This window comes from Dipteris shenzhenensis, chromosome 22, assembly GCF_047967505.1.
Source record: "Dipteris shenzhenensis isolate YYH24624 ecotype China chromosome 22, Dip_SZ_1.0, whole genome shotgun sequence".
Taxonomy (NCBI): domain Eukaryota; kingdom Viridiplantae; phylum Streptophyta; class Polypodiopsida; order Gleicheniales; family Dipteridaceae; genus Dipteris; species Dipteris shenzhenensis.
Window position 1 is genome coordinate 21437617 of NC_141617.1, and position 144179 is coordinate 21581795.

The following is a 144179-nucleotide window of genomic DNA, read 5'->3' on the forward strand; positions in this document are numbered from 1 at the left end:
GGTCTACTTGATTTGCAAGTTTGGGCTTAAAGCCTCGTGATGATCTTATGCACTACTCTCACAAGTGTAAAAGCTCGAGGCACGTAACATTGGCTAAGTGGAGAGTGAGACTGTTGCGAGCGAGAGTGGATTTGGCTTCAATTTTGAGTTAGTAGTTACTTGCTCCACGATGGAAAGACTGCGTGCCTGCCGCAGATCTAGTTTTCAATTGTCAAACGCGTATAGGAGCTAAGTCCTAGCCGTGGAGGGGGAGGCGAGAAACAATAGGCTACCTAGAGGGCAGGTTTAAAACCAGGGGAAGATGCAAAGTTCAAGGTTTGGCACATGGGAATCTAGATATAATTTTGAAAAACAATTGGCTTTTAAAAGAGTGAATGAAGGAGTGCGCTAAGCAACATCTATACTTTGTTGTCTCTTTTTCTCTTGAGCTTTCCTTTCTTATGTTCTGTGTGTTTTTGTGCTTCCATCCAAAGCTCAGCATACTCGAGCTCCTTACCTTTTCTGTCATGGCCTCCATCGCCTCCAGCTTATCCTTCGCTGCTCATCAACCTTCTCTCTCTCGAGCCATCCCCTCTTCCTTCCAGAATTGGCTCCGAAAATACCTCCCTCCTTTGCATCACAAGGTAGCCTTTTTTACCTTTGCTTGTGTAGGAATCTCGCCTCCTCGATCCATGCACCCTGTCAATTCGTGTCTTGCATTTTGTGTCATTGCACACATTTCTCTCTTGGTTGCGTTCTTCTTAATTTGCTTGTTCGCTCTGCACGAGGTGGACGTTACCTTTGTGCTTTCTATTGTGTGACATATTCTAAAATTGATAAAGATACTACAATCCTGCAGTAGAATTCGATCAGTCCTATCTGGACAGGACAGCATCATAGCAAGAGGAATGTTCGATAAGAGGAAGCAAATCCTCGTGTGCGTTTGGAACAGTTGCAAGAGACATTTTTGGTGTCATTGCCAACCAAAACTAACGTATCCCCCTTTTCATTTTCCTTTTGGCAGGCCAGAGTCTCAGGCGTCGCTTGCAAGCGATTGCAAGCCACTGTGGCTGTTTCGCTTCTTGCATCAGTCTTTGTGAAATCTGGCTGGCCTTGTAATGGCTTCATTGGCAAGCCACGTTCTTCTCCCATTTTAGCATCACTTGGACAAATTGGTCCCTTGGCACGTTTCGCAACTGAGGTAGAGAAGGGGCAAGAAGGGAAGGGGTCCGACCCCGTCGTTTCGGTGGATTGGCTTCGTCAACATCTCGGCGATTCCAATATCAAGGTAAGGTTTCCGCTTGGAGCTACAGTGGGACGGTTGGAGTGTGGCATTAGTCAGATAATTTTTTAAAAGCTTGGTCTTAGTACTGAAGTCTTGCTTGTCATCAGGGTGGATATGCACGAACATGCTAATGCTGGTCTATAGGAGCTTCTTATTTACGACTTCAATTACAAGAATGAACTGCCTTCTTGTGCAATCATAATAAGATGATCTCTCAGATTTAAAATTTATCAAGCAATAAGACACCGGCCTTCCAATAGAGATGCTACGTTTGGAGGCAGGGAAGGGAGGTGGGGAGGGGGAACAAGAGACGTTCTTGCATGCATAGCAAGCAGGGGTTTCCAAGGAAATGGCAAACTGATAAATAGTTATATGTCAAAGTGGTGACAAGAAAGACGCAACGATGAGAATTACAATAACCAGATCAAGCTTGGCTCTATATAACCTAGAGCAAACAAGGTGGCAAAACCACTAGTCATTGAACGTCACGAGTTGGATTTGCTTAGATTACCTGAGAGGGGGAAGTGAGGTGAAAAGGGAGCAAGAGAGTGAGAGTGAGAGAGACACAATAGTGCGGGTGTGAAGTGATGAGTGAGCCACACCACAAACTCACTTAAGTTTTATTAGGATTAGGTTTACCCTATGACTGTCTTAAGACAGTCATAGGTGTCCTAACTTTAATTCTTTAATATAAGGGTAGGCAATGTGCCTTTACCCCAACAACCTCCCACCTAAAGGCCAATGTGCCTAAAGGGGAGAAAAGAATAAAAATACAGCAATATACAGTTACTGTATACAAGACCATAAAGTAAGAATGGTCTCATCCTAATCCCATGATGTGGCGGCAATGTGCAAACCGCTCTGTAGGCAAGCTCTTAGTGAGCAAATCTGCAGGATTATCATCAGTATGTACTTTCACAAGCTCAAGACGCTTGTCTTCCAGTACCTCCCTGATGAAATGATATTTCACTTCTATGTGCTTGGTCTTCTGATGAAAGACCGGATTCTTTGCCAACATGATAGCACTCTGACTATCACAATGCAAAACTGGCATATCTCCTGTAATGCCCAAATCTTCCACCAGCCGAGTAAGCCATATTGCTTCCTTGCAAGCCTCAGTGGCTGCAACATATTCAGCTTCTGTGGTTGATAGTGCAACGCATTTCTGCAACCGTGACATCCATGATATAGCACCTCCTGCAAATGTAAAAATATAACCGGTAGTAGACTTCCGGTTATCTGCATTGCCTGCATAGTCTGAATCTGTAAAACCATGCACCAAAGCATCCTGCCTACCATAGCATATGCACAAGTCTTTGGTACCTTTGAGATACCTCAAGACACCTTTCACTGCTTCCCAATGCCGCTTACCTGGATTTGCCATATACCTGCTGATGACTCCCACCGCAAAAGCAATATCCGGACGAGTGGCAACCATGGCATACATCAAAGATCCAACTGCAGATGCATACGGAACCTTGGCCATTTCAGCCTTATCATCATCTGATCTGGGGCTGTCCTTACTGCTGAGTTTTAAATGTGGAGGCAACGGGGTACTAATGGACTTCCCCCCCTCCATTTTAAACCTCTGCAGTACTTTGTCAATGTACTCTTTCTGTGACAGAAACAAAAGTCCCTTGGACCTGTCACGAGTAATACGCATGCCAAGAATATGATTTGCATCACCCAAGTCTTTCATGTCAAAAGACTTATGCAGTTGTTTCTTCAAATCACTAATCTCATGCTGAGATTTACTGGCAATAAGCATGTCATCCACATATAGAATGAGTAGCATCAAACTGCCATCCTTTGCCCGTTTGGTGTACAAGCAATGATCGGTCTCACACCTATGATACCCTTGGGACTGCATGAATGCATCAAACTTCTTGTACCATTCTCTTGGTGCCTGCTTGAGTCCATACAAGCTCCTTTTGAGCTTACACACAAGCTGCTCTTTCCCTTTAACAGCATATCCCTCTGGCTGACTCATATAGATCTCATCATGGAGATCTCCGTGAAGAAAAGCTGTCTTCACATCCATCTGACATAAATCCATGTCAGCATGAGCAACAAGAGCCAACACTGCTCTCAAAGTAGTCATCTTGACTACAGGGGAAAAAATCTCATCAAAATCAATGCCCTTCTCCTGCTTAAATCCCTTGGCAACCAATCGGGCCTTATACCGAGGTAAAGCATTTGAATCCACTTTGACTTTGTAAACCCACTTGCATGGCAAAACTTTTCTGCCTGCAGGTAACTGCACCAAGTCCCATGTATCATTCTGAAGTAGAGAGTCCATTTCTGACTGCATGGCTTTCTCCCACTTCTTTTTCTCTGTTCTTCCCATAGCTTCCTTGAAGCTGGAAGGCTCACCACAATCTGTCAGCATGATAAAATCAGCCACATTATTGGCTCCTGGAACAAACCTGACAGGAGGCCGTTGTGCACGGGTGCTCCTCCTAACAAACTGTTCCGGATTAGGCTGCTGTCCAACCTGTTCTTCATGCATAACAGGTGGCTGTACCACCGTAGCTGGCTGTTCTACAGCCCCATCAGTTGGCACATCCAGTGGTGCATTATTGGCAAAATTTTCTGGCTGATTTTCAGCCTGTATACCCTCTTGAACAGGGTGATCTGCAGCAGGCTGCTGCTGCATATAAATAGGCATTCTTTGCTGTCCAACATCATCATAAATAACCCGCCTGTATTCCACAGGTTGAACGGGTTCCTTGTGTACACAATCTTCTTTAAAGATGACATCATTGCTGCGTATAATCTTCCGTTTAACGGGATCCCATAATCTGTACCCCATTTCACCTTCATCACCATATCCCATAAAGATGCATCTGATAGACTTTGGATCCAGTTTGGTGCGGAGATCTTTGCGTACATGAGCAAAGCACTCGCAGCCAAAGACCCGTAAGTGCTTATATGAGGGTGGCTTGCCAGACCACACCTCCTCTGGCACTTTCAATTCCAAAGCCTTATTTGGTGACCTGTTAATAATGTGAACTGCTGTTTGCACGGCTTCTGCCCAAAAGCCATGGGGTAATGCAGCATAAGACAACATACATCGAACCTTCTCCTGAATAGTTCGATTCATCCGCTCACTTGCACCATTTTGAGATGCATTATGAGGGGCTGTGAGTTCCTGTTTGATGCCCTTAGCTTGGCAAAACTGCACAAAAGCATGTGACACATACTCACCCCCATTATCGGATCTTAGGCATTTCAGCCTACGACCTGTCCGATTTTCAACCTGAGCGACAAATCTCTTGAAAGCATTTAGGGCATCTCCCTTATGCTTCAAGAAATAGACCCACACCTTACGTGTGGCATCATCAATGAAAGTAATAAAATATTTGGCACCCCCTAGTGATAACTGTGGCATCTCACACAAATCAGTGTGCACTAGATCAAGTGGTGCTCTATTTTGGGGAGTCCTCCTCTTATGAGGAGTCACAGAATGCTTGCCAAAAATACAATGATCACAAGTAGGCAAATCTGAAAATGAAAGAGACGGCAGATAACCCAAACGTGACAGTTCTTGCATTCCTTTAACAGACATGTGTCCCAACCGGCTATGCCACAATGAAACCTTTGGCAGCTCGGTTATGGCAACAACATGATTACCCATACTGGAAACATAAAGAGGGTACAAGGTATCACTCTTAAAACCCTCAGCCACTACTGTTTGGCCATCAGTAATCACCCATTTGGAATCCCCAAATGTGGTGTGGTAACCACTGTCATCTAATAAGCCAGTGCTAATCAGATTTTTCTTGATTTGCGGCACATGGCGAACACCATCAAGCATAAATGACTGTCCATCAGGAAATACTATCTGTATACTGCCAATCCCTGCAATCTGACATGCATAGTTGTTCCCAAGATGAACGACTCCATGAGTACGTGTGTAGGAAGTAAACCACTCCCTGTGAGGTGTAACATGAAAAGAGGCACCTGAATCCAAGAGCCAGGTGTGCATGTCATGGCCATCAATAACCAAAGCATGTGCTATTACAGCAGAAGAGCATAAAACATCATGTATGTCACTGTCACTGTCCTCTGCTGCAACATTGACTGCATCCAATTCAACTAGCGTGGCCTTGCCTTTGCCTTTGCTTGCATTTCCTGCATCCTGTGATTCAGCCTTCTTGGCTTTCTGATCCCGTATGAACTTGAAGCACTTCGACTTCACATGTCCCTTCTTGCCACAATAAAAGCATTCAATGTCCTTTTTGCCACGGGACTGACTGCGGGATCTGGACTTACTAGCAGATTTCCCCTTCTGCTGAGTCCTGCCTCTATCCTGTACCTGCAAAGCATTTGAAGACTTGCTGCCCGCATTATTCTTCCTGCTCATCTCTTCCATAAGGAGAGAGCTCTCTACATCAGCATACATAAGAGTAGCATTTGAATTAGACAGGGTGGTCTTGAAAGTGTCCCAACTCTCAGGGAGGGTACACAACAAGAAAGTGGCCTTGAACTCCTCATCAAGATTCAACCCCTGTGCAATCAGCTGTGTAAAGATAGCATTAAACTCACTCAAGTGTGAGGTCATAGCTGTACCTTCCTTCATGCGAAGATCGACCAGCTTCTTCAGCCAATAAACCTTACTGGCTGAGCTCTTTTGGGCATACAATTCCTCTAGTCTCTGCCATAGACCATAAGAGGTCTTTTCAGCCTGTACATTGAACACAAGAGTGTCTGAAATAGTGAGCATAATAGCTGCCCTCGCAGACAAATCAAGCTCTTCCCAATCATCAGCTGCCATATCAGATGGCTTGACACCCTTTACCCTTATGGGCTTAGCAATCTTCTTTAACAGAAGAACATTCAAGCACTGTTCTGCCCATAATGCATAGTTATGTGCTCCTTCCAGTTTCTTTATGTTCAGAATTGAAGAATCACCTCCTCCTGATGCCATATCAGATGAGGAAAGTACCTGACTCCCTGGAAGTAAAAAGACTGAATAATAAAGGTTCTGATTTCTCAGAAAAGCCTGCTCTATTCAAGAGCCAGTAGCACTCTCAAAAGTGCTGTTTTTACTGTCAGTAAAATCTGCAGCAAAACAGTAAATGTCCCTGCAAGTACTGTACCTTCTGACAAACTGTTCTGTGCTCAAAGAGGCATAAAAAACAGTAATTACAGACTGCTGCTGCTGCTCAACAAGAGCTTAACAGTGCATAATTATCTGACAAAACCACTCAGACTGCTGTAAACACTGCTGTACTGACTGTACTGATCACTTCTCCCACCTCAGATGAGGTATGTCACTGTCTCAAATTGCAGAAAATACTTGACTGACACCCCAAAAACAGTAAATGACTCTTCAGCCTGTCACACAAAACCTGCAACAGGAAATGGGATAAATCCCAAGCAATCACCCTTATACCAAGGGGAGAAAATGCATCTGAAGATCTCTGTTGGTAACCCAAGTGCAATCAAACAAAGTCTGGGCAAAAGCCCCTTGATCTGACACCTGAATCAAGTGGAGGACACCTCAACAATGAGGTAGCATGCAATATGAAAATCTCTCTGACTCTTGTACCTGACAATGTGCAAAGCATAGACTGCCTCTGTGTACTCAGTAACAACACAAACCACAAAGTACAAACACCCAGAAGAAAATCTTTTGAGCACTGTCAACGATGGGCAGTTAGGGACCGAGTAAACTCGATGCGCCCTGACCAAGCGTGGCTCAACTGAGATTTTCAGAATGTGTACAAAGAATGTGACCTGCAACAAATGTCACCAAATGCACTGCGGAAATAAAGCAAATGTGTGCTCCCTGGCTACACACTGCCTCAAGGCATAGACTGCAAACACATCTAGGCAAAAGCCCTTTGATAATTTCACCCAAAACTGAGATTTTTCCTCAGTAAATGCATAGAAACTCCTGCTGTCCTGCTGTACTTGTGTCCTTACAGCAGCACGCTTCCCCAAAAAAAAATCTTTGGACACAGATCCCAAGAAAATGTACCTCCCTGCTACACACAGATCGAAAGAAGAAAAATCTGTGTAGCTTCCTGTGGATGTGGCGACGTCGTCCGTACAGCTGTACGGAAATCCGTACAACTGTACGGCAGTCCTTGGAGGAGTGCGCCGCTGCGCAGCGTCACGGAGCAGCTGTACAGCTGTACAGCTGCCTGATGCAGCTTCGCACAGCTGCTAAAGAGGAGCTGATACCAAGAAAATGCGCCGCCGCCCTGCTCCCGTACCGTGGCCCTGGTCTGCTCCCGCGCCGTCGACTGGTCTGCTCCCGCGCCGTCGACTGGTGCGCCGCCCGCCTGCTGTAGTCGCAGTTCGTCCGTACGACTGTACGGACGACGTACGGTCGTACGGCGCTGCCCGTACGTCCGTACGGAAAGGGTAGTAGGCTAGGGAGAGAAAGCTCGGGAGGGGAGGAAGCTAGGGAGAGAAAAGCTCTGATACCAGTTGAGAGGGGGAAGTGAGGTGAAAAGGGAGCAAGAGAGTGAGAGTGAGAGAGACACAATAGTGCGGGTGTGAAGTGATGAGTGAGCCACACCACAAACTCACTTAAGTTTTATTAGGATTAGGTTTACCCTATGACTGTCTTAAGACAGTCATAGGTGTCCTAACTTTAATTCTTTAATATAAGGGTAGGCAATGTGCCTTTACCCCAACATTACCAACTCCTTCATGGGACCAATGATGCTCTTTGAAGAAAGCAGCAATAGATGCTGTCAGCTTTTCCCGGTTCACAATTGCTCGGGTTCCATGCTCTCATATGTCGTGTTGGGCAAAATCTGAATCAAAATTTTGGGTCATCTACATACAGCGTTTTCAAGAACCAGAAAACAAAGGGAGATGGCTTCGTTGGCATCATACTTTTATAAAAAAGTGGGCTCTAGTTCATGTTTGTTTGATAGCTGAATCTGATCTCCCAAATTGTAGACTAGAGCACCTAGAAATTGGCTTCACTGTGACCCATTATCCATCTTGGAGCAACTGTAAACCCTCAATGTTGTCATCTTACGAAAGCAGGGTTAGATTACTAGGATCAGAGTGATCAGGTTACGGGTGGGGGGGATGGCAGTTATATGAAATGAAACTATGGGCTCATCCCCAAATGCTTCCTTAAACGCTGAAAGAGAAACATCCGGGTTGCAGGAAATATTCACCAGCAAATTTTGGCTCAGCTTCACTAGCTGTTGGCTGCAGTCATCCCTTTTCTCCCCGCACAAATAGCTTCAAATCAACATTCTACGATTGCAGAATTTCCATTTGAGCATTACCTACTTCTAGATGATTACCTCCACAAGGTGGACATTTTCGACCATTTTGCTGGATCTCTAGCAGAAGTAGGTAAAATGTTGCGGGAAAAGTAATCTCCCCCTTTCAAAGAGTCAGCCTTGTCAATGCCTACACGACTCCCATAGCCCTCACACATGATTGGATTGTTGCCATAAGCTTGATTTTTCTTCAAGGGCAGCCCGAAGAAGTGCCTGACCACCAACATTCTCTAGAGAAGAGAAATTGGAATGCCATGGTAGATGATCTGAAAGAAACCCCACTCCTTACAAGCATGGGCTGAACTGACTTTCATTTGTTATGCTCTTTGTACCCAGCCAAGTCGTTGCATGGTATCTCAAGCATATGATCATCATGGAAGCCACAAAAGAGGGTTCCTCGGACTTGGGCTCCATGTATGTAACGGCTTGCTTTTAGCAAGGGCTTTAACACTCTAGATATGCTTGGGCCAGTCAAGGGACGGGGCTTCCATTCTTAACGCTGTTCACTTACGTTAACCCAAATGTATCAAAACACTTGTCGAGAGCAGTCGTGAGTCGGAATGTAGACTAGTAGATAACGACGTCAGAGCGTGGAAAGAGACAAGCGACGGAATATCGACAGATGGAATAATAGAAAGCTTCAGCAAAGAACATTGCTCATTTCAATATGGACTACACTACTCAATGTTTGATGCAACTGAGTTGAAAAAGATGATTCAAATTTCGTAATCTGGTCATTTGACATGCTCTGCAAATACAAGCTCTTGCCAATGGTCATCCACAACATGTGATGATGTTGGGCGTTCAAACCTACTAACACTAACACCTTGAGCTACGGCTATATTGACAATTCTTAGTTTCAACGATACTGTCATTTAAGACATGTCAGAGGTGTTCGCCAGCTAGAAGTCATACATAGCTGAGTCAGAGTCGGACAGGTGGAGTCGTACTTGCTACACTTTGGCACTCCTATGGGCGGATGAAAATCCGCCGAATCCACAATGACTTGAACCATGCTGATTTGAGGTCGGTACTGACTTGAATGATGCTGCCTTCACACTGAAGGTCATGGACGGATGGTGTCTTCTAGGCATAGGCAACAACCAGTTGGTAAGGCGGTTGATAAGTTGGACGCCTGAGTGTATCTAAGCGCCAACTTGAGTGTTGGCTGGCTGGAAAAATGGTTGGCTCTAATACATTGGAGGATCCTTCTTAAAATGTTATGCATAAATGTTCCACATATGCTTCCATCTTCCCTATTAGCATGGCACTGCTGCCAATCTACTTAACACTGACATAGACATAGAATTAGAGTGGCAAACTAATTCAGATTATGGAGAATGGCTTGATATTGGAACCTGTGCCATTCAACACAAACTAACATGGAGTAGGATGTCACCACTGCCATCCTATTCCATGTGAGATTGTGTAGAATTGCACTGGTTTGTATAAAAAATATCATGCATAAATCTTTCAGTTTAGCATGGCACCGTTGCCTACAATATAACTAGTGTGAGTCACATGAAATGGCACCAGATCCATGACAACTGGTGTAATAGGAGCATCGTAGAGCTGATTAACTCAATAGGTTTCCTATTGTGGATACACTGGAGTGTATGATTGCGAATACTCATCGTGTTAGAAATATTGTTTCCCAAGGCACTTCTTTCCGTTATAAGGTTTTTTCCCCGTAACCTTAGTTAGAGATTGAGTTTTGTGGGTGAGTTAGTCACCATACATGTTTTGATCCTAGTTAGGGTTTGGTCTCTATGACTACCTAATGTACTCTTCCATTCTTGTTCCTGCAATCTCATTTCAGCTTCCTTCAGCTTCGTTTTCTCTTGCACACTTGCTTCCATTTCCAACATTTGTATCAAAGCAGGCTGCCCTTGCTTCCTCGCACCTCCCCAGCACCCTAGAGCATTTCTAGAGCAGGCTGCCCTTGCTTCCCCAATCTTTTGGTTGCCAAAGACTTTGGGACTATGCCATAAGTGATGAAGCTCGTCCCATTCTGCAAAAAGGGGGGTCATGGCGGTGGCGCTGGCCGTGGGCAAAAAGCACAAGTGTAAGCACTTGGTGGTGTTGCTCCCAAGTAGAAGAGATGGGATACTCATGATGCAGAAGCCTTATCTTTGATCCCACTTTTAGTGAAGAGGTCTACTATACGTCATATTTGGTCCTTTCAGATGTCGAAGCATGCGTGGGATGTTTTGGAAGGTATGTATCAAGCTTGTAATGAGGTTAGTCTCTCATTCTTGCAGATAGAGTGTACATGGATGAAGGAGATTCTATGGCAGACCATGTCATAAAAATTCAGGATTTGCGTGAGCAACTCTTGAATATAGATGAAGTCATTTGAGGTTTGCAGCTTGTTTCCACTACTTTGAATTCCCTTCCGGAGTCTTATCTTTCCTTCCATACGTTGCTATGAGGGGAAATATAAATCCTTTCACTTTTCAAGAGTTGGTAGGACTCTTGTTGTTGCAAGAGGAGCATGCTGGAAAAAAAATGTCAGCAAATAGACGTAGTGGGGAGCAAGCTTTTCAGGAGTTGGTAGGACTCTTGTTATTGCAGGAGGAGCATGCTAGAAGGAATATGCCAGCAAAGAGACATAGTGGGGAGTAGTCCTTTTTTGAAAAAGATAAGGGCAAACAGAAATATCAGCCCAAATACGATGCAAGACATAGTTCTGGGCATGCTTGTGGTATGGATAAGAAGGATGGCAATAAGCCTAAAAAGAAAAAGGCCATTATTGCAAGAACCAGGTCATCACATCAGTGAGTGCCCAAAGAGGACTGCAAAGAAAAAGAGAAAAGGATTTGGTATGGTTGTTTCAGGCTCAGCCAATAATTAGGGAAAGATGATGCATCTGCTAATCTTATAGAGGATGATTGGGATTTTTTCACTTGCATTTACAATGCCTCTTGGGAGACATGCGCACATTCAATGTGAATGAAATGGCGGACTGATGGTATTTGAATAGTGGGGCATCTAGACACATAACAGCTAGAAGAGACTTGTTTGATATGCTCTCATGTGCATCCGTTGGCAAGAAACAATTCTACTTATTCTGTTAGCGATCGGAGAGATTTTGCACATAGCTGTTGGTGGCTCGGATTGCTTGCATCCAAGATGCCTTGTATGTCCTTGGGATTAAGAAGAATCTACTTTCGGTGTCCTCTTTCACTAGAAGAGGATTTCAGGTCATTTTTTAAGATGACCGATGTACGGTCCGTGACAGAGAGCGTGATTATGTTGTGGTGTTGAGAGGCAAACTTTGTCACAATGCTTGATGCCTATGATAAGAGAGCATGATCAGCACATGCAGCTTCTACATCTCAAGTATGTATAAATGGATGTTCAAGTATGTGTGGGTGTGTGGATTTGTATGTGTGAGAGCATACTTTCATACTATGGTCTACACCCATTGTTGGGCGCTGATGACGTCAGTGGGGATGTCATAGTAGCTAGTCCTTGCTATGCGTGATGGAGTTTATGGTTTTCAATCTTATGAGTGACTCTCGTGAGATTGAAACTGCACTATGTTGTGTTTTTAGAGGATGAGTTTGGGAATGTTCTTGGATTCATCTAGGTATAAGCTTCTACATCTACTTGTGCCATGCAAGATGCAGAGTTACTTGTGAGAAGTGCAGCAGAACTGAACACCCAAGGAGAGAGAGGGAGAGAGCAAACTACTCACAAAACTTCACAGGAAAACTGAGAGAACAAAAGAGAGAGAGAGACTTGCACAAGGATCTTAGTAGGAAACCCCTCTACTGTTGGCGGAAAACCTCAAATCCAAGTGGACTGCTGGCTGTGTGCATTGAGATGGACAAAATGGGGGAGAGGAGTCCTATATATAGGGCACCCCCTACCCTAGGTAACCGACTAGAGGTGTAGGGGGTGGCCGAATGGTCAGCCTACCTAGGGAGGTTTAGCTGGCTGGTCAATGAGCATGCAAGGGCCTAGGGGAATAAAAGGCCTCCCAACCAAGGCGCCTCTAGGCGCCATAAAGAGTAGCCTAGTCGCAGCTCTAGGTAAGCCCCAACAGCCCCGAATGTGCTCCGTACACGCCTCCTCATAGTCGCGGATTGGATAGCATCTGTTGCTCTCTCCCTCTGCCTCTCTTGGGTGGGCAAACCCACAAACAAGGCTCTCACTCTCCCTGACATGGGCAGGCAGACCCACAACCAAGGCCCTCACATAGTGATACAAGAGATGTCACCTCTAACACTCCCTCTCAGCTCTTGGATCATGAATCATCCTGAGTGAGCTGGAATGGTCTCCATGTAAGAAAACAATACAATGTCTGTGCTCAACAGATAACAGGATCTCGTACGCAAGAGAGAAAAGCAGATAGTATGGAGAATCAAAAATTTGATTACTGTAAAACTGATACAATAGATGGCGCTGCCTCCTAGTCGTGCGCTCCTGTGAGAGAAGCTTTGATGGTGTGCTGGAAACAGTAGAGGACGGAGGTTGGATGCTAAGGAATCAGGGTTGCTGTAGCCAGTGATGATAATGGGCCCAAGAAAATACGCTTCCGGCTCTTCGGTTCCCATTTGGTCCTGTTAGCATCAGGGACATGCACAAAACAGTCACATCCAAAAACTCTGAAATGTGCAGTTGAAGGTTTCTTACCAGAAAAGGCCTGCAGTGGAGTCATCTTGTTCATAGCCTTCGTGTAGCTACGATTCAAAATGTAAACTGCCGTGTTACATGCTTCAGCCCAGAAAGTCGTTGGGGGAGTTCGGTTTGCCGTTGGTGGTTATATTGGATGGATATCCTGGTCTTGGTTGTCTGGGAAGGATGCATCCTCCTCCAATTGATGCGGCTGTTCTGAGAAGACTACATCTCGACTTACTATTACCTTCTTGGTAACATGGTTATAGAGACGGTAACCCTTCGTCTCTTCACTGTAGCCCAAGAAAATACACTTCCGGCTCTTTGGTTCCCATTTGGTCTTGTTAGCATTAGGGACATGCACAAAATAGTCACATCCAAAAACTCTGAAATATGCAGCTGAAGGTTTCTTACCAGAAAAGGCCTGCAGTGGAGTCATCCCGTTAAGGATTTGATCATGGGAACAAATCCTTATGATAAGAAAGAAAGAAAGATTATTAACGTCTGCAGGAGGCCTTGCGGGCCTATGAGACAAAGTGCAAAACCAAAAGGTAACTCATACAAGCTACTAAGGGCTGAAGCAAAGGGCTCACTAAGGCCCTTGCTGAAAGCTAAAGTGCTAAGCTAGTGAACAAAATAGTGGAGTAGCAAAATGTCCGAATAGTATCAGGTGCTCAGAGCTAATGCTCCTAGTACATGCCCAGGTTCCATATAGCCAGGTAAAATGGTGGCTCTATGATGAGATGTGAGGAGCTCTCGTATTTGTGTTTGTCGAGCTATCTCTCGATGCGGTTGAGGGCGTGATCTCCTCGATCTCTGTATCCAATGGGCTACATCAAGGGTGATGCCTCGTCTCTGGCGGTCACCTTTGAGGAGGGCTGAAATAGACCGGCCCTCGATCGTGCGTGCTCTGGTCCCTCTTCGTGTCGCATGTCGCATGTGGAGTGCATGTCTCTCGTCTGGCAACATCTTGGTGGAGACTGCCGTTGCTAATCCATGATGCTCTCATCTCATCAAGCTCCTCTCCCTCAACCGCACTAGCAGCTGACTCAGATGCATAGAAGTCTGTAACAAGTGTCTGTGCTCTGTTGATGTCGGTGACGTGTGGCATCAATCCCTGCTGCTCTTTGGTGTGTCGCATTAGTATCTCTCTCTGTCATCGCATCTCGATCAGATAGAGCCCAATACAAACCTAATCAGGAAAATGGATCAGCTGTGTAAGTGGACCAAAGCCATGCCCCTCCTAAAAGAGGCAATGCCATTGCCCTTGGGTCTCATAGTAGACTAGGTAGATACATAGAAAGTGCTCCTCTGTCTTGATCTCCACCATCCGGCATAGTATGCAGATCCTCTGTTCTTTGGGTATGCCTGTAGCTCTCCCTGCCTCAATCCTCAGCTGATGTGACAAGACTTGCAACTGACCGATGGCGATCCTCAGTGCATTTGAGACTCTCCTACCCTCGAGGTGCTGAGATATGATGACGAGACCCCCCCAAGCCCTAGATGTATGGAGCAGGAGGTCCAACCGTATGATACGGTTGATCTCATCTCGTGGGATCATCTCAGGTGGTGCATCCATGATGTACTGAAAGGGGGGAAGTCTGTCCATCTGAATGCCGTGACTACCAAACCATGTGGATACCCATGCGTAACATGTTCTATCAACGCCGCTCTCTGCTAGTCGCCTGGAAGACTCCAATGCTAGCCTCAGTGATCTCCACTGCGGAAGTCTGTCCATCTGAATGCCATGACTACCAAACCATGTGGATACCCGTGCGTAACACGTATCAACACCGCTCTCTGCTAGTCGTCTGGAAGACTCCAATGCTAGCCTCGGTGATCTCCACTGCGGTAGGGCCCAAACTCTATGGAGGAAAGTCACTGTTTGAAAGATGGCATCAACGTGGAGAGGGGTCATGGCGAACTCTGCCCACATAATCTGATGGGGGATTGAGGGCTTGCTCCGAATCATCCTGGATCCCATAATCACCTGTAGCCTCTCAAATCTCTTCCACTCTGTCGCTGCAATATCACTCCCCTAGAAAGGTGTTGCATACATGGCAGTCGGTCTCACTAGCGTGTCAAAAAGCCAACCCTTCGTCGAAGGGTCTTGGAAGTGTGCCTGGAAGCACCACCTCTCTCATCGGGCCACCCATCCTTGTGTGAGACTTGCCATACCTGCATGGATCATCATGAAACCTGGTCCGGTGAACACTACCCCCAAATATGTGTAAGACTGCAATATCTCCATAGGCTCATCTCGGTATGTGAAGTTATGGCGACAGGACACTGTGCGCGAGGTGTTGAAGATCATAACCTTGGTTTTCCTAAGGTTAACTGTCAAGTCTCTCTCTCTGTAGAACATCTCTGGAGCCTCTAGATGTTTCTGCAATCCCTCTGCTGAGGATGATATGAAGACTATGTCATTTGCGTACACCATCAAGTCAGCCACAAGTGAACCCTCTCCACCTAGGCGATCTACAAAGGAAGTGATCTCATCGATATAGAGTCCGAAGAGAGTCGTTGAGAGGGGGCAGCATTGTTGCACTCCGATAATGCTCTCAACTCAGTCTGATAGACCTCTTGGGGCACGTACCCTCCTTTTGACAAACTCATATAGGCTCATGACCCCCCAGATAATGATCTCTCGGAGCTGCAACTCCTGTAACCTCCTGATTAGGCGAGAACGTGGGATAGTTGCAAATGCCCTACGAAAGTCTACGAAGCAAGTGTAGACTTTCTGATGCCTCGACTACACCTCCTCAATGATAGCCCTCAAGGTGAAAATGTGGTCCAAGGTGGAGTGCCGTCTTTGAAAACTTGCCTGCCCAAGAGCCCGTTGCCCGTGATCCTCTGTGTGGCTACTGATCTCCCTCTCTAGTACCGACCCATTATCTTAGCCAGAGTGTGGCCAATGTTAAGAGTGTGGAAGTTCCCAGTATCCATGGATCACTTGCCTTGTGTAGCGGTACTATGGTTTTGGGGCTCTAGGTGGGCAGGAAACCATGACATACGGCATAGTTGAATAGCTGTGCGAGGACCAGGGTCAAGACCTTTTGTCCATGTGCAAAGTGCTCAGTGCGTAGTCCCTCATGATCGGGTGATCTCTGGTTATGAAGCTGGAGAAGGGCAGCCTGTACATTCTGTGCTGTAAACAAGTGACACATAGTGGGTCTGGGCATAGAGGACATAAGGTGGTGCCTGACCCGGGGCATCATAGAGAGAGCATGCATATGTATGCCAGATTGTTGGATCTGTGATGGGAATGGATGAGTTTCCCTCTGACAAGAGTCCCCATCCCGTAGTAGGATCTCCTCCGCGAAAGCCGATCACCTCATCCATCCTGTGTATGAGGAAAGCCTGTTTCTTACGCCGTGTCACTCAGCGTGAGATCCACTGTGCCTTTGGTGAAGTCAAGTGTCCCAGTGCTCGCTGGGCTCTCATCTCTCTGCACTCATCGTCAAACCAAGGGTTTTGGGGCATCTTCCCATTTGGTACACATGCAGATCGAGTCGTGGGAAAGGATCTGGTGGCGACATTCTATATCACTGAGACAAGGGTATCTGATGGATGTGCGAGGTCCATATCCTCTCCAAGTAATATTGGAAGCTAAGAAGCCAGGTGGTGTTAGAATTATTGCTATAATTTAGCAGTGACCAATGTAATGTAATAAGTAGGTTAGGGGCACTTTTCCCTCACTTAGAGGTTTTTCCCCCTAACCACAGTTAGTTCACTAACTATGGTTAGTGAAGTGATAAGGTTTTGTCACTTAGACAAAACCCATCGCTCCATTCAGTTGTAACTTACTCTCATCTAATTGCAACTACGTTTTCAGCTCTCTCTCTCCTGCTTCTTGTTCTCACCTTTGCTCTCTCTCCCATTCTCACATTTGGTATCAGAGCAGGTTGACCCTGCTACCTGCTTCTCGTCCTCCAGCTCCAGCCCGCAATCTTCCTACTCCATCAGTTCGTCATCCGTACAATCTGTACGGACTGATTCCGTACAGTCCCGTACTGTACCTGCGCTGCCCCTCTACACAGTCCCATCGCCATCGTTGCTGTACCAGTTCGTCACCCGTACAACTGTCGTACCAGCTCGTCGCCCGTACAATTGTACGGTTCGTCGTACATTCCGTACAGCTCTTGCGAAAGGTTCGTCCGTACTGCACATGTGGCGCCGTACATCTGCAGTTCGTCTGTACATCCCGTCCGTAAAGCGCCATACAACCCGTACCTTTTGGTTGCTATTCTGTACGACCGTACAGTCCAGTCGCAGGTTGTTCCGTACTGTTCCAAGTCACAGGTTGTTCCGTACTGTTCCGTACTAGCTCACTGACAGTCCGTACGTAGACTGTTTGTACCCCATCTACGCCAGCTTCAACAAAGAGTACAAGCTCTTCTTGTCTGCGGTACATCACACATGGGTGTTTTTGAGTTGAGTGGGAATTGCAAAGGACATTGGTTTTGTTGCAGGTATTTCTGTTTACAGAGAAATTGGGGCTTCTGCATCATTTGCAGACACATTACAGTTTTGGGGCTTTTGTAAAAACTTTGGCACACATTGCAAGCAAATTGCAAAGATTGCAATTTGCCAAAGTTTTGTAAAAACTTTGGCAAATTGCAAGCAAATCGCATGGGGTCAGGGGGGGGTACGCGACATGCGCGCAAGGGGGGGGGGGCATGGGGTGTTGGGCGGGGGGGGCATGGGGGGTGGGGGTGGGGGGGGGTACGCGACATGCGCGCAAGGGGGGGGGGAGGGGGGGCGCATGGGGTTAGGGGGGGTACGCGACATGCGCGCAAGGGGGGGGGGCATGGGGTGTTGTGGGGGGGGGGTACACGACATGCGCGCAAGGGGAGGGGGGGACATGGGGTGTTGGGGGGGGGGGGAGGGGGGGCATGGGGGGTGGGGGTGGGGGGGGTACGCGACATGCGCGCAAGGGGGGGGGAGGGGGGGCGCATGGGGTTGGGGGGGGTACGCGACATGCGCGCAAGGGGGGGGGGCATGGGGTGTTGGGGGGGGGGGGCATGGGGGGTGGGGGTGGGGGGGGTACGCGACATGCGCGCAAGGGGGGGGGGCATGGGGGGTGGGGGGGGTACGCGACATGCGCGCAGGAGATTAGCTATTTGGGTGAAATTTGGCTCAATTTCAACTCCAAATTTGGGGCTTTTTTCAGAAATTGCAGATTTGGGACTTTTAGTAAATTTGCCCCTTTTTGGTTGCAATTTCAAGCCACAAATTGGGGCTTTTGTGTTGGGAGAGCAATTTGACAGATTTCAGTTCACACTGCCTTTCTGTGAGTGTTTTGAAGCACTCTTGGCAGGTTTTGGGAGAGATTGAATGCTCTGGCAGATTTCTGACAGAGACATTACAGAGATTTGAGTTGCATTTTTAGCCAGTGTTTGGTTGTGTTTTTTTGGGATTTGTGCACTCCATTCCCAGCAAGGGAATTCAGATTTGCATTTGCTGTATTTTCTTTCTCAGACATGGCCCAGCAAATTCAGAATGATTTCGGTTTCAGTGGTCTCTCACAAGAGGACAAGCTGGATGGTACCAACTACTCCCTCTGGAGTTTTATTTTTTTTTGCGCAAAAAGTAGTGCTAGTTATATTACTTGAAAGCGAGAGTACAAGAGGGCCTAAAGGCCAGCGGGCTGCAATCACAAAATGGATACAGCCCGAGGAGCCAAAATGCTAATTACAAGCCTCTCAGGGCATAATCATCGGAGAGTGGACAAACAGCCACGGTGGGGGGTGGTAATGCCACTGAAGACTCTGAGCAGAGTGCTGGAAGAACAACTCCCGGTGGTCCCAGTCGCGAAGGAAGCGCCGTCTCTTTTCCTTCCCTGCCTAGGACTCCCCCTGAATCTGATCCCACTGACCCTTGAGCGTGTGAATGATCGTGCTCCAAATGTCTGCTAGGGTCTGGGTAGCAGAAGAAGCCTGATCTCCTACAGTCTGCACGCATTTGGAAGTCCAGATATGCCGGCCTGTAATGCTCCCTATGATCTCCCAAACTGGGTGCCGAGTCATCGCTCCTGCATCTGTCTCTGTCAGATGCCAAGGGAAGCTGTCCATGTATGCCCAGGTGGCCTGCGTGATGAAGAAGACTGGATCCTGCCTAGAGAACTCATAAGCCAAGTGATGTCCCATCTCGGTGTTGCACCAGCAAACGGCTCCCCAAGTGATCAGTCCTAGCTCGGGTGCAGCCCTCGCTAAGATCCCCATGACTCCCTTCCAAACTGTCTGCGCATGCGAGCAGCTCCAAAGGCAGTGCTTCAGGGACTCCTCCTGAAAACACATCTGGCAGTGCCCCTCTTGCCCCATCTGCCTCAGCCAGCTGCCAACTGGTAGCCCCTTGTGTGCCACCATCCAAAGAAAGTAAGAGATCTTCCTCGGCCGCCAGCTTGCCCAAAGAGTCTTCTAGAATGTGCGAAGAAAGACCAGAGATATCCCTTAGGCATACCAACTATGTGCCTGTGTGGGTAGCCCGCGCTGGAGAGCCCCAAGAGCACGCCTACCAGTACGCGCACTGTAAGAGAAGAAGGGGGTAGGGTTCTCTGAGGTCTCCAAGGGTGGCCAGCGCCACTCCCCTGGGTCCCACTCCACCTCTGTCAAGGAACGACCCTCCCATATCCAGAGTCTCTAGTCCTGGTCCTGCATAATCAGGGGGTCTATATGCCACGTTTTCCCTTGCAGCCCTATGATGCGAAGGCGCTGCCAGGGAAGCTGGGGGTCGATCACGGCCTCTCTGCTCTGTAGGCGGCTATCATCGGCGACAGAGAAGAAGAAGTGGATCGAGGAGTCCGAGAAAAGGCCTGCAACCACCAAAGGAATGCCCCGGGGTGTGAACTGTCCTAGCCACCTCTCATCTCCCGGGAAGAGCTGCTTGGTGACCATGGGAATCCTCCAACCTGCAGGAATGGCAGCATCGATATCTGCTCGCCGAGCCTGGATCCGACGTGCCGTACCTACTGCCATGGTTGTGAGAGCTTGAGCCAGAAGATACCACGTCCCATGAGTGCAACCTCCTCAATGTGGCTGTCCTCAAGGTAGAGGGTGGAGTGCAACCCATAAACAGATGTCTGGGAGAAGTCCGTGGCGGCCTGCTTCACCTAGGAGACCTGGTGCTCTGTCAGTGTTATGCGGTAGGCTGATGGAGGGGGGGGGGTCCGTCTGGGCCATCGGTTCCGGGCTCGTGGCCGCCATATCGCACGGACAAATTGCGAACGCTCCAAAGTCGGGGGAAAGAGAAGGAAACGGCAGAGACGAAGGATGGGGGGAGTGGTATGGAGGCGGGGGAGGGAAGAGGGAGGGATGGAGAGGTACGGGGAAGCGGGGGGGGAGAGGTGGTGACGAGGGAGCGGGTGGCGGAGGGAAGGAGGAAGAGAGAGTGGGGGGGCAGCGCAGCGCAGGGAGGGGGAGAGGAAGGGGGAAAGGGAGGAGGTGTGGCAGCGCCGCACGAGAGGGGGTGGGGAGGAGAGGCGAGGAAGGAGGGGGAGGGGGGGGTAGCGCTGCGCCGCAGCGGGGGGGCAGGAGGGGGCGGGGGGGGGTGGTAGCGTAACGCGAGGGGGGGGAGGCGGGGGGGGGACTGAGAGTGGAGAGGGGCGGAGCAGAGCGGGGGGGGGCGGGGAAGCGGGAAGGGAGCGGAGAGTGGAGAGGGGAGGAAGAAGAAGAAGAAGAATATATTATCGTCCTCTGAAGACCAAAACCGGCCTATGGGACCTGGGCAATACAATATCACAAGTACATGAAAGCTCCTCCCGAAGATGGGAGGGTGGAAAGAGAAACCACCTTCTAGGATTCAGGTGGATTCCTATGCTTGAAGAGCTTACACACAAATGTTCCTAAAGCTGAAGGTGACCCTTTATGCAGCAAATCAGCCAGTTTGTTATGTCCCTCAAGGAGGTGATTGAACTCTTCCCTAATGTGTGCATAGTGAGGGCATATCATTACCATGTGTTCTTCTGTTTCAACCATACCTTGATCACATAGTTGGCATATTCTACTCTCCCTTGGCATCTTTTTCCATCCCCCTGTTTCTATTTGCAGCTGGTGTGATCGGGTGCGAAGTGAGGCTAAAGCCCTCCGTTTATGCACTGCTATAGGTGTACATATGTACTTCTGCGTTGTTGTCTCCCTTCCTGTATAAATTGACCAATATTCGGGGTTGATATATGTGCGATAGTACTCAAATTTATCTTTGTTTTCTGCTGTTTGCCATTTCCTGTGTAGTGCATTCAGCAGGTCATAATGAAAAGCCTCTTCATCAATCTCCTCTGAAGAGTACTTTAAATACTCTTCTACTTCCCACTTCTTGAACCATTTTTTTTAGGTCCTGTGCCCATCCGGATGTCAAAATCTTGCCCTTGTTTGTCTTTTGAAGCTTCTGACTTTCATTCCATGCTCTCTTTGGTAGCCTTTCATTATCCATGCACTTGACCTTTGTGATGTATCTGAGTACTCTCTTCAGAGCATGTAGCTCTATGGGTATACATCCTGTCTCTAGGAGTAACAAAGAGTATGGTGTAGTAGCTTTGATGCCCAGGTGCCTCCTAATGAAAGACTTTTGCATTTTCTCTATCTCATTCCACGTTGATGGAGATATACTCCCACCCCATACCTCTACTCCGTAGAGTACTGTCTGTATCACATATGCCCCAAAGATCATATTTCGTACTTGCCACCTTCTCGTATTGCTATTGTTGCACTCATTTTCAAATTGGAAGTATTTTGCCCATCCTGCATCAAGTCTCCGTTGCACACAGCTGTTCCATCTATTATTGGCGGGGATTTCAATACCCAAGTATTTGAATGAGTGCACTGTCTCAATGGGTTGTCCTTTATATAAGATTTGGAGGGGGCTGCTTGGCTGTATAGTCTTGACTATCATGAGTTTAGTTTTGTTGACATTAATAGCCATCCCACTCTGTGCACAAAATATGCTGAAGATATCCATCATTTTTTGCATCTTACTTTCACTATCAGTGAAAACAACCACATCATCTGCGTAAAGAAGCAACCAAATCACGAGACCTGCTAGATGAGGGCTGTATAACTCATCTTTACATGCTTCTTCATTCACCAACTCCTCAAGTCTATCAATGCATAGGCCGAACAAAGTGGGTGAGAGCGGACATCCTTGTTTTACCCCCATATTACTATAGAACTCTTGTGACATCCCATCCTTACATTTTAGTTGACATTTTACTTTCTCATAAAGTCTAAAGACAGCAAACCTTATTTCCTCGGGCACCCCTATGCATTCCATTCTCTCCCATAGCACATCCCTAGGCACTGTATCAAATGCCTTCTTAAAGTCAATGAAACAACAGAAGAGTGGCTTCCCCTTGAGGCGGCTTTCCTCCATCAAAACTCGAAGAGTGACTAGGTGATCCACTGTACAGTGTTTTGGTCTGAAACCAGCTTGTCCCATTGCTCTTTTATTTTCTTTCTCTGCCCAAGCACTCAATTTTGCCTCTACTATTGTGCTATATAGTTTGGCTAGAGTGGAACATACCATAATTGTTCTGTAATTTGTTAATTGATTGCGGTCACCCCCTTTGTAGATTGGTTTGATCCAATTCTCTTGCCATTCTGTTGGGAAACCATGCATCAAAGCCTGATTTAGTGCCATTGCTATGTGCCTTTGCGTGTGCTCATTGGTCCACTTAATGAGTTCAGCCACTAGGTGTAGAGTGTCTGCTGCCTTTCCATTTACCATTTTCTTGAGGCCATCTTGTACATCTTTCAATGAGAAAAGACCCTGAGTATTACTGCTGAGAGGTATGCTCACCATGGGCCGAGCCTTGGGATGTGTGTAGAGCTGTTGAGCATATTCCAGCATCTGTGTTTCTGTAAAATCTCCCATAATGTCATTTGACCTTTGTTTAATTCCTTTCCATGCTCTTCTAGGATGCTTGATAAAATCAATTGCATCAGTCCATTCCTTGTTCACAATATGTGCACGTCTTTTTTTACGTGTAAGTGCATGGAGCTGTTTCTCAGCTGCTCTTTTCTCATCCCCCATTGGGATCCCCTTTAGTGCATTCCTAGCTGCCTTGCACTCAGCATCAAACCAAACATTGTATGGTAGCCCTTTCTTGCATTCTTTATTGCTCTTTTTGTACCCCAAAACTGACTTGGCTGTAGTGAGAATAGCATTTTTCAATTCTGTCCACCCAATTTTCTGTTTTCCCAGCAGACACGTCTCTAGAGTTTCAGCGTACTCCACCTTCTTTGCCTCATTTATATGATAGTTGCCTTCAACTGTTTTGCGCTCTTCTAAAGTTGCCTTGGCAAGTAATATATTAAGCTCCACATATAGTGGTGTGTGATCTGAATCAGGGGACTTTGAGCCAAGTGAGAAATTGTGAATGAGATGGCAAGCTTCCAAACCAATCAATGCATAGTCGATCACACTAGCCCCTCCACTGGCAGGGAAACAAGTAGGGGTATTTGATTTTGGGAAAAGGGCTGTGCCATTCACCACCAACATGTGCATTCCATTCATCAATTGCTCCAATGCCCTACCATGTGCATTCACTTCCTTATCCTTCGAGCATCTACACCAAATGGGGTCAATGTCTATCTCATGTTCCTTGATGTATTCTTGCTGAGTGGGATAGTGAAACTGTAGATCTCCTATCCGTGCATTGAAATCACCAATGAGCAAAACATTTCCTTTTTTGTTGAACATAGCTATATCCAAGCACAGGTCTCCAAGTGGCTGGGTTGGGTCAACCTCATGTCTTTGGTAGAAGGGAGATTCTCTATGAGGAATGTAGCACCCTGCAATGTAAAGTGGTGAGTGCATTCCTTTTACCATGATCCATATGAAGCGTTTGTGGATGTCATCTTTGGCTATGGAAATCATGTCTTGTATATGCTCCTTGTATATGCATGCTACCCCTCCTTGCCCTCGTAGGCCAACTTGCTTTTGCCAGATGGAGTGCACCACGTATCCATTAATTTTAGGAATTCTGCATATGTCCCTTTCCCAAGTCTCTGCGAGAAAAATAATGTCTGCATCATGCATAACTTCATTCAATCCAGCCCCTTTATGCCAAGGGAAACCTCTACAGTTCCAAAACATGATCTTCAACTTCTTTTGGGTTCCATAGGCCGCGTGTTCCTAGAGGGCCTGTTCAGCTCCTTGCTCTTTTTTTTTGATTCGGGGGGGGGGAACGACAGGCAGAGGGGGAGGAGAGGGGGCGGAGGGCCGCGGCGGGAGGCGACGGTGAGGGAGGAGGGGGAGGGGAGGGCTGCGCAGCGCGAGGGGGGGGTAGACGGGAGCGAGGGAAGGGGGGGCGTTCGCAGGAGCAGTACTCCTTGAGAATCCTCTCTGGAGTTTTATGGTACGCAATATTCTGATTTCTCGTAATTTGTGGGACTATGCAAGTGGGGATGAGTTCCGGCCAGCAAATGTGGCACCTAATACCTCTCCCCAACAAGGAGGAGGCAGAGGTCGTGCACAGGGTACAGCACAAGTTATTGGTGCAGTTATACCTACCACTCCAGATCAAAAGAGATGGGATTCACGTGATGCTTTAGCTTTGTCGTGTATTTCTCTTTCAGTAAAAAGATTTATCATTCCACATATCCGGTCGTGTAAGACCTCAAAGGCAGCATGGGATATTCTGGAGAGCATGTATGCAGCTCAGAATGATGCCAAGGTGTCTTTTTTGAAAAGAGAATTGTCTCATACACATATGGAAGAGGGCGACTCCATGTCAGTGCACCTCACAAAGCTACAGGACTTACGAGAGCAGTTGCTGAATATTGATGAGATCATTCTTGATTCAGAGATGATTACCACTACTCTGAATTCTCTTCCTGAGTCTTATCTCAGCTTTCATACCTCGCTGAATTTGTCTTTGAGGGGGGGTGCAAATCCTCTCACTTTTCACGAGTTGATAGGACTTTTGCTGCAGGAAGAGCAGACCAGGAAAAACATGGCTTCACGAGCAGGTGAACATGCCATGCTCTCAAAATTCAAGCCTAAAGTAAAGGCACAGGCAAAGACTTCAGCAAATCAGCCTTCCGGACAGCCTTCTCAAAAGGCTAAGAGTGATGCAGGTAAGCCAAAGAAAAAGGGAATATGTCATTACTGCAAAAAGCCAGGTCACTACATTGGAGAATGCAAGAAAAGGCTTGCAAAAGAAAAGAAAAACAGCTCCGGTATGGCTGTCTCAGATTCAGCTCCTCATGCATCTGACAATGAGCAAGCTACAACCAACTTTGTGGAGCACGACTATGCCTTCTTGTCTTGCATTTCAGACTCTCAGTTGGCTGCTCGAGATAGTACAGCCACTTGTAATGATGACACTTATGCTTTTCTGACATGCAGTTATGATTCTTCCAAGGATGCATCAGCTTTCAGTGTCAATGAGACACATAATACATGGTATTTTGACAGCGGTGCCTCAAAGCATATCACTTCCAGGAAGTGTCTCTTCACATCTCTGCATCCACCACCTGTTGGTAAAAAGGTCACATGTGCCAACAACTCCTCCTATTCAGTCCGTGGTACAGGAGAAGTTGAACTAACAGCCATTGATGGCTCAATTTCTGATGTCTTGTATGTGCCTAATATCACAGAAAATCTACTTTCAGTGTCCACTCTTAACAGAGCTGGATTTCAGGTCATTTTTGAAGATGACAAGTGTGCAGTCCATGATAGAGAGCATGACTATGCCTTGAGACTGTCTGGCACTTTGTTACGTGGTTTTTTTCAGCTTGACATGTATGAGAAAATACCAGCACATGCTCTTGCAGTTTCCACTCCTACTGCTGCTATGTAGAATGCGGAGTTATGGCACACGAGATATGGACACATGCATTATGGGAGCTTGATGACGCTTCAAAAACATGCCATGGTTGATGCATTCCCTCCTCTTGAAACACCTCCTCCACATGCCTGTGAACGGTGCATTCTTGGTAAAATGCACAGATCGCCTTTTAAGAAGGATGGATCAGTTAAAGCTGTTTGAAAATTACAGCTTATACATAGTGATGTCTGTGGTCCCATGAGGACTCCATCATTGGGTGGTCATCTTTACTTTGTCACTTTTATAGATGACTACTCCAACTACACTTGGGTTTATGGGCTGAAACGCAAATCAGAAGTGTTTATGGTCTTTAAACACTTTGCAGCCATGGTTGAGAATGAATCCGGACTCAAGATACAGACATTACGCACAGATAGAGGAGGGGAGTACTTGTCTGCAGATTTTGATGCTTTTTTGAAAGACAAGGGCATTGTACATCAGCTTACAGTGAGGCTAACTCCTCAGCAAAATGGGAAAGCTGAGAGAAAAAATCGTACTCTTATGGAGATGGATAGATGTATGCAGAAAAGCAAAAAATTACCTCACAAATTTTCGCTTGAAGGTCTCATGTGTGCCAATTATGTTTTCAATCGGGCACCCACAAAAGCTCTGAAGACCAAGACTCCCTATGAAGTTTGGCAAGGGAGAAGCCTTCTGTGGATCATTTCCGTGTCTTTGGATGCCTTGTATATGCTCATGTGCCTGTTGAGTTCCGGCATAAATTGTCTGATAAGGCAATCAAATGCATTTTTGTTGGGTACAGTGCAGAAAGCAAGGGGTACCGTCTCTACAATCCTGTCACACGCAAGATCATTGTCAGTAGAGATGTAATATTTTCAGAAAATTCAGCTCACACTCAAGCTGAATTTGATATGCCTTCTTCTTTCGGTGATGTCTTTGAGGGGTTACTACCCATTGCCTTGGGTTCCCTTGCTGATATATCTGATGAAAATCAGAATTTTCAGATACCTCCACATGCTCCGATTCAGACACAGGATGTCATACCACCTCCACAAGCCGTGGAAGAGGTTGTTCAGCAAGAATTTGCAGATATACATGCAGCAAAAACAGTCGCAAATTGGCTGTTACAGACTCTGAGGGAGAGTAAAATTGATGCTCCATTACCTGGCAGAACTCGGAGTGCAGTAAGGCATGGGGGAGGTGCTCTTTCAGTTGAATCAGCTTATGCAGGTACTCTTCTTGGTGAAGAGGAACCTGAGACATTTGAAGAGGCACATGATAATGTGCATTGGATGAATGCCATGCACGATGAGTGGAAGTTGTCGATTTGCCACCAGGTAAACATGCCATAGGTACACGGTGGGTTTTCAAAGTTAAAAGAAAGCCCGATGGCACCATTGACAGGTACAAGGCAAGGCTGGTTGCAAAAGGATATGCTCAGAAAAAGGGCATAGACTATGAGGAGACTTTTGCTCCTACATCCAGAATGACAACCATCCGGTCAGTTATTGCAATGGCTGCAAATTTTCAGTGGAATGTTCATCAGTTGGACATAAAAACAGCCTTCCTTAATGGAGACTTGTTGGAAGAGGTTTATGTCAAACAACCTCCAGGCTTTGGAATTTCAGGAAATGCACGAAAGGTATGCAAGCTAAATAAAGCTTTGTATGGGTTGAAAAAGGCCCCACGTGCATGGTATGCAAAGATTCATGCCTTTCTGACCAGCAAGGGGCTGCACAACAGTCCAACTGAAAGCACCCTCTACATCAAGAAGGATGGGGGGGATATTTAAGTCATCATTCTTTATGTAGATGACTTACTGCTCACAGGGTCAAATGAAGATAATATTGCAGATTTTAAAGCTGAATTGCAAACCACTTTTGACAAGTCAGATTTGGGGCTGCTACACTTTTATTTGGGGATCCAGTTCACTCAAGAGCAAAGTGGCATCGGTATGTCTCAATCCAGGTATGTGCAAAAACCCTTGGACAGATTCAACATGCAGGATTGTAAGCCCATAGCTACTCCCATGGAGCCGGGGCTGAAGCTTACAATGCATGAAGCAGGTGAATCATTTGATGTGACACTCTACAGTAAGGCTGTTGGAAGCCTCATTCATCTCTGCAATACACGACCTGATATTCAGTTTGCAGTTTCTCAGGCGAGCAGATATATGCACAGCTCAAAGACTATGCATTGGCAGGCTGTAAAACGCATCTTCCGTTATTTGCGAGGTACCAAGTCTTTTGGCTTGTTGTTTCCCAGGGGGGGGTGACTTGCAGATGCATGCCTACAGTGACTCAGATTGGGCTGGAGATTATGACACTAGGCAGCCCACAAGTGGCAATTGTTTCTTTTTGGGCAAAGCTTGTATTTCTTGGTTGAGCAAGAAACAATCTACAGTTACTAACTCTTCATGTGAAGCTGACTACAGGGCAGCTTTCACAGTGACAATTGAATGTGTTTGGCTGCGTCGTTTATTTGTTCTTCATCTTTCATTGGAGGGTCCTTCTCCAATTCTCACTGATAGTCAGAGTGTTATTGCAGTGGCAAAGAATCCTGTGTTTCATGCTTGCACGAAGCACATTGAGGTTCACTATCACTACGTCAGAGAGAAGTTGCATGCAGGAGAGATCAGCATGATCTATGTGTCAACACATGACAATGTTGCAGACATTTTCACCAAACCACTTCCACGTGAAAAGTTGAGGCATTTCGCAGTGCCCTGAACTTATCTCCATTTGGTGATTGATCATTTCCTTGTACATGACATTGGCAATGCAGGGGGGTGTTAGAATTATTGCTATAATTTCATATCATTGGAGTTGGTCTGTAGTCTTCAAACTACAATAGTCTATAGCCAATGCCACTCCAACAAGTTCTTGAGTAAGGAAATCGTTCAGTTCTTCCCACTCCTTTGTGCAGATCACAATGGCAATAGCAGCCTTGCCTTCCTTTAGCTTCACCTTCAGCTCTCACGGGAATCTACCAAGCTCTCCTTCGGGCTCTGGGCTTCCTCCACGCTCTGATGCCAGTTGTGGGAGAGGAGAGCACACACAAAGGGTTAAGGAGACACCAAAAGTGGTGGAGCAAAAGCTACTCCAGCTTATTCCTCTATCATATATATATGAGTATACATGGGCACTATACAGTGGGTGGGCACATTGCCCTTTACCCCAACAGAACTTTGCCATGACTCCATGATGAAGCTTAACGTCAATCTTCTCCATGCAAAAGTGATGCACATTGGAGAAAATATATTAAACATTAAATTTATAAAAATCACACTTCAAAGATATCAATGCAAAATCTTTTTTCTCATCATGAGAACCATCATGCAAAATCAAAGATATCAACACAAATTTTTTTCCCTGATCTTGATAACCATAAATGAAGGAGATTGCGACTTACATGAATATCACAACCCTTGGCAAGTTCTCGTTCCCTATTACTGACACCCTACTACTCACAATCTCTCCCCAATGATAGTCCTCTGTAATTACATCTTGTAGCCATTTACTTTTGTATTTTCTTGGAAATAGACATAAATCTTTTGGATACCTAACCCCTCTATTGCTTCTTCTAAAAGTGCTTATGCCTTCCTCTCTTCTTTTTTGCGTCTTTGTATATTTCAATCACTTTCTCCATTCCCACACAATTATAAAATTATGTAAACAAGACATCTCACACTAGTAGGATAGTATAATTTTGAAATTGGGCCTAAATCCATGGGCTTATGAACATCCCATGCACTCTAAATGTTGTATGCTAAGTTGATGCAATAGTGTCTAGGCATGTTGACATTCTTTGAATGCATGAACATATGGAAATACACACAAAGAGAAAGTGATATAAAAAAGTGGCATTGCCTCTCTAATCTTGTATTTAAGGTGCCTTCACTACTATAGATTGCAATCAAATTGATGGAGACCTTACAACCTTTTTTTTAAAATATTCTGAAGGCATCATAACATGGATTGTAAAAACACCCTACGAGCATAGCTATAGGCATCCACAATAGTTAAGTAGGTTAGCGGCACTTTTCCCTCACTTAGAGGTTTTCCCCCCTAACCACAGTTAGTTCACTAACTATGGTTAGTGAAGTGATAAGGTTTTGTCACTTAGACAAAACCCATCACTCCATTCAGTTGTAACTTACTCTCATCTAATTGCAACTACGTTTTCAGCTCTCTCTCTCTCCTGCTTCTTGTTCTCATCTTTGCTCTCTCTCCCATTCTCACAGGTGGCTCATGTACACTGGGTCAAGAGCACGATCGAAATGGATCTGAATGCGAGTGGGTGGCGGGGGGCCCCTCTTCATGGCTGGCATGGTGGCTGATATACAAAAGGCAAGGTATGAGTATTTGGCCCCTAGTGGAGGAGGCGGCACAATAAAATCACGTATCCGTGGGGCAAAGGCTAGTGGACGCTACAGGTAGTCCACTGTACTTCTCCCCGCGCCATGTGGGAAACAAGTGAGCCCACCAGAGGATGGCCATCTTTGGAGGCCACTATGTATGATCAAGTCATGGATAGCCCCAAACTCGAGTAGATGTCTCCCATATGTTGTCACTGGTGCATTTGCATATGCCCACTGCCTCATAGTCCCTAGCTCTGCTGCATCCATCTCCGGTACTATGAGGTAATGCTCATCGAAATCTAGCAGGCCAACCTGTCTGTTCCCAGTGCGTGCATTGAAGTCACGAGGAGAGTGTCCCCTTGTCTAGAAAGCTCATATGGGTTGTGCCCGTCTGTGGTGACTTCTCGTGCATCAGATGATGTGTTTGGATGAAAGTAACACACAGCAATGAAAATTGGGTGTGTATCTGATAGCTGAACTTGCACCCACATATGTCGTGCGTGCTCCTCTCTCCCGATCACAAATATGAGTTGGAAGAGATGTGCTCTAAAAAGGAAGCCACACCTCCCGACCCCCGTATTGCACTGTCTCCTCTCATCTCCTTTCTGTGGGCTGATTCCTAGATATATCCTTTCACTATCGGCAGCCCTCTTTCTGGGCTTTCATTGGTCTCGGTGTAGAAGATCATGTCTCTGCTGGTGTATGTTTCCAAGAAACCAGGAGGGTCGGACCAAAGGGTACCATTGCAGGTCCACACTGCTATTCTCAGCCTCCCTCGTGCCCTCATTTGCTGGGTCTGACACCGTCATGTGCTGTCCATCTCCCCCTCTTCTCTTTCTTCCCTTTCCTCCCGTTCTGCTCTCTCTTTGATAATCACTTTCCAATCTCTGTAGACAGCCCATTTACTTGCATCTCTTGCTGCCATAACACACACCATTCACTCTCTTGGATGCTCCTGCTGTAGCAATGTGAGGTCATCGTCCAAGTATATTCTTGTCCCTTTCAGGGTCGCCCTCATGCACATGAGGCTAGACCTGTCCATTGCTGTCCGGAATTTCATTATGAGGGGTCTTGTTGGGGCCTTGGCTTTGCCAACCCTCCATGCTGTCTCGCATGTGAGGTTGACTCCAATCTTGGTGAACAAGGTTTGGCATCTGACATAGGGGTATCTCCAAGTGTTAAGCCTTAACCAAGACATTCAAAACCTTACTCCTCCTTCTCTTTTCTTCCTCTAGAGCCTCAGAGCCTCAGAGATGATCTCTTTCTTGGGGACTGCCACACCCTTCTTAACCACATTCTTCCATTCTAACATTTCTGCTTCCCCTTTGTTGATTTTATGTGTAAACTCAGCATGCTTTCCTTGTATGGTTGTCTGCAAGGCTGCCATCTTCTTGAGCTTCTCATTCTCAAATTTCAGTTCTTCCATTGTCTTGTGTGCCCCTTCCGGTGTTCCTTGCATGTCTCTTAGTTCCTGTAATTCTGCCCCTATGGCTTGCATTTTATCATTAAGGCTGGTCTTTTCAGTTTCCCATGCTGCCTTCTCCTTCTCCCACTCATCCTTCTTGTTTCTCTCCTTTTTCCATTCATCTTGCATATGCCCTCCTTGCTTCTTGATTTCATTGAGTGTCTTATCAATATGTGCTTTCTCCGTCATCATTGTCACGTTGGTGGTCTCGAGGCTATCCACTTTCTCAATCAAGGCCATACAGATTTTGCTAAGGTGAGTCAGGACCTCAGAGGTATTTTTGGGTGGTGACCCTGCCATGTAGGCTGTCATTGCACTTTCAAGAGCTTTTATATAGCTTCGTGTCGTCTTTATCCAGTGTATGAAGCTGCTCACTGTTTATTGCATATTCCAGAAATGAAACGCAAGGAAGCTGCTTCCTTGGGGACCTCCAAGTGTGTTGGTAATCCTCCTCAGCCCTTTCTTTGACTTTGTACTGTCACGTCCGCTGGTGGAGCATTCCTAGCTTCGTTTTCTTGGTGTTGATGCTGACGTTCTTGATTTTCTTGCTGTCCTTGCAGGTTTGGAGTTTGGTGGGAGCTGCAAATTCTCTGTTGGCCCAAGAGCTGGCCCAAGAGCTAGGCAGAGATGTGACGGGGTCTCCCGGGGCCTGTGAAGGTAGGCTTTGCAGGCCTTGAGGATGTGCGGGAGCTAGAGACAGCCCGCTGTGAGCTGTAGGGGTAGCTCTATGCGCCAGTGAGGGAGGCAAGGGCTAGAGGAGACCGCGTGAGAGAGAGAGAGAGAGAGAGAGAGAGAGAGAGAGAGAGAGAGAGCATCAAAAGTTCTTTCATGGACTGAAATTGTCCGTACCAAATGTTGTAGAAAGTTTTGACCATGGTCAATTTTTTATGCTAAACATAAGAGTTTCGAAACTCCTTTGCTCTCTTGCATTACGTACCACTGCAATAGTTTTTCTGCCACTACAAGGATTGAAGATTCACTATTAGCAAATATGTCAAACACAATTTCATGCTCCTCCTTGTATGCCTCTACTATGTTGGTGATTACTCGTCTTTTCTTCTTTATTAACGTCCTTGCAACCCTTGATTCTTCATCTTGACCTTTATTATCCTTATCATCCTCAACTTTCTCAGCATCAGAATTATTTGGCTTGTTGACGTGATTCACATAACGCTCAAGGGCACTGAAACTCTTATCCTTGCTAGCAATTGTCAACGCAACATATGAATCATATGCACTACTAGCAAAAGTGTCAGAGCTTGGTATATAGTCGACACTTAACTCTCAACATCTTGTACTTTTCACTGATGTCCTTAAGAGCATCTTCTAGTGCAACCATTTGCGTGTGTGTCACAAACGACAAGTAAATGAATTACTTTGGATCACTAGTCATCTCAAGTAGTGACTTCAACACCGTCTTAAACTTGGAAGCATTAAATGTCATCCTACCCACACCATGTGTTGCATCTAACACAGCTACACCAATGGTCACATCTTCTTTATACACATTGTGAATCAAGTTGAATGCTTCCGTTTTTGCCCCAATCACATACACTTGCCATTTCAAAGCCAAGAAATCATCTTGAGGGTAGTTTTTTCTATCCACCACAAAATTCACAATGTCTCTGGCATCATTAGGCAACACATTGGCATCACCGTGAAAGAGCTTCTTCTTATCTAGTCACTATAAATGGCCACAAACTTTGAATAAACCTTGTTGTCATAGTTCTTTACTAGTTGACCCCAAGGCTTTAGTGTAGTTTTAGTATGTGGTATCATGCTATTGAAGAGGACAACAAGCTCATCTTGCAGTACCCTGTCTTGTTTCATCAACCTGACCTTTGTATCCATGTCAAGCTTATCCTCGGTGTCTCACTTGTTTCTTAGAAGTAAGATAGTTCTTTGTTTGATCTCATCTTGCAATGATCTTATCTCATCTTCTGTAAGGCCCATTAGACAATGAAATATTGATGGTGAGGGTTGTCTCTCCTTCTTTCCTAAGTTCTCATCTTGCGATAAGAGCTTAAGTTTGGCATACCTTTTCATAATATCAATTTAGCCATCAAATATATCCTTCGAGCTAACCACCATGTGGCTATCCCTTTGTGCGAATTTCTCTCTCACATATTACATAAATATTAGTAAAAAGAAAACTTAGTGTTAAGACAAGCAACATACAAGAAGATTTGATCAGACGATAAATTCTCTGATTCAAATTGGAATTCAAATAAGATGGAAGAAGATGGGTAATATGTTAAAGAACCATTACCTCCCACAGTTACCGCAATACACCATTCTTTGTAAGCCCTTGTTGTGGTTTCGATGGAGATCCAAATGCTATCCATTGATCTCTCAGTTGTTGGATTTGCTGAAGGTAAGGTGCATTTTTTATTATATTGTGAGACTTCATATTTGTCGTCCGTGATAGCTCAATCCACTTTTCTATAGGGTAATCCATAAGTATTCTTGAATTTCTAAATGTACAGTTTTTTGTTTCAAGAAAAGGTGCAGATGTCCTCTTGATATACAGCTTTGGAGCTGTGATAGAATGCAATCCCGATATCATCTAATAGTTGTATGTTTTCAGCTTACAGGATCGCACTTCTTCCTTCTTGAAGGGCCGGGTTACATCGCCATGCTTTACAAATGGCATGAAATGTATTGCAGTTATTGGGGTTATTGGGATTCTTTGAAAAACCATACCCAACTTCTTTACGTATTCCCAACAAAGCGGCCGGTATGCATATAGTGGTGGTGCTTTTGAACATCTATCAACTGGGATAGTGGTGATGCTTTTGAACATCTATCAACTGGGATAGGAAACTCTGTGCTAGATCCAAATGGAAAAATATTATTCAATGGTTTAATCCCGTCCTTGAGGAATTAACTCGTAAAGGGATGTGACAAAGTTTTAATCTTGAGGCCAAAACTGAGGACAATTTTGACCTTGAGGCCAAAAATTGAGGACAATACACTCATAAGGATTTTGGCATAGCTTTAGTCATATGGTAAACCCTTCATTAGATTCTTGCTTTTATGGATATACAACTCGCAAAGTTTTGGTCACAAAGTCACAACTTTGTGAGCATTTCTAAATTCATCCTTGAGGAATTACCTTATAAATTGGATGGGTCAAAGTTTTGACCTTATGGCTAAAAATACTGACTCAAAACTATCGGATGTCACAAAGAATCACTCATATGGTCAAAACTTTGGCCATATTCTTGTTAGAAATGGGCCTTGGTGTGTGCTCCTAACCCCTCTCATGGTGGCACCTTGGTAAAAAATGTAAATATTAGAGGGGCTAAGAGGCCCTTGGCACCCGTAGGTGACACGTGGAAAGTGGGGATAGAAATCCCATATATAATGGTGACCCGTGTGGGTCCTTGGATATAAAGATGGCTTCAGACCCTCCCCACTATCCCAGTTGGCTCTTTTTGGGAAGTGGGGAGATATGCGTGGCCCCGTACTTGGCGCTTCCTTTGGACACATGGCAGCCATGTAGAGGCTGCCCTACAGTGGTATCAGAGCAGGTGGTTGCCTTGCGGACTGTGGCGGTGACATGTGGCAGTGAAGGCGATTGTTTGTGAAAGTCGACATGCGTGATTCTCTGGCGGCTGCACACGTAGGAGGTGATGACCTGTGTGTGCTATCCGTGATGTAATGACTGGCGCAGGAATTGGTGCCCTGCGTCAGTGGATTTAGCAGTGTTGATTGGCGGCCTGGGCTCTTAGTAGGTGACTGCATATGATTGGCCACTCCGGCCTTGAGTGGGTGTGCATCACGTGTTGAATGCCAGTTTTACATTCGTGGGGTTAGAGCCATGGAGGGGTGTTAGAAATGGGAGTTGGTGTGTGCTCCTAACCCCTCGAGGCAAAGTAAAACGTGGGAACGAGTTTTGGATGAAAAATTATTGCAATGTTTTAGCTGAGGCCTTGTTGTCTTATGTCGTGCTCGTAGTTGATGTTTCAGTTTTATAGTCTCTTTAGCAAAACATATTTCCTCTCTGATTCAGTGGTAGGTGTGAGACTCCAAGGTTGCCTTCGAGTTCTATTACATGCAGCTGCACTAACCTTTTTGACTTTCTTTACGTGTTGTTGCATTAACACATTTTGCTACAAAAGATCCTTGCTACACTACATCTGTATTTTGTTTGCGCGTTCCAGGTTGGGAGATTTGAGCTTACTGATATTTTTTTTGCGCTGCATATTTTCCTTCTAGATTTGTGATTGTTTCATGGTGGCACCTTGGTAAAAAATGTAAATATTAGAGGGGCTAAGAGGCCCTTGGCACGTGTAGGTGACACGTGGAAAGTGGGGATAGAAATCCCATATATAATGGTGACCCTTGTGGGTCCTTGGATATAAAGATGGCTTCAGACCCTCCCCACTATCCCAGCCGACTCTTTTTGGAAAGTGGGGAGATATGCGTGGCTAGGAGGCGAGGGAATGGGACCCCCCCGTACTCGGCGCTTCCTTTGGACACATGGCAGCCATGTAGAGGCTGCCCTACAATTCTCAAACCTTCTTTTGTTCTTGTTTTTGTGGATACACAACCCACAGAGTTTTTGCCACAAGGCTAAAACTTTGTAAACTTGTCCTTGGGGAATTACCTCATGAACAAGATGCGACAAAGTTTTGACCTTGTGGCTAGAACTACTAACTCATAAGGACTTTGTTACAAAAACTAGCCATATGATCAAACGCTTTGCCATATGCTCAAATTGTCTTCAGGTACTTGTTTTTGTGGTACACAACCCACAAAGTTGGTTCCTTCCAAGAGAAATGATATAACATGTAGATAGTTAGGAGATGAAAATGCTAGGGGAGGTGATGGGGAAAGAGCTATTGTATCCATTAATGCGTGTGCCATCCAAGGCCTCAGTACATCTGGCTCTCCAAATGTGCCAAGAGGAAATGCTAGCCAAAATCTCCCAAGAGGTGTCCACTGAAACATGAGAAGCTTTGAAGGGAGTAAGTGGCACATCCTGTAGAGAGCAGGGCTCTATCACCTGCCGGCAGACCGAGAGTGCCCAAGAAGAAGGCTCACCCTCATAAAATACCTGGGGCCCGGTAAGAGATAACCATGCAACCGAGCCCCAAGTCATGAAGAAAGGGGAAGTGTGAAAGATGCTGAGTATCCGAGCAACCCCTTTCCAAACAGTCCTCGCCTGACTGCAGTCCCAAAGGCAATGTCGCACTGACTCCTCTGCAGAATGACAAAGAGGTCAAGTGGAATCAGCCCCAAACCTTGATCTCCACAGGTTCACTGCAATCCCTCCATAAATAGAAAGCCAAAAGAAAAGAGTGATCTTTCTATTTCTGAGGGATTTCCAGAGCCTCCTCCAGAAATTTCTACGCAAATCTGCGGTGATGAAGAAGCTTTCCCAATGGGGGGCTTTGGAGGGAATCCAACCCCTACTGTTCAGCTGAAACCTCCTGGCATTACCAACCGTGAAATGAAAGAAGGGAATCCCCCTCTCTCGGTGCCCATGATCTATCCACTCCCACTCTCATGGGTCCCACTGCAAGCACCTAATAGGTGCACCTCTGGATTATATCGAGGTTGCATTCCATTTTTGATGCAAAGCTTTATATCAAAGAAACTTCACCACCTTTTATAGAGGTACCTATATGCTACTAGGAATTCAAGAATACTTGTTGATTGCTCTGTAGAGATGTGTATTGAGCTCTCGCGCCTGATAAACTTGGAGTCACACCATGTACCTTAAAGGAATCTAATAATTGAGAGATCAATGGATAGTATTGGGGTCTCCAGCAAAACCACACCAAGGGCTTCCAAAGAATAGTCCATTGCGGTAGCCGTGGGAGGTAATGTTTCTTACACTAATCTTTACATCTTCTCTCGATAGGATACCTCCTTTTCAATAAAGTTTAGATGCCCCTCCAGTACTCCTACCCACCATCCCGATTGGGCCACACACCAACCAGGTCATTCGTGAGGATCTCCTGTAGCTACACACCTTTAGGATCTGGTTGGAGCCGAGGGAGCTTCCAGTGAAGCTGAGTTTCTACAGAGATTACTGTCTTCGTATTTCGGAGGAGGGATTCATCACACCACCGGGGTACACTGAGCTTCATATGCCTCACTCACTACGGATCTCCATCGGACAGTTTCAGGTATCATCACACTGCCTCTGCATAGAGAGCGGCAAAGCAGAGGGGATTCCTAGGGAGCATCGCTTATACATATTGTGCGACTGTCGAGAGGTCGAGTCGGAGGAGCATTTTATTTTCAGGTGCCCAGTGTACTACGAGATCCGAGGTCGCTACCACTGCCTCTTTAGAGACAGCAGCTCCGGGCTCCTTTCTAGATTCCTCGCCGCCTACCCAGATCAGAGATGCCTCGCGGCCTTCATTCACGAGGGGGTCCGACACGAGCAAGGAAGGAAGAGCAAGAAAGCAAGAAAGAGCAAACTTACAAACTTTTTTCAGGTACTTGCAAACTTTTTTTTCTAGTTTCTTTTTTAAAATTTGAAGAGAGAGGAACTAGAGAGAGAAAGGTTTAGGGGAGGAGAAGAAGAGGATGGAGGGAAGGGAGGAGGAAGGGAGGCAGAGGGTGGGGCTGAGTAGAGGAAGGAAAGGAGGAGGGAGGGGGGGAAGGGAGACTGTATCTCCCATGGGAGGAAGGGGGGAGGGGGAGGAAGGGGGCTGGCGGTAGCAGCCGCCAGCTCGGGGCGAAGAGGGAGGTGGGTGGGAGGGAAGCGGGTGGGAGGGGGGGCTGGCGGCCGCGCCGCCAGCTCGGGAGCGGGGAGGGGGTTGGGTGGGAGGGGTAGGAGGAGCGGCTGGCGGCCACGGGCCAGCTCGGGGGCGGGGCGAGGAGGGAGGTGGGTGGGAGGGAAGGGGATGGGAGCGAAGGGGGTGGGAGGGGGGGCTGGCGGCCATGGGGCTTGGCCACATCATCAGACACCTCTTAGAGCAGGATCACATAGTTCTCCCCATTGAGTGACATTGATCGTCTAGTCTCTAGCCACAGATGTGACAGAGACCCCGACCCGACGACGGCTGCACGACACACGAGACATCGAGGGGACACATAGATCACTTTGGGGAACCTCCCGTCATTGTTTAGACCGAGGATACGTCCCACGGGAGTCACGGTGATAAGAAAAAAAATGGGAAGACAACCAGGAGTTATGTACTTCACCATGTCAGATAGGTGAGACTTCATAGGGATCAGCTGCAATGTGGGCTCGTAGATGATGAGCTTATGAACCAGGTTCCAGAGGAGATATCCAGAGCACACAAATAACAAGTCAATCTCCCACACAATCTGACTAGAACACACACACAGGAACACACAGACTCTTTGAAAGAGGGGAAAGACTACACAGCCCGAAACAGACTGAACTTAGAACTGAACTTCCCCCAAAAAAACTCAGAAAACAGTCAGCCTCAGAATACTATGAACCCACAGCCCACTGCTCAATGGCCAGCAAGACCCCCAAGCATAACCTCTGTGTGCATTCTTTTGTAATCATTGCTTTGCTCACTCCCAGGTAGTTAGTATTTAACACTTCCCAACCATGAGTACACAACTTGAGGCAACGGCCAGCCTATGACCCTCATGCCCACAAGCTGTCCAAAAGAAGAACTAGCGGGTACAATCATCTGTAAACCTGCAGGTACGTTCACGGTACAAGCAGCCGTACAATCATACGTACGACAGCAGGTACTTACACCCCGTACAACCATGCACAGTAGTCCGTACAGCCTGCATTTAATGACGACAATCCTCCGTACAGCTCATAGAAGACATCTTTAATGACCCGTACGTGCCCGTACAGCCTGCAATCAAGGCACCATACTACCAGCCCATACCAATCAGCAATCAAGGCCCGTACAAACTCGTATTGCAGCCCGTACAAGCCCACGCTTGAGATTCTGTACCAGCCCGTACGTAGAATTTAATGGCCGTCTGTACGTCGCCGTATCAGCAGCATTAGTTGGCATTCAATTGCTCCTCCTGTACACGATCCCCTGCATCAGCCCGTACAAAGCCCCTTTGCAGCCCGTACAAAGCCCGTACAGCTCTTTCCAGCCCTCAACCCACGCATGTCACCCGATGCAAGGCTACCCTTAGGCATCTTCCATACGACTAGCATACACCCCCCGGTGCAGTGTTTCTCCATGCCTGAGTGCTCCTGAGCCCGCGATCCTCCTCCTGCAAGTTGTCACCTTCATCTACGTCCAGCTCATCGACTAGAAGCATCCCTTCATCCATCACGTAGCCACCTTTGCATGAGCATGATGCCTTCCTAATCAGTCCAGCCACCTCAGCCTAATCTGCCACCTCATCAGTGGCATTTTACCACTCTCAAGACATTTCCTCCCAAATCACATTAAATGCACATTTTGGACCTTTAGTCGCACAATTTCCACACACATTAGCATGCACATTAAGACTTGCATGTACCCCCGTACACACACATGAAAAGCACCTTGACATGGATACCAGAACATATCAAATTCCTGTAACATGTAAATTGACTCAAGAAAATAAAATTGAAAAAACCTTCATGACTTGATTTTCATGACCCCAAAAACATTTCACTTGACCCCACACCAGACACCCTTGCTCTGGAAGTCTGGTACAACCACATTGGATTTCATCATTTCCCATGAAGTCCCTGCAAAACATACTTTATTATCTCAAAAAATTATACATCAGTCCATCATTCTTGTGAACGAAAAATTCACAAATGCCCAAAGCCCACACCTACCCTAGATGTGTAGAACTATGTGCCTACCCCCAGCTATATACAGTGCTCAAAAACTTGATACATATTTTTTCCTATCAACGGTGGCTCTGGTCTTGCGTTGAGCCTCGTCCAGGAGACCGAGACGTACAACACCCCTTGACGGGCACCAGTGTCCCATCATCGGCTATGCACCAGCTTGGGCGACATGACAGACGGAGGATTCTGCTCCGCTGCAGTCCTTTTCTTTTCATTGTTACATCTAGATGTATTTGATTTGATTATGTATGATCAGACTTAGGATTCAGCATGGGTGATGATGCTCGTTTCAGTAGCTCCATCCTTACTGTGATTTATAGCAGGTTTTCTTTCAGTCTCATAGACCCATCGGTCTTCCGAAGACTCTAATAAAATTTCTTTCTTTCTTTCTTTCTCATCTTATTTGTGAGTCCAAATCTCTCTCTGAGATTTGGCACTTGTCTTAACACTAAGGTTTGTTTTTGTAGATATTTGTGCAATATCTAGGGGAGGGATTTGCACAAAGAGATAGTCACATGGTGGTTAGTTTTAAGGAGATATTTGATGGTTGGGTTGATATTATGAAGAGATACGCCAAGCTTGAGCAAGATGAGAGCTTAGGAAAGAAGAAAAGTCAGCTCTCACAATCAATATTTCGTTGTTTGATGGGACTTAAAGATAGCTCATTGCAAAAAGAGATCAGACATGACACTATATTACTTTTAAGAAACAATTGGGATTCTAAAGACAAACTTGATATGGAGACAAAGGCTAGGTTGATTAAACAAGATAGGGTACTAGAAGATGAACTAGCGGTTCTTTTCAATTGCTTGATACCGCAGAGTGGCATACTCAAACCTTGGCATGAGCTAGTTATAGACTATGATATCAATGACAAGATTTATTCGAAGTTTGTGGATGCTTGTGGTGATTGGATATGGAAGAAGCTCTACCGTAGTGATGCAGGTCCGTTGCCTAGTAGTATCAAAGACATTGTAAATTTTATGGTGGACATAAAGCATAATCCTTAGCATGAATTCTTTGATTTGCAATGGCAAGTATATGTGGTTTGGAAAAACTTGGAAGAATTAGACTTGATACATAATGTGTATAAAGAACGCATTACTATTGGTGTAGTTGTGTTGGATGCAACACAGGGTGTGGGTGCGATGATGTGGAATGGTTCTAAGTTAAAGATGGTATTGAAGTGAATGATGGGAATAACAAGCGTTTCAAAGCAATTTATATTGTTGTCGTTCATGACTCATAGACAAATGGTTGCATTGGAAGACACTCATGAGGAGGTCTCTGGTACATACATGTTGAGAGGGAGTGTTGACTTCATACCGACCTTTAATACTTTTGCTAGTGGGTCCATTGATTCATATGTTACATCCGCACTTGTTAGCAAAGATAAGAGTTTTAGTACCCTTGAGTGTTACGTGAACAATGCCAACAAGCCAAATAGTTTTGATCCTAAGGAGGTTAAAGATGATGAGGATGATGAGGGCATTGAAGAGGAAGTAAGGGTTGCAAGGGTATTAATGAAGAAGAAGAAACGTTGATCACTAACACAATAGAATCATTCACAGAGGAGCATGAAGTTGTGTTTGACATATGCACTAATGGTGATCCTTAAGCTATTGCAGCGGCGAATAAAAAAAAACTATCACTGTGGTATGCAACACACATGAGCAAAGAGCTATTGAAGCTCGTTGTTGGATAGCACATGAAATTGTACATTCAAAGTCCATGCTTGATCTTGTTAATCCCGAAAACCCGAATTCGACAATGCTAGATGAACAAGAAGCAGAAATTTTTTTAAAGGGTTTATTATATAAGAGAAAATGAAAGACAATAAATATGTTTGAGCTTTTGTTCTTTGTATACAAATAACAAATTGAATATTAGAAATCTTGAATCTTTTAGTGTGTTGTCTTATATTTTTAGTTATCTCATTTCCATGATGGTCTATGTGATTAGTCACATTACATTTACTTCAATGCTTTTCTCTCAACCAAGTTAATTTTTAAACCCACATGGCATAAAAATTTGACCACATGCAGACATTGATGTGCAAAAAATTTCTGCTCAAGTTTGACCATATGGCCAAAACTTTCCACTCAAAGTGTGGTAGGGCAATTTAAGTCTTAGAGGTTTTCTTGGCAAAAGCATTGAACCACATGGTAAGATCTCTCTCTTTTTCTTGTAAGATGGTGTCCACACAATTACAAAGACTAGGTAAGATTTGACCATGTGTCCAAATCTTTATGATGGTGAGATGGTGTTTACACAATCACAAAGCCTTGTCCAAAACAAACCTTAATGAGAGTGATTTTTTTTTTCAATCCAAACAACTAATAATTTATAATTAAAAAATAATAGATTTGACCACATAATCAAAATTTTAATCCATGACATGAGTTACTTGCTATTTTTTTAACTTGTCTATATCTCTACGTGCATGGTAAATATTTAATCCATGACATATAGATTACTTGATATTTTCCTAACTTGTCTATATCTCTACGTGCATGGTAAATGTATTTAAAGACATAAGATGTTTTAGTAAAATTATGATTCTTTATGGAGTGTGTTATTATCCAGTCCTTTAAATGTTATGTTGCATTGGGTATTGATTTACACACATTCGTACTGAAGGGGGTCTACATGTAGGTGTGTAATAGATCAAATGGAAGAAATCTATGTAATCAATATATTAGTGATTATAAACTTAGCCAAATTGTCCAATGTCTATTGTATTGAATCTCAATGGTATTCTTTTGCAATGTTGCTTCTTGAAGTCAAAGAATTGTGAAAGTCTACGCATGCACAAGTAATGGTTGGTACTCGGTTGGGGTGCATGCATTTTCTTGACACACTTTGTTTAAGAATATTCAAGTTGGCATCTGGCCAATAGCTATGCACAAGAATGTTATGGTAATCATTGAGTACATTTTTTCATGGTGTGGAGCCAAGGAAAATGCTACATACATTAAGGAAAACGATATACATAGCAAATAAGAGGGGAGTAGAAGTAATGCTTAAGCCTCTAACATTTGTTTGAAATCAATGGACTGATATTTGCAAACGTGATAGGATTGTCCTCTTAGATGATAGGCCATATAAAGGGTGTCTTATCCCTGTAGTTGTGATCATGAGGATTCAGTTTTGATTGAAGAGCTACTAGTCTTCTTGCTTCATCTGGATGTAGCTAAGGATGTGTGTGAGGTGACCAGACTTGGAGAGATTCGTCAACAACGAGTGAAATTCGGGCACACTTGTATCCCCGTTGTATGAATGTAATTCTTGAATGGAATACAATCAATAGTGAAGGAGAGCATGACACTTCTTCAGCTAACTCCAACATCAGAGGTGATGAGCACAAAAAGGGCGTGATGTATAGTACCAAAGGCCCATCCAACACAAAATCCCCATCCATAGGTATTTGTTGTTATCCATCTATTACTTAAGTACCTCAAAATTGTCAATGTCGAAAATAATTACTCATGTGTCTACTTTGAAAGACATGGAGGGCATGCACATTGCTCAACAATTGGGATATGACACACCATTCATTAATGATGCTACAGCAAAACGTTTATAGAGGACAACTCCAAAGCTTCTATTTACTAAAATGATCACATTCAAGTGTGTTGTATTAGGGAGCTTCTACAATGCTTATTTTATAATAATATATTATCTTGTGTTTAGTCTCTAGAATTGGACCTCGTGTGTATGGTAGGAGGTCAGCTCCGGTAGAGGTTTCTTTTTCCGCCACCAGGTCGGGTAAGGTATTCCAACCCACTTCCTCCCGCCGATGAGGATAGCCAATTGGAATATACAGGGATTGGCGGCATCCCTCATCGCCGTCGCAGACAGCTGATCAGGCATCAACTCCATCCAGGTGTTTCAGGTGGTTCCCTTGACATTCTTTTTCTTCAGGAACACAAACTGGATGTCAGAGATTGCTCCAAGTCAGGTAAGCTACTCTCAGGCCAGACTTTTTGGCTTCCTGCCTTGGGAACCAGAGGAGGTACATGCATTTCAGTTTTAGATTCTATTCTCCCTCTGGTCATTGGACACGGTACCATAACCCCCTCCAGGGCCTAGTGGGTTTTACTTTTGATTGACATATGTAAGGTTGGTTTCCCCAACCTCTATGCTCCGAACAACAAAGGGGACCGTGTTCTGTTTTGGAAAGAGTTGCTCTCCTGGGCTGATGTTGCGGATTCGTGGATTATTGGAGGTGACTTCAACATGGTTGAGGCACCTTCTGATAAGAAAGGGGGCAGAGAAGGTGGTATCCACTCCCTCGAGAGAGCAGCCTGGATGCCTTCTTGTTCAGGTTCAGTGGCAGAGATGTTTGGTCAGATGATGCATTTCATATTCAGTCTCAGTTACTTTTGTTTTCCTGGTCGAACCATAGGGTGCAGATGCCTATCCATGCTCGGATTGACAGATTCTATGTGTGTGACTGGGCTCTTGATAGAGGGGGGACAATTTTCATTGCACCTAGTGTTTCCACTTCAGATCATTTTCCGGTAGTTTTGTCCATCTCAGAGCCTCATCTGAGAGGACGGTCTCATAGTATCAGGATCCCTGATGCCTTATACACGGATGAGGCTCTCACAGAGGCAATGTTGGAGATCTGGGTTTCTCACATGCAGGGGGGTGGCTGGTCCTTCCCATGTGGCCACATCACTTACCAGTATCAGCGACTTTTATCACTCCGTTGCTAGTGCTCGGCGAGGTGAGGTACTCAGGTGGGAGATTTGTATCTGCCGGCAGTTGGCAGTCTTACAGAGGGAGGAGTAGAGATGACCATCAGATGCTTGGATACAGGGGCACCTTGCTGCGGCAAGGGCTCACTTGCAGACTTTGCTTGATCAGAGAGCAAAGTATGCCTTCCATGCACGGGAGTCCTTTTGGATACAGATAGGAGGGAGAGTCAATAAACACTTTTTCTCTACACTTGGTCCCAGACATAGTAGAGAGTGTCAGGTAGCTTATTGACTCTGACGGCGTTTTGCAGTCCCATTCGGAGACCGTCATGCACTTAGCGACAGCTTTCTATGCCTTCCTACTTTTCGCAGATCCTAACACACAGGCCAGAGATGTGGCTAGAGATGAAGTTTGGCAGAGTTTACCTGTGTTGGTCACCTCATAAATGTTATGCTCACTTGATGCACGCTTTACCAACACAGAATTCAAGACTGCTCTCTCCGCCCTTCACAAGGGCAAATGCCCTGGTTCCGATGGTCTTACTCCTCCTTTTTTAATAGCCTTTTGGGATATGATAGGTGATCATATTACTTCAGCCCTGCAGGGCATTTGGGACTCGGGTGAGATGCCTGACTCACTGACTGAGGGACTCATTTACCTTATCCCGAAAGGTGGTAACATGAATTTTGTATCCCATTGGAGACCCATCACTCTTTTGGGCACTCTTTACAAAATCCTTGCCAAGGCGATCAGCATCCGATTACAGCCCCTTCTTCTAGACCTCATCCATGATACTTAGACAGGCTTTGTGCATGGCAGGAGCATTTTTGATACTATCTTTTCCTTTTGGGAATGTGAGAATGGGAGAGAGAGCAAAGGTGAGAACAAGAGCAGGAGAGTGTGAGAGCTGAAAAACGTAGTTGCTATTAGATGAGTGTGTTACAACTGAATGGAGTGATGGGTTTTGTCTAAGTGACAAAACCTTATCACTTCACTAACCATAGTTAGTGAACTAACTGTGGTTAGGGGAAAAAACCTCTAAGTGAGGGAAAAGTGCCCCTAACCTACTTATTACATTACATTGGTCACTGCTAAATTATAGCAATAATTCTAACACCCTCCTGCAGTGCCAATGTCATGTACAAGGAAATGATCAATCACCAAAAGGACTGTCATGTGTTGACACATAGATCATGCTTATGTCTCCTGCATGCAACTTCGTAGTGATAGTGAACCTCAATGTGCTTCGTGCGAGCATGAAACACATGATTCTTTGCCAGCAATAGCACTCTGACTATCAGTGAGAATTGGAGAAGGACCCTCCAATGAAAGATGAAGATTAGCAAGTAAACGACGCAGCCAAACACATTTAACTATCGCTGTGAAAGCTGCCTTGTACTCAGCTTCACATGAAGAGGTAGCCACTGTAGATTGTTTCTTGCTCAACCAAGAAATACAAGCTTTGCCCAAAAAGAAACAATTGCCACTTGTGGACTGCCTAGTGTCATAATCTCCAGCCCAATCTGAGTCACTGTAGGCATGCATCTGCAAGTCACCCCCCTTAGGAAACATCAAGCCAAAAGACTTGGTACCTTGCAAATAACGGAAGATGCGTTTTACAGCCTGCCAATGCATAGTCTTTGGGTTGTGCATATATTTGCTCACCTGAGAAACTGCAAACTGAATATCAGGTCGTGTATTGCAGAGATAAATGAGGCTTCCAACAGCCTGATTGTAGAGTGTGACATCAAATGATTCACCTGCTTCATGCATTGTAAGCTTCAGCCCCGGCTCCATGGGAGTAGCTATGGGCTTACAATCCTGCACGTTGAATCTGTCCAAGAGTTTTTGCACATACTTGGATTGAGTTGGTCTTGGTATAATAAGTTGGTTATGCATAATAAGTTGGTCTTGGTATACTAAGGCTCTGTGGGATATTGTTTGGGATATTATTTGGATCTTGGTGTTTTCTTTTTGTGTTTCATCATGGTGAAGATTCTAGTGTTTCGAGGGACCCAAGGGGAAGACTTGGAGTCTTATCTTTGAGATTTTGTTCAAGGATGCCGGTTTTCTGGATGGTCCATGAAGGATCAGGCGGAGATTTTGCTTGATTTTCTTGAAGGTGTAGCCTTGAGTTGGAATGAGGCCTTGTCGGACTCTACCAAGGAGGACTGAGACCAAGTGGTGGCTGCAATGAAATAGAGATTTGGGGCAGTGGTATGGCCTCCGCTGATCCTTTCCTTCTCCCTAGGCTTGAGTACAACATCACTTGGGATGTTATCATCTTCATTCTTATGTAAGGGAGGATAGTATGGTGTGGTTTCTTGGTATAAAAGCTTCTTTATAATGTCTCTTTCCTAGTGATGACTATCTCTATCACTCAGCTCAAAAGCAGTAGGAAGTGAAGAGGTGCGTGAAGTTTATTACCCCCAACTTCATGTCACATCTTTTTGTGGAGATGCCGGGTACGTTTGGTATTGGATTCATCCCACCTTACTAAACGGTCTCGGGTGTACTTGATTTCATGTTATGCCTAGAAGAGGCATGTGTTTTCTGATGTATAAAGAAGATGCCTGAAAGAACTTCGTTAGAAGAGATTGCAGCCCGTTTAAGAGAAGTGGAAGATTGTGAAGGTGATGCTCAAGCTATTCGCACGGTCATCATGGTCATATCCTTTATGTTTGCACTCTTGAATATGTTGGTGAATTGACAATGCCGTCAGTAGGCACAATGATAGATTGGGGATTGTTTCATGCACTGGCAGCTTGGTGTGAAGAAGAGTTGAGTCTTTGGGTAGTTTTTTACTATAACAGTGGAGTGGTGATTCTCAATGCTTTCAACTTCTTTTGCTATGCAAATGATGAAGAGTACAATATCTTGAAGCTGTTATGGGCACTTCCAATTGTGACAAGGGTGATTCTTGAATGCATGTATACACAATGTTTTCATGGTGCTGGTTGGTCACTTATCTTTGAAGATTTTATTGAGGATCACATTGTGGAGGGTTTTCAATACCGATGCCACTTTGCTCTTGGGTGAACTGGATCCCCAAATAAAAGTGTAGCAGCCCCAAATCTGACTTGTCAAAAGTGGTCTGCAATTTAGCTTTAAAATCTGCAATATTATCTTCATTTGACCCTGTGAGCAGTAAGTCATCTACATAAAGAATGATGACTAAAATATCCCCCCCATCCTTCTTGATGTAGAGGGTGCTTTCAGTTGGACTGTTGTGCAGCCCCTTGCTGGTCAGAAAGGCATGAATCTTTGCACACCATGCACGTGGGGCCTTTTTCAGCCCATACAAAGCTTTATTTAGCTTGCATACCTTTCGTGCATTTCCTGAAATTCCAAAGCCTGGAGGTTGTTTGACATAAACCTCTTCCAACAAGTCTCCATTAAGGAAGGCTGTTTTTATGTCCAACTGATGAACATTCCACTGAAAATTTGCAGCCATTGCAATAACTGACCGGATGGTTGTCATTCTGGATGTAGGAGCAAAAGTCTCCTCATAGTCTATGCCCTTTTTCTGAGCATATCCTTTTGCGACCAGCCTTGCCTTGTACCTGTCAATGGTGCCATCGGGCTTTCTTTTAACTTTGAAAACCCACCGTGTACCTATGGCATGTTTACCTCGTGGCAAATCGACAACTTCCCATGTCTGATTTTTCTTAATGTACTGCAACTCATCGTGCATGGCATTCATCCAATGCACATTATCGTGTGCCTCTTCAAATGTCTCAGGTTCCTCTTCATCAAGAAGAGTACCTGCATAAACTGATTCAACTGAAAGAGCACCTCCCCCATGCCTTACTGCACTCCGAGTTCTGCTAGGTAATGGAGCATCAATTTTACTCTTCCAGAGAGTCTGTAACAGCCAATTTGGGACTGTTTTTGCTGCATGTATATCTGCAATTTCTTGCTAAACAACCTCTTCCACGGCTTGTGGAGGTGGTATGACATCCTGTGTCTGAATCGGAGCATGTGGAGGTATCTGAAAATTCTGATTTTCATCAGGTATATCAGCTGGGGAACCCAAGGCAATGGGTAGTAACCCTTCAAAGACATCACCGGAAGAAGAAGGCATATCAAATTCAGCTTGAGTGTGAGCTGAATTTTTTGAAAATATTACATCTCTACTGACAATGATCTTGCGTGTGACAGGATTGTAGAGACGGTACCCCTTGCTTTCTGCACTGTACCCAACAAAAATGCATTTGATTGCCTTATCAGACAATTTATGCCGGAACTGAAAAGGCACATGAGCATATGCAAGGCATCCAAAGACACGGAAATGATCCACAGAAGGCTTCTCCCTTGCCAAACTTCATAGGGAGTCTTGGTCTTCAGAGCTTTTGTGGGTGCCCGATTGAAAACATAATTGGCACACATGAGACCTTCAAGCCAAAATTTGTGAGGTAATTTTTTGCTTTTCAGCATACATCTGTCCATCTCCATAAGAGTACGATTTTTTCTCTCAGCTTTCCCATTTTGCTGAGGAGTTAGCCTCACTGTAAGCTGATGTACAATGCCCTTGTCTTTCAAAAAAGCATCAAAATCTGCAGATAAGTACTCCCCTCCTCTATCAGTGCGTAGTGTCTGTATCTTGAGTCCGGATTCATTCTCAACCATGGCTGCAAAGTGTTTGAAGACCATAAACACTTCTGATTTGCGTTTCAGCCCATAAACCCAAGTGTAGTTGGAGTAGTCATCTATAAAAGTGACAAAGTAAAGATGACCACCCAATGATGGAGTCCTCATGGGACCACAGACATCACTATGTATGAGCTGTATTTTTCGAACAGTTTTAACTGATCCATCCCTCTTAAACCATGCTTTATTTAAAAGGAAGGGAAGGGGGAAATCAAAGTACTAGCTAGGTGGCTTTACAAGAATGAGCGTGTCTCATCAAGGAATAGCCCCCTCATTTTACAGCCAAGAGAGGGGGTCTCTCCCAATAAATGCACTCTTCCCAATTTTATAATACGTTCAAACATCTAGGAGGACAAGTGGAGGGTTGGCACAAGGAATCTTGCCACCTCATCCTACTTTCCCCATTATTTAACTTGCATCCTTGGACCTTCTATACCTCTCCCACATGGTCCATATCTCGCGTGCCATAACTCCGCATTCTGCATAGCAGCAGTAGGAGTGGAAACTGTAAGAGCATGTGTTGGTCTTTTCTCATACATGTCAAGCTGAAACAGACCACGCAACAGAGTGCCAGACAATCTCAAGGCATAGTCATGCTCTCTATCATGGACTGCACAGTTGTCGTCTTCAAATGACATGAAATCCAGCTCTGTTAAGAGTGGACACTGAAAGTAGATTTTTTATGATACCAGGCACATACAAGACATCAGAAATTCTGAATGTTGAGCCATCAATGGCTGTAAGTTCAACTTCTCCTGTACCACGGACTGAATAGGAGTTGTTGTTGGCACATGTGACCTTTTAACCAACAGGTGGTGGATGCAGAGATGTGAAGAGACACTTCCTGGAAGTGATATGCTTTGAGGCACCGCTGTCAAAATACCATGTATTATGTGTCTCATTGACACTGAAAGTTGATGCATCCTTGGAAGAATCATAACTGCATGTCAGAAAAGCATAAGTGTCATCATTACAAGTGGCTGTACTATCTCGAGCAGCCAACTGAGAGTCTGAAATGCAAGACAAGAAGGCATAGTCATGCTCCACAAAGTTGGCTGTAGCTTGCTCATTGTCAGATGCATGAGGAGCTGAATCTGAGACAGCCATACCGGAGCTGTTTTTCTTTTCTTTTGCAAGCCTTTTCTTGCATTATCCAATGTAGTGACCTGGCTTTTTGCAGTAATGACATATTCCCTTCTTCTTGGGCTTACCTGCATCACCCTTAGCCTTTTGAGAAGGCTGTCTTGAACCACTGGAAGGCTGATTGCTGAAGTCTTTGCCTGTCCCTTTACTTTAGGCTTGAATTTTGAGAGCATGGCATGTTCACCTGCTCGTGAAGCCATGTTTTTCCTGGTCTGCTCTTCCTGCAACAGAAGTCCTATCAACTCGTGAAAAGTGAGAGGATTTGCACCCCCCCTCAATGAGAAATTCAGCGAGGTATGAAAGCTGAGATCTCAAGAAGAGAATTCAGAGTAGTGGTAATCATCTCTGAATCAGGAATGATCTCATCAATGTTCAGCAACTGCTCTTGTAAATCCTGTAGCTTTGTGAGGTGCACTGACATTGAGTCACCCTCTTTCATATGTGTATGAGACAATTCTCTTTTCAAAAAAGACACCCTGGCATCATTCCAAGCTGCATACATGCTCTCCAGAATATCCCATGCTGCCTTTGAGGTCTTACATGACCGGATATGTGGAATGATGAATCTTTTCACTGAAAGAGAAATACACGACAAAGCTAAAGCATCACGTGAATCCCATCTCTTCTGCTCTGGAGTGGTAGGTATAACTGCACCAATAACTTGTGCTGCAGCTGTACCATGTGCACGACCTCTACGTCCTCCTTGTTGGGGAGGGGTATTAGGTGCTACATTTGCTGGCCGGAACTCATCCCCACTTACATAGTTCCACAAATTACGAGAAATCAGAATATTGCGTACCATAAAACTCCAGAGGGAGTAGTTGGTACCATCCAGCTTATCCTCTTGTGAGAGACCACTGAAACCGAAATCATTCTGATTTTGCTTGGCCATGTCTAAGAAAGAAAATACAGCAAATGCAAATCTGAATTCCCTTGCTGGGAATGGAGTGCATAAATCCCAAAAAAACACAGCGAAACACTGGCTAAAAATGCAACTCAAATCTCTGTAATGTCTCTGTCAGAAATCTGCCAGAGCATCCAATCTCTCCCAAAACCTGCCAAAAGCGATTCAAAGCACTCATAGAAAGGCATTGTGAACTGAAACCTACAAAATTGCTCTCCCAACACAAAAGCCCCAATTTGTGGCTTGAAATTGCAACCAAAAAGGGGCAAATTTACTAAAAGTCCCAAATTTGCAATTTCTGAACAAAAGCCCCAAATTTGGAGTTGAAATTGAGCCAAATTTCACCCAAATAGTTAATCTCCTGCAAAAGCCCCAATTTCTTGGCCAATCTTTGCAATTTGCTCGCAATGTGTGCCAAAATTTTTACGAAAGCCCCAAAACCTTGATAAATTTGCAATCTGCCTGCAATACCTGTCCAATCCACAAAATGCAAAGTGCAAACTGCACGTGCAAAGTGGCCCTTGCAAAGAGTCCTCTGCTGAAGAAGGCCCTGCAATGAAAACGACTGATGCACGAAGCAAGAAGGCCCTATTGGTACGGTGACTGCACGACAGAAGTACGGATGACTGTACTGTACGGACGAGCTGTGTGCTGCAGGCTGTACGGCAAAACAGTATGGAATGTACGACCAAGCTGTACGTTGAATGTACGGAAGGTACGAAGACTGTACGGAACAGTCCGTACGTCTTGTAGAGAAGGCAGCCACGAACGAAGAGCTGGTACAGACAGGTATGGTGCAGGTACAGTACAGGCTGATACGGAATCAGTCGACGCAGGTTGTACGGCGGCTGAACGACGATGCAGAAGGTACAGTACGGGCGGGAGTTGAGACTTTGTATGGCGTACGGCGTTGCTGTCAGTTGTACGGCGTACGGCAGTACGGCGCTGGTGTAGTACGGACGGGAGCTACGGAAGTAGCTGTACGGAAAACCTTATCACTTCACTAACCATAGTTAGAACTAACTGTGGCTAGGGGGAAAAACCTCTAAGTGAGGGAAAAGTGCCCCTAACCTACTTATTACATTACATTGGTCACTGCTAAATTATAGCAATAATTCTAACAGGGAAGCCACAGAGTGGGCTATGCAAAGCGGGCAGAGGCTGGCAGTTCTACTCCTGGACTTAGAGAAAGCCTATGACAGAGTAGATTGGGGTTTTCTTGAGGGCACTCTTCTACGGTTTGGATTTTCAGATGCTTGTATTAGAGGGGTGGCCTCCCTTTACAGATCAGCCCATAGCCAGGTTTTGATTGGAGGGGTAAGGGGTGACAGGATTCAGATTTCCAGATCAGTTCGTCAGGGATGCCCTTTAGCCCCCTTCCTCTTTTTTGTGGTAAAAGCTATGAGTATCTTCCTTAGATCTCAGGCTGAGCTTTTTGGGTTGAGATTGCCCTTGAGACAGGAGCAGGAGCTTCTTGGCTTTGTTGTAGGTGGCTTTTTAGCTGAGTATAGAGGCTGGCAAATAGCTGGCTGTTTTAGCTGAACATAGAGGCTGGCAGTTAGCTGGCTTTAGTTGGTTGTTTTAGCTTAGCATAGAGACTTGCATTTAGCTGGCTCTTTTAGCTGAGCATAGAGGCTGTCAAGCTGGCTGTAACAGGCTGAAGGCTGGCTGTAGAGTAACTGTTTTCACTGTTCAAGAGAGAGAAGAGGGGGCAGAATTAGCTATACTTTGCAGTAATAGAGAATGCAGAAGTAGCTCCATGGGAAGGGGAGAAGGCTTACAGCAAAGGAGCTGCAGGGAGGAGGGTAACTCCAGGAAATGGAGAGGAGAGCTGCGAAGGAACCCAAAGTCTCCCTCCTTTACAGCTCCTTGTGAGAGCTAAGCCTACCCAGAATTAGGGGCAAGTTTTCCAAGGAAGGAAAGTCAGGATGGGTGGCCTTCAGCATAGAATGTTGACCTGGTTTGGGTGAGATATGGCCAGGGGAATATTCCTTTCCCAAATGGACAGCTGTAGAGATTGTGTCTTATGCTGCCACATGTCATATGCTGCTATGTGTATACTGCAACATGTCAGGCTTAGTATGTGCCTTGCAATGTGTCACGCTACGTGACTAATGCCATGGGCCAAAGTGCAATGACAGCTTACATGGCAGGATCACCACCTAAAAACACCTCTGAGATTCTCACTCATCTACCGGTAATCTATCTTGGATGAACTACTCTCTGTGCATGATCGCCTTGGATGTGTTGAAGATCATAACCTTGGTTTTACCAAGGTTGACGTTTAGGTCATGTCACTCATAGAAAGTATGCAGTGCATCCAAGTGTCACTAGAGGTCCTCAGCTGAGGGGAAGAATAAGCCCACATCGTATGCATAGAGGAGAATTTGACTCAAAGAGTTGGTGAGAGAGGAGCTTTTCCCTCCTAGTGTCCCAATGAAGGTCTCAAGTTCGTCAATGTAGAGGCCAAACAGAGTTGATGATAGTGGATAATCCCGCCAAAGACCCTCTTATAAAGTGCCATGACTGCCCAAATCATCTCTTGACGGTACCTTAGATTCTGCAAGCGTCCAATGAAGTGAGCTTACGCCGTTGCATCAAAAGCCTTGCATCCACAAAGTAGCAATAAACCTTCTGTCTCCATGCACTGGCCTCCTCAATGATGCTTTAGACTGTAAGGTTGTGGTCTAAGTTGCATGATCAGCATGAAAGCATGCCTGTTCATCATCTTTGAGTTCCCGGATCTTTGCAAATTGGCTAATGTATGTATCGAGCATTGAGGCATAGATCTCAGACGTGACATGCCCAATCATAATGGTCATGTAGTTTTCCACTCATGGGATCTCCTGTCTTGTGAATGGGGGTATATCGTGTTAAGGGTCCAAGTGTGGGGGAAATTGGTGCAAACGGTTTCGTTGAAAATATTTTCAGGCCCATTGCAATTAGTCCATATGCAATGTTTTCAATATGCTGTCCGGCTGTTATGTAGCTTTAGAGCTACGTGTTTGATGTCACCGGTGATGAACAGTGCGCAAGAGGAGGGCAAGGTAGTCAAGTGGTGGTTGGTGGGGAATGTCTTACAATGTGCATGCATAAGAGTGCTAGTGTTTTTGTCGATGAGAGGAGAGGGGGCTCGTTGCTTGAGGAACTATGCCAGAAGTCCTTGGAGTTGCTGGTAAATAAGATATTAATTAACCACTACTTGTTTTGGCAAGAGAAACATAGTTACCCGGAACATCAATAAGGTTAGTGCTATGCACATATGATCACATGATGGTGCTATGCACACGTGATCACATGATGTTGAGCGTGACTTAACACCTTCCCTCAAGATCAACATCATGAAGTAGGCCTTCCCTCAAGATGATGATTCTGGGGAATTAAAGAAGGACTGAGCATTACATTCCATCACACCCCTTTAATGGGAATGTCCTTCCTCTACGTCAAACCAAGAGCTAGTCGGTGTTTCTCGAATAGCTCTTACCGAGTGGTTTTGTAAAGATGTCTACAACATACTCTTTGCTATCACAATGCTGCAGTGTGATGTCACCAAGTAACACTCTTTCTCTGATGAAGTACTCTCTGACATCAGTGTGCTTTGACCTGGAGTCTGTTGTTGGCTTTGACTCATCAAAGTAATATGTTTCTGACAATAGTCTTTTGAGCCATATAGCCTCACATGCACCTGTAGTGAGTGCTCTATATTCTGCTTCTCAGTCGAAGACAAAGAAACAATTGGTTGTTTGTTTGACAACCATGATATAGCACCTTGACCAAGAAAAAATGCATATCCCTATGTCGATCTCCTGGTCTCATGATCTTCGGCATAGTCACTATCATAGTATCCATGCAACCATGGATGACTTATTTTACGGAACGCCAACCCCCCTGGAACAACAATAAAACTTAAAGGGGATGGGAATGGGAGCGAGAACACCACATCACCAATGGTGTAGTAGTTGAGGGTGAAGGAGTCTATAGAATATATATAAAATAATGATGATGGATTGTCAAATGGCAGGCAACTAGGAAAAGACCTTGAAAAGGCAAGCAATTAGCACATCTTGGGCACAAAAAAGAAACTGAAGTCTGCCATTTCGTGATTATTTTTTGTGGAACGGGCTACGGAATGTTCCCTGGTCGTCTAGACACTCTTTGGCCGCTCCGTATGCTTGGCATTCCCTAGGTGTTCCCAATAGTCATCTTGAGTAGAATGGCGTTTCCAAATCCATATGAAGGAAATGGCATTCCCAAGGTCCATATGAGGGGAACGATGTTCTCTGGTAACTATGAAACAATCCAGCGGACAAGACGACGATACTTGCGTATTGTGTTCACGTCACTCGAAAGATGATGCTTGGTCTCGAATCTGGATTGAGTGTGTAATGTCTTACACTCATCATCGCCCATGAGATAGTCAACTACTCTCCAAGGAAGGCCATCGATGTAGACCGTTTTAAATGATAAGGTCATGTATTCTTGTCCATGTCCAAGAAAGCGTGCTCGTAAGAGGTGACCTGGGATCACTTATCACGGATACTCGGGATATTCTTGCCGCATCTAGATCTACATCCGGCAGCACAATTTAACCAGCTCAACAATCAATAAGTGGCAACTGTTGCTTACCTGTCCTTGTGCGTTTGAAGTCCCCAACAAGGACGGCCTCCCCTCGGCTCGAGAAATTTAGGATATTTGGATGTAGGGCTGCGCTATAACGTGCTTGCACATTATTATTTTTTCATTCCACAGTTCACAATTGTGGGTTCGCACAGTCCACCGTAACACTAGCATTTCTATCTTTTCATGGGTCTGAGCTATCAATCTGTGTTGCGTGTGCAAATAAAAAAGGCTTCATGGTTGAGGTCTCAGCCTCCTTACAAAGATCTCTAGCAAATTATGAGGTCTGGGGAGGAAAATAACACGAGGTCCTTTTGAGAGATGCGTAGGATCCAAATCCAAAAAGTTTGGAATGTGTGTCAACTCTTGACGTGATGATCGTGGTGAGAGATGTTTTGTATAGTACAACCACTCCTTCTAATCCAGAAACTCCACCTGACTCCCGAGTCTTGTCTCGATATGCAGTCTTGCATGCGTATCCACTGACTTTAGGGCTTTGAAGGGTCTCTATGTAAAAAGCTTTCTCTCGTCTTGTGTATGATTTCGAGAAATTCCCTTGATTTGACTACAAGGTACCATTATAGGTATAGGTTAGGGTCGCGGTGCTTTGAGTCTCATAGACCCATCCCCCTATGCCTTGGGATCACCAGATGCTCGTCAGGGGCTTATCAAAGTCTGCTCATCCTTAACCACTGCCCTTTTCCCCTCCTTGCGGGGAGTGTCGTAATACTGTAGGCAGGTGGTCTCTCCTCTACCTGCAAGGGTGAGGTCCTCATCCATATGGATCTGGGGGTGGTCCGGTAGCTTTGTCCACCTATGTAATGCCGCAAGGTGAGCTTGTGTGTCTCTGAATCAAATAACTAGAGACTTCCAAGTGGGGTCCTGTCCTATGCACCATGCACCCTCGTCCCATACCATTGGACTTCGAGGGTGGAAGCCATGAAGCTAGTCGCATCATCAATGGCAATTGTCGAGAGCTCCAGCAGACCCAAGAGTACTCACTTCCCATTTTGTACGTGCAGCCAGACTATTTGCAAGGTGATGCATCTTCATGGGTTGAATGAGATAATATAACTATGACCATAACGAAGTGCCCATAATCAATTAGTCCACTACCTCCCAGAAGGTGAAGATGTCAAGGATTCTACATTCATGAACAAATCGGAGAAGGCTTGTTGGTCTATTTACAGTTGATTTTGTTGGAGGTGGTGGCCGCCTTCACCCCCTCACACATGTACATATGGTGGTTGAATAGGCCTTAATCCAAAGGGGGAGGCCGCTGGCAGTGGCGCTTGGATATATTAGCCCTTGAACCCTCTCTCCCGGGATTTTTTGGGAGGAGAGAGAGGCTCCAGCCTGGCTATGGGGCGGGATTGGGACCCCATACCAGAGGCTGACATGTGGCTCCCTCTGTGGAGCCAACAGATTTGTAATCATTGTTTGGATTTCACATAAAAATGGTCATGAATTTTTTGCTCAACTCCAAAGCATTTTGTTTTTTGATCTTAAAAGCTTTTACTACTTTGAATAGCGACATGTTCTATTCAAGTTTCTATTTTTTTAGATTTCGTTAATTCATGTTTAGTGCCATACACACTAGCTCATATATGTCTGCTAAAAGTCTAAGCATATCATATGGATTTTGGATAACATTTGATTGATAATGTTATAGGTGTTGGATGCATCTTGGTACATGCCGAATGATAAGAGAGACCCTCTCCAAGAATACAAGGTAAAAGTTGAGGAGCTTATGTACTGAACCAGCTGTCGATCTTTTATTGCACGCTTGGTAGTTGAATCTTCAACACTTGACTGAAGCAGACTCTTGTCAGGATTGGGTTATAAGAAGTGCACTGTTGTGCTTCTATGCAGGTGTCACATATTCCAGGTGCACTCTTTTTTGATGTTGATGGGATAGTGGATCCCAACTCTGATGTAAGTGTCCTGCTGTCTGTGTGTTTGGGGAGGCTATTCAGGATCCTTTTTATGAGGTTGATTATTTGTTTTGGATTGGAAAATACTATTTTATGGCATTGCAGCTGCCACATATGCTGCCATCTGAGATGGCTTTTGCAGCTGCTGTGTCTTCCTTGGGGATACGGAACAGTGATACTGTAGTTGTTTATGATGGCAAAGGAATATTCAGTGCAGCACGAGTGTGGTGGTAAGATGCCTCTCTCCTCTCTATGTTGTACTTCTGTGCAAAATATTTTGACAGCCTGTTCTCTCTATGCTTTTTTCTTTTAATCTCATGAACAGAAACCTTTAATGCTTCTTATAGGACAAGCAAATTACAGGCATACAAATAGTAGTATCTTCCATTCTTCAGGTTTAAAAGTATAACAAATATCTGAAATTAAGCAAAAAAAAACTTCTCTCATAGTTTTGGTGCCTATATTTCTCATTGGGAACCATTTCAGCCTGTTTCCTGTCTGCCCTTTATCCATGCTACCTTGATAGTACCTGATTGTTGTCACAGGTACGATGTATATCCTGGTTCTAACACACACACACACTTTTGTTTTGTGAAATCTATGTAGATTTAAATATGTTAGAGAGAGCAGTCCCCAAATTGGGAACATGCAGTTACAACATCAAAAGGTGTTATTATATGACAAGTGTGCAGGACAATCTAGCTGATGAGACCATAGACAATTGAAGAATGATTATTGCATAGACATCCGGAAGACGTGATACTTGGCTAGGGTCGTATCACCGAAGACTCTATTGTTTCTATCCCTCCACAGAGTCCAAATTGCCCAATAGTGAACCCAAGTGAAAAAAAGATCAAACCCCTTCCTCTGAGGGTGGATTCCAAAAAGCTAGAACTGCTTGCCAAAAGTGAGCACTAGGAAATTGTGCCTGGAGAAGTTGCTAAAAAGTAACGTGTCTTCGGGCAATGCCAAAAAAGGTGAGCCATGGATTCTCTTAAAGTTAAACTTATGTGACAAGTAGTAGGAGCAATATGTCTACATGCCAAGAGTTGGCCAAATGGAATAACTCCAAGCATAACTTGCCATAGGAAAACTTGTTGATGAAGAGGATTCATAGACCAAATAAGTTTTGCATCACTTGAAAGCCAAGGGGGAGGCAGCAAGATCTCAGCCAATAGTAATGGCTGACAGCCTTGACCATGGCAGTGAAGGGTGCAATTCAAGCTTTGGCTTGCAAAAAGCATTGAAGCATCTGAGAAAGAGTATGCCAAAGAGATCGATAATGCGGTCCAATCCAACCTGTCTGACTGCTGTTGGAAAAAATATCAAAGTGCCGACACCATCAAGCACATCTCCTACAACATGGATCTCTTTATACTAAATATAATATGAGTGTCTGGGCTTCTGCAAGGCTAGCAGATGATCAAACACCAATCTAGACTCTCAGCATGCAAAGGATTTCCATCTAGAGAGTTCCGACCATGCCTTTTAAGATGAGAGAGTATTTCTTTCCAGTCTGAAAACATTCAGGACACGAAAGGGCATCCCTTAACTCTGCCATCAACATGTCCCAGAAGAATGACTCACATAACAACCCAAGGCTGATCACCTTGCATAAATTCAATTTCCTCTTATGTGCCAGAATGTGCAAGTGAATATTAAGGATATTTAGTTTGGCATGCATCTTTGGCAAATAGATGTGCTCGATGGAGAGTAATCTATTACTTTTAGGGCCATGCTTCGACCTCCAATAGGTCTACTTAAGAGTGGACATGACACATGCAATGTCCTGCTTGCCAAATATCATGAAAGGCAAACATAACTGTATATAGGCAACGAAAATCGATTGGACTATGTAGAGTTGAACATGCATAAGCCAAGTAGCCAGCTTCCAATATTCTGATTTTTTTTGCAGATTGTGCGCACCCAGTCTGTTTTGTTGGGGGCGAGTGAGCATCCACCCCAAAGGATAACCAACATGATAAAGAAGCTGCATAGGCGAGAAAATTTTCCTAGGCCATAGAAGATGATGCCATTGTTTAGCATGCAATGGCAAAAGCTTAGATTTTTGAAAATCCACCTGCAGGCCAACAATCACACCATACAATGATATAACTCTCATGAGTTGCGAAAGATCCTTCTCAGTATTCTTAGGAGTGAAGAAGGAATCATCGGCATATGCTTGTGCAATCATTGGCTTTTTTCCATGTATTTGCAAGCTTACCTGTAGCCACAAGATGATCTATGTATTGAAGCATTAGACGAGTCGTTGTTGCATATAGTAACACACTTAGAGAGCATCCGTGATGTAGTGAATGATAGAGATTCCATATTGTATCATCTGGAGGTAGACACATATTTTTTTGTATCAGGACTAGACACATAGTCCTTCATAACCTCTTTTTTGTAGAAACGGTTGGTTGGCCCGTTTTGAGACCACCACCGTTATGCTCATTGTATCAGTTATCTTTAGTCTCATAGACCTTCACGGTCTCCCGAAGACTTTAATAAACTTTCTTTCTCTTTTGGGTGAAAATCTTAATGTTTTGTATCATGAAAAGCAGTCCCCAAAGTGGGGAGCTCAATATTACATCACGAGAAGATTTTATTATATGACAAGAAGACATCATGATCTATATGATGGGTTTGCAAACAATCAAAGAAAGATTGCTATAGAGAGATTTAAAAAAAACTAAATGTAGGAAAGGTGGGAGCACGAAAGACTCTGTGATTTCCACAGAGTCTAGAGTGCCCAATAACTAACCCAAGTGAAAAGAGATGAAAATCCCGTTTGGGCGATGAAATCCCAAAAAGCAAAAAATTCTTTCCAAAACGAGCCGAGGGGAATTGAGCTTGCAGTCGTTGAAGAAAACCCAAGAAATCACGAGCGTTGGGACAAAGCCAAAAGAGATGGAGCAAAGATTGCGTTGGAGCCAAGCATCTGTGACAACTAACAGGAGCAATGTGTTGCCTTGCTAGACAACAATGTTAATTTAAATATTTACATGTTTTATATTATAGTTTTAAAAAATTATAAAAGTGTGAATTTATGGTTTGTTTTGATAATGTATGGACTTGGGAATATCTTGCTCTTCTAGCATCAATCTCAAATTATTTGAATTCCCTCTTATGTTCTTTTGTAAGGAGTGATCAAGGTTGGGACTCCGCATACACACAAGAAGAATGATTTAGGAGATTGAATTGCTATGCCACATTCTCTCTTGCCTCTCTTTACTACATAAACACCACTATAGATCTTTAAATTTGATGAATATGCTCGCTCTAGAGTAACCTGCATGGCTTCTTTGTCTTGTTTATTAACAAAAATGACAATGTTGCAAATCGCCACTTTGTTAATGGTGGTATATACTATTCTATCAATGAAGTTATGGATATCATCGCTAGAAACTCCATTGATGAAGAATAGTTATGGCTTGTCCCATGCTGACTCATTCTTGGTGAAGTCATCTTCTGAAACTCCCCTGAAGTTCACAAGCTTTCCAGACTCTGACGTAACCTCTACATTGAATTGAAAGCTTTGGTGCATATCTGTCAGCATCCTTATCTCGTTGATCAGTCTTTCTGGGCTAAACTATGGATGTGAATATTAAGAATAAACCCCATGCATTTTTGGTGAACAGATCCATTGCATTCAAAGCAATCTGAGACTTTTACGGCCATGTTTGGAGCACCAAACAATTTCCACGAGTGTGGACATAAAACATGTAATTTCATTCTTATTAAACATCATGAATGGCAAGTAGGACTGAATATATATAGACTGGACTGTCTGAAGTTGAACTTTTAAAGGCCAAGTGGCCAATTTCTAGTATTCTAAACTTCTTTTTCCATTTCTCAAGAACCTGTCCGTTTGTTGGCGGCGGGTAATCCTCCACTGCAAAGGATAGCCAAGATGACGAACTAACTGATTGGGTGTGAGAATTTCTTCAGGCCATAAAAGACTATGCCAGTCTTTAGCATGCAACGGTAATAACTTAGACTTCTGAAAGTTCATCCGCAGCCTAGCAGCCAGCCAATATAATGATAAAGCACACATAAGAGAGGAATATCCGTCTTAGTATTCTCCAGAGTAAAAAATGAATCATCTGCATAGGCTTGTGTTCTCATTGGAGAACTGCCATGTATTTCTAAACTATGCAACGTCTATGTGGCCACAAGACCGTCCATATATTGAAGCATTGGATGCGTGACAATCGCATATAGCAGTGCACTAAGAGGACATCCTTGACCTACTGAGCACTGAAGAGTCCAATATTCAGAAATATCCCCTAGATAAAATGCAAGCTGCTTTACTATTGTAGGATTTTAGACATGCAGTAGTTCACACGGGTCCCTCTCTCAAATCTCAATTGAATATTCACTTGCACATGAAATATAGAAATTGCAGCTTTACGTTATCATTCGAATGCTTGCACTGTGAAGAAATATATTGACACAGAGAATGGACCAAACACTCTTCACCATCTGCAAATCAATCTCCTATGTTGGCACCCGCAGCTTTTGCAACCTGATCGAGCACCGCCAACTACAACCTAGACCTTCGAAAATTCTCTTTAATTGTTCAAAGAATTCCAGACTTCCCAAGCGATTTGCTCTGAGAATCTCAACATGAAGACTTGTGGACAATCTTAGGGCGTTGTTTTGATGTAAATAACTCAGATAGACTCGACTTCTCTGGAGACTTCCACCGTCCTTACTTACGACATGCTCAAATTCTCTCAGCACCACACAGGCCCTCAAACAACTCGGCTCTGATACCAATTGTAGGATTTTAGACATGCAATAGTTCACACGGCTCCCTCTCTCAAATCTGAATTGAATATTCACTTGCACATCAAATATAGAAATTGCAGCTTTACGTTATCATTCGAATGCTTGCATTGCGAAGAAATATACCGACACAAAGAATGCAAACACTCTTCATTGAAATTGATGCAAAGACAAGACCTTGACTCTATATCCAGCTCATGCCTACGGGCCTTGTTGTTGATTACAAAGAAGATGCGACTCTCGAATGGACCCTATCAATCGACTATGGACAATACAAGTGCTGGGCGACTCTCATCAAAGATGTTACACATGCACGCGGCATGGAGAAAAGGGAGGAACTCGATGCAGTCTCTTCCAATATATAGAAGTCTCCAGTTTGTCACCTTGAGCCGCCTTAGCTATAGCCATGCAAGCACGTTCACCCATCTCTATACACTTGGCAACCTTGCACTTGTTGAACTCTGTGAGACAATCATTTTTCACCTCATGTATGGACCAATAAATCACAAGCTCTACAACAATAGGCCAATCATAGGCCTCAATGAAACCTTAGGGCAACATATGCTTCCCCATGAGGATCACTCCAACAACTATCACTGTATGGCCAATAAATAACATGCTGCATTTTTTTCCCAAATCCCAAGGACCGCATGGTCTAAGAAGTGAAATCCCATTAGTGAAATACCAACTTGCAACAAGAGTACATCTTGCTCAGTGTATTTGGCATATTCTATGCCAACATAAGCATTTGCAATATTATCAGTATTATGTCTGCGAGGAACAAAGCCATATTGAGTAGGATGAAGTCAATCATGCAAATATCCTTTGATACGATCAACCACCATTTTAGAAATTATCTTGTAAAGAACAGGCATGAGAGTTATAGGTCTCCAATCAGCCAAAAATTCACAGATTTACTTCTTTGGAAGGAGTTTGACAAGCCCTTTCTTCCAGGAATCCGGCATTTGTTGATTTTGCCAGGCATAATTAATTATATGCACCAAAACATGTTTGAGGTTATCCCAGTATGCAAGGAAAAACTCAACATTGAGACCATCCCAACCCGGGGATTTGCATCTGCCACAATATTTAATTGCATCTGAAAGTTCCTTTCCATGGAAGGTGCCTCCAGCTCTAAAGCTTGTGCAGGAGAAATAACTGAGAAGACATGTTGTAGTAATTCTTGTCAAGCACAGACACACATACACACACTTGTTTTTTGGGTGAAATCCATGTAACTTTATATTACAATAAGCATTTCCTAGGAAAGGAACATACAATTACATCAGAAAATGGCATTATATGACAAGCAAGTAGGAGAAACTATCTGGCGAGCACGCGCGCACGCGCACACACACAATTTTGTTTTTTGGGTTAAAAAATCTTTCATTTAAAGAATGTACATTCATAACTTTCTCAAAACGAGACAACCACTACTCACACACACTAAAAAAGCTGAAAAGAAAACATTTGGTAGCTGGTCCAATGAACAACTAGTACAAGAAAACAAAAAACAGTGAAAGAACACTGCGTCCTGAAGGGAGCGATGCAGGGAGTAACGAAAGAAATGATAAATATCCATAGTGGAGTGCCCATAGAGTTACAGGCATGATATAAAGACCATAGTGCCCAATAACGACACCAAATAGTAAGCTCCCGCTTAAACAAAGGCTTTTCTTATGGCGATGTTTGGTTGGTGCACTACTAGTGGGTTCTTGCTTGGCTACCAGGAGCACGTGTTGACACACACACACACAGTGTGTGTGTGTGTGGTGTGTGTGAATGTATAATTTTCTTAATGGACAGTTACTTCTACAAAAAAGAAAGTGTGTGTGTGTGTGTGTGTGAATGTATATATACATGTAAATATGTATGTATGTATACGTACATGTATATGTATATGTATGTATGTATGAAGGATTTTGTTAGTTCAGCACAAAATTTATTTTCAGTCCATTGGAAGCATGCAAGGGCGTGGGAAGGAGATGCAAACCCTTGAAGTGCACACCATGCTCTTGATTTCATTTTTTCAAAAAACTCAGTGTACAATCCGTCGTCTCCCTTCTATCACATCTTTGTCCTCTATCTACTCTCCTGGCCATCTTATCCACTATACTCTTCTTTTTATTTACGCCACACCTTAACCCTTCACCAACCTAACCCTTCTACCCCCCCATGGGAACATGAGAACTTAACACGCATGCAGTTACACAACTTCCCTTGACACCTTTGGTCTTTGAGCTCTTCATCACATCTTGAAGCTTTGGAGTTCCCCATCTTCCTTTGGACTCCATAGCGAAGAGGGGTTTCGACTTCACACACACTAGAACACCATATTGTATAAATTAAATTTCTCTCTAAGATATTTCCCAAGCTGCCAAGTTTTTGGGAACATGCTATGCAGGCAGAAGCAAAATTTGTTAATTATTTCACCATAAGAGCTATCCACACTTTCATCACATGTCATCTCGTCTTAAATCCCTTAAAGTGGAATTTATCTACCCACTTCCCAAGTATTTTCCTGTTAATCTCCTTCAATTTATATGTCGCATTTGTAAAGGCCTTTAAGATCACATAATGTCCTTCCCACGTCACTAGAAACTTCTTATCCAGCCAGTGATCAAGCTGGCTGTCATATGTTAGAACCATATCACCCTTCTTATAATTCTCTGCAAGAGCTTTATCATCCGCCTTGGCTTTTATAAGTTTTTGCTGCGTTGCATTTGAAACCAAGGATTCTTGCCTATGTTCATCTAGCCTCTCCAAAACAAACAATCTTGCTGAAATTGCTTGTGCTATATTTGAGTCGTGCTCCACAGCCAACATCAACGAAGATAGTTCCAGCTCAATCGCCAAAATTACTTCTATTCTGTAGACTAGGTGGAACGGGGTGAAATCCGTGGCCACCTTATGAGTAATACAATATGCTCACAGAGTTGTAGACAACAACTTCTCCCATTCACCCTTGCTCTTCTTAATCATCTTAGCAATGATGTTGCACAACGTCCCATTGGTCTTCTCCACTAGACCATTACATTGAGGATAATATTATGAAGAAAACCTATGCTTCAGATAAGTTTGGACAGCAAGGTCTGCAAAACCTCCCCTCTGAAGACAGGGCAATGATCGGTCACTATTTCAAGAGGGTACCCAAACTATGAACAAATCTTTTCCACCAAGAAATCGGCCACTATCTTGGCATGATGTCCAGCATCGCTCTAACTTCAGCCCATCTAGTAACAAAATCTGTAGCCAATAGTTGCGTTACTGATATACTCAACAAACTTGAGGTAAGTAACAAGTTCCCTATGCCCCGCATTGAGAATATCTTGGAAAGACTTAATGGTGCATAGTACTACTCAAAATTTGATCTCAAGAGTGGCTACCATGAAGTCCGAATTTTTGAAGCTGATATTTGAAAGAGAGCTTTCCGGAAAGAGCGAGCTCACTACGAGTTCGTTGTCATTTGGTCTGAAGAATGCACCACCCACCTTCAACAAGATGATGTCTCGGGTAATTGCAGATTATATTGGAAAGTGCTTGTTCATTTTTCTAGATGATATCCTTATCTTTTCTGCTACGGCACAGCATCATATTCAGGATGCACGAAGTACCCTATAGGTTTTGCGCGATAATCAGCATTACCTCAATGCAAAAAAAAGCGAGTTTGGGCTGATGGAGATCCAATATCTGGGCTACATCATTAGTGCTCAAGGTATTTGATTAGATCTAGAGAAGATTCAAGCTATAACCAGTTGGGTTGTCCCCACGACGGCTCCAGAGACTCTGTCCTTTTGTGGGTTTATGTCAAGCCTACAGCTCGCATATGGGTGGGTTCTCAACATACGCAGCCCCTCTTACAGATTTATTAAAGGAGGTAAAGACACACAGGCAAAAGATTCAGGTTATTGACAAAGCTTTGCAAGCCTTTGATGATTTGTAACGGCTGCCCACAACATCACTTGTCATGAAGATCGCCTCTTGAGATGATCCATCTCTGGTAATTATAGCGCAAGCAATGTCGCCATTGGGGCAGTTTTACAACAAGAGGATAGGCCCATGGCATATTGTAGCAGAATGCTCAACGATGCTGAAAATAATATTTAGTTGATGATAGAGAGCTTGAAACCGGCCTCTAATCACTCAGAGGGCAGTGGAACTAAACCTTTAATCACTTCAGCACTTATTTACAGCTCACAAAGCATATATCACAACCATTAACCATTGCATGATCACCATTTGGCATTTAACCATTTGTTCACAAACAAAACCACTGAAAAAGGGATGGAGGCTAGAATGCCCCTGCTCAACAAACATAGACAAGTGCACCCGATTGGCCCCAAACACCGTGGCGTCCCTTTCGATATTTCTTTATATTTCACAGTGAAATGATTACAAGTTGCATGTGGGAGACCTTCCTTGCAACTGAGCACGTAGCCCCAATTTACTGAGCCTTCGTAAGGCTTTCAAGCATAGAATACCATCACATAAGTGCACATAACCCATAGGCTCAATCCAAAGGCATTCTCTTTTCCGAGTGCAATTCCATTGGCTGTCCAGATGCAATCACACTGCATCCTAGCTGCACTCTCTTTGAGTGGTTTCCAGATGGCATTCACAAAGCTTTTCAAAGCTCCAAAATAAAATCAGCAAAGTGCCCAACCAAAGAATGACTCATGTAGCACTGCCTGGGCACCTGTGAACCAAGAAAGAGGCGGCACACGAGGTCAACCAATAGCTTATGGCAAAAAGAAATTGCAGCAGCAAAATCACAACTCACCAAGCCTTGAAAACTCGAACCAAGTCCTCAATCGCCAAGAGGACATAGTAGCCAATGCTCAATTGCATTCTCAGCCACAGAGGAGTGCAAGGGCATGAAGAAAGAGCATTTACAAGAGCCGACCAGCAAGAATTCTACTGAAAAATGCGAAAAGAAGCACTTCTGTCGTGAAGAAGTGGGAGTTCTTGGGCTCAAAAGAGGTGTGCTTCAGAGAGGAATGCATTGAGAAGATTTTGGAGAAGTTTCATCGCTGGAAAGTCCTCCAAAACTGAGAAAAACCAGTCAACTAGCGCGTGGGACCACTCAAAATTCAACAGAAAGCTGTAGCTTTGCAAGAGGAGAGGCCTAGGAGGCTGTAGAAGCAAAAAGGTAAAAAAAAAGCCACTTTTGCAAATTTGACCAGCAAAAGAAGTACTCAACTCTGCCCGTTCTACCAAACACACGGAGGGAAAAGCATATCACTGCGAAGGGGAGGCAGAGGGAAAGCCATCGAGGAATCCAAACGGGTGAGGAGTTATGAAGAAAAACGGAATTCAGTTGAAGGAGGCTGAAAAACCAGTCCAAAATCTCAACAAAGGGAGAAGATGAGAGAGAAAACCACACATGTGAAGTTTAGAAGGCCCGGGAAGATCCAGGAATGGCAAAGGAGCATGTAGAAGGCACTAGAGCTACCTGGAACTCTAGGGGGGCCACTAAAGGTACATGGCCCTCTAGGAGGCCCATTAAAAATGCCACGTCATCATTTTCCAACAACCACTCTTTTAATTCCTGGGAATGCTTTTGGGCCTAGGGATAAATTACGCTTATGTGCTTTTTTTTGCCGAAAAAACAGTGCTGATTATATTACTTCGAAAAAACAGTGCTGACGGGGCTGCGTTCACAAATCGGACGCAGCCCTAAGTGGAAACAAAAAGCTCTCTCTCACGGAGGGATCAGGCGGGTGTGAATAAACAGCCAGAGAGGCGGTGAATAGCGCCACTGAAGGCCCTGAGAAGTATGCTCGAAGAAGAGGCCTTGCGTATCCCAATCTCGGAGGAAACGTCTCCGCTTCTCCCGGCCAGCCTGGGAATCCCCCTGGATTTGGTCCCACTGGCCCCTGAGTGTGTGGATAATCTCGCTCCAGATGTCGGCCATGACCTGGGCAGTCGAAAGAGAGGTACCACCGAGGATCTGCGCGCAGCGCGAGGTCCAAATGTGCCATCCGACGATGCTGCTAATAATCTCCCAGACTGGCTGCCTCTCCTGAGATCCTGTGTCCGCCTCTACCAAGTGCTGCGGGATGCCCTCAAGCGGCCCCCAAGTCCCGTGTGTGATAAGGAACATGGGGTCCTGCGGGCCTGCCTCGAACAACTGATGATAGCCTGGTGTGGTGCTGCACCAACAAAACGCACCCCAGGTGATCAAACCTAACTCCGGTGTTGCGCGAGTAAGGATCCCGAAGGCCCACCTCCACACGTCCTGGGCGCGAGTGCAGCTCCACAGGCAGTGCTTTGGTGATTCCTCGTCCTCATGACAAATCTGACAAAGTCCATCCTGACCAATCTACCGCAACCAGCTCCCCACTGGAAGACCCTTGTGGGCGAGTAGCCAAAGGAAGTAGGAAATCTTCCGCGGCCGCCAGCTCTCCCACAAGGCCTTTCAGAAGGCCTGCAAAAATAGCCTGGAGATACCCTGAGCATACCAACTGGGCCGCTGGGTGGGCGGTCGGCTCTGCATACTCTCGAGAACTCTCCTGCCCAACTTCGTGCTGTAAGCGAAGAAAGGGGTCGGCCCCTGGCCTGCCACAACCTCTGGCCATCTCCACTCACCTGGGTCCCAATCAAGCTCTGACAGGGCCCGCCTGTCCCAAAGCCAGAGGCGCCATAACTGCAACTGATCCTGCTCTATACTAGGATCGATCCGCCAATCCTTCCCCACAAGGCCTACGACACGAACCCTCTGCCACGAGAGAAGGGGGTCGATGAGCACACCCTCTCTCCTGAGTCGACCGTCCCCCAAAACCGCGAAGAAGGATACAGAGGTGTCGTCCAGCCTGCCTGCAACCACCAGTGGGATGCCACGGGGGGTGAACTGTCCAAGCCAAAGGGCATCACTAGGCATGAGGATCTGAATCTCGGATTACGCTTATGTGCTAGGTACCATGCCGTGTTTAATTACACATTATTAAGCCCACGCTTGGACTTTTAATACCAAAGTTGTCACGGAAATTCACATCTAATTTTTGGCGAGCCCTATTTGATAAATTTGGTACTAAGCTGCAGATGTTCGGCGCGTTCCATCCGCAATCAAATGGAGGGATGGAAAAGTACAATGGTATAGCGTTTGATATTTTAAAATCATATTGTCATGATGCTCATGAAAAGTGGGAGTAGTTTCTTTCGCTTGTGCAAGCCGATTTTGAATGATACCTATTCTTCGAGCCCTTATGAAGTGGCGTTTGGAAGGTGGTTTACATCACTCCTCACCAGGTGGTGTCTCCATCTCTTGAAGCCAACAAAACCACGTAATCTATGGTGGAGATTACGGAGTCAGTGAAAACCCGCATTACCAAAGCTCAAGCATCGTACATGTGCCAGGCCAACAAGTCGACAGACGAGATGTCCAGTATAAAGAGGGTCAATGGGTGTATTTAAGAATCATCAAGCAAAGATTGAAGCAATTGGGCAAGTGATGCCCTAAGAAGTTTTTCAAGAGCTTTGGATCATTCCCTATTATAAAAAAGATCAATGATGTCTCCATGAAGTTTAGGACTACCGAACAGTTGGACAATGCACAATGTTTTCCATGCCATATTTTGGACCTTCTCTTACCTAGATTTCCGGCGAGTAGCAACCTGAAATCCTTGATGAAGCCGAAGGTTTGTAGCTAGAGCAGGTCCTTCTTCACAAATGGAAGCATGGGTCGGTAACGTAGGATCTAGGAGTTTTATACCAAGTTCTGTGATCGAGGTACCCATGAAGTAGTGCGGTTGGACGAATACTTTTTCTAGGAGTTCCCACAAATTTTGGCGGACTAATTGGAAACTATGAACCTACTGCCAAGTTAAGGAGGGAATGTTACATGCACCCTTGCACTTGGGCGCAAGTAATGTGACACACTGGCTACATTGACAATTGCATTCTAGTTTCCTAATAGGCGATTTTGTCGTATGTTGTCACCCCTTTGTGAGCCCTTGTCCAGGGACAGTCAAGCACAAGCTACGTAGGTCAGTCTCTTAGCCTTAGGTCAAGTAAGATAGTTAGTCCTTGTTCACTCTAGTGCCCACTGGGGAATAGTAGGTTAGTGTTTCCATCTTAGGATTCTAGGTAGGTCTAGGTCTCAGCCTAGGATAGGAGCTCAGAAGGGCCCCCTCAGGACTGAGACAATGAGGAAGAATGGGCTGGGGAAGGGCTGCCTTTATAGGCTGCCCTGCACTCCTCCCCAGGCTGCCTTTTATGGGGCAAAGGGCCCAACCAGCCAGCCCAAACCAGCTGACTAGAAAGTCGGCTAGTTTGGTTGGTTGGCTCAGCCCACAGCCCCCTACATCAAGGGGGCCTAAGCCCTCATTTCTCACTCAGCTTCCCTGCCTTCAGAGCTTTTGGCCCTTAGTTCAGCCTTTTTGGAATGTGTCTACGCAGCACAACAGTTGGGGATTTGGACCAGCAAACGGAGTAAGGTTTGGGTACTGTTTCGTCAGTTCTTTGAAGTTCTCTTTTGTAGTTTGCACAGCTCACTTCTCAGCTTTATCTCTCAGTCATATCTCAGCTCTATCTCAGCTTCTATTACTCTCAGCTTTCACTCTCTCTCATGCAGTAACCCTGCATCCCGGTGGATGGCACAAGCTTCTTCCTTGCCTTGCAGAAGTGCCCTACATCGTCTCAGTGTGGAAGCAATTAAATTCTCGGTATTGGTTGGAGTTGCCTCTCAAGTCATTGGGTTTCCAATACGTGTGCATAGTGTAGTCTTCAGAAGGGCATTTCAGTGCTCACTCGAAGAGTTCTATTTGTATCTTTAAGTTCTCCAAGTATTAAAGCAAATTCTCCCCTGATTGGGGGATGGGGGAGGGGCCCTTAGTGGGTACAGGGACCCAATTGGTTGTCGTCTCTATTCTCTCTCTACCCTCATCTCCTTTCTCTCTCTATGGTGCATAACGCTAACTCCTCGCTAAAGGTTTAAAGGTCTTGCTATGATTACATGATCAGATAACCGTCGCATGTTACAGCTTTGGAGAGGTATTTTTATTGGCCAGCTTTGCGTAAAGATATACACCAATTTGTTACGGAATGCCTTACTTGTCAAAAGGTCAAGTATGATAGACGGAAGGCACCTGACCTACTGATGCCTCTTCCTGTGCCTCAAGGACCATGGGAAAGGATAGCAACATACTTCATTTTTGATTTGCCACTATCAAAAACTGGAAATGATGGAATATGGACTATTATTGACAGATTGAGCTAGTAGGCCTACTTCATTCGAGTACAAAGACAATCAAGGCAGATCCTATTTCCTGGCTCAGATTTTCAAGCACCATGGTATGCCTAAGTCTATTGTTAATGACAGAGACCACATGATGACCAGCCTACTCCGGAGAGCCTTATTTGATAGAATTTTCTTTTTCTTTCCATCCTCTATGATCATAATTAAACACATAATTAAACACTATGAAGAACTCTTTAATTATGATCAAATAAATGGTCAACTTTGTACTTCTACTTGGAATATTTACAGGTTGGTAACATCCCCTCAACTTCTAATCAGTTGACCTCAACTGAAAGCGCACTTTGTAAATAGCCAAAACTTGTGGATAATCAGACAACATGTCTATCCATTCACTTGGCATTCAATGCCGAATAATTTTTAAATTAATCTTGAGGACCAAAGACAAGATATATGCAACTGATGCGTATGTTAGAGACCTCCAAACTGCATTCAGCCAAGTGCGGACAGCCATAGAAAGATCTCAGGAAAAATAAAGGAAAGCTGTAGATAAGAATAGAAGGAAACTAGACCTCAACAGAGGGATTGGGTGCTTTTTCCAGATCACCGACAAAATCAATGAGGTGACGTATAGATTGCAGTTGCCAGAGCACTAGAAAATTCATCATGCCTTTCATGTGAGTCTTCTCAAGAAATATCAAGGACCAGAGCCTGCCAAACCAATCATGGAAGATTAAACAAAAGTGGATGAGCTGGAGGAGATTTTTCTGCCAGAGCAGATCCTGTACCATACTATACGCAAGGGACCTCAGGGGAAGGTATTTTATAGATTATCCAGAATCATCTTTCCATATATGACCTCAAACGACCTGTGGAGGTATGAATTGTATTATTATATGCAAACTCCACGAGCAGAAGGTACTTTTTCCAATCTGATTTTTGGTCAACCACGTAGCATTTCAAAAAATCTAACACTGTTGAATTTGCTACTTCACTTTGACAATCTATTTTTGACTTCGGTCAAGAAGGCTTGACTTCGGTCAGGGAGACTTGGTTTAGGCCAAGAGGGTTGACTTTAGTCAACCAAGATAGTCCAACCTCGGTTGGAAAGGTTTGGTTATAATTAAGGTGCCTTGATTCTAGTCAAAGCTCCTTAGCGATGGTCAAAGAGGGTTGACCTCAGTAAACCAGAGAATTAATGTTTGGTGTGCACTTTGGTTTGCTTGGTGGGGATGCCTACAGGGACTAGGATCAATCTAGAGTTTATTTTGCATGCAAAAGCTAACGGCTAATGGGCACCATGGTGGTGTGCTTCATTAAACTATTGCAAGTACCAAGAGGGGGTCAAAATACCCTATTTTTATGGAGCTAAGGGTGACCATGGGAGTTGGAAGGCTTGGAAAGACCCAACCCAAGGCTTGATAGAGATAGCGGCTAGGCAGTGGACACTTGGCACTTGCCAAGCTTTGACAGGGCTTGGCTGATAATTTGGTACTGTGCAATCTCTTGTCGGTGAAATAAAAATCCTGTGGGGGGTCCCAACCCAAGTTAGTTTTGGGCGGTCATGTTGTGTAGAGAGAAGAAAGAAAGAAAGAAAGAAAGTTTATTAAAGTCTACTAAAGACCAATGGGTCTATGAGATTGATAGAAAACTTGATTACAATGAGTAAAAAGTGTGGAGCTACTAAGTGAGCATCCTAATCCATGCTAGAAAATTGTGTAGGACATAGTCAATGCCATCATCATCAATGTCACCATAGTCAAACGTCAAATTGCGCCTGGTGATGGGCTAGGCTGTGCAGGCAAAAAGCCCGTGATAGATCGGTCTATTGTTTGGAAATGTAGTGTCATGGGGACGTGGTGGTGATGGTGAAGTGTCTAAACTATCACTGAATTTAGCCTAGGGTACCAGGCTAGGGGCCTTAGTTAATGCCCAAAAGGTACCTATGATTTCATGTGCAATAAGTGCAATTCCTGGTGCTATTAGAGTGGTTTCGATTTCTAAGGTCATTGGTTTGGTTCAGTGGGGTCATTCTTTAAAAATTGACCCCCTAGAGATCCTACAAACTAGGGTCATTGGTGTCTTTGCATTAGGGTCATGGTATGCCATCTGACCCCCCTAGAGGCATTAAAATTCCCACGCCTCATTTTGTACATGTGTCTGCTTGTGGGCTATGTGCTTGCCTTGTGGCACCTAGGTGTCACCCCTGGAAGCCCCTGGAACCCTTCCTTGCCTTTCCATGCTGATTTGAGACTTCTCCCCTACCAGGGGCAGCTTCACTCTCTAGATGGTGGATTTCTGCAGCTCTCCTCTTGCTGGCTGAAGTGGAATTTCAAGCTTTCTTCGCGACAGTTCTCCTCCCCTTGGTGCCCTCTGTTGTTGGCATGCTTCTTGGACCTGGACGCCTTCATTCTGGGCCACTTTTGAAGCTTTTCTCGACTTTCTTCGCGACAGAAGTTCTTCTGAAGCCATATTCTTGGATGCCTCTCTTTCTACTCCTGCCTGGTGCAAGGCGCACTGAAAACGGGGGTGTTTGTGGGCTGAAAACTCCATTCTGGTGGATGCTCTCATGTCTGATTTGCTACAGATTGCTGGACGTTCTCCTTTTTTTATCTTTTCTTGTGCCGGAAGACACTCATAGGCAGCTCCCTCCTACCAGAGTTTGCTGTCCGCTTTTCATCCTACTTCTGGAGCTGTTTTGGGCTGAAACATGCTCTTTCTATTGGCCGAATTCTCATCTTCTCTTCTTATTCTATGCTACTGCCATTCCTACTGAGTTCCTGCTGGGTTGGATTGCCCTGCCGTTGGCCCGGGAGAGGATTGGAGCACTGGTTGTGATACTCTCTTCCTGGGGGTGCAGTGGTTGGCCTTGGGCTCGGTAATGGCTTGGAAATGGGCAATGCATTGCTTGACATGCTGTCAGACTCATGCTGTCAGACTGGACTACTTGTGATTATGCATGTCTACTGAAAGGAACCAAAGTAATAGCACTGGGAGTTGGTCACTAGCACAGCCACGGGTTGGCGTTGTACTGGGTTGCACTTGTGGTTGAGCTCTTGAAGGGAGTTCCTTTGTATTTTGAGCTAACCAGTTTAAATAAATACTGCAAGGGGCGCCAAGTGTTGGGGCCAAAAGGTGTCACTCTCTATGCTTCTGAGTAGGGGCATTCTAGCCTCCCTTGTCTTGAATGGTTCCATGATGCTATGCAGTGAGGTTCTATGCTTTGAGTTTTGTTTGTGGACAAAGGCAATCTTTTAAGTTGGCTGTATTTTTCAGTTTTGTGAAAGTAGAGACAGCTACACTGCCCTTTGTGATCAAAGGCCGGTTACATGTAGTCTGTCGTGACCTCCTAGTTGCGGCTCTGCGCCTCACAAGCGCCATAGTAACCCTTGTCAGCCGTATCCCGGGTCTGAGCATCTATGGGATGTCAGCTAGTGTGATATGTGTGTCTGTCCTCTGTCAAATGTGCCATGTCTCAGTCTCAAGCCTCTACCTCTCTTGCTATTTGTGATATGTGTGTCTGTCCTCTTTCAAATGTGCCATGTCTCAGTCTCAAGTCTCTACCTCTCTTGCTATTTGTGATTAGGGGGGCAGTATGCTCTAGCTGGAAGAACTCTGTGATCGCACTTTGAGATGAGAGAGAGAGAGAGAGAGAGAGAGAGAGAGAGAGAGAGAGAGGCAGAAGAAAAATTTGTTGTCTGACTTCTCAGCAAGAAAGAAACGGTTGTCAGAATTGTCTTCTACATTGTATTAAAAATGCGATTGTTTTGAAAGAAGTTGTTGATAAAAACTGTAGGATGTTTCGAGCCTTTGGCCACAGCAACGTTGTGGTCTTAGATGGAGGTCTACCACAATGGCGTGCCTGTGGTTTTGATGTAGAAGAGGACAGTTCTGAAGAGCTGCTTAAAAGAATTGAGAGTGCATCTGAAGCTGTAAAGAAAGTCTATCAAGGACACCAGGTAAAAGGTTATCTTTTTTAGTACAGTCTTATGAATGCTGTAGGAAAGTAGGCTTCATGTCGAGCCTGATTACAGTGAATTTGAGGGCAAGGATAACATTTCATTTGCAATGTATGATAAGTTGTTGGCTTTGGCTCATCAACTTTCATCACTTTGGCCATAAAGGCATAATTTGTTCTATAAATCTGTTATTCTAGGGCTTTCCTTTCATGATCTAATCTTCTAAGCTGTGTAGAAGAACTCTCAGTAGAGTCTATGAACTTCAATAGTCTGCATAATAGATTTTCCTTTAATTGGATTGGCTACATTGTTTGGAACTTAATTCAAAATAACATAGGTCGGTAGTACATGCATCCCCATAGATTTCTCACTACTTGTCGGCCTGTCATATGAAACCTAACAAAAGGTTTGGAAGTAACATTGGGACAAATTTTGGTTGATCAAAATAACTAAAACAACTTTCATCAAGTACGAATTGCCCTTTAGTAGGGTCCCATAGCCAATAGGCTTTGTTTTCATCACTGCAGACTACGTACACATTTGTGACTTGGCATCAAGCTTGCTTCACTGATTATCATGGACCAAAGATGATCGCAAAGCGTATAAACTGGATTGCATTAGTGTGGTCAAGCTGATGGAACACTCTTTTATCAGTCAAAGATATGGGAAAGGTTAAAAAGCCAGGATTGTTTTAAACTTTAATTATGTGGGCAGGTTGATGCACCTGCTTTCAAAGCGTCATTTCAATCAGACCGTGTCTGGTCTTTGGAACAGGTTTGAGACTTTGCCTTTTCTATCTATTGAAATTTATGTGTTAGTGAATTTTGTGAAGGGGAGGGGTAAATTTTGAAGATTAATTTCCATATTTTCTCTAAATACATGGACCTTACATTTTCTATTTTTTAAAAAAGTTGAAATTGTGGAGGATTTGAAGAATGAAGACACCTTGAATGCTTGTTGAATCGTTGCTCTGTACTTCAGGTGAAGCGCAATATAGAGGAGAAAAAGTACGTGCTTATAGATGCCCGCAGCAAGGCTAGGTTTGTAACTCCTGTTATTTTCCTGCAACTAGAAATAACTTGTGTGTGTGTGCACTGTATGCGTCTCTTGATTTCCCCACCCCCCAAAAAAAGAGACTTCTATTAAGTATGAAAGAACCTTTGAGAGAAAAGCTCAGTGGAGAGATACATCATGCGAGACATGAGAAGATAAGACCAAACCAAAATCAAGGTCTTGTAACAGAGCAAGAAAAAAGCCATGGTTGAGGCTGATAGTGCCAACTCAACCCTGTGGGGGCTTCCGAGAAGAATGGGAAGCAGCTCCACTCCCTCAAGAAAATATTCCTCCTGGTTGCTCGTGAAGACCCTTGCACAGTCCCCCAAATGGCTACCAAAGTATGTACCGTGTCCGTCCAGATACTAGCCTATGTGTGTGCTAGGTTGACCTGAGGAACATCCAATGTCTTGAGCATAGTTTTTTCCACACGTTACCATACGCATACGTCATACGAGTATGGAAGTATGATTGGAGTATGGTTCATCCCCTAGGGCTGAAACAAACGTGACCCTAATTTTACTCAAAAACATTTAGAAAGATATACATTGTACACATTACATTGACATAGAGCTGCAAACTTTCAAATTGAAACTTTAGACTTCAAACTTGTATTAATATTAAAGTCATGATTCATGAAAGTTCAAAGAGTCTAGCCTCGGCCCTCCAAAGACCAGAGTCATCTGGAATCTGAATACATAGTGTCAATGATAGATCAATACTACACCAAACATCATGATCAAAGGTAGCAGGTAGTAGAAACTTGGAAGTAGGTACTACACCAAAACATCATAGAAGAAAAGGCTGCCACAGCTTGGAAATAAAGCTGAAAATTGAAATGCATCACGATTCACAACCGATGAGGCTCAAGCCTCAAGCTGCAGCCTACATCCTCATCCTCATCATCATCTGCATCAGTGCCATCCTCCTCTTCCTCCTCCTCCTCCTTGAGACCTCCTTGAGGCCAACCATGGCCAAAGTTGGCCAACAGTGTACGGAGTACGAATTAGCAACATACGGATTAGAATAGTGCTAAAAATGCGTTTTCCAAGGTTTTGGCCAGGCACAAAATCGATCCCCCCTCCCAAACAAAACAACCCCCCCCACACCCCCCACACACACACAACAAAAAAACCTACACACAACAAAAAAACCTAACCACACCCAAAAAACACACCTCACAAAACAAAACCCCGCAAGTATTTAAAAAAAAAAAATTGTATGGAAAGCCGTACATACGGAGGACGTACAGAAAAATCATCCGTGCACGTACGGATGCAACTATGGTCTCGAGGACCATCCAATGTCTCTCTACATATAAATCTACAAATATGGCAACCTCTCTTGAGTTTTGGGTGATTGCTGAACAAGAATTCTTTTTGGTAGCACACATGGACAGAATTTCTAGAACCCTTTAAATGAATGCACATGTCAGCAGTCCTCATAAACATTCTTAATTTTTATAAACTTTAACTAGTAGACAGCTTCACTTTCAGGGTCGAAAATCAAGCGACCTATCCATTAACTTATTCAGAATGCATAATTCTTTCATGTTTTGTGCATCCAGTAGTAGCTCCTTGTCGTCTGTATGGGCTGGCAAATGGGTGAAATCATTTTGATGTCATGTTACTGCCATGGTAATTGTGAAAGAGAAAGCCACACATGCAACAGGGAAAAACCTCTGCGAAAGGCTAGATATAATGCAGAGAACAGGAGAGGAGGTTGTGGCACAATTGCCAGGAACCAAAGAGGAGGCAGCTCGTCGGCCCAAGTGATGTCTCGTGCAAAGAATGTCTAATGTTCTCTCTCCTTTCCATTGTCAATCTGGTCAGACCTTCCTGGTTGCCAGACTTTTGTGAGAACTTTAAAGTTTAATGGTTGAAAGTCAAATTTGATGGGTGAAACTTACGTTGGTTAAACTCGACCCTTGTTGGCATTGTCAAAGTATTCACGTAAGAATTTTGTTTACTTTGTGTAGCACACGGGGGAAACAGAAGCCCTTGCATGTGATGCAGTGTAACATTCCCACAACTTAGATGAAGCCAATATTCGGTAAGCTATATGAGACAAATATAACAGCCACTCTCACAGTGAGGATGCTACTTTAAATTTGAAATTGCGGGCATGCCATGTTGCTTGAGTGGAATATAGAAAGAGGATATGGCAGCCTTTTTTCCATGGTATCCACAGTTATGTGCACCAAAATTGGTTCTTCCCAGCCCTTGAAGATGCAAAGATGTCTATAGTCCTAACTTGGTTTTCCAGGATGTTTTGCCAGGCTGTCTACCCTTGGCTGTCCAAGGAAGGTGGAGTATGCCCTAATTTGATGAGACCTTGCAAGACCTGTGTAAGAATCTCATGGTGGTGACATTCAGATACAATGAAATTTTCCCAAGGGTCTCAACAAATTACATCCCTATGTCAATGAGTTTCATATTGAAGCCAAATAAATCTCATGCAAAATGATAAACCTTTTAGGGTTCATAGTGTGCATACACCCTTGGCATTTAGCAACCTCAACCTTTAGTTCATGGTCTACCTCAATGGTTGGAGGGTCTCAATTTTTGCAAGACCTTAAAACTGATAAAGCTGTGGATGCTCCCCTTGCCCACTAAGCAATAAATAGTCCAGTAAATTTTTTTCTTCCCCAATTCTATGGATCCTCCAATCCTTTTAAAAGGGCAAAGAGATGAGAACAACTACGTTGCTAGGAGAGAATTGAAGGAATAGGAGATGGGTCGAAGAAGGGTGGAAAAAGGAAAAGAGACAAAGCGAGACATTGTAGGATTGCTGAGAAAACAGTGAGAACAAAGGGTTCCAGGGCAGGGGGAGCAGGAGGATAAGGCAGTGTGAGAGGGATCATTATTTATTGGCTCTAAGTGGGAGGGGGCTGCATTGTGCAGTGTGTGGGAGAGGAGTTCAATGCTATAGATGGAAGCCAAGGCACTTGGAAATGGGTCCATAAGGCATTGCATCATTTAAAGGATGGATGAAAAGGGGGATGTGAATGTATGAAATTTGATTTGTAGTCTATGTGGTATATCGGGCACTCGGGCTGTGCTAAGGTGATTCTATGAAGCTCAGGGCTGATGGATGACCTTTTTGTGGATAAGAGTTCCTCTTTTAGTGAGCGTCTAAGGTGGCATTATTTTTGTTTACTTGGATTTTCAGTTACGTGCGCAGGCAGACTAAGAATTGTGGAACCAAGGTATGTGCTGATTCCTTCATCTTGTGCTGAATAGGACCATTGCATCATTTGATCTTTTAGTTAAACGATAAGAAGTATCTAGTCTTTGCAAGAAGAAATTGAGGGAGGATGGGTTTTCACGTCAAGGAGCTAAAGAAGACTCAAAACGTAGAGCAACCTTCTGTTGGTGTATCTTGATGCGTTGTTTTCATTTTTCTTAGTTTGACTGGTTTGTCATCTGTTGTATAAAGTTCTGAAGGAAAATATGTCTCCCCTTCTGCTAAAAAGGAGTGAAAGAGGCGAGGGTACAATTGCAAAGGGATAAAACACGTGGTAGAAAGAGAACGTGCAAGGGGGTCAAGGAAAAAGTGGGTTGAAACTGAACGTAATATTGAGCCAAGGGGACCTTACAAAACATGAAGGGAAGACCAAAAGGATAAGGGTGCCAGGGGACAAGCTGGATTGGAGGGAGAAAGCAGAGCATTGCGGTTGTGATCAAGAAATTTCACAACTAAGGCAGGGGGGAGGGGGAATGCAGAGAGTGAATTAGCCCTCTCATTGCTCTGGATACATTCTATTTTCTCATTAGCTGATGAAGTTATAATGGTCATGGAACAAAATTTCAATTATGTCCTATTATTAAGGGGTCGTCTCTATGTCACTCTTTTGGATGAAGATTTTTACAGAAGAATGATAATCTTTACTGACTTGTGAATTGGAGCATAGCTTTTGCGGAACTAAGAAGCACTATCATGTGCATTGTGTAGTCCTGTAAAAGATGTGTTACTAACTGTGGCATCCCTTCATTGTAAAAGTAGGCCCGGGGTGATGTGCCTGGTCCTTTAATATATTGAGATACCCCGAAGGATTTCTTTCTGCTTTTTCTAAGGCCATATACTTTTTTTAAATTAAAGCCAGGCTACACAACGCACACATTTAGTCAATGACACACCTTTTATTGCTGAATGAAATTGCATGACTTCTATTGATCCTAATAAAGGTCTCATCCTCAAATTTGACCTCTTTGGTTTGACTTGGCTCACAGATTTGATGGCGTGGTGCCGGAGCCACGCAAAGGCATTAGAGGTGGGCATGTTCCGGGCAGCAAATGCGTGCCATTCACTGAAGTGAGTGATATAAAAAAAAGTCTATGAAACGCAGTAATATTTACACTCCAGGAAATCAAAGGAGAGGTTGTACATATCCTGCCTTGTATCATTCTTCTAAAAGCTGCTTGGTCTCAGAGTTACTCAAGGTTGGGGAGTGTTACTCTGAAGCTGCTTCTTGTGGGAAAGCTCTATTGGAGCTTACCTTTGGCATCAGGCATTACTTCACCTTGAACATTAAATATTGCATATGTTATCTTACAGGTGCTTAAAGATGGAGCAACCCTGTTGGGAACAATTGAGTTGGAAAATAAATTCAAGGAAGCAGGTATGTACCAGTCAACCCACATGGTTGTATGCACATTTTTGTAATACACCCAATTATGCAGTTGAACGGCTTGGCTTTTGGTTTATGTGTCGTACTTTCTGGTATAAAATTATAAATATGTTCTAAGAAAAAACAGAGTGGTCTACTTATATGTTTTGTCATGGAATGTGAACTTCACTTCATAAAGGTTCTAGTTTTGGCATATGCCTTTCCCGACGAGCCCCATCAGTCACCTCAGCCTCTTCATGTCCAGTGCTTATTTGGGAGACATTCTCAGCCTTCAGTCATAGCCAGATTCAGCCAGGGGCAGAAAACCCTAGCCTCTATAGTGAACAGTTTCCAACCTCGCCTATTAGGATCTAGCAGATTGTATTCATCCCCTTCATTGAGGGAAGCCATTAGTTGTTGTGTTCAGTGGTCCATTGCTGATTGCCAAGGCCATGAGTGATGAAGATAGTAGTTAGCATGCACCCAGTCTTCTGCTGTGTGAGAGTTACGTGCATGAGTGATGAAGATACTAGTTAATGTGCACCCAGTTGACGGAAGCCATTAGTTGTGTTCAGTGGTCCATTGCTGATTGCCAAGGCCATGAGTGATGAAGATAGTAGTTAACGTGCACGCAGTCTTCCGCTGTAGTGAGCATTCAAGTCATATGCACTCTCTCTCTCTCTCTCTCTCTCTCTCTCTCTCTCTCTCTCTTACGCAGCTCCTCCTGCCCGTCTGCCTCCGCCCCTTTGCCTGCAGCCTGGCTGCCTCCGCTCTCTTCCGCCTAGCGCCGCCCGCCTGCTGCAGCAGCTCGGCCCTCCTTCCCACGGCGCTGCCCCGCTGCCCGGCCCACCTGCAGCCTGTAGCCCGCTCCCCTCTGCACCCTTCGCCTGCAGCCCCTCCTGCTCCGCCTTGCACCACCCTGCTCCCTGTGTCTTCCGCTTTGCGCCCCCGGCTGCCCGTCCCGCTCCCATCTTGCTGCCTCGTCCCTGCCGGCCACCCCCCGTGCCTTAGCCTATAGCCTAACCCTCCTAGGCTTCTAGCTTCTAGCCTAACCCCCCCCACCCACGCAGCTAACCCCGCCCACCCCCCACCCCCGCCACCTCTTCCTTGACCTCTGGTCCCAGCCCTAGTTGTGCCTCCCGCCATTGGGGGTCCCTCGTGCTCCCGCTCCTGCAATAGGATGTGCACCAAGGATACAAAAGTCAGTCCAAAGAAATGGGAAAAGGTGAAAAAGAGACGGACACAGCCAAGAAGGATGACAAAAAAAAAAAGCAAACACAACTGAAACTCGAGGATGTGAACACGTGCTACAACTGAAGCAGACTTGGGGTCGACAGCAAAGCAAAGACGGGGTCCCTCAGCCTCAGCCTCCGCTTCTACTTCTACTTCAGCCCCCGCTTTAGTTTCAGTTTCAGTTTCAGCCCTTGCTACATCCTCACCTTCAACTTCAGCTTCAGCCTCTACATCCCTAGCTACAGTTACAGCCAGCGACGTACGCATACCCGTGACATCGGTTGCTTCCCTCTCCCCCGGGATAGGGGGGTTGCCATAGATTTCATCCCTCCCTTCCTCTCCCATTACAGCTCTCTCACCGCTTATGACGCCTACTTGAGAGGTGTCATACACTACTCCGCATTACGCCTCGACCTTTCTCTCCCCTCTCCTTCTCAATCAGCTTACGCTCCCACACCCACGTTGGGACCTCCATACCACTATCATCTCCATATCGTACCTAGCTCAACCAGTCACCACCCAGCCTCTGGCCTCATCCTCACACTTTTATGCCACAACGCTTCTAGTTTCAGCTGGCACAGACGAGCTGACCCATTAGAGGCTTGGGAGAACTTGTTGATGGAGGTACATGGTATCCATGAGCGCGAGATGGAGCTGACACGCTTCGCACAGGAGCAGGTCCGCTTCACCTAGGAGCAGGGGCACACCATAGGAGCAGGGGCACGCCATACAGGAGCAAGCTCGTGCTATTCGAGACCAGGCTTATCTCATTGAGGAACTCAAACAGAATATCTCACAGCTCCGACAGGTGGTCATTGCCGTACGCACAATTCCAGGGAGCACTCCAGTTGTTGAGGTACAGATTGCGAGCATGCAATCTGCAATTGAGGAGTCTTCTAGATGGGTCGACGTGGTCAAATGGGAACCTGCAAGGGCAACCGTTTCGGCTACCCTCATGGAGCAGCAGTAGAGAGCTAGTAAGGCTCTCAACATCAGAGTCCGTCGGATCCGGCTCATCGAGGCTACACCGATGACAGAGGCAACGGTCTTCGTGGCCACTACTCTGGGTGTACTTGAGCACATGATCGATAGGGCATGGTGGGTGGGGAGAGACCCCAACCAAGAGCAACCCTTGATCATACGGTTCCATGACGCTCAGGCACAACTTTCGGCTTTACGGTGCAGGTCAGTCCTACGAGATCAGCCAGCGATCTCCATGGATGAGGACCTCACTCCACGACAGATTGAGGATAAGCGCTCCCTGTTTGTAGCAGTGGTCCGTAAGTAGGGGAATTGTGCAGTAATACAAGATGGACGGCTTCTTATAGGCCCCCGTTGGACATCAACCCAGGGAGGCGGGATCTATGAGACTCAGATCGCCGAGACCCTATCTTGCACCATTTGAAACTGTAATGGTATCTTATGGTCAAAACCAGGGAACTTCTCGGAATCCTATACAGGTCACGACATAGTCTTTTACACAGACACACATCAAAGTCCAGAGTGCCCACTACCAGTAGTCAACGGGTACACATGGGAGTCTGTTTATAGAGATGAGACTAGGGACACAGGGGGAGTATGAGGATCAGGAGGAGTAGGAGTTCTCTACAAATCCACCCTTTTGGGGACCATTTCAATAGAGCATAGAGATACACATTTCAAGTTTCTTTGGATTTGGATCTGACACATGGACAGCCGGGATCTGTTTGTTGCAGTATGCTACTTCCCTCGCAAGACATCCCACTTTGCTAGAGATATTCGAGATGAGGCTGAGACATCTCCATTTGCAGCCCTCTATCAGTCCATTGTTGACTTCTCAAGCTGCGGAGAAGTCCTCCTAGTTGGGGACTTCAATGCGAGGATAGATGCCCATCAAGTACCACTCAACTTCAGGGATGATTCCATTCTACTGTTAGACATTGACCTTGAGGGTGTAGGTATGCTACGGGTTTCGGCTGACAGATGAGGTCCGGTCACATCTTATGGGCAGGCCCTATTAAACCTTATGGGATGCATGATTTCATTATTTATAATGGTCTTGACGGATGGCCCGTCTCAGGTGGTCTCACATGCTTTCCACATGGGGGAGGTTCTAGCGTTGTAATCACATCATGGGATCCCCTGTCTTCACATCTCGCATCACTGATTTTACTATAGCACTTCTTCCTCTAGGGGTAGATCATACCTACCTATTCTTTAGCATTTCCATTCCCCGTCGCACAACAACTTTCACCCCACAGAGTTCTTACTCCACCTATCATGATATACGCTTCGACCGCAATGACTTACCTATTTACTCGGGCCATCTGTACATACTTCTCGCTTGTATTGACTTCATATCCCTATTAGAGGACCGTGCTGCCTTGATTACCCGCTCACTACACGAGGGTGCTTTTCATGCTTTCCCTCACACCACTCGCTCCACCTGCCCACCACCCTTGGGACCGTACCTTGTAATAGTTGGTACGATGATGAGTGTAAGGCTTTACGCCTCCAGCTCAGAGTCTTTCGAGCGAACTAGAGATGCTACACGAGTATCATCGATTGGTACATAGAAAGAAACTAGATTTCATTCGCCGGAATGAGGAGAAACTACTAAACATTTTGTTTAGTAACAACTCTAAGGACTTTTGGTGGAGATTTCTAGCGGGATGGTCCCCTTCACTACTCGCTGCTGACACTCAGGTCTGGTATAATTATGCACGCACACCTACATCCCAAATCAGGCAGCAGTCCTTGACCCCTCACATATGCCACACTCCACATCCTGCACCCTCTTCACTAAGGGGGGAGTGAAGGATGCCATAATGAAACTTCATTCTGACCAAGTGAAGGATCATGAGGGAGTATGCACTGAGTTCATTGCATACGGGATTAATCTCCTAGCCCCAACTTAGCAAAGCTCTTTAATGAAGCTGTTTGTCTGGGATTTCCACGCACCTTGACTATTTACACTATTTCACCCATCCACAAGATAGGGGATCCCATGAGCTCGGAGAATTACAAGACCATTATGATTGGACATGCCATGTCCAAGATTAATGCATCAGAGCTTGATTCCGAGGTCAATAGATTTGCGGAGTGTCGAGGACTTAGAGCAGTAGGATAGGCTAGATTCCGGCGTGATTATGGAACCATGGATCACATTCTCACGCTCAGGTGTGTCATCGAGGAGGCGAGGGCACGGAAGCAGAGAGTTCACTGTTGCTTTGTGGATTTCCACAAAAGCATTTGATACGGTTCGGAGAGCCTGTCTCCTACAATGCCTACAGAATTTGGGTTATGACCAGGAGATCATTTGGGTTGTCATGGCACTTTACGAGAGAGTCTCAGGTAGAGTCCAGGCAGGATCTGGGTAGACAGACTAGATCATGAGCACTATTGGGGTCAAACAAGGGTGTCCTTTATCACCTACCCTGTTTGGCCTCTACATAGACGAGCTCGAGATAGTGATGCAGACACAGGGGGGGATGGATGCTCTCTTGTTGGCACACTGATTTGAATATTGCTGTGTGTAGATGACGTGGCTCTTTTGTCTTCCTCAGCAGAGGGGCTCCAAAGACACCTTGATGCACTATAGTCCTTTTGTGAGTCTCATGATTTGAAGGTCAATCTGGGTAAAATGAAGATTATGATCTTCAATATATCTCGAGCTGTCATGCGCCAGGAGCAGTTCACGTTTGATGGGTCACCTATTGAGATAGTTTCATCATTTTTTTTTTCCAGAAAAAGCAGTGCTAATTATATTACTTCGAGAACAAGATACAAAAGGTCAGCTTGTAGCTGACGGGCTGTGTTCACAAATCGGACACAGCCCTAAAAGGTAACAAAATAAATCACTCTCTCACGACGGGATAAGGCGAGTGAATGAACAGCCATCGGGGAGGTGAGTAGCGCCACCGAAGGCCCTGCGAAGTCTGCTCGAAGAAGAGGCCCTGTGTGTCCCAAGCCCGGAGGAAGCGTCTCCGCTTCTCCCAACCGGACCTGGAATCTCCCTGAATCTGGTCCCACTGGCCTCTGAGGGTATGAATAATCTCGCTCCAAATATCAGTCATGATCTGGGCAGTCGATAAGGAGGTGCCACCGAGGATCTGCGCGCAACGCGAGGTCCAAATGTGCCACCCTGCGATGCTGCTAATAATCTCCCAGACTGGCTGCCTCTCCTGAACTCCTGTATCAGCCTCTGCTAGGTGCGGCGGGATACCCTCGAGCGGCCCCCACGTTCCCTGTGTGATAAGGAAAGTGGGGTCCTGCTGGCATGCCTCGAATAAGTGATGTAGACCAGGTGCGGTGCTGCACCAACAGAACGCGCCCCAAGTGATCACACCTAGCTCCGGTGCTGCGCGAGTGAGAATCCCGAAAGTCCACCTCCACACTTCCTGGGCGCGAGTGCAGCTCCACAGGCAGTGTTTTGGTGACTCCTCAACCTCATGGCAGATCTGACAGCGTCCGTCCTGGCCTATCTGTCGCAACGAGCTCCCCACCGGAAGACCTTTGTGGGCAAGAAGCCACAGGAAGTAGGAGATCTTCCTCGGCCGCCAGCTCTCCCACAAGGCCTTCCAGAAGGTCTACAAAAAGAATCTGGAAATACCCTGTGCATACCAGCTGGGCCGCTGGGTGGGGGGGCGGCTCTGCATCCTCCCAAGAACTCGTCTGCCCAAAGTCGTGCTGTAGGCAAAGAAGGAGGTCGGCCCCTGTCCTGTCACAATCTCTGGCCAACTCCAATCAGCTGGGATCGCGCCGTCGATCTCCGTCCGTCTCGCCTGGGCTCCACGTGCACCTCCAGCTGCGTCTGCAAGATCAGCCGTCTCCAAATGTCTGTACGTGTCCCTCCAAACTCGAAGGGACCGGGCTGGCCCGCTCATCCAGCCATCCCACCTGATATGTGATCTCTCCCCCAACTGGAGGCCCTCGGCATCTCTGACCTGATCATTCCAGATAAGCGGCTGGCGATCAATCTCCTCCTGACAACGGGGAGGGGATTGAATGAGACTAAGGCGGAGCCGCCTCCAAACCATGAGGAGGCTACGAACGAGTGGGGAACGGGACTGAGTGAGCGGGGCGGAAGTGAAGATCCACCTGAGGGACGGGAGCCACTCTCCACCTCGGCGCGGGACACAGGAACCGACCCCCTGCTGAAGTAACATCTTCCACGTCTGCCCTTCCGGGGTCAAACCGCGGATGACTAACTTGCCTAACAAGGCCTGACTCTGAAGCTCTGGATCAATGACTCCCAGGCCTCCCTCAGCCTGCCGAAGAATGACTGTCTGCCAAGCAACCTTGGCTCTGGTATCTCTGATGCCATCCTCCCCGGACCAAAGGAAGTTCCGAACTAGCCTCCTAAGCTGTGCCACGCTGGATCTCGAGAAACACCAACAGGAAGCCACATACCAAGCCGTGGCAAGGAGGACTTGGTTGACTACCAAGGCACGACCTGCAAGGGAAAGCTTAGCAGTGCTCCAGAAAGCCAGCTTCGGTCGGATGGAATCTAGCACCGGGAGAAACTGCTGAGCTGGCGTGATGTCCAGGCCGACCTGAAAACCCAGGTATCTAGCTGTCTGTCCCTGTGGGATCCACCTGAAACCCAAAAACCTCCCCCACTGAGAACGCGCCCCGGGGTCTGTGAGAAAACCAACTGATTTGTTCCAGTTGATTTTCGCACCAGCAGCCGAACAGAAGACCTCCAGGGCCATCCTCACCCTCTCCAGCATCAACTCATCGTCCTGGACAAACAGGGCTGTGTCATCCGCGTACTCCGAGTCCAAGAGTTCCGTGTCCTCCCGGAGGGGAAGGCGAACACCCCTGATCCCTGTAGACCTCGCCCGAAGGTAGTAAGTCATAGCCTCGGCGAAGAAAAGAAAAAGGTAAGGAGCGAGGGGGCAGCCCTGACGCACTGATCTCTCCAACCTAAAACGCTCACCCATCCTGCCTCCAATGATGACTCTGCTAGAGGCTGTCCTGTACAAAGCTGAAATACCCTGAATCCAACCTGCTGGGAAACCTAGCCGCTCCAGAGTCCCCTCTAGAAAGGACCAGTCCACTCGATCGTAGGCCTTCTCAAAGTCGAGAAGTAGGATGGCAAGGTGTGATCCGCTGTGCTGAGCCCACTCCGCCGCCTCTGAAAAGGTGAAGACATTATCCAGGATGCTGCGATCCTGGACAAAGCCTGTCTGAGTGTCATGAATGAGGTCTGGAAGTAGAGGCCGAACTCTGGCGCTGATCATCTTGGCGAGGATTTTGTAGGCAGTGGAAAGGAGAGTGATCGGGCGCCACTGACGGATCTCCTGTCTATCTCCTCCCTTCGGGATGAGGCAAATCAGTCCCAAGGAGAGGCTCTCTGGCATATAACCGCTGCTGAAAATCCTCTAAAGAGCTGCTAGGAGGGGCTGATGCCAGAAGGAGGTGAAGAAAGCCCGGGATAGCCCATCCTCACCTGGGCACTTCTGTCCATCGATGGCCATCAAGGCCTCTAGCATCTCATCCGTGGTAAACGGTGCCAACAACGTCGCCTGCACGCTAGGCTGGACCAAGGAAGGAGTATGCCTCCACACCTCCTCACGGGCACGATGAGTACGAGGAGTAAGCGGCTCCTGCTGGAAAAGGGTCCTGTAGAAGTCGGTGGCCAACCCCAAGACCTCTCCCGGATCCATAACGGTGTGTCCCTCCGCTGTCCTGAGACTCCGAAGCTGATCACCTGCAGCTCTGTGGCCATGCGTCCTGAAGAACTCCCTGCACATCCGGTCACCCTTCCGAGCCCAGAAGGAGAGAGAGGCGTGATAGGAGAACTCTGAGCGACGCTAGAGTGTCTCCTCAAGAAGGGCTCTGGCTCGAAGGGCCTGGATCCGAAGCTCCTCCGAGCCCGGGGATGCCTGCTGGAGTCGCTGAATGGAGGCGAGGTCCCTCCGAAGAGCTCTCTCTCTACCCCACCACTCCTGTCGAACCTGTAGGGCTGCGAGCTGGCAGATCTGGCTGGACTCCTGCAAAGCCTGCGCCACCGAATCAACCAGATCCACGCACTCGCCCCAGTCTCTGTCCCAAAGACTGCAAATACTGCTGCGCACGTCCTCCCTCGAGAAAATGGAGTCGGGAACCCGGCATGAGCGGGGGGGGAGAGCCTGAGCTGCCGAATCTAATGATAGGAGCACAGGCGCATGGTCGGAAAGTGTCGTCCCTGGAACTATGCCGGCCTGACCGCCTCTGCTGATGGCCCAATCACTAACATAAAATCTATCCAGCCTCTCCAGGAGTCTGCCTCCTTCCCTACGGAAGCCCCACGAGAAATCCAAGCTCCCGTGCCAACACCGAAAGGACGGGTCTCGCCAGCAGTCCCTTCCTCCTGTCGCAAAGATAAAAGAGTCCCAAGCGGACTGCTCTGCCTGAGACATACCTGTAAACTCCGGTCCTCTGCCCTGCTGGTCCTCCAAGGTCTCCAGATTGTTGAAGTCACCTCCAACAGTCCAGGAATCCATGTCTGGGAGAATCCCTGTAAGTGTCCTCCAGAAGGTGGCTCTACAACGGAGATCTGTGGGAGCATAAATGTTGAGGATTCCAACTCTGGAGCCCTCCAGTTCCAGGCCTACCCAAAGGGCACGACCTAGTATCAACGTGCCATGACCGAAAACTCCCTGGGCTAGCTGCTCTCCCACGGAAGTACAGACACCACCACTCCTTCCCAGTGCGCCGATCGAGGGCTCCCAGTAGGTGTGAGAGCGACCAGGGAGAATCTTCCCGCATCTACGGGAGTGAGCCGCCGAAAGCTTGTGCCCTGGAGCAGAAGTACATCCAAACGACCAATCACTGCTGGCTGAAGTTCCTGTCTCAAAATGAGCTTCCTAGGACCACGGGTGCCAGAAGAGTGAAACCCGTTCACATTCCAGGATACGAGGTGTAGGCTCATGGTGAGGACTGGGAGGCTGCGAACAACTGTCTGCTCGCGGTCGAAGTCGAAGAAGAAGCTGACATTTCGGAGTGGAGGCGCTGGCGCTTATGGGAAGGTTTGGAGGGGGAAGCGTGGTCGTCCTGCCCGTCCTTCAACACCTTCAGCAAAGGCGAGAGGCCTTTGGTACCATGAACGAAAGCTTTCTCGGGCCAGCTCGAGATCTCTGAGGTGGACATCCCGTAGAAGGCACGGAGTTTCTGAGGAGTCCAGGCTCTGACATCTTGGGGGAGGGGCCAAGACAGGGGGGGCCTGAGGATCACAATCAGTCTGAAGCGTTTGGCAGCGCAATGCCACCGCAGGCGCACGTCACCCTCGGACCACTGAGTCTCGAGAAGCTGCCCACCGGACGGGCCTATCCAGGAGCAAACCTGAGCATGCGTCTGCTCCCTGAGAGCCTCCCAAACCGAGTCGTCTGTCCAGGTCTCGGTGCCGTCGCTAAGGAACGTGAAAGCAAAGCTAGGGCCATCCCTAGGGGCCAGGGCGGCTATCTTCCCATCCGCCCCTTTGCGGAGCAGGAAGATACTGATGTCGAGATAAGCAGGGAAGGTCCCGAGGTCGGCCACATCCAAGTAGTCCCAGGGGCCAGATCTGTAAAAGTCACGGGGTAGCTCCCTCTCCTGAAACTGAAGCCCGTCAGAGTCTGCCACTGAGGGGCTAGCGGACGGAGAAGCCTGCGCCGGTGGTGGTGTAGACTCTGGGTGTCCTGCCAGCGGAGGGGGAGGGGGAGGAGGAGGAGGCTGGGGCATAGGCATCTCGGACTCCTCAGGGGCGGCTGGCGGAGGAGGAGGAGGGGGAGCGGGGGCTGCCCTCGGCTGAGGAACCGTCGGTGCAGCTAGCTCTGTGGGAGATCTGGAAGAGGCGGGGGGGGGGGAGGGATGGGGCTGCATGGGGAGCTGGGGTTGAGAAGGAGGGGGAGAAGACTGAGGAGGACGAGGAGGGGGCTGCAGCTGCGGGTCGGGAGATAAGGGGTGCAGTTGGGGGATGGGTTGGGGCTGAATGGGAAGAGGCCGAGGAGAGGAAGAGAGGGGGACCTGAGGCTGTGGAGGGCGGGCTACCGTCGAAGAAGATGCTCTCCCAGGTCCCTGAGGCGGCTGCCTATCGGGTCTCTGAGGTGCAGCTGCAGGCTGGGTAACCTCTGCCTCCTTGCCTTTATCAGAAATCTTCTTGTTCTTTCCTCTTTTCCTTCTAACCTCAGTCTAGCCGCCAGCTAACTCTGGTCCGGGCTCCGGCTGCCTCTGCTCCTCCTGGCGTGGCTGCCGGGAGGGGGGGGGACGGGGCGGAGAGGGGGGGGCGGGGGAGGTCGAGAAGAGCTGGCGAAGCGTGGGCAAACAGCCGCCAGGTGCCCAAAGCCGTGACACCTCAGACACTGTCCTGGCTGTCCGATGACTACCATGCTCTGGGTGATGCTGCCGGCACCTGTCACGATCTCGATCACTGTCGGGAGAGTCGCAGGATCCGCCACAGCCACACGGACTCGGGGGGCACCTGCCGTAGTCACCGCATCGGCGAAAGTATCGTGCATAACCCAGCCAAAGTGGGATCCCAGGTCCCTAACAATCGGCCGCAGCTCAGCAGCAAGACCAGGAAAAACTAGCGTCACTGGATGGCGAGGTATACGGAACCGAGCATCAAAATCTGCTGCGCTGAATCCACGGTACCACGGGACTATCATGATAATCTTTCCATCCACTGACGTGGGGGAGCCAGCAATCAGGTTGCTCGCAACTTTCGCATTGGAGAGTTTAAGCCAGAAGATGCCCCTGCCCATAAGGGCCACCTCCTCAATATGGCCGTCCTCTAGAATGAGAGTGGACTGGAGCCAGTCCCTGATGGCTGATCTGGAGGGGGAATGTCCAATGACTCTGCCATAGACAGAGGTAAGGGCAAAGTCATTGGCAACCTCCTGAACCCGAGATGATTGTTGCTCTGTCAGGATGACGCGGTAGGCATCTGGAGAGGGAGGGACCGTCTGGGCCTCCGGTTCCGGGCAGGGAGCCGCCATACCGCCGAGACAAACTGCGAGGCTTCCGATGAGGAAGAGGCTGCCACCCAAAAAAGGGGGGGGGTAGAAGCGGGAGGGTGGAGTCTGGGTGTGGCGGGAACGGGGGTGGCGCGGGGTGGAGGAGTGGAGGTGGGGAACGGGTGAGGTGGGGAGGCGGGAGCGGAAGTGGGGGCGGGGGAGAGGCGGAGTGGGGCGAGAGGACGGACGGGGGGCGGGGGGAAAGGGTGGGACGGAGGGCGGGGTGGAGCAAATGGGCGGGGGGGCGGGGGTGAAGGCGGGAGAGGAAGGCGGGGGTGAAGGAAGGGCGGAGAGACGAGAGGGGGCGGGGGTGGAAGGCGAGGGGTGAGGGGACGGAATGGGAGGCGGGGGTTGAGCAGAGCGGAAGAGGGGCGGGGTGGAGCGACGGGGTAGCGGGGTGGAGCGGAAGGGGTAGCGGGATGGGGGTGAGCGGAGCGGTAGCGGAGGCAGGGGTGGAGTGTGGCGAGGGGGGGCGGAGCGAGGTGGGGGTGAGGCGGGGAGTGAGGGGAGAAGGCAGAGGGGGAGGGGAGGGAGAGACGGAGGTGCGAGGGGGGGGTGAGGACGGAGGGCAGGGGTGAGGCGGGGGTGGGGCGGGTGTGGCGAGGGAGGGCGCGGTGGCAGCGGGGGGTGAGGGGAGGTGAGGGCGGAGGGGTGGGGGCGGGAGAGGGCGAGGCAAGGAGGGGCTAGGGGGAGGTAGAGGTACGGAGGGGGAGGGGAAGCTCGCAGGAGCCTTTTTCGAGTCAATTCAGTGTAGTAGGTTTATGAGATAGTTTCATCATACACGTATCTTGGGGTTGTCTTCTCTAGATCCATCTTCACTATGAGACCTGTGATGCAGGCCCACTTGGATAGAGGATACGTTTTCATCGGCCAGACTAGAGAGGCAGTGCTTCGGCTTGCACTTTCAGGATCCATGGACCAAGGGGTTGTTTTTTGACTCCTTGGTCCACCCAGCGAGGATGTATGGTAGTCCTTGTGTTGGGAGACCAGACGAGTGGGCTCGTGTGGAGCGGCTACAGGTTCTCATGCTATCACAGATGATTCGTGGTAAGCCATCCGTTCCTCACGAGATCATTCAGGTTGAGTTTGAGTCATCCCCATTACAACTAGATGCTGCATTTCAGGTCATCACGTATCTGTACCGAGTCAGGAAGTATGGGGATTACACTTCTGGGCGCAGCAGGCTACCATGGTTGGCATAGTCCTTCTCTATGGCACTTTCTTCTAGGAAGAGGTGACCAGAGATGCTGGTATGCATGCACAAAGAGATGGTTTGAGCGAATGGGGCTCCACATGGATAGACTCCCTCCCTTCCAGTATAGTATGGACGCTCTGTTTTCTCCCCTCCTGTCACACGAGGTCAACCAGGTAATCCATAGGATCTCTTATAGCTACACATTTTTAGGACCTGGTTGGGAGCGAACTTCCAGTGAAGCTTAGCTTCTACAGAGATCACTGCTTACATATCACAGAGAAGGGTTTCATTGACCCACCAGGATACATGTAGATCCACTTACCCCACTCACTGAGATTCTCTATTGGGCAATTTCGGGTCTCTTCACATAGACTTCGTATCGAGTGCGGTAGCTCAGAGCGCCTACCCAGGGAGAGGCGCATATGCACATTATGTGATAGAGGAGCACTTCATCTTCAGGCGTATTGTTTACTATGAGATCCGAGGGTTCTACTGCCTCTTCAGAGATAGCTATGGGGATTTGTTCCGATTCCTCTCCTATCCAGACCAGAGATGCTTGGCAGGCTTCATTCATGAGGTGGTCAGGCATCGCAAGAGGATACTTCAATCACGGAGACATGAGCAGACTTCTTTTGTGGTAGATCCCTCTTAGAGCTCTATCACGGAGTTCTTCTTGCCAGATCATATGGACCCCCACGAGACAAAGCCTCGACATGATCGTGACCCAGAGCAAGCGACTCGACAGCTCAAACAGAGGGTTGATGCGTAGATTACACTTGGGGATATCCCCTCCTTGTTTAGAGTCGGAGCCCGGCTGACAAGGGTTACCGTAGCCCTTGTTAGGCACAGAGCTATGACCAGGAGACGTCACAGTGCCGCACCCGTGAGTGGCTGACAGCACTCTATCGCCGATTTCATGCCTCCATTGCCTCATCAACCTTGATATGATGACGATGATGATGATAATGATGATGAGATTGATATGTAGTCGACCACCGGCATGACTATGTTGTACTTAGTATTTAGTACTACCATTCTGTATTTTTTGCATTCTGCATTGGTGTGGATGCTCGTTTAGTAGCTTCACCCTCATAGCTCATTTTTACCAAGATTTTCAGTCTCATAGACCCATCGGTCTTCCGAAGACTTTAATAAACTTTATTTCTTTCTTTCTGTCTCTCTCTCTCCCCGCACCTAGTAACTAGAACGGACACAAGTATTGAGAGAATAGTATAAGCTCTTGCTTTAATATGGGTATCAGAGCATCACATCTTTTCCTTCTTAAGATTGTCAGGGCGGTGGGTGTTTGGGAGTGGTTGCAGGACACCCTAGTGGTCTTCTCAGTTGTTGTGTAGCAGTTATGGATAGTAATCAGTTCAACAAAGTGCTCCGCCAGAATGGAAGATACAACAGGTTGTCCACCAGCAACTCCATAGGTGAATCCGCTAGCAATAGCAAGACCAAAAGTGAAGATCAAATTTTAAAATTGCACAAGACAAGAGGGTTAAAACTCCTACTCCCATTTGCAGAATACAATACAGAGGGAGAGTACATGCTGCATTTTTCGACGATGCTCATAGATCCTTGGCTATTGAATGTTTTGACCAGTATTTGGACCATCGTTTCAACACAGGAAATGCATTGAGGAAAGTCCTTTTGAAGAGGTTCTGGCACGAGTTCAGCAAAGAAGATATGACGTCGAAGCTGAACTAAATCAAGAAAAAATCAGGATAGACCAACATGGAAATAAAAAATCCAACAAGAACGTATGACGAACTACTGCACGAGGCAATTGTGATCGACAAGAGATCATTCTTAGAGTTTGCAGACGAGGCCACCTGGCAAGAGGACAGTGGGTATGGGGGATCCCACTCCCCCACCCCATAGCCGTGTCAAGCCCTGTCCCATTCCCAAAAAAGGGCTGGCGGGATATGAGAGAGGGGGTTACAACCTTCAATTTATGCAAGGCTAACAACATCCCATTAGTATTTATAAGATTAAATCGAGCCGCATTTCAACGCGTCAACAAGCACCTAGAGACCTCTAATACCCTTTACCAATTAAACATACAAGCCACACAAGGGGGGAGGGGGGGTGGGTTAGCCCATTCCTAACACCCTCTGTGGGCTAAGCACCTTGAAAGGTGGACATGACCAACAAATCAAAGGTCATGAACATATCAGAATTGTCTGCAGGGCAGAGCCCTCTGGTATTATCCCTGAAATCTGCATGCTTGGACTGAAGCATAGAGAATGCATGTCCGAGCAAAACAAATCATGGAGTTAGGCGCAAATTGTAGCCAATAGAGATGTTCAGTCAAGTGCCTGTTGTTCAGTCCTCTGTCTCCAGATAGCCATGCATTGAGTAGGGGTCTATAGACCTTCCCTTAGTTTTTCTATCATGTCTTTATTTTAGTATCATTTCCTTCCTCCGTAGCTCTCTCTCCATCTCTCTCACACACTGACTCACTCGCACCATGTTTCTAACATGGTATTAGAGCCAGGTTAGCCCTGCCCTAGGCGCCCTGCCATGTCATCATCTCCCTGTCCTAACCTAACCCTAATCTGCATATGCAGTCTTCTCCTCTCAGCTGCCTCAGTTCTGCCTCATTCTGCCTCTGCCTTTCAGCTGCCCCTACCCGTTTAGGTCTTCTGCCATAGCCGCCTCTTTCTCCATAGCCTGCTGCACTCATTTCCGCCTCTCCTTGCACCCTTTTTGCGTTCATTTCTACAGCCAGCTGCCTCCATTTCTTGCTGGTCGGTACCCTGTTCCACAAGCGCCTGCACATGAGCCATTTTGGAGGCTTTTCATTGCCGATTTTAGGGTTTCCAGGCTGCTACAGCTGACCCGATCACTTATGCTCACTGTTGGGAGAAGTTTATGACCTTTGAAGGCTATTTCGACACATTTTGAGGCTGCTATTGCAATTTCGAGCTGTTCTGAGAGTATTGCAGCATAACCACCTACATTAGAGGGTGTTTTCCTCATCTACTCCAGCATTTCAAAACCCTAAATCACCCTGGAGCTGCATTTCCAGCCACCTCCAAGCTGTTCCTAGCCTCCAGCTCACCTACAAAAGTCGCATCGTGGAGGCCTGCTACTTCATTTTGGAATACTCTAGAGAGCCGCCTGATCAGTTTCGTACCTGCTAGAGCAATTGGAGTGGTTTCCATGCCCACAAGTGCACATCTCTTGGCTCATTTTTGCATTTTGGGCCATCTTCTTGCTGTTTTTCGACCTGGGTTCACTCAGTTCTGCATTTTGGGGCATTTGAAGCTCCACTAGACACCTACATCTGCCCTTTTGCACACGAGAAGTTGGCTGTTGTGTTTTGAAGCACGAGACCAACCTTTTCCTTTGCTGGTCCTTCATCTCAACTTGCTGTCCGCCTTCATCAAGGTCTTTGCCATCATGACTTCGTTGTCTTCTAGTTCTTTGCTTGTGGAGAAGTCAAGGGGGAAGGTTTTCCCCTATGGCAAACCAAGATGTAGCTGCTCCTTATGGGTGAAGGCGTTTGGGATGTTGTTGAGGATGACAAAGTTGAATTACTTGATCAGTAACAACGCAGCTTTGGAAGTAGTAGAATGCAAAAGCCATTGCCCTCATTGGTCTTTGCTTGACCAAGACTCTCATCCATCATGTGGACTTCAAGTCAACAGCTAAGGAGATTTGGGATTGCCTTGAGACATTGTTTGGTAATAGAATCACCAACTCCAAAGTCTTTTTTAAGCTCAAGTTTTATGATTTGAAAATGGAAGAGAGTGATCCATCTAGCAAGGTTTCAATCTCTTGTTCAACAACTTTCAAGTTTGAAAAACCCACCTGATGATCAAGATAAGTCATTTCTGTAACATATTCGATGAGTTATTGGGACAACCATGCTGAAATATTCTGTTATGTGCAATAGTGATTCCATCCCTCTGTATACATCCCTAAGGTGGGTTCTTAATGCACAACACCTCCAAAGGTTTTCAGAGATCTCAAAACAGAAAACATCTACTGACTTGAGATTACACTGCAAGTTTCACGTCATCCATGAGGTGCACATATGAGGACACATGGTGTCGCTGCTATCTTGTATTCATATTAGCTTTCAAAATTGCTTGTTCAGTGTTTGTCAGAAGGTTCCTAGAAGCTAGATCTAAGGACATGCTTTTTGTCCGTCCAAAAACACAAAGTTCTGATTCAGATAGGTGCTAATTGCGGTTTGTGGATAATCTATCCATTGACGAGGTTTTTCGGTCATTTTGCTGTTTCACATGTCAACTGGTGTGACCCAATCCTCATGGAGCTTCCTGGTTGGTTGTCGCGTGCACGTACACCCACAAAGAGAGAGACTTTACATTACATCACGTAGCTAGTAGTCCGTGAGGGAGTATGAGATTTACCACCAATTTGGTCATTTACGGACCTACCACTATGCAAAAGCATTGGCTGATATAATCGCAACCCATGTAGTACTTTAGAGAGAGAGAGAGAGATTGCATTATGATTTGGGATCTTCTTTGATCTGTGTGACTGTGATGTTGTGCCAGGTGTCTCTCTTGATTCTCCAGTTGTAACATCATGTGGTACTGGGGTGACCGCTTGTGTGCTTGCACTGGTGAGGAATTCTCTTACGCAAAGCTTTGTATCTTTTTTAATATCAAGCCTTGTATCTTCTTGTCTTAGGAAAGTCTTGTTGGCATAAATATATGGTTGTGTACAGGCACTTGATCGACTGGGAAAAGGGGATGTTGCTGTGTATGATGGCTCTTGGACTGAATGGGGAGGCGCATCAGAGACTCCTGTTGTGACTTCAATAACTTCGTGAAAGCTTAGCTCTACTCTACATCAAGTTGTGGTCTGCATAGATTGAGATGCATGGAGAGTAAATCTTGTGCAACCAAAGTTGTCTACAAAGTCATTACACTTAATAACAATCAGTGGAAGATGGGGCTCGTGTAATAATCCCACGTGATTGTGGAATGATCGGCACTTTTTTGAAGGGAGGCTCATCAAGTTTTTCTTCCTCCTACACACTCTTCCAAAATGGTTAGTTCAAGCAATGAGTCTACCTAACTTGTACTCAAGTTCCATTCGTAATGCTATGTGCATCATAGATGTGCTCAGTGGTGCCATCTGGCCTTTTCGAAAAAAGGGGAATCTAGTGTGAAGCCTGCTGTTCATTTTTTTCCATGTTTCACGAGCCCCAGGATGGGTGCCTTTATGAGAGGCCTGGGATCCAATATGACAAATCTTTGCTTGAGAAGCTGATGTTCCAGAGAAAGGATGTCCTGTGTACATAGATGTTGAAATATCCACGTTCTGTCTCCCTCAAACAGAAATTAAAAGGATAAACATAAGCAACCTCGACTACCCATCCATCTTTTTCCTTATTTATTGATGTGCTTTGAAGCATCTTGCCCTCAACCATCCTTTTTTGTATGGGATAGCACATGATCACCCCCCTGGGTTGTTAGCTTGCTCCATGGGACAAGTGCATCTCGTTCCCGTTTATCAAAATCTTAATCTGCCCCCTTCTCTTTTCATGTGCACTTGCCTTTCAACCCCTTTAGCACAGTTGGAATATGCAATAAACATACATGGCTCCATTGTCTGGTTGGGGTCTATATCTTGGCATGAACTTGAACTGCTACAGCTTCCTGTGAGTCTATAGCACAACATGCATTGAAAAAAGGGATGAGGAGCATTCGGCGGCGGAATTGAAATATCTCTCTCTCTCTCTCTCTCTCTCTCTCATGTTCAGGAGAGACTAAGACTCTCGCAAGCACCCTAGTCAAACGTACATAGAAAGAAAGAAACAAACAAAGAAAGATTAACATCTACAGAAGGCCTCTATGGCCTATGAGACAAAGTACACATAAAAAGGAAACTACATCAACTTCGAGGAGATGGGGAGTGCACAAGGCATCTAGTAGAGAGTGCATAAGCAACTGTAAATTATTTTAGAACATAGCTACATTCTAGTACTATTGTAGTGTGACCTTCCTTACATTAGTTTAAGACAGAGAGTCTTCGGGCTTCGATTTAAAATCTCTAATCAGCGCTTGTCCTTCACAGTATCACCTATTTTTTGCTTTCTTGGCTTCTTTCACTTTAGCAAGTTCAGTGGTGCTTTGCTTGAGATGAGTTGGAGTGAGCTTCTTAGATATCCATATCTTCGTGCCCTTTAGCTCGTTTGTTGTCAGAGAATCTTGATCCTTGCTGCCTTGTCATTAAGAGAGATTTGTATATGTGTTCCTTTTTGCCAAAGTTCCAAATAGCATCTGGATCCCATTCTACTTGTGGTATCTACTCCTTGAGTGAGTTGATTTTATCTTCTGAAGCTAGTTGTTTAGTAATCCCTCATGCATAAGATCATCTTGTTAGTTTCTTTGGCTTCATGCTCTCTCACTTCCATTAGCTTTATTCATTTGTTGTTCACATTAGCAATCATCTCTTGTTTCACATATTTCACTTGAGTGGTGACCATTTCTTGCACTTTAGATAACTCTTAGATCATATATAATAGGCTGAGCCATGCATACCTAGTGTATTTCTATTTCTTTTTAATGTCAAATTATGTTAGATGTTTGTCGGTGTAGTAGACACCTCTAGTATCCTTATCAAAGATATTTTCTCATGATCGGGACTCAACTTTTGATCTCACAAGATTTTTTGGCCTTCCACAAATGCCAATACCCCTCGTTAACCCCCAACATGCGTGCGTGCGTGCACACATGCCTATGCGCACGCACGCGTGCACATACACACGCACAAGTTTTCATATTAAGAAAAGTAGTATATCATCTAAAATAATACATACATAGCTACCCCAGAGTGGAGCAGCTACTAGAAGCAATAATAAAACACTTCTAGTTGGGGCCAAAGGAAGATCTCCAAGAGAATACACATCTTCGAGAGAGTGATGCACGGAAGAACAAAACAAACGATAAACATCCACTGAAGTGTGTTCATACAATCGAATGTTACAGGCATGATATAGCGACCGTATATCTCGAGAGTGACACCACCAAAAGAATTGAGCATAGGGTAGTCTACAGACATATCCGCCAAACAACCAAAGTTGCCTGCCAAAAGCAATCCCAGGAAAGCGAGCCATTGTCAACTGGTCATGGCTCTGTTCCCCACGAGGAGATTCTTGGAATTTTCCATTCTTTTTCACATTGTTTGTTCGGGGACTCTAGAGGCCAAGGGGGATTCAAGTGTGTAGGAAGCTTGTGCAAACCACTTCATTGAAGAGCTTTGCCTTGGCTAGGACATGGATTGTAGTCTTCTCCTCTTGATACCGAGCTAGGAAAGCATCATGTAATTGGGCATAAGTGGTGAAGTGGGTGTCTTCGTAATGGAATGCCAAGATGGATGCCTTCTTATAAAGTGTTTGGAGGAAGTTGCCAATTTTAGGGCATTGTCATTCTGTTGCACCGCCGAGACGTTGACCTACCAAGCCATTTCAAACATCGAGATATATGCATCCGTGTTATCAAAAGAATGGCTGGAGAAATTGGGGTGCTTGACCATCATGGTAGCATGATAAGGTGCACAATGGAGCTGAAGTTGTGGAGGATACAGGAGCGGAGCGAGGATAGCTCCCAAGGAGTGGTTAATAGAGTTTGACATAGAAGACAACGAATCCTTAGAAGGGTCGTCCTTTTGAAAAGTGTTGCTAGAGGCATTCTCTAGGAGCACTCGATTAGTAGAACGATGGGCTTTGTGATTGAGAGAATGTGCTTCCCGTGTGGACATATACTAGCGAGGCTCTTTGAAAATCATGGTCACCAAAGTATTGATGAGGTTTCATTGGCGTTAACTAAGAACATATCGAGAGGGAGTGATTGTGCTTAAATAGCCAATCATAAGTTGGGATGAACGTCTAGACGTCGAAACAGAAGAGACAAGTAGAATGAACATAGAAAACACAGATGGAATGCCACCAGTTCTTTAAAAAAGATCAATGCTCATGTCTCTGCAGAGTTCACTGACTCAATGTTGGATACAATTGAGCTAACAAAGAAACTGTTCAAATTCAAAGGTCTGGTAATCTTTACAATGGGGCAACATTCCCTTCAAATACATCTTCTCACCAATGGTCATCTGCAGGCATGCAGTAATGCCAGGCATTCAAACCTATTGCCAACTAATGCCTCTGGGTGCAGTTACATAACTACATGACTATCTTTGGGGCTTGTTAGGCTTTGTCAAGTCCAGGCGCCGACAAGAGGTCAAACACTATGTAGTCAGAGTCGAATATGTCGGAATTAGATGATACGAACCTGCTACAAATGGGTGCCTTCATGGACATCTCTTGCAAAGATGTGGAACAATTCAGATTCATCTTCAATTCACTTGAACTTTGTATCCTACTTCGTGAGTTAATGGAGGGGTTTGGCTATGCCATCAAATTTTCTTATGAATCACCTACAGAAATTGAGGAACTTTCATCCTTTGTATTGCTTCAATTTTTGTTTTTTGGTCATGATGCCTTCTCTTAAAATCATGTGCCCTAGCAAAGACCCTTGAGAACACACAAAACACACATTTGTATGGATTATAGGATGTTCTTGTAGTTGACATAGAGCCTTTTCTTTTTGTGGCATAATCATGATTGGAAAAAAACAGTCACTTCTGTGTACTTGGTAGATAAATCCTTCCCTTAGCAATTAATCTCTGTCAACCTTTACCAACTTGGTGGCATATTTGGGGTTCATTTGGCACCATTGCTATACTGAATTGGCTTTGCATCTAGAATGCGAGGAATTCAATGTTGAATCAATTTCAGTGATAACCCCTTTAGGTTGAGTATTCCCATGCAAATACATCTTTGTACTCTAAAAAGAGTTATTAGGCTATCTCAATGAATTTGTTGGTAAGTTCCTCATTTGATATGGATCAAATTTGGTTCTTCCTACAAACACACATTGATTTTCATGATTGCTTGCCCATTTGTGTTCAATCTCTATAGCACTAAAGTTTCAGTTGATCCAATAGGTTGGTTCCTCTTGGACTTCTCTTTGTCCCTCTTTGTCTTCAATGAAACCTATTAGAAAGGCCATCCTGGGTGCATCTACATTGCTACCCTCATTGCATCAATAGTTGATCTTGGCAGAATGTTGCTTATTTTCAATGTGTAATGTTGTTGATGGCCTTTTTCTCTCACCCCGAGTTTGACTCCAAATCCCGTGCCCAATGTGGTGTAGATGTGTGCACAACCCAACAAGAAGATGCTCGCTCTTGCAGTCCTAGGGTTGCTTTGATGGGCTTCCTACTCAGTGCAGGATATGAAAACAAATGCCAACAATAAATTACTATCAAATGGGGGTTTGTACTACGTGTGCAAACCATATCAAACGTGGATTATATAAGAGACATTAGGATGAAAAGGGGCAAAGCTGTATTCAAAGCTCTGCTACATTGGCAGTTGCTCCTCAAGTGAATATAGTACACATTGTTGCTCATGATGAGGAGGATGGTAAATTCAACAATGCTATCGTTGTCATGGTTGTGATGAGGGAGAAAGTTTTTCTAGTTCCAACATTGCCAGGTAGGCATTTCGTGAAGAAGGAACGATGCCGATTGATTGGCAAGCACAACAAAGTAGTTCATACAACAATGATGGAGTGGGTCAAAGAACGGCATCTTGGTTGGCATAGTGCTAGATTTAAAAGATTTAAAAAAAAAGACAAATCACAAACTAATGATAGCAACGAACTCCCCTAGAAGCGATTGAGTGTGCCCTGCACTATATTGAACTAACTTTCTCTAACTAATACTGAAGGCCCTCTTTGCAAATTTAATTGCTAGCATCTTTTGAAATCTCATCAACAGGACTGCTGTCTTGCACCTCTGCCTTTTCATCTTCCGCTTGCTTCCTCTCTTGCTGTTCAATTGGATTGTCTTCTTCAAATTGAATGGCTTTATGCACTAAAGATGGCTCTCTAAACCTGAGAAGATGGTGTTTTCCATGAACAACTAAGTTCAGAGGGCTTGTAATGCCACGTGCAAGGGCATAGGCAGTGTAAGCAAGATAATCTCCTGCCCTAGAGCAGATCTTTCCAAGATAGTAACAAAAAATATTGTAAGCAAAGATTTTTTCTAGAAGAATAATCTTATGCTTCTGCAAGTTGATTTCATCACCTCCAAAGAACTATGACAAAGATTTGAAGAACCAAATAGCTATCTCACCATCGTTGCTTAAACACCGGTGATATATTAGTTTTGCAGAAGAGAGCCTCTTAATATACTGAGAGAGGCTGGCATGCTGGCCAAGACCTCTCTCCCTGGTCCCACCAGACCTCATAGGGAAGGAATCATCTTCAACATACAACTACACAAACCATTAAAGGCAACATGAGAACAGAGATATCAAAAGACAAGATCACTCAAATGAAAATGAGAGCAGAGTTACCAAAAGACAAGATTACTCACCTTCATATTCTCATCTGTCTCTAGATCCTTGTCCTTTCAAAGGAAGATTCTTCTCTCAATGATATCTTCTAGTACTCTCTTCTACTCCTCCCTTTTTTTGATCTTGTCAAATTTAAAGTCTCTTTCAAACTTCATGAATGTCTCGTCATTGATGTCATAGTTTCCCATACATTTCTGAGCTTCCTCAAAGCACATGGATAGACATTCTTGTGAGTTGAAGTTGTCTTGAATGCTGTGTAAAGGGTCATCCTCCGCAATGATCTCATAATCCAAATGGCAGGATTGGGCAATTAGTACTTGTTTCCAGTATACCTGGCAGGAGGTTTATTAGGACCCATAAAATCAAGCCCCCATTTCTGGAAAGGACCTAGAGGTAGTACAGGTTGATGTGCAGAATAACAACTTCTTTAAAATAGGAAATGCAAATGGCGGATCTTTCCCTTATTGGACCATAGTAGTACTTCTATCAATCGTATCGTGGCTCTGGGTGCACTGGTGGATCCAAAGTGTGAACAAAGATCCCAAGACATGGCCCCTACTTGGCTCCCATCCCAAAACTATGAACGCCTTCTCGACTGGATTTTCGATTACTTCACAGATGACAATTGGATTGTTAAAATGACATTCTTGTCTCGTCGGAGCTTACTAACTCTTGATCTTATAAATGCAGAGTACATTCTAAAGAGCAACTTTCAGAATCTCCCAAAGGTGTACTCTCCTTGATCACATATTCTTTCCTATGCTTATACGGCCTCTTCTTTTTGGTAACCGCAGGGGTGACACCACTTTCATTCTATTTAATAGCAAAAACTAAAACTACATACAAAATTAAATCATGACATGGTGCTTGGTGTTTGTGTTATAAAACACATTTCGTTTTCTTGTGATGCTAATTTTCTGTGTTAAAAAAACACAGTTTGGTGACTAACGTAAGACAAAATATTTACCAATCTTGAAGATCAATTGTGTTAGTAACAACCTGCTCAATAGAGATATCGTGTTTCAGCATCAGTTGCTGGAATATCATTTTGATCAATCCGAGAAGAAATCTGAGTTTCTACTGCATGCTCAAGTAAATTGGTCACACTACCCTGCTCACCCTGTAATTCCACCTTACCTTTCTCAACCAAATCCAAACCTTTTTGTCCAACCTATTCTTTCTTTTGTTATATGTCACAAATCCCATCGATTATGTCTGATATAATGTTCTCTACAAACTGTTGAAGATCAAAATTTTCACTTACCTCTTCTTTGATCAGTATGCCCTGGGCAACTTGCACTAAGGCACAAGAAAATTCACAGTGGTCTACTATTCTAAATGCTCAACATGTGGTTCTCCTTGTGTTACAATGTTTGCTTTCTGTAGTACATCAATGTCAACTGCCTGTTGAGGCATATCTGTTGTTTTTTTTCAGTAATGACCTCTAAATCTTCACTTGATGAGCACTAACTACTTCCTGCTCCTTGGATGTTTTCGATTCATCTTCTGTAAATACAAACTCTCCTAATGTAGAAACTGAAACAAAGGAGAAAACGTGTATCAAGCTCATGAACATCATGTTTGCAATCTTCGCAATTAACATGTTGGTAGTATTCAGTTGCAGGACGATGACAAAATGTTGATGGAGCATTTGATTCACAAGTTTATGCTCATGCACTAACAACGCAGCACCGAATGAGCATCAACTGTCATAAAATATGTTCTTCCTTACCACACATGCTCTGCCACTGACCTGTAAGGATACATCCATTCGATCTGCAACACAAAAATAGGAATTCCACGTACCAAGAATGATTGCACATATCGAACAAAGCCATTGATGAAACGCCAAAACATAAATTGTGCAATTACATGGATGCTACAAGACATCGACGTGGCCTACCTTAGACCAATACAATAAATAAGTTATTTTGAGTTTGCAAGAAATTGGCAATTTGTACTTTGCAGAAAACAAGCCTATGCTAAGGCTACCTAGCGGGTAGGCCAAAAATTGGATATACAGATCAGGATATAGAACAATCCTACCAGAGTAGAATTTGTTGAGGACATCTTGCCATCTCCACCTCCTCCTACTACTGGAATAAGAAAAATCATGAAGTTGATATTCAAGCAAGGATGCCCAAAGCCAAAAGCGATTGAATAAGAAAGTACGAATAGAAGGAAAATAACATTCGAAATGACTTGGGTATTCAGTTTGTTGGAAGCCAGTGTGGATTGAACAATAAACTTTGAAGTTGAAGACTATATATCGTTTCACTTTGTTTCTTCCTGTGTTGCAGTTGCTTGCACGTCAATTTCTTTCTCTGATTTCCGTCCATGTTATGGTTTTGCTCCACGTCCATACCTTGCTTACAGATCTCCTTTATTGAAGATACTTCCATGTTTGACTTCTACATTTTGTTGTAGGGGTTGCTATTGCATTGGCTTGTTATTTGAAGATAATGTTCCGTTATTGAACATATAAGAAGTGTGCTATGTGTTGTGAGCGATTTTTCTCTTTGGAGCCCCCTCAAATTCTTCATGGATCAAGAGATACGTCTTGATCTAGGTGGCGGGGTAAAAAGGGTGAAAATCTACTCAGTGATGATGTGGCAATTGGGGTACACATGTAGTGACTGTGCCTGTGAAGAGGTTGTGCTTGTGGGACACTGTGATGATGTGGTAGGTAGGTACACATGCAAGTGTGTGTGGCAAGAGGTAAGAGTGCCTAGTTGGCACTACTGACTGGGCAATTGAGGTGGCAGGTGACTAGGCCTTTGACTTGGTCAAAGTTGACGTGTCAGGATAAGATGACATGACCTTTGACTTTGATTGCCAAGGTGGAGTGTTGATGTGGCAAGTAGATAGGGTTGATGATGTGGTAGCTAATCCCGTGGGCTGATGTGGCACTACGGATGCCAAAATTTTCAAGATGCCACCAGAATCTCTTGAGATTCCGACTTCCTGTCGTTAGAGCTCGTGGGTTTGCTGTTGTCCTCGTTGGAGGAGGAATTGAGAGGCTATAGAGCTCGTTGAAGTCACCCGAGTCATAGATGGTCGAGGCACTGCTGTGAGCCGCCTTTTTTTTTGGGGGCTATGGCGAGGGAGCTGTTGGCTTTGAAAGTCGGCCGCCATGAGCGCTTTGTAGCTTTGAGAGGGACTGCTATGGCATCGGGTTGTTCTCTGGCTTTGCAGGAGTGCTTTGGTTGCCAAGGAGCTGCCAAGAGTGCTTTGGATGCCAAAGAGACGCTGAGAGGGTCGTCGGGTGGAGAGCCGCCAGTCGATGGTAGTAGGAGCCTGTGGGGGTCGATGTCACTTGGGGAGCCGCTGTGAGCATCACTTGGGGAGCCGTTGTGAGCGTCACTTGGGGAGCCGCTATGAGCTCGTGGAGGGTCGGCCTCTTGTGCATGAAGCTCGACTATGGCGACGGCCCCTTGCTAAGCTCGGCTATCATCTCGAGCTGTTGTAGTGAGCGTATGGTGGTTTGGAGCTCTGGTGTGTGAGAAGAGCCACATGTCAATGCAATGCTGATGAAAAGAATGCCTGCACTTGGGAAGCAAGCGAAGCAGTTCGTCTTCTTCAAAGTGACTCAAGCAGACGATGCATTCCATAGGCTCATCGTGCTCTTTCAGGGCAGAGAAGCGCACCATGGGAAGGCGACAAGGAAAAGGTTGAGGCCCTGGGGGGGCCGATCCTGGAGGAGTCCCGCAACAGAACGGGAGTATGTATCGTTGCCACCGTCGGGGTTGATGCTATTGTTGAGGGAGTCCTTATACTCAGATGCATTGTTTGCAGATGGTCGGATTGTTGAAGGAGGTGCAGCAGAGCTCAGGTTGACGGAGCTTTGAGCCCGCCGGTTGGCTGCTGCTGGTGTAGTCGGTGCTATGGAGAGGTAGCAGTACTTTTGGATAGCTAGACCTTAGTGTTGCATGCGTTGTGTAGAGGTCGATTTTCTGCTCTTTCCCCCACTTTGCAGCTCAATAGAGCTTAGACTTGGCTCCTTGAGCAATCTTGTAGCAGCTTTTAGTTGTCTCCGAGGTCCGTTTCACTCTCCGGCTTGAGTTCAGGTTCCTCCTCGTTGCTCATTGAATGAAGATTTGAGAGCTGCTCTCTCTTTTCACTCAAACTCTCTCTTAACTCCTACCAGAGTAGAAGTAGAAAGAAAACTCTCACGAACCCATAAACTCTCGGAGATCTATCAAAACATCTCTCTCAAAAATGAATGGAAATGGACGGAAATGTTCTCAAAGTGGATTGAAATTTCTCTCGTCAATGGAATGAAAGAATGAAAGACACTCGATCGCTCAATCTCTCAATCACTCAATCGATCACTCTCTCTCACGTGGATTGCTATGCCTCAGCTGAAGGCAAGGGAGGTCTGATACCATGACAAAATAAGAAGAGGGGAGAGGAGAAGAGTGGAGATGAGGAGAGAGGGCACACCTAGAGAGCACACCACAATTGACTAAATGTACACTAGATTTAGTTGAAAATGTAGAATATATACAAACCCATTTAGGGTTAGGGTTGGGCCATCTAACCCTTTCCTTTATAGCACTCTGTATGTGTTAGTGCTATGCATATGTAATCACATGATGTTGAGCGTGGTCTCTTAACACTTCCATCAATAGATTTTTGTACTCCTCTTGTGAAATGTAGGCATTGCATGTGCAGAACTTCATTGCCTGCTGATAGACATTGGGGAGAAATGGGGTCAGAGAGGCTACTGGCCTAGGGTATATATAGATGTCGAGGGGGGTTGGGCTCTTATGGCTCCTGTGTGAGATTTGTGATGTCCTCTCCCTGGCCAATGGGCCTCTTTAATCTCTGCTCTTGGTGCAGACGTTCATCAATATTTGCAACCTTATTCTGCTCTTCCTCTACCTAGAGCCGTTTGATTTACTATTGGAGAAGGTCCTGGCACTGTTTTTTGGCCGCTTCTCTTTGTCATTGGGTGTCCTATTCCTCCTAGAGTTTATGTACGGCCTCTTTGTCTTGCTGCCTTTTTATAGTAGCTTCTTCTTGTGCCTTCTGGCTTTTCTCTTCTCTTCTTCTCTTTGGCGAGGGATTTGTCGGCATGGACCAAGTGGATGGAGTTGCGAGTAGACCCATGTCTCTATCTGCATCACCATAACCTTTCGGCATTGGATCATCAAATAGGTGAAGTATGATGGGCATAAAAAACATTGGGTTGTCGATCTTTTTGCCGTGCGTGCAGATACTGATGATTTTGGTGTAGAAGAAATCAACCCAGTTCATGGGTATGGGCTTGTGGAGGCGATCCAAGAAATTTATGAGCACCACATTGTGATGCTCTGTCAGCTAGATCTAATGTGATGGTGTGAGCTGTCCGAGCCAGTGGTATGTCCTTGATGAGATTGATGGGGACTCCTCCCCCGTGTACTTTGGAATTGTAATTGACCACTTTGGCCAACATCTTCTCCATGCTCCGCAGCTGGGAAAATGGTAGGGGGTGTGCCGGGAGATTGAATTTGCGCTAAAGCATTTCTACCATGAATTGTTAGTAATGATAATCTCCATCAGCATGTTGCCAGCTAGTGGTGCATGTCGCCTAGTTGTAACGATCGATGAATTCGATGGCTTGGAAAACTTGATGAGTGAGTGACTTGGTGAATGGAGTGAGTGCACCCATGGAGCCTAGTCACCCAGTGGAGACGGATTGAACTCTTATGGAGTGGAGGACTTAGGACTTAACAATGAATGGCACAGACTCATTTTTATCGAAAGATGATGTGATGTGGATCAAACCCTATTCTCACCTATGATGTTAACTTCCTATTCTCACCTAGACATTGCGCATGAATGATTGAATGAAAACCTCAAGGTTCGAGATACCTTGCATCTCTCCAGGTGGCATACTTGCTTAGGGCACCCGTAAAGACATTCGAGAAGCTTGCAAAAGTGGTGTTGCACATTTGTTGGTGCCTCCTTCAACTTGTAGCAATACTTGAAGCTCATTGTAAACTTGTGGAATCCATCAAGATCTAGAAGTTGTTGTGAGGGAATTGGCATTTTTGTCTGGTGGTTGCAGCACAGAAACAACATTAGGTTCTTGTGGTTTGTCACCTTTTTAGGGATAGGTTCTTGTGGGTCTATAGTGTTTGGTGTTGTTGTTGAAGCGAAAGTCAAGGATGAGTCTAATGGGGTGCATTTAGGAAACCAGTGGGCCTGACCTTTCGCTTTGAGCACGGCAGAGGTTCTTGTGTTACTGTCCCCTTTCTAGGGATAGGTTCTTGTGTAACTACCATACTTGCTCGTGTTGCTGATTCCCATAGCATGATCACGTGAGGAGCATGGTGCATGGGGTTAATTTTCCAAGTTTTGAGCATGAGACATGTTTAGTTCATTTTCTAGAGAAAATATACTATGACATGTCTCATAGTTAACAGGGCCAATTTTTCCATTCTTTGCAATTTTTTATTTTTGAAGTAGAGTGATGTATTGTGCCTTGGAGCTAATTGAGCAAGAGAATGGTTGAGTGGAAGTACGAGAGTGACCAGAAGAGTGAGAGAGCAAAGGGTTGGCCCTCCCTTCAAAAGGTGGACTATATAAAAGGGAAGACCGTTAACTTCGATCTTTAGTTGTTGTATGCTCACATTTGGAATGCAAGCTCGATCTCTCTTGTTTTCCAATAGTGTTTGCTCTTGTTTCCTTACTTGCATCCTATGATTGCCATGTAACTTCGCTTCTTTTCTCATTCTCTCCCCTTCTCCCCTCTTCCTTCTCTTCTCTCCCATTCTCTTCCCCCTTGTGCCCTTGTGAAATCATGATTGCAACAACCCTAGAGCCTCGTGAGTGACACACGTGGATAGCTAGTGCCTATACTTATCTCAATAAGGGTGCGTGGAGTGGAGCACTCCATTTTTCTCGACAAGGTGCTTGTGGAGTGGAGCACTCCATCAGCGTTCCTCCAAGATCGCCACAACTTGTGAGTCACCTTCGAGCACGACACATTTTTGGCACCATTACTGGGGACTTCTAGGTATGCTTTTACTTGCATTTTCTTCTCTCATCAACTACCCATTGCCCAATGCTTAGTAGCTTAATGAGCAACTGTTGGTTTTGGATTATAAAAGTGTGTGAATGAAAAGAGAGTGATTTGAGTGTTTTAGGTATTTTTGTAGTAAATAGTTGTGAAATCAAAGAAATAAATAGGTGATTTGATTTGCTAAAGTGGTGGCATTGTCAAAAGTAAGTAAAAACACTAAGAAATGATGTGTTTTTGAGAATTTCAAAGTTGTTTGAGGTGCCATTCTTGTCCATTTACTAGAAGGTCTTCAAATGTGTCAAATTATCATTGTTTTTTGTGATTTTTATGTTTCTTTAGGTAGGGTAGAGAGTGTAGAGCCTAAAAAACTTTGCACCAAAGCCACATTGGAGCCAAACACAAGTTCACATAGGGGAACTTAGCGAAATTGAATGTTGACATAAGTCAACGCTGTCAACTTAACATTTCCAGGGCATTGACTTAAAATCAGTACCGCTGACTTATGATGGCTCAGCTACCTTTAACAGATCCCACCAACTACTAGTTGAATATTAAATGCTTAGAGTTGTCAGTCCACCTTAGTAAGACACTAACTTATAAGTCCGTGCCACTGACATACAAGGTATGCTAACTTAGTAGGTCAACCTGATAGCCATCAGATTGAAGTCATTTGATCCAATTTGGTTGTAAATTATCAAAAGTTAACCCTATTTTTCACAAAAAAACACCAAGATGCTGCCTTAAGGGGGGAGATTGACTTTAAAAATCTGGATGTTGACCTAGCAGTTTTCACCAATAAAATTCCAATTAAAGCTTTCTAGCACATCCTCGTTAGATTTGTTCAAATCAGACACTTGGATCTACCAAAATCAAGTAGCACATGGACTTAACTGAAAAAGGCTTCAAAACCCTATCAGTCCAATTGACTTATCCTAAGTCAATGCTACTGACTTAGTAACTGGACTATAGTAGAGGATTTGAACTAGGATTTAATCTCCTAGGGGGAAACCACCTGGCAAGTGATCCTAGTTGACATACATGTACCTTAGATCTGGTAGGGTGCTACAAATAGAACCAAAACCTAAAGATAGTGCTTTGAAGAACATCTTATCCAACAATCTACCTATTTTTGCCTTTATTTGATCAAGCACCTTAGTCATTACCTCAAACTTGGTACATGGACCACAATCCAATGACTTATCTAGCTTGAAAGAGTCCATGAGCTTTCAGGAGACTTGGGAGAACCCTCTAATGCCAAAAGTTCTGTGGCACTAGACTCGAGCGCGAATGAAGCTCACACTCCTACTCTTTCTATGATAGCTCGATTGTGGGAAACTTTTCAAATATGATGGGAATACTTGCTCTAGTAGGACCAGCAGACATGGTAAACCCCTTTGCTAGACAATCTAGGGTGCTGAAGGAGCCATAGGTGTCAGCCCAATTGCTAGTATCAGAAGCCATATAGAGGGAACAAAGTCCCACTGAACCTATAGGTACCAAACCTCCTCAAAACTAATTTTTTGAACGAGATCAACCATCTAGAAGTGCATTTGACCCCAGGTTTTGATAGGAATACCAATCCAAGAGTGCAAATGGGTCTAGAAGAACCACCCACTATGTTTTCAATACCCCAAGCCCACCCTATCTGATTTGGGCAAAAAATAGGGGAGGCTTTTTTCACCCACCCATTACTACATACAAACCTACACCTGGGATAAACATGATGTTACCTAGAGGATGAGATGGAAGAAGGAGCACCACCGAGTATGTTTTCACTATAGGTGGAATAGCAGTAAGCTGGGTTTCAAAGTTGCGAAAGGTTGTTGCACTTTCTACAGTAGAAGAAGGAAAATTATACCTTGTATAGTGATAGCAAAATTGCTATTCGTCTTGCAAAGAATTCAGCCTTCCATTCAAGAACAAAACATATAAAACTCAGGTATAATTTCATTTGATCTGTTTTGGAAGATGAAAAATTGAAGCTGGAAAAGATACACACTAGCTAGAATCTTGCAGACATGTTGAACAAAAGTGGTAACCAGGGAGAAGTTGAGCTCTTGCTCAATTTCAAATGGTCTTCAAGAATGAGAAACAACGTGAGAGATAGCCAAATTCAAAGAGTTTCAATGAGTGTAGTAACGGTGGAGTTACTATGATCAGTCTCCAAGTGGGAGATTGTTGTATATGGAGATTGACGTTTTTTTCAAAGATTGTTTTTTGGTTGTGCTTTGGACCCAGGCGTGTTTATACCCATTCCATGAAGGGGGGCTAGGGTGGGCAATGCTCCCCTTAGGACTATCATTGGGGGTTCCAAGGGGGGCCGATGACATGCATTAGGCCCCACTTGGTGAGGATTCGAGGGCAGCTCCCTTGAAGCCAAAAATACATGAAAATTGGTGCATGAGTTGTGTGGTCGAAATTGTAAGACAAAGACATAGCCCACACTAGGTGAACCATGTCTGTTGGAGTCTCTTTTTCTCTTCCATTTTGTGCACTTTTTGTATTGTGTCTTTTATGCATTCTGCTTCTTGCATTGTTGCTCCATTATCACGTTGCTCCTAACATAATGTCACAAGCCAATAGAAAAAATGCACTTCCAAAAAATTCAAGAAATGCCTAATTTCTGCTTTCCCAGAATTGCATCGTTGCTAAGGCTATCGAGATGGAAGGCCAAAAATAAGGAATTTCTCTTTCAAAGGCCATCGTCTCCGGCAAAAAAAAAAAAAAAGTGCATTGCATGTACTGTAAACCTTCGTCTTCGATCTTCTTCATGTCCCTGCCTCTATGGCCCTTCCCTCGCCCTTCGAACTCCGCCTCAACCTCGCCCACTCTATCTTCGCTCTTTGCGCCGGGCTCTGCTTCAGCTTCCTTCCGAAACAATGCCCTCTCTCATTCGCATCACACTCCTCCTTACCTCCTCCTCATCACCTCTCTACATTTTCATCATCGGTTCGAGAGCCCTCCCCGATGAAAACGACCGTCACGGACCAGCTTGTTCGATGGCGCTCAGATCGATCACCTTTGCCGTCTCCTCCACCCTGGGACTTCTGCTCGCTCTCTTATTTCAGGTACGCGACAGCTCTCTACCATTTCTGGACACATCACGCTAACGTCGTCGACAGTCGTCAAGCTGCGTACACCGTAATATGTATGCCGTTATCACCCAGGCCTTATAGAAATGACTCGTAGCTTCTATAAGTTCTGTTCTCTTCTGCATACAAAGTCGAGCATCAATACCTTTTCCTTTCCCTACGTCCTGCAGCATGCCATGACCATCCGCGACTCAAAGATCATGTAGAATATAGCTTTCTCATTCGCAGCGTCATAGTTCCTGAAGCTTGTTTCTGAGTTTAATGTTTCTCTAAATCTGCATGTTTCGAACTAATGTCTGTCTTTCCTTTGGGCTCACGTGCAGGCACTACCCCAACTTATAATTGTAAGTTCTCCCAATACTCAAGGATTTCACTGCGCTCTTCGATTAAGACAGTATTATTGTCGCCACCGGTAGGCCTACCCATATATGCATGGAGGAAATTGCCTGCTCTGCTGTAATTTCTCATCATCTTTAAAACGATCTCACCTTGACGTGTCCCCGCTTCCGACTCCTCCATGCCCAGATTCCCCTACTATTTTCTAGTATTTTGATACATGAAACGTTTGGATGGCAGGTTATGAGATGAGCGGATATAAACTAACCTGGCGGATCAAGCATACCTAGTTACTGCAAATGGCTGACAAAGATTATAATTGCAACGAAGCACGCAGCTTGTTTGTGTTAGAATCTAGTTGATCGTAATTACCGACAGAGATTAATGTAACAGAGCTCACGCAGACAAGCATAATTTGCGTGTGCAGCCATCTCTTCACCTTCAATTAGGTGATTAGGTGTTAAGCGTAGCAAGGGATCAGCGCTTCACCTTCTCTCATCGCATACGTCCACCAGAACTAAGATTAATTCACAGTGCAGGTTGAGCTTCTAAGCACTAGCTGTCATTGAGAGCGTCTTTTTCGTCTATCTGACGATCCCTAGTCGATTTGCGATTTTACTTGCGGCCCAAGTGGGACGAATAGCTTCACTAAGCGACATGGTCAGTCACAGATGCCAAACGGAGAAGTGCAAATGGCAGATTACTTATACCAAGGTGTGCATATGGCAGTCCAGGTTTACTTATACCATGGGAGGAAGCTACAACTGCAACTATTGGCACATCTGGTCGTCGGCCAATGAATTTTCTTGGGTAGCCAATCGCTCTCTCTATCACTTATAATCACTTGGATATATGAAATTTTATTTTCCTACGTTTCTCTCTGTTGTATGTTGTAATTCCATAAATCCTTTTGACGAATCCTAAGTAGTTCTCTTTTTTAAGAATCCTTTCTTTACGGGTGCATCCATTGGGGAAAACATTTGTATCTTACGAAATCATAATCTTGTTGTAATGATTGTTAATATTGAGCTTAAAAATTGAGAAGTAGTTTTAGTTTTGCCTAAAATACATCATTCACTACACCCAAATACAAAAATTAAGCAATGCATTAAATAAATAAATGAAAGCCCAAGTGGAAGAAAGGTGGTTAGTGGAATCCATCTCGTCTCCAAGGGAGAAAGTGTTAATATATTATGTTCTTCCAAGCTGACTAATGTTATCCTTGACATCAAGTCTATTTTATTAACCAAGAAGCTCCTACAAAGGTTTACTAATATGTGGATTACTACTTTGGTATACCTCTATCGAGCCTCTATCACATTGTCACTAGAAATTAGTAGGTTCCCTGATTTTCCAAGAATGATCGGATGGTTTGGATGAAGTTAATCTTCTATATTAAAACGAGGCACTACAAGATATTAGGCGATTTTAAACATCAATACCAACAGAATTTATAAACAAACAAAACTATTTCTAAGTGTAGAGTCCATTTGTATGGGATTATTGGTATAAGTGTTGGGCACTAACATAAGATACACAAAAAATTAACATCGACATATCCGTCAAGCATCGATGTTGTGGAATGTAATTTTTTTGGCACTGGGAAGTATCCCCATTCTACCCCACCATAAATAAACATGAATATATTGTAAAATATATTACTAAAATTTCCTCGAAGGGGTGTGAACATATGATGAAATGAACACAAAAATTCCTTTGGGAGGGTATGAATGCATTGTTTAAAAATAAAATCCCTACAAAGGGTATCCCACAATGGAAGACTGATAGATTAGCCCAAGAATTACACACATAAGTGTTTCAGTATGGAACCAACCTTCATCAACATGTGTGTTTGTCACAACCATTCATGTGAGTGCAAGCAAGCAAATAGACTATGCTCAAAGACAAATATAAAAGCAACACATATATATTTTTATCCGTCCACAAATAGGACAAGATACAATACCAAAAGGTTCTCCTACTATATGCCTGGCACCTCTAGATCTCTGAGCCCTTGTGCTCCACTGAGCTTATGTAGACTCTCTGTCCTAGGATCTCTTCCACCTTGCTGTCTGGAAAGTCAGCCGAGATGGGCAGCTCTCCAAGCTCCATTAGGAAAAGACATAGCTCATTTTGGGACATTTTAGGTTAGACAAAAGATAGAGATCCTCCAACGAAAGAGAGACCAACGTTACATTGGAAATGCTTTTCTTTATTTAAAAAAATAGACTTTCTCTCTCTAAAGACGCTCGACACACTAACATTTTGAAGTTCCAGCTCTTTTCTTTTAGTGTGTCATAAAGGCTACGCCAAATTGTGAAACAAATAATCTTTGGCCTATTTGTATTTTCAAGCAATTTGGGCCACATTGCACTTGTTTGAGGGTAACCGATACATCCAATTTTGCTGATGTGTATTGACGAAGGGGGCAAATCATGGCGTATGAAAGGTTTGGTATCCCCATGCACTAGCGTTTTGAAGTTTCCACTCTAGCATTTTCCAGTATGTCATAAATGCTACGTTCAAGGACCCAAATGGAGTTCTACTAGTTTGGTATAGAATTTGGTGGTTTTGGCATAACAAGTAATTGGGGCACTTGGCTTGGAAGTTTTCGCCTACTTCAAACACAATGGTGATGCCAAAACCACCAAATTTCACATCAAAATAGTAGAAAACCATTTGGGTCATTGGACGTAGCATTTATGACACACTGAAAAACACTCGACAAGAACTTCAAAACTGATAAAATTTTTACATCCCATCCGCATCCAACCATCTCATTGTCTTTGAGGCATTGTTGAATATTTTACAAAATCCACCACATGACGAAGATTGGGGTGGCACACGAACTTATTTGCCACTAACTGAAGGCTTATGGCTTGAATGGGAGGGGCCACTTCTTGGTCTTGGAGCACCTGGTAGTAGCTAATTGCATTGTGGTAGTAAAGCCAAAAAGCCTTGATGTTGCACCAGAACAGGAAATGAATCACTACCCCCTATACTTGCTCTAACCATTTTGCTCCGAGGGATGAGAACCTGTGATTTTTTTAGTACGTTTTTAAAAAGAAAAAAACGTTTTTTTAAATTTTAAAACGCTTTTGGACATTCAGAATCCAAAAACATGTTTAAAAAAACCAGTGTGGTTGACCGAGAAAATACCGTGCAGTGTAGCACAACACTGCACGGTATTGCTCAAAAATATTGCGCGGTGTAGTGTAACACCACACGGTAAAGATATTTACCATGCGGTATCATAGGGGTGTACCGTGCGATATGAGACAATACCATGCGGTATCACATATCTTCAGTTGATGTACGTGGCGTGCTAGAATACAATGATCGGTGTAGCATTACATCGACCGGTGTATTCAATCGAGACATGTGGCACTCATGCATTGGCTGATTACACCGATCAGTGTATTCAGACGAGGCACGTGGTGCACATGCGTTGGCTGAATACACTGGTCGGTGTAAAGTCATATCGACCGGTGTATTCAATCGGAGTCTATAAAAGTCAGGGATCCCATCATTTTCGATCACTTCTCCCGCAATTTCCTACTGTATCCCACAATTTCCCGCAGCTTTTAGCAGTTTCCCACAGTTCCATTCTGGTGAGCTTCTGTCCTAGTTTTTTTTCAGTTAGGTTCAGGTGATGGCTCGAGTGCTTTGACCAGCCAGATTCACCTCACCCTAGCTGACCACACATATTTCATAAACTGGGATGTTATAGGATGGGAACCAGGATGCTATGAGATGGAAAGAGCCACTTTCCATAAATCTATGCACCCATCATTTGCTCAATTACTATTTTGACCACCTTTCTTTTTGACACCCCATCATTGTCTTTTCTCGCTTTACCTTATTTCTTTGGAGGAATTTTAATTTATTTCCCTCATTCCACCCTTCCTTTTTTTTTTGGGTAAAGGCTAGTTATATTAGGAGGGGTGGTTAGTCCCAAAAAAGGCCAAGGACAAAAGAATGGCTTATGCTACAAGTAGGTAACCCGGGGCCTAACTACACGTAGCAATAGCGTGAAACTAGGTCTACTTTATAAGAAGGAAGGCCCATACTTCTAGGAGACATTTGCTAATGAGGGGATCTTTGGAAATGGCCACCCAGCTCAGTTCACGAAGGCTTGCTCTCATGAGCGTCAAGGGGGCATTCCCCCTAACCCCAATTCAACCTTCTCATTAAAAAGTAATCTATTTCTAAACACCTAGACTCCCATGTCCATGGTGGCTCTAAGTTATGGCCAACACATGGCTCGAGTAGCTGAAAAAATGGATGCATGTCCTACCAAGGAGATGTTTTGCTATGCACCCAATCACAAGCCATGCATTCTGAGCAGTTGCGTCCAGGTGGTGCCACCCTACCTTGGTGATAACACAATTCAAGAGCAACAAATGCCTCACAAATTCCAGTGATCTATTGCGAGGGGGGAAGATCAAATTAACTGGGAATATATATATATATATATATATATATATATATATATATATATATATATAGCATTTAGCCAGCTTGCCTCTTAACTACCACCATTGATGAATTGCCTACATGACTTCCATAGGAGGAACCTAGACGGACTTCAAAAGTCCCGGATGATTCCCTATCCAAATCTGTAGTAACTAATAGTACAAGCCAATGATGATGCCTCATGAGGAGAACTTGTCACATGTATTTTGCGGCAACAAGTAAGTGCTTCACTCTTCCAAATTTATCACTCGTTCCTACGCTCTTGCTTTGCTTTGGCTATGCTCAATTATGGTGCCCTTTTCAGGACTTGCTTTCCCTCCTTTGTAATTTCATAACGGTGGGGTGCAAAAATTATTGACCAAATTGAAGGTACATGTTCACGTTGTGAGGTAGAGTTCGTATATCTTGAACTTAAGGAAAGGAGACCGAATTATGGGTTGCATCAGGTATAGGTTTGCATCGTATATTTAGGAGGATGTTGAGGAACACCAGCAACAACAAACCTTGAGCCTTAGAGATGTAATCCTAAATTGATAAGATTGGTATCTCACTTTTATTCTCGAGCATTAATTATAGAGAGCAATTAGCATAACTGGTTAACATGCGACCTACATCCACATTTGCCTAATTTAGGCATGTCTTTGCATGTAGTCATGTCATGCGTGATATAGTTTCCAATGAAGATTCTGGGGTGGAGGATTACAGCTGGGAGTTGTATTAGTAATAATGCATGTGCTTTCTAAAGCTTTGTCTAATAGGAAATTGCAGCTAAGCTTTACTATTTATTCTTCTACTGCATTTGCCCACTCTAAGTTACATTCTCTAAGTACTTTCAGATATCTTGGGCATTATTGTTCTAAAGGTAGGAAGAGGTTTCTATCTAGAACAGATGTGATGGAATGACGTTGGAACAGATTTGGTGGAGCAAATGTTATGCAATGACGTTAGAAGGACTACATTACTTAATCATCTTTGCCTACTAGTGGTAGCCTCCATGCTGGTTGAGTCCTCTTATCACCTTACTATGCTAGAAACTCAAGAGTATGGACTATTATAATTGCAATGAGGTTTTGTATTGCTGTCATATGCAAGATGGCATTTTTCTATACAATATCAAAAGCTTCTTAGTGACTCCAATATTATCATGTAAGGAATATCAAAAGCTCATTAGTGCCTCCAATATCAGCATGTGAGGAATAATGTTGCTGACCATCTTTTAAACATCCCCAAGTGCAACTCCAAGATCAGGACCTACAGTGAGTTTAAAACTTCTTTGCTATCAGATTTTATCATAGTGCAACATGCCAAATGTGAAAAAACTACTGGGATGATGTCGTATTGCAATACTCACCATGTTATGCATACATTATGACCATTTGTGTACGCTTCCCAACATAGCTTGCTTCAGTGTCTCTCAGCAAATGCTTGGCAATGACCCAAGGGGCATCTTTTTATAGGGGAAGTCCAAGAAACAAGTCTCCTCAACCCTCCCACCCCCAAATCATGATCTGGCTTGCCTAGTCCTACTACAACTGGCTGAACCAGTCTGTAAAGTTGCTGACCAGTGGTGGACAGCCACATGAGAGGTCACCTTGAGTCTAGCCCATTCTGGGCATACCAACTAGGAAGACTAGATGGCCAACTAGTAGATCTAGCTGATCATAGGCCAGTGGGCTATATAAGTCCCGAGCTAGTCCAATACTTTTGTTAGGCCTTGCTACCCCATACATGTGCTCTCTTATGCCACCTTTGTAGGCTTTTATCCCTGTACCTACGTGACTATATTCTGCCCATACACCTTTGCTGGCCTTTATCGCCATGCCTACATGGCTATGTATTCTTACCATACACCTGTCCCTTTTACTGCGGTTCTGCCAGCCTATGATGCAGCCACACAGCATTCTGTTTGGTGCCCACATGGCTGCCCTATTTGTTGCTATATCAAGCCGCATATGCTGCCCATATCTGCTGTCCACATGGCAGCCCAAATGGTGGGCCATTTCTATCCTATGCCCCCTTGGCAGCTTCTCAAATTCTCCCCTATCTTATGCAGATGTCTTGTCCCATTCCTCCCTCATAGGCAGTGAAATTTTTATTCAAACACGCCCTCTTAGTGACATGTTGTGGGCCCATAGGGACTTATCATCTATCTGCTCCATCTAAGCGCTTGTCTACAGAGAAGCTCTCAGGAATCGATTGAGACTGTTGTCGAAATCTGGTCTAGAGCTGCATAATTTGTCATAATTTTTTGTTCTTTCTCATGGACGCCCCTTGTTATTACAAGCTGGTGTGGTTTGTGGTATGCCTTACTATGCTTATGCACATAATGCTCAAGCTCTCTTTGAATTGCTTGAGTTTGAGGGATGCAGCTATTCTTGAGACAACACTCTTACTTTCGTGCTATAACTAGCTTCTTTTAAGTTATATAATGTTGATTTACTTAATAAACTTTTCCATTCATGTTGCATACAGGCTACCCAGCTGGTAGCTCTGGACAGGCGAGGGATTTGGAGTGGGTGAGAAATCTAGACCAGGTGAGGGATCTAGAGTCGGTGGAGGCAGAGGCAAGGATGAGATCAATTCAGCCTCTGAGAGTGACGCAGTTTGAGGAGATCGACAAGCGCTCCAAGTTGGAGCTAGTAATTGTTCTTTTATATTGTTATAGAGTATGAATTTGTATAGCATTGATTTCTTGTAGTTATCAAAATTATGGCCTTATATATGTTGGAAGAGGACTAGTCACCTCCTCACTTGTGAGCCCCGATATGAGGAGTGCATTGGGGTGGGGGTGGACCATAGGGTAGTAATAGGCATGTGGCTGCCACATGGGCATCACTTGAGCTATCATGTGGGTAGATGAATCAGTGGCACATTAGGGCAGAATTAGGGTCTCAAAAGGGCCTCATAAGGAATGGATTAGGGAATTCTTAGTGGGCTAATGCAAGGGGCTTGGAGGGTCCCAAAGAGGCCTAACCAGCCCAACCTAGGTGGGTTAAGCCCACATTTGAGCCCACCTCTCTCCCCATCAATGAGGGGAGGGGGCCACTTTTTGAAATTTGAATTTCAAATTTTGAATCTCCCTCCCTCCCTCCCTCTCTCTCTCCCTCCCTCCCTCTCTCTCCCTCCCTCCCTCCCTCCCTCCTCCTCCTCCCTCTCCCTCTCCCTCTCCCTCCCTCCCCCTCCCTCCTCCTCTCCCCTCCTTTGTCTTGCTCCTCCTCCTCCCTCCTCCCTCTTCCCTCCTCCTCCTCCTTTTGGCTCCTCCTCCCTCCTTCCTCTCCCCTCCTTCTCCAGCCGCCTAGGATCCCTGTCCTCTGCTCCTCCCTCCTGCAAAATCTCTCCCCTCCTCCTTCCTCCTGTAGCATCTCTCCCCTCCTCCTCCCTTCTATAGTAGCTCCTTCCCTCCCTTCTACACCTGTCGCCCTACTCTTCTCCTCCTCTTCCTCTTGCCGTCATTTGCTTCTCCTCCTCCCTCTTCCTTGCTACTCTCTCCCTCTCACTGCTCCATCTTAGCTCTCCCCTACATTTTAGTCTGCATCACTGATACCTCTCTTTGAGTACTCATGGCACCATTCAAGGACATATCCAACAAGTACCATGTGAACCTACAATCGGAGGCAGAATATGCAAGCACATGCTCTTTGGGATATAGTGGAACTCCTCAAAGTGTGCTCCACAGTCTTCGATTGCAAGGGAAGAAGCATCTTGACCTTTGGGTGGATGGAAACTTGTATCCTTTAGACCCTGCCACCCAAAAGAGTCCTCCTTTTCCTACATTGCATTCTGTTGTTCGGTTTGTTGGCAAGGGACATGTTGGATTGCTCAGTTATTGCAATTGATTGAACCATTCTCAAACATTGGCTATGCAAGCAAGCGAGGTGCAGAGAGCCCAAGCAGAAGAACTTGCACATTTGGGAAATGTTACTATTGTGGCAATGCATAATAGTATGCAGGATCTCCAATTGCAAAACAAAGAACTTTGTGACAAAGCACATGCACTGGACTTGGAGCGACATGAATTGGAAGAATCAATCCAGAAGCTTGCTAAAAGCAATTAAGATTTGGAAAGGTCTATCTATGGCCAAGTTCAACGTGCTATGGAGAAGGAATGAGAGAAGTCGATAGAACGAGTACAAAAGCTGAAGGGAACACCTTTGGGACTGAAGGAGAGGAAAAGACAATTGCAATCTAAGGATGCATTGTCAACCAATAGTGGTGCCCGAAAGAGGAGAATACGAGCTGCAAGGTTAGTTCGCCAAATTTTCAATGAAATTTCTTACCCCAAAATATTTGTGGTGTTGCATTCTTTCCACTGAGACTCATTTGTACTCTACTTTAGGAATTTCCTAGAGGATGTGATGGGAACAATGGAAATGGATGATAATGATCCTTCATATGTTCTAAGAAGTTTAATAAAGCCAAGTGATGTCATGGAAGTGTTGAAGGACCCTAGACAAAAAGGGCTACGTAAACAAGTTGCTAGAGAAGTAATGAAGGATTTCAAGGGCCTCATCCAAGCAAAGGAGGTGCTTGGAGCTTGTGATGCTGCTGGTGTAAGTCGTGAATCTTACAACTCTGTTTTTAAAATTTTCAAGTTTGTTATGGAGGAAAAGTATAAGATATCTACAATGCCATTGCCAACACCGTGGTCTGTAAGGGTTGCACGTCAAGAAACAAACCAATGTGCTAGAGAAAAGCTTGGAGGATACCATTGTGTAAGTGGCACAATGACTTGGAAGAGTAAAAAGAAATCTGGCATCCAAACGTTTGAGATGAATGCTTTCAATAATGTTTATGTGGATGTAGAGAATTTGTAGAGAGCCATGGTCAAATTCTGTGGGATGAGAGAAGAAGGTAAGACAAATTCCCTCTTCACATTCAACTTTATTTCTTCTAATTTCTATATCCTTACTGAATCTCTCTTTCATTGTACAAATGGCAAGCTAGTATTTGTTATAAAAATGGATGAAGTTCACTTGGTAAAAGAGCACAAGCTAGAGAGGGTGAGCATTTGTATTATGAACGACGCCTTGCGTTTTGCTCAAGGGGATGAGGAAGTTGAGCAGGGTTTCTCAATCCAATCTAAGAAGGACATATGGTGGCTTGTAGCCTGTGAGACCCCAAAGGAGTGCCACGAGACATTGAAGTAGGTTTTGGAGAGAACCAGCATCTCGTCAATTATTCGAAGACAAGAGGCAGGGCAAACATTAATTGTGGATGGGCATGGAACGTTTCAAGTTGAATGGCATCTAGCTGGTGATTTGAAGACCCTCAAGTGCTTGTATGGTTGTGATACAGGTGCAGATGCAAAATGGACATGCTTGTATTGCGCCCACTCTCAGAAGATGCAAAAGGGAAGCCTACAGTGGGAAAATGGCATCCTTTCTTGCAACCAAAGTGCAACCCCTGATCATCACAAAAAGGATCCTAAGTGGGACCCCATCCTACCAATTCCATTGGAGTGGGTACACGTGTGTACTTTGCATGCTGAGCTACGTATACTTGATAAGTTACTCTATCTCCATCTAGTTTATGCTTGGAATTTGAGGCCACAGCAAGTATCTACACAATGCATTGCAAAAGTTGAAGAACTACTCTCACTAATGGGACTTCACGGAGGCAATGTGAAGATTAAGTAGGACAAGAAAACAATCAGGAAAGACACAAAATCTTCCTGCTAAAGTGTCCATGGGTGGAGGAAAGGCAAGGAGGTTCTTGTCCAACCACAATGCTGATAAAGAAAAACATACATTGGCTCAAAGCACCCTAGGTTGGGAGTACTAGAAAGATTTCTATGAGTGCACCACAAATCAAGCTTCACATCCACGAATTGCTACTTTGAGAGCAAAACTGTGGACAAAGGTTGATGCATTTATAAAGTTGCTTAGACAAGGTCGAACAGATGAGCTTTATTATGAGAGATTTAGGACAACATTGGGAGAATTCATATCATTGATGGTAGAAGCATGGGGGGAGTCACATATTACACATTACATGGTAATCCTCCTTAGGTTGAAATTTTGTGCTTTAAACTTGAGTCAGTTTATGTTTCTAATACAATGTTTTTCTTTACAGCATATTCTTTACGCACATGCACCATGGTTTGTGGAGCAATGGGGCCATCTGTCCATTTGGAATACTCAAGGAATGGAGAAATCACACTACAGAGCAAAGGCAGCATACTTCAAGAATACAAGGCATGGGGGTGGTATCGCATGAAGCAATGCACTACACGAAATGTTCGATTAGTTTTATAGATGTCTAGAGGACAGGACTCTCAAGCACGATAACGTAGAGGTCTCAAGTCTCACAAAAGCGGTTCAACATGTCAAGTAGACAAGGAGATGAGAAGGAGATGTGTTGCTTGGAAGTCCTCAACAGGGAGCCAAGGGGTTGCAACATAAAGTCAGACAGGGGAGGTGTTGGGTCCTAAGAGAGCCCCAAATGTAAAATGTTTGATGAATAAAGTTAACACTATTTTAAGTCAATTATAGATTCCAAAATTCATAGATTTGTTTGGAAATTGCAGAATTGCATGTGTGACATGGCAGGGCGGAGGGGTGAGTGGGTTGGGAGGGAGGGTGATGAAGATTAAGTATTACCAAACTGGTGACAAAACACTGGGGGGGGAGGAGGTGCTAAAGTGCTTTAAAAAAGACTATATTAAGCACTTCAAAACCCTAAAATCCCTCATTTCTATGGCACGAGTTAAACAAACTACTAGACCCACTGGACGCTAAACGGCTACTCGTCGTCCTCCTTAGAACGCCATGGCCTCCGAACACACTGCAAGCCCCAGTGGCCAAGAGGGCAATGATCACCAGGGATCTGAAGGTGGTTCTCATCATCAAGAGTCCAAGCAATGCGAGTCCCCACCATCCGACTCTCATGGGGGATCTTAGGGATCTTAGCACCATGAGGAATCCCAGCACGATGAAGGATCCAAGCACGATTAGGGGTCCTCTCAGTCCTTCCACACAACTAACCGTGGAAGTAGAGAGATCTCCCAAGAGGGGCAAAATAGTCTAGTCAATCCTGATCAACTGCCTCTCCCTCCTCCGTGGGGTCCTGGCATGGAGCATCTAGACGAACAAGGGGAGCAAGAGAGGCAAAGAGAGGAGATGGAGAGATTACAGGGGCCACAACAAGAGGAAGTATTTGGTGGGCTCGCAGATATAATGAACCTTGGCCCCAATCCTCCAACCAAGCAAACCGCATGGAAGAGCACCATCAACCCTCTGTGCCTCGAGATTATCAGATATGAGGAGCCTCTAGTACGAGTTGAGCAAGAGCCTCAGCTTGCTATATCACAGCCCTCATGAAAAGGAAAAGAGACCAAGGACAAAGTAGACCCCTAGGTGCGAGAAGCCACCTCGAATGACCCACTAGACACAGGAAGAGGAGTTTGAAGAGGTGGTTGCAAGGAAGGAGAGGCAAAAGAAGTTCAAAGCGGACAAGCGGCCATGGAGCCATGTCCAAAGGCCAGTGCAGGGTCCCCCAAATATTAAGAGGTGCAAAAAATCAGGCATGAAGGCACTTCAAGAGATCGGCAAGTTCCAAACCACTAAGGACAATCTCATTCCCTGTGCACCCTTCCAGCGTGTTGTACGTGAAATAGCACAGCATTACAAGAGTGATGTGCATTTCACTTCAGGCGCTATGGGAGAAATTCAGGGGGCAATGGAGCAGATGACAGTAGGTCTTTTTGAAGACGTGAACTTATGTGCTATCCATGCCAAAAGAGTAATAGTGATGGACAAGGACCTTGCACTCGCCAAGTGCATCTGCTCCGATCCCTCCCTTAGGCCCTAGATGTTGTTTAGGTTCATTTGGTGTAATCTGAATCATTTTGTCAATCTTTGCCGTTTGAGGCCAATGAATAAAAGATATCTTTATGTTCTATTACTGTTCCCATGTTATTATACATGTTACGTGATGCTTTCCATCAGTTTATGCAAGTTCAGTGTATATTTGAGTGGTCAAATGATGTTTTTTCACCGTGCAATAGAAGGCAAATGTGTTCGGCATCGCGCGGGGAGCCCAAAAATGGTAAAACCCTCTTATGGCACGTATGGGGCCTGTTTGACTTGGTCAAACCTGCTATGGCACGTATGGGGCCTGTTTGACTTGACCAAGTCAAACAGGCCCCATACGTGCCATAAGCGAGTTTTACCATTTTTGGGCTCCCCGCGTGATGCCAAACACATTTGCCTTCTGCCACGCAATGAGATTCTTAATGGATTGCTCAGAAATGACCATTATAGCACAAATATTTATCTGATCACATGCTTTTGAACAGAATAGTGAATGAAAATATTAATGCCAACAACAATTAAAGTTACAAAATACAATGACAGTATAAAATAAATTTTATAAAAGAACACAAAATGGGGCACTATATAAAAAGTATAGATGTATTCATATGAAATAAAATTTCTATACAACAAGGCTTCAGAGCCTTTCTCTCTTCTCTAAAACACTGAGAACATCGGGCTTTGAATTCCCAAATACACTCCTAGCTCTAAACCTAGTCGATAGAGAGCCAATGCTATTGTCGTTGTTGGCCAGGGACATGGTTACTGCCGTCAATGCCATACCTTGAAAATTGGTCCAAAGGCATTGAGGGCAACCATGCAGTTCACCAAAATGACCTTGTCAACATTGCGATTGATGTCAGCATGACCAATCACTCTTGACAAGGCCTTGCACTTCAGGAGGTCATCAGTGCCATGTGGAGAAAACTTTTTGTGGATAACCACAAAGTGCCCTTTTGCTTGGCCAAGATAATGTGCCAGTGAGTGATCTCGACCGAAGCTACTGTGAACAAGGTGTTGCCGAGATGAGAATAGGTCGACCTCAAATGCCTCCTGTAACAGTCCAACATTACATTAGAATTCCATTAAAGCAAAAGTATGCCAAGAGAGAAGAAATTCAAAGCTCATAGTTTCTTACCACTATGGAGTCATCATGCTCAATCCCTTCCTCTTTGTCAATGAGGATGGGGATCCAGAGGCCTCCTACTATCCAGAGTGAGATGTGGAGGCTTCTTCTGGAACATCAGGTATGTCGGAGTAGATTGATGTCTCTGCATCTTTGATTTGGGCTAGTGTTAAAGCAAGAACGTCTTCTATTGAATCATTTGCTCCCAAAAACCCAGGTTCTTGCATAGTCGTGTCCACTTCATATTCACACAGGATACCAAGAGCTTCATCCTCTCAAAGACCAAACATAACCTCTATGTCATGGAGAAAGAGGTATTGTTCTCCATCGACAAGAAGGGGAGCAAGAAACCATATCATTGTTGCGGGGTCAATAGAGGTGGTGCCCGAGGTGGATGGAATTTGAGAAGTAGAATGGGGTTCAGGAGGTTGTTGGAGCACTTTCAGGGCCAATGCAGCTTCTGCTCCTCAGCTTCTTCATCTATGGGATTTTCATTGTAGATCTTGGGCTCATCTACAGAAATAAGAGGATCGGAAAGGGAAGGGGCAGGGGGGCTTGAGGACGAGGCATCCTCTTCCATTTGTCCCTCCTGGAAAAGGAAAATAAAGGAAATAACTCCTCCTCTCTATCAATTAATGGAGTATGGGAGATGAAATCATGGAAGGCAGACCTAGCAAAATCCATGGTAGTTTGGTAGCTAGGAGAACTATGGCTATGATAGTGAAACTTTGAAACTAAAATAACTTTATAACCTATATATACCCAAATGTTCTAAATATAAAAAATAACAAGAATTAAAAAAATTTTGGGAAAAACTTGACATTCACATGAAACAAAACCATTCAAAACATCAAAATTAATTGCATCACTATTAATTGGAAAATGTCAAAATCCACAATTGTTCCACCCCACATTGTCTAGACAATCTTCAATATTGCATGAGGGATAAAAGTGGCACTATGCATGAGATTCTCTGTACGCTTTCCTACCTTTTCACCATTTAAGGTAAAGTGAAAGGACTTAGACATGCGATCCTCCATGACCAATAGGTGTTCCCACACATCCTTGAGAGTCCACTGTGACGTGATAGTCACATTCTTGACATCTCCTAAATGAGAACCAATACATAAACTTACCCATGTATTATCATCATCGTTAGAGTCAAGGGGGAGCCAATTGCCACCTGTTTTCTTCCAGCGCCTATATTGGAAAGCAAAATATAACATTTGGTGGGAGATGTGGTACTTGACAACCACATTGTCCTTACATACATGGCATTGAAACAGATCACCCTTTTTGTTCACTTGACCTGCTTCCCCAATTCACCCCAAGCAATTCCTCAAGGGCATTCTCATGTAGGCACTTGCATGACCACATGGTTTTTGTTCTGTGCATCTAGATATTACAAAAACAAGAAGCAAAAATGTGTAGAGGCATAAACCAAGACAACCTTACCCATTTAGAGCCAAATGTAAACTTCATGGCCATGCCCACATCTTTGCAATCTTTTCCTTGTATGATTGCATTGTTCTTGTGTCCACCATGCTGCAATCCATGTCTTCAAGTTGTGGTGTTGCAATGCATTGAAGATGGCCATAGCCTGATGCCATCCTTGGAGTAATGTATTTGGAATTATACCAATAGATATTTCTCCATTTCAAAGTAGAGGACTTCTCTCTAGCATGCATTTGCCTTCCTAAATCCTCATGAATGGCAGTAAACTTACCTAAGAAGCACTCGACTGGTTCCCACTCCTCAAAGTCTGAAGGAAATACATCTGCTATGCACAAGTGCTATTTTAAAATACAATTTCAAACTGACTCATTAAATTGGTTCTATTTCAAAATACAATTTCAAGCTAACTCATTACAGTTCAAAATCTTACACGAAATGCAGACTTACAATGCAATGGTATTGTCAATTGATTACTTGACGGAGGAAGGCACATGTCCTTCCCCATGTAGATGTGTTGCACCTTTGCAAGCAATCCTTTCTTCCCAAGCTTGAAGTTCATGATGCGGCCCTTCCATTCATGCAAAAGATCACCTTTTTTGCTCTTGGGAAGCTTATGTGGACCCTTGGCAGATCCTCTCATGACTATCCAATCATTCAAGCTGTAGGTGTAAGGCACCCATTCACCCAGTGCATTTTTGCTCCTTTGGGATACAAAGTACATGTATGGTCTCCTCACCATGCTTGTACAAAGGTCACAACAGCAATAGTGGACTAGAAAGTGCAACTTGGAGGGAGAGAGCAGCTCCGATAGAGGGAGAAGGTATAGAGGGTGCAACTGAAGGTTGAGAGAAGCTCCAAGAGGTGCTACAGCTAGGAATGGAGGGAGAAAGAGTAGAGGGGGATGAGCAGCTGCTCCAGGAGGTGTTGGTATGTTTTTCTATGCTCATATATGATGCATAGTTAAACATTGGGAAATCTGCTTACCTACCCATGCAAATGGAATTAGTTGGGCATGATACTTTGTGCAGGCCTTTAACTCACCTATTTTTTGTTCATACAAAGTATCATGTCCATTGGGTGAAATTTTAATGGGTGGAAGCGCACCAATGAATGTTTTTCTATGCTCATGCATCATGCATGGTGAAGATTTTGGAAATATGCTTTCCTACCTATGCAAATGGTACCCAATGAGCATGATACTTTGCAAGGGCTTTAAATATGTGATTATAATGCCTATGCAAAGTATCATGCTCATAAAATACCATTTGTATGGCTGAAAATGCATCGATCCATGTTGGCTTACAATTAGCAAAATGATTTTTCTAATATCGACCATGTGAATGGTAGTGGTGAATGTTTCACAACAATTGGATACTTTGCAATATATGAATGGTTGACTATTGTGTAACCTTTCTACATACATTTTGTGTTGCTACTTCTTTGTAAGAAATGGTTGCCATTTCGTGCTGCCAATTCATAAAAAGAAATGATAGTCAACAATTAATTGCCATTTTGTGCTACAATTTCTTAGTAAGAAATGGCAGGTGAGAAATGGCTGCCATCTCTTTGTAAGAAATGGTAGTCAAGAAATGGTTGCCATTTCTTGGCAAGAAATGGCAATAAAGAACTACTTGCCATTTTGTGTTGCCATTTATTCCTAAGAAATGGTAGACAAGAAAATATTGTCAATTCCTATTGCCATTTTCTCTCGAGAAATGGCAATTCAAGAAATGGTTGCCATTTCTAATTGCCATTTATACTAAAATATGACACTTTGAGAGTTGGTTTCCATTTCATACATAAGAAATGGAAAAAATGAAAATTGGATGCCATTTCTACCTAGTTTTGTAGTAGTGACATTGCAGAGGTTTATGGAGGAACTTGAGAAGAAGCAAGAAAAATGTAGCTTGTATAACGATAGCCAGAGTGCTATTCAGCTTGCAACAAATTGAGCCTTCTATTCAAGAATGAAACATATACAATTGAGGTATCATCTCATTTGATCTGTTTTGGAGGATGGACAATTGAGGGTGATAGCACGATTGGCTGGACTAAAAAGCCGTGTCCATGGACACTGCTTTTTCAGTGCTTGTAAAAGCACCTTTCAAACTGATTGTGAGACTGGTCAGGAGTGTAAATTTAAAAATAAAAACCACGTCCCACATCTATGATGTGTAACTAACAAAGACATTGTAACTGCTAGTCCCGCTTCTCTTTTTGAAACACCTCTCTCTGAAACCTCCCGCTTTGAATATGTAGCTTGGAATCTCTCTCTCTCTCTCTCTCTCTCTCTCGGCACTCCTAGCTCTTTCTTTGCATTCTATCTCTCTGTATCTTGAAAATAGCCTCAGAGTAGCAGCACTTAAAATAGATGCCAGAAGAGGTGATATCCTGAGTGAAGTGAAGTCTGTGAATTCCAAGAAGAGGAGCCGAAGAATGTGTACCTGCAAGTGGCAAACTTGAAGCAGTCAGAAGGTGAGACGGCACATCGATATGTGGATCGAGCGGCCGTGCTCCTGGACCCTGTTTAATTGCCACGCAGGAGGACGACACCAGATTTTGAGCTGGAATGACTCAACATGTGCTGGCCTACCTTGTAGCAGGAGCAAGTGATGAATTCGGCCTCAAGCTTAAATGGGAGAATCCAGAAACCATGGTGCTAGCACGTGAGATTGCTCAAAAGTTTGATAAAGTTCAATCTGCCTGCTCATCATCATTAGGATATCCATCATAGGCAAAAGGAGTTATGCAGGAACTGGGTGGATTTAATGTTGCTTTCAAAGGAGTGTCGTCAACCAGGAGTGTGTTCATGGGATCATAGGCAATGTCATGCATAGCCAATGCCCTAAATGGCTTAAGCAGACACATCTCATCCAGCTGTGTTGGGTGGCAGAATTCTTCCCTTGTACAACAATCCTCCTGTGCAAAGTTGAACAGGAACTTGAACTCCCTAAACTCATCATATCCCAATTTTCTTTCAATTGATCAACTGTGGCTGCAAAGAGACAACATGGTTGCCTAATTTATGAACATCACCACCTTGGGCCATTTTAGGAGCAGTCTGCCACCACCTCTTTAATAATATTCCATTCAAATCAAAGATTAACAACTTTTTTTGAGGCTGAACATCTCCAGAGTCACCTAGAAGCAACAATAACACATATATAAATCCATCATACTTGAATTGATGAATTGCAAAAAGAATTTCATATCAACTTATGAGAAGATAAATTGCAAAAAGAATTTCATTTAAAAAACAAGGAAGATGAATTGCAAAAATAATTTCATTCAAAAAACAAGAGGATGTCATCCTCCATTTGCTCTCCATCAGAGCTGTCAGGCAGTTCAGGCTTTAGCCTTAATATAATCTCAGCTACTTCAGTGACCCTCTCACCGCTATTTGTGTCGAGCTTTTCACCACTATCAGTGTGTTTACCCTTGCTGTTCTTTCCAGTCAACTCCCCACCACCACCTATGTCTTCGTCCTTGTTGTGGTTTCCTGGCAAGTCCTGCATGTCCAATCTTGCTATTGCTTCCTCTATAATCCTGTCCAGTTGCTTAGATTTTCTTCATCCAAGTTCAACAGATCATCTTCATCTAAGTGTTGATCGTCAGATTTCTTCTTGTGTTGTATGTGGCACTTCATCTTAGTAAGAGCTTCCTTAACTGGCAAACTTTCATCTGTTGAACAATATATAAAACAAGAATAAAACAAGAATAAATGAAATAGATAAAATAGGAATATAAACATGAATAGATGCAATATATAAAACAAGAATAAATGAAATAGATAAAATAGGAATTTATAAAAATAAATGCCCTGTTTTAGCCACATAGAAAAAAAAAACTCCTACCTCTCTCCTTTGCAACTTTCAGGTCCCCCTGTGCCACTGCTTGCTACTTTTTTACTTTGTCCAACATTTCATCCTCGTCATATTCCTGATCCCTAAGGAGTTGTCATCTTCCAACCGACTTCCATCAAATAGTTGTTCATTGTCTTCTTTTCCACACGAGGCATGCCTCTCTACCTATTGTTCTTTCTTGGTGTCTATACTGGAGATGAACAAAATTTTCCTTCAATATTGATGTAGTAAAAATGATGGCTCCATCCACCCGTGTGCTCCCACAGTGGAGCTTGGATGGCAATCTAGATAGATACTAGATGAAGAGCTACTAGCTGGAAGATCTCTATTGGAAGATTTGATTTGGTATAATGGACTGGGGAGATTGCCTCTTTATAGCTATGAGGGTGGTTGTTGGATCAATGTAGTCGATGGAACCAACCAATCAACCTAGTCAGTGAAGCTGATCAGTCAACCTAGTCAGTGGAACCGACTAGTCGTCCATGGAATATTTAGAGAATATTCCTTATACCGTCGCCTCAAAGGCTCTCGCCCTCGAGCCCCCACCAAGGGGGCTGCTGGCCCCCTTGGGACCCTCTAGCTAGGGGCCATCTGGCCCCTAGGCCCTAGCAAGAATAAGGGGCTCCCACACAATCACCTTTCTACCATCAACAGTCTCATTTTGATAGACCTCATTCGACATGCAAGTCAGGATCCATCCAGTGTCTCGGGCTAACACATGGCTTTTCCTCATATGAGGGCCTTACAACTTGAGCACCTTGGACCACTAGTGGTTACTAGGAGGGTGGGACATTGAGCATATCTATCACCCCCCCTCAATGTCCACCCGTAGATAAACTATCTTCTCGGCCCAATGCTGAGTCTCTAAAGATGACCCTGAAGCTGATCCTTCTCGAGTGCCTTGGTGAAGATATCTACTCTATTTTTCTCCATTGGATAGTAGACCAATTCCACTATCCCATCCTAGATCGAATCACGCACATAGTGATACTGAATCTCTATATGTTTTGTGTGCGCATGAAACACTAGATTTTTAGCAATGGCCATGCAACTTTGATTGTCACACCTCAGCACAGTTGCTTCATCCTCTTGCAGTCCCACGTGCCATAAGATCCCCCTCAGCCACACTGCTTCACAAGCAGCAAAACATGCTACCTTGTACTCAGCCTCGGTAGAAGACAATGCCACTGTTGGTTATTTCTTACTGATCCAAGAGAAGATACCTGAACCTAAAGAGAAACAATATCTAGAAACTGATTTTATAGATACAACATCTCCAGCCCAATTTGAGTCGCAATGACCAGCCAAGGAAGTGCCTGTACCATAAGTGATGCCATAATCAAGAGTGCTGTGACATGAAGTTTTGGGTAATAAACTTCACGCATCTCTTCACTTACTGCTGCTTTTGAACTGACTGACAAAGATATTTATCATTGATAAAGGGACATTAAAAAGAAGCTTTTATGCCAAGATACCACACCATACTTTCCTCCCTTAGATGAGAATGAAGATGGTAACATCCCAAGTGATGTTGCACTCAAGCATAGGGAGAAGGAAAGAATCAGCAGAGGTCATAATCTCAACGAGTCGCGGTCTAGCACCAAAGAGAAGAGTGATACATTATTGAAAGAAGATCTTGCGGCTCAACATGACATGAACTAATATATATCAAGGAGTTTGAAGGGGCTGATTGGGTCGGATGCGTAGGTTCCGAGGAAACATTGCACCTCCTTCATAGACACCTTTACACTTAGCTCAAAACACTCTACAAACTGTCATTAGACATAGAGGCCTATAACTTTTAGTAGAGACATGATATCAAAGATTTAAACACATAAAAAGAGGTTCCTCAAGATAGGCTTTATGCTGATATACATTTCATAAGAAACAAAGAAGCGGCCAGAAAGTTATGGGCAGTTTACTAGACGGGGATAAAAACTATCATGAAAACAGACTATCAAACACAAAGACTCGTAACTTTTTGCAACAGTATCTGATTCAAGATCTAAGGACATATAAACATGCGCCTTAAAGAGAGCTTTGCGTAACATATGTTTCGTAAGAAACAAAGAAGCGACCAGAAAGTTATGGGAAATTTACTAGACAGGGGTAAAAACTATCATGAAAACAGACTATCAGACATAGAGACTCATAACTTTTTGCAGCAGTATCTAATTCAAGATCTAAGCACATAGAGACATGAGCCTTGAAGAGATCTTCACGCTGATATAAGTGTCTCAAAATTGGACTACCGAGCACAAAGCTATGAGCAAAATACTAGCAGGGAGTCAAACTGTCATAAAAATTACCCTCCACCCATGCTAATTTCGCCTGAGTAGGATGCTCCCTCAAGACTCCACCTTCATCAACGATCCACCACTCATAGATTTTGCCTAGAAGAGAGTAAGTAATTCCCTTGGTGGTTTAGGAAATGGATGGACTATGTGTGTGTAATGAGTGGCCGAACAAGAACTATTTTAGAGACTTGAATAGAGAGAGAAAAGAACATAGGAATGGAGACTCAAGGAAAATGATAAGAAGTGACTTTCATTGCCATGAGAGTAAGACTCCACTCAAATACACTCAAAATACTACAAACACAAGGGAGAAGAAGAGGTTTCATACATACAAGAGGGAGCAGAAGATCCAAGAATACTCATAGAGAGAGAATAAACTAGAGAGATATGGACCCAAGAGTCTACATAAGAGAATATCTACAAGAGGGAGAGAAGGCTCATGGAAGAGGCTTGAGGAGACTAGAGCTACAGCAACATGAGGCCTAATGGTGGAAGAGATGATGAACAAGGGAGAGGAGGGCTCCTTTTATAGAGATTTTGACACCCTCCTTCACCCATTTACAATTGCCGCCTGTAGATTCCTTTCCCCATCAATCACATAAGCCCGTATGTCACCATCCATGTCCTTTTTGGCTACTCTTGCCATGTGTCCCATCAAAAGATGCTCAAGACTCTTAAAATATTGAGAAAGTCAAGAGTCTCCCCACATGGAGCCCATAGGGACCCTCTCTTTTCCATATGTCCACATCCTCCTTATTCCACATAGGAATTCTAGAAGGATTCCTTTTGATTCCACACTCCTCCACATGCCTTCCACACGCTTGGCATGCGATCTCTCTTATATTATTGGAGCACATGGATGTGAGCCCACCTCTTTATATGACTCACTCTTCCTATTTTTCTAAAAACCCCATAATATCCCATACACAAATAACTCTCACCCTATACCAAGGTATTTATAATTCATACCTATGGTATTTACAATGACCCATTCCACTCATCCTCTCAATCCCATACAATATCTTAGAAAATAGAAATAAGTGAGAGCCCCTAGGCTATCACTTGATACTCAAAATCTTATCAAACATAGAAGAAAACAATACCAATGCCAAATTTAAAAATATCAAATTTTGGCATCACAGTGCCCTCCACATACCTGAGCACCCACATCCCTGCATTCCAATGATTCTCTTGGGGCTTATTGGAGAACCTGCTCAAAACACCAATAGCAAAACCGATGTCCGGTCTGGAGTTGCACAAATAGATGAGACTACCGACCAACTTCCTGTACCTCCCAATGTCTAATGGTGGTGAGGCATCCTCCATAGATAGCCTCGCATTTACCTCCATAGGTGTAGCTATCTCCTTGCACTCGGACATACCAAATGCCTTCAAGATCTCCCTTGCATATTTTTTCTGAGAGATGAAGATCTTGCCCGGCTCTTGCCAGACTTCAATCCCCAAACAGTAGTGCATTAGCCCTAAGTCTGTCATCTCAAACTCTATGCTCAATGCCTTTCTAGTCTACTAGATCATGTCTTCATAGTCACCTATAATAAGGAGATCATCCACATATAGAACAATAATAGCAGATTTTCCACCTTTCCTATACAACATACAAGTTAGCATCTGAGGCACATCTTTTAAAGTTTAATTTATGAAAGAATTTGTCTATCTATTGGTACCATGCTCTTGGGGGCCCCTATTTCAGCTTGTACAGAGCCTTCTTCAGCTTACATACCTTGTTCTCAGAATGGGGGGCTCAAACCTAGGTGGCTGACCCATGTACACCTCCTCCTTGAGGCTGTTGTCTCTCCTTCATTAAATTTCTCAGCGGCTGCGAGCTGATTCTCTAGGTTTTGGATCCTTGTCTAATTTCGTGTCTCATACTGACTTCAATATGTTCCAAGCCACAGTTGCCTTAGATGTATGCTGAATCAAGGTCAAAGTACTATTAGTAGTACTTGTAACCAGGGCACATAGAGCATCTATGTTCGTGCATTTCCAAGCTCATAGAAGGTCGACATTAGGAGGTATTGTACTCCTCGGATTTGCTAGGTCGGGGGTTCCTTGTGGTTCTGGGTCAATCCCCAGTACTGTCTCCAAAAGCTTATATGAATCTAGAATAGCAGTAATTTTAAACTTCCACAGAGTGTAGTTCATACCATCTAGCTTGCCTTTAGTGAAGGCTGGTGGGCGAATCCTCAATGCCTGGATTGTTGGTGCAGCAGTAGCTGGTGCTTCCGCTTCCTGTTGAGCCGCTTCATGTTGCCATCACTCTGTATGCTATTGAAGCCCTCGCCTCTCTTCTATTCTTTGATCCTTAGAGCCTCCTGGGCTCTGATACCATGTTAAATTACATGGCGCAGCAGAACAGAAACTGTGAAGGACAAGCTCGGATTTGTACCACACACAGAGGTGTCAAGCATGCAAGCTGGTAATGCCCTACTCGTACTCCAACATTATGTTGACCAACAACAGAGAGAACAAGCTGCACTACATTAGCAATTCGAACAGCTCCAGAAAGAAAAGGAGCAACATAGGAGTTCATGATCAAGCATTCTGACTTGCAGCAACATCTTGCCAGTGCATAGGCTAGAATTACAGAGTTTCAGGGTGAATATACAAGGTCCACAAAGCAACACAGTAGACACATTGCAAAGCTGACAGCACAAGTCAAGGTACAACAAGATTGCATGCCGATTATGACAGCATGGCTCCAAGAGATGAAAGATGAATTCTTTGTTCAACTCGACTGTATGGGAGCAAATCAAAATGACCTTCAAATCGAAAATCTTTTGTTACAGCAACAGCTTCATGCACTCCAACATGTCGAACAACAACTCAAGGAAATGGCTGACGAGGGAGACGACGTATTCCTTAGCAAATATGAATTTTTTGAGTTGAAAAACCAGCTGGTTCGAACATCCCAAGAGATGCGGAATACATTAAAGGGCAAACTATTTACTATAGCAAAACAACCATACGATGCTTTTGCATCGGTTGCATATACCTACAAGGCCATGGCCTATGAGGTGGAGAATTTAAGGGCAAAATCAAAGGATGCCCATAAAAAGAAAATGCCATTGGAAGACCATCTCACAATCTTTGACACAGACAAAGCAAGAACTTTTGCAAATTTCAATGACCCTGTAGAATTCATGACCCAGATTCCTAAGCTTATAGCAGAACAATCCAAGGAAGATGCCAGCACAGAAGTCAAAGCTACCCCTAGCCACTCTAGGTGTACCAGCCCCAACAAAACCAATGAACAGTCAAAAGGAGAAGAAGCAACACCAAAGACTCAGGTACAAAAAGAAGAAACTGAGACTGTGGATCCAGTTATCACCCGGGGAACACCAATTGATCTCAATGCTTCACATACCTTCAAGATGCACTTGAAGGAGTATTTTTAGTGAAGAAGGGTTTATGTCCCCAACTTTTTGAGAAAAGGCCTCTCCACTGGAAGTGCCAGGTGTTGAAGGCATAGCCTCCACCCACGTGAACACTAGCCATGGGATAGGTTAAATACACCTCTGGTAAGAGGGAATTATTAGAACAAGGTAGTGGGATCATTTTGTAACTCTAGGGACAATTATAACTGTCCCTAATAGCACTCCTTAGTGACCTGATCCACCACATAATGTTTTTGACTAGGACTGTCACATTTTGAAATTTATTGTTGCCTCACAATAGTCAGACTGTCGGATGGCTATAAAAACTTGTATCAGCTCCTATTGAGAGTTTGATTTGTTGAGTTGATGTATTCTCTATCAAAACATAATATACAACAAGCATACTACCTTTTGCAAGACTTCCTCTTTGTTCTCTTTGCATCTCGTGATAGTCTTTTATAGTCTGCTTACTTTTTGACTATACTCTGACTGCTGGCACCTTGTTGTCAAGAGTGGGGATGTGTTTGTGTTTTTCACTTATTTGAAGACACTTTGAACACACACATCCATGAGCTACTGCAAAAGGATGAATCCAACCTCCAAAGGCTAGCAAGAAAATCCTTCTACACTCTAGCGCCTCCATCGCCGACAAGCCTCCACCAATCAAACTACCTCAATGAGCAATGCATATGGGCTGTCACAATCCAATGCCTTAGTAGCTCCACAAATGGCTCTTGGTACCCACAGCCATGTTCAACACCAGCAGCATGACAACGTAGGCAACCAGCATGCTCCATAGTCCAGAAATGCCAACAAATGGCGGGCTGCTGCAGCACTCCAACAATTCGATCTTGCTGGTTCTAGCTAGCTAGGAGGATTGTTCGCGAGCCTAGCCAAGAACAATAAAATTCTTGCTTACAAAAGGTCAAATTGCTTCTTGCAAAGATTAGTCACAACATCAAGCTATCAAATGAGGTGGAGGAATGCATGTGCATGAGGAGGATGGAAGCTGGGGGAGGGGAGAGGATTGTGGAAACTGGTGCGACGATCATCGTGATTGCAAAAGAAAGGTGCAATTCTCGGATTGGAGGATCAGGCAGAGGGGTCAACGTTTCCTTGGATGTAGCCAATTGCAGAACTATTTTTGGGGCTATTTTGGGGCTCCAATGCGATGCGCTTCTAGGTGAATACTTGAATTTTGCACGGACCCACGCTCTCGTAATTTTCCTAATGTCATGAACACGCACTGGCATAATAATGAGATGCAATCTTATCATGGTCAATAGTGTAGAGCTTGACACATGGCACTATAAGCATTTACTCATGAGCACAGAAACTGTTGCTCTGAGCCTTTGGCCTACTGGACTACATCATGCAGGTTTTGCCTTGCCATGTTTGCTTGTGTAGCTTCAACATCTGTCACTGTGCAACACAATCTTTTGCTGCACTGACCACCATGCTGGTTCAAGCACAACCACGTTGGCTTGACAACAACACAAAACTTTTGCCTTGCCACCTGTCATTATGCAGCTTCACCATCTATTGCTACGCAACACAATCTTTTGCTGTGCTGACCACCATGCTGGTTCAAGCAATGATGTTGGCATGGAGAGACCACCACGTTGGCATGAAGACCATCAGGCAGACCACTGTGGCATGTTAATCTCTAACGAGACCCCTCAAGGTCCATATCCACAACCACTGCACTGGATAGCAGAGCTATTTTAGTTCTAAACTAAGGAAAATAGTGTTATTTTAGAGATATTTTAGTCATATGTAATCCTTGTACAACAATTTCTCAACCACTGCACATGTTCTTGGAGCTATTTTAGTTCCAAGCTAAGGAAAATGTAGCATTTACAATTTAGTATAGTTTCCTTGCAACCACCACACTGGTTATTGGAGTTATCATAGTTCTAAACCACCGCATTCGTTATTGGAACCCTTTTCACTACAGTAAGAACAGTTTTTTCAACAATTTCTTGTGCAACGAGCCCTATGGTTGCATTAAAATGTAAACGAGGGTAGAAATATGCCATTTGTTCTTCATTAGAGCCACTTTCACTACCGAAGTAACAACCAACAATAGTTTTGGTGATAATGGTACTACATTGAAATTGAAACAAAAGAAATTACATACGAGAGTTTTTGCGATAATAGTATTACATCAAAATTGAAACAAAATAAATTACATCCAAAGCAAACATTTAACAAAATAGATTACGTACAAAGATGCTAGCACTTTGTTTTCGTAACACTTCTTTAAGCACTTGTCAGCACCGCCACAGTGGTAGGACTAGGTGTCACTTTTGGCCCTTATTAGCAATTTCTTACACTTTTGAGCTGGTGCCTTGTATGCAGGGGACAATACGAGCACCTCATAGTGCTATCGTAGGTAGGAATTTCTTAAAATTTTGACTTGGAACTCCTCGTATGCAGGGGACAATATGAGCACCTTGTAATTGAAATAATTTTTTTCATAGCAACTTCAGAAGTCAAGGCACTGGAAAAGGGAACTCAACTTGGAGGTGAGCAATTGAGCACAACATTCGATAGTGGAAAGGGAACTCAATATGGTGGTGAGCTCCAGCACACTGACGCATGCTTTCGATGTGTTCGACATGATCACCAAGTTGAGCTCCTTCCCCAATGCAGAAGGTTGTGTGCAATTACAAGAGGCTCAACACCAAGTTGAGTTCTCTCCCAGTGCCTCACGGAACAACGATGACTCATTTCCCTTGGCTCCCCATCCTACAACATGGGTTGATCATGAGGTTTTTCTTTCAAGTCTTTCAAGGAATTGCCTACGTCATAGCAACTTCTTTCTTGAGGCACTGGTGGGGCTATCAAAGAATTGCTTCTTTGAAGGCACCACTAGTAGAGAGAACTCAACGATGACCCGTTTCCCTTGGCTCCCCATCCTGTAACTCCCTTGGTCATGGCTATGGCTGGTGGAGTGTTGCAAGATGGAGAGCCAAGGCAAACAATGGATCCCATGACTTGGGTAGCATTATGAAGGGGCATTGAGGTTGCAGCAAAAGATTCATCATAGGGGTAGAAGGGGGCTTGGAGAGAGCGTGAAAGGGAGTAGGAGAGAAATTTTCCTAGGTATGGTGAATATTTTCTCTGTCCTTAAGGCCTTTGTATAGCTAGACTTGCCACCCTCCGACTCTAACCCCTTCATTTCTTGTGTCATTTGTGTGACTCTGGGTGCCTATCAGTGCTAAGAGCACACAATCCACCAGCTGGATTTTGCTTGTAGCCCAGCCGAACGTAGGCAATCATCTATATCATCATACATGCAATTAGATGGTTGCCATGCTAGAATTTCTTGGTCATCAGAGCCAAGATATTGTGTCATTTGTGTGACACTGGGTGCCTATCGCTGCTAAGAGCACACAATCCACCAGCTAGATTTTGCTTGTAAGCCCAGCCTAGCGTAGGCAGTCATGTACATCATTGTCTATCCATGACGTGCGATTAGATGGTTGCCATGCTAGAATTTCTTGGTCATCAAAGCCAAGATCATGATAATTCAATAGTATGAGGGGGGAGGAGCAGTGGTACAGACACCCAGCTTTGTTTGTAGCCCAACCTAGCATAGGCAGTCGTATACATCATCGACTAGCCATGACGTGTGATTAGATGGTTGCCATGGGAGAATTTATCGATCATCAGAGCCAAGATCATAATAATTCAATGGTATGCGGGGGGAGCAGCAGTGGCACATACACCTAGCTTTGCTAGTAGCCCAATGTAGGCAGTCATATACATCATCGTCTAGCCATGACGTGTGATTAGATGGTTGCAATGGGAGAATTTCTTGGTCATCGGAGCCAAGATCATAATAATTCAATGGGATGAGGGGGGAGGAGCAGTGGCACATGCACCTAGCTTTGCTGGAGGCCCAGCCTAGCATAGGCAGTCATATAAATTATCGTCTAGCCATGACGTGTGATTAGATGGTTGCAATGGGAGAATTTCTTGGTCATCGGAGCCAAGATCATAATAATTCAATGGGATGAGGAGGGAGGAGCAGTGGCACATACACCCAGCTTTGCTGGTAGCCCAACCTAGCATAGGCGGTCATATACATCATCCTGTAGCCATGATGTGCAAATAGATGGTTTCCATGGGAGAATTCCTCGATCATCAAAAAATGCTAATCTGGGGGGCCTGTGAACTAGATGGCCCCTCATGCAAAGTCATTGTTATTACAATCAACTGAAGAAAGGAGAGATCATAACAAGACATCAGAATAGCATTGAGTTGGTTCATCAGGCTGCTGTCATAACAACAATAGGTCTCATTCTAAACTATTGTTATTACAGCCTAATACACCAACTGAATGCTAATCTAAGCTTATGAACTCGATGGCCCCCCATGCAAAGTCATTGTTATTACAGTCTGATTCTGGCTCAGTGCTAATCTGAGTCTATGAATTAGAT

At 44.8% G+C, this 144179-nt stretch overlaps 1 protein-coding gene across 1 annotated transcript; it reads left to right on the forward strand.

The window, feature by feature from the left end:
- Nucleotides 1-381: 381 nt before the first annotated feature.
- On the forward strand, nt 382-99994 carry LOC147887867 (thiosulfate/3-mercaptopyruvate sulfurtransferase 2-like). The gene is made up of 12 exons (XM_087393489.1): nt 382-623; nt 1004-1267; nt 58207-58266; nt 58407-58469; nt 58574-58698; nt 76252-76414; nt 77129-77188; nt 77396-77454; nt 81700-81781; nt 82025-82088; nt 98999-99066; nt 99172-99994. Exons 1-12 carry the CDS (start codon nt 441-443, stop codon nt 99274-99276), a joined length of 1296 nt encoding a protein of 431 aa, XP_087249615.1. The 5' UTR covers nt 382-440; the 3' UTR covers nt 99277-99994.
- The last annotated feature ends 44185 nt before the right edge of the window (nt 99995-144179 follow it).

What these genes read in the sequence shown, in the direction of transcription:
- LOC147887867 (XM_087393489.1), top strand. Translation starts at nt 441, where the DNA reads ATGTTCTGTGTGTTTTTGTGCTTCCATCCAAAGCTCAGCATACTCGAG. An exon ending in AAGTCTATCAAGGACACCAG is followed by an intron (nt 76,415 to 77,128) that starts GTAAAAGGTTAT and finishes TTATGTGGGCAG; the next exon opens with GTTGATGCACCTGCTTTCAA. An exon ending in GTGTCTGGTCTTTGGAACAG is followed by an intron (nt 77,189 to 77,395) that starts GTTTGAGACTTT and finishes TCTGTACTTCAG; the next exon opens with GTGAAGCGCAATATAGAGGA.